The sequence below is a fragment of the Euleptes europaea genome, chromosome 7, assembly GCF_029931775.1.
Source record: "Euleptes europaea isolate rEulEur1 chromosome 7, rEulEur1.hap1, whole genome shotgun sequence".
Lineage (NCBI taxonomy): Eukaryota > Metazoa > Chordata > Lepidosauria > Squamata > Sphaerodactylidae > Euleptes > Euleptes europaea.
This window is the reverse complement of record NC_079318.1, coordinates 54,787,568-54,931,746: the sequence shown is the minus strand read 5'-3', so window position 1 is coordinate 54,931,746 and position 144,179 is coordinate 54,787,568. Positions and strand designations below refer to the sequence as shown.

At 44.2% G+C, this 144,179-nt stretch overlaps 1 protein-coding gene across 2 annotated transcripts; it reads right to left on the bottom strand.

Moving 5' to 3' along the window:
• Window positions 1–34,654: 34,654 nt before the first annotated feature.
• On the bottom strand, window positions 34,655–95,469 carry PKDCC (protein kinase domain containing, cytoplasmic). 2 transcript variants are annotated; one of them, XM_056852783.1, is made up of 8 exons: window positions 95,332–95,469; window positions 94,786–95,301; window positions 68,316–68,438; window positions 66,880–67,151; window positions 62,322–62,401; window positions 60,176–60,283; window positions 39,349–39,522; window positions 34,655–34,750 (listed from the first exon to the last, which is right to left on the bottom strand). In XM_056852783.1, the coding sequence occupies exons 1-8, from the start codon at window positions 95,467–95,469 to the stop codon at window positions 34,665–34,667; spliced, it is 1,497 nt and encodes a 498-aa protein (XP_056708761.1). In that variant the 3' UTR covers window positions 34,655–34,664. The 2 variants fall into 2 exon arrangements, with proteins under 2 accessions (XP_056708761.1, XP_056708760.1); XM_056852782.1 differs by having other exon boundaries at window positions 94,786–95,469.
• Between the last annotated feature and the right edge of the window lie 48,710 nt (window positions 95,470–144,179).

The window sequence follows — 144,179 nt, the reverse complement described above, 5'->3', positions numbered from 1 at the left end:
CATTGTTCACGCTACGGATTTCAAAGGCTGCCTGCTCCAAGGTATGGCTTTATATCAGAGCCGGCTGCGTTAAAAGCAAGTCTGCTTCCAGCGTGAGTTCCTGGTGGCAGGACCAGCGAAGACGTTCTCAAGTCGTTCTCTTTTTCTAACAATGAAAAACAGGCAACCAAAGCAATGGCTCCAGTGTGCTAGTTCGCTGGTCTCGATTCAGTAGCTTCAGCGCCCTACTTCACAAACAATTCCATAAACAATGAATTAAAAAGGCAGACTTCATTTTGAACTGAGCAAGGCACGCACAACCCTGCAACAGGGACCGATTTCATGCCTTCGTATTACAGAAGGAAGGAGAAGAGGCTGAAAGAGAATGGCCTGCCTAAGTGACTTGAGTTGCTACTGCACCAGGGACTTCAGAGCCCCTTCTCTTCCTCTTTAACCTACACTAATAGCTGGGCTCTCTTTCTACATAACATGGAGCTCCTTCCACTTATAAAGAGTTTCTCCTCGAGGCTGGGCTGCTGGCGGGGGGGGGAGGGGGCAGAAGAATGGGGATCAAATTCCGGCATGGAGGTAGGAAAGTCATATGATGTGTTTTCATATAATTTTAGGTTGCCTTAAAGGGACATGAAGGCAGCCCAGGAGGAATCTTTGTCTGGAGGACCCTGGTGGCTCTCAGCAGTCCTGCCATGAGGCTTCGGTGGAAATTTTCTTTCCAGGAGATGTTCCCCAGTAGCTCTCCCACTCATGTCATCCGCAAATCCACCTATCCTTTTCCCCATCATGCACTTTTGTCTGCCCTCTTCTCTCATCATGGATTCCATCTCTTTGCCCCCCCCTCCATGCACTGACCTCCATGCCCCTTCCACACACTATTCCCCATAGGTAGGGTTGCCAGGTCCCTCTTTGCCACCAGCAGGAGCCTGAGGCGGGTGGAGTTTGGGGAGGGACTTCAATGCCATAGAGTCCAATTGCCAAAGTGGCCATTTTCTCCAGGTGAACTGATCTCTATCGGCTGCAGATCAGTTGTAATAGCATTAGATCTCTAGCTATTACCTGGAGGTTGGCAACCCTACCCACAGGGCAAGCCTGTTATTACTACTTTTCCTTATCTCACTGGTACTTAAATCCACAACTTGATTGGAGTGGGATGAGCAGTGCGGCAAAACAGGTTTTTGCTTTAGTCTTATGACTAAAACTGGAATTCAAAGCAGTAAGGGAAAGCTACATATGTTGCATAACATCCGTTCTCCCCATACCTACCCTACCTTCTTTTCCTATCCTGGATTTCACACACACACACACACACACACACTTTTTTGATCCAGAATATTAAGAACAGCTCAGCTAGTAACCAACAAATTCACAATACTGCAGGCTGCCCTTGGGAATTCGCAAGGGCAGGGGATTGGCTGTAGGGATGGCAGGCCCCAGGTGGGACCTGGAGATCCCCCAGAGTTCCAGATGATCTGCAGATTATAGAGATCAGTTCCTCCAGAGAAAATGGATGCTTTGGAGGGTGGACTGCATGGAATTGTACCCAACTGAGGTCCCTGTCTTACCCAGGCTCCATCCCCAAATCTCCAGGAGTTTCTCAACTTGGATCTGGCAACCCCACTCTCCCATCCCTTGTTGGTGGCCAGGGGAGGATCTGGCAACTCTGTTTGGCTGTCCACACCCGAGCCACCCAGATAACAAAGAGCACATTAACCCTTGATTTTATAGTCCATGCAAGAAGCACAGCCTGTTTGGGGAAAGGCAAGGAAGAACAGGAGCCATATAAATGGCCGGAATCTTCTTTAGTAGCGGTAACTCTTTGGCCTTGTTCTCCCTGTGCATTTCCACATGTTTTCTCCTTGTTTTCTGGATGCTGGCTAAACAGGAATCCAGAAAACATGGGCAAAATGCATGGAAATGCTCTCTCTTGAGCAGGGAGAGCAAGGTGACCTCTGACTGTGGGAAAGGGTGACCTCGAGGAAACAGCCATGCATAAATGGCCCATGGCCCTGCAGGCATAATTAGCTAGAACACAGGGTGGTTATGAGTCATACGATTCTGGTGGGCAAAACAGAGAGCCTCTCCAGGCTTTTGCTTGGCCTTGAAGGTGCAGCATAATGGCAGCTGATGACCAGTTAACATTGCCATGGCCAGGGATGCAAGTTATGTCTATCAGCCAGCATACAAGCTGAGGGTCTAATAAACTAGTATAGGAACAAACACTGGGCAACTGCTTTGTCCAGGGAAAAGCAGGTTTGGAGAGGCCAGTGTGGAATGGATTAAAGCTGGGCAGAGATGGCGGCTTAACTCTTCCCCATTCAACTCCTCTCCAGTTCAGATCAACCCCACCTACCCCAGATGCTTCCTCCCCACTCCCCCTTCACATTTACTTCCAAATGCATGTTTGCCATTGCAAATGTTTAGTTAGGCCCTGACATAAGACGAATACTCTTCTAGTGCATGCACCGCAGGAGAGGGAAATGGTTGTTTTGGACTGAATGTAGCTAGGGGACAAGAAAGACGTTTGAGTGTTACTGGCAAGAAGCATGCACTTGGAATGGCAAACGTTTTGTTGTGGCTTTTGCGGGGAACTTATCCTGCTTTGGCATCGTACGACTGGATTGTGTTCAGAAAGAACTTCCTGGAATATTATGACTTGGCTTAATATCAGGATTTGACAGCATAGCCATAAAATAAAGGTGGAGTATTAAACATGGGGAGGGGAGGGGGGATGGAAGTTAGATTCATGGCAATTATGATACATCAAAATTTGTTTCAGGCTATCACAAGAAGCTGTACATCTGGGGAGATCTGCTCAATACAATACAGACTTTTAAAGAACAAACTAGAACTTTGTGTCTGGGCATCTGCTTGTTGTCCACCCCCTCCCCCCACCCCACCCCCGCCAAGTTCAACTTGTATATTCGTAAATGATCTGTCTGTTTTTCATACAAACAGTTTCAGGGCATCCTTTAATGCTTTTCACTTTTGTATGAAAGGGATTAAGTTAAGCATTTGGATGTTAAAGCTGTTTAGTCCTCTAAATATGGATCTGTATACCTACAGCAGCCCTGACCTGGATGGCCCAGGCTAGCCTGATCTCGTCAGATCTCAGAAGCTAAGCAGGGTCAGCCCTGGTTAGTATCTGGATGGGAGACCACCAAGGAATACCAGGGTTGCTGTGAAGAGGAAGGCACTGGCAAACCACCTCTGTTAGTCTCTTGCCTTGAAAACCCCATAAGGGGTCGCCATAAGTCGGCTGCGACTTAATGGCACTTTACACACACACATACCTTCAGCAAAATCAGCCGATTTATTGGATTTATTGGAAGGTAGAATCTATTGTTTAGGAGAGGAAACGAAGGAAGTTTGCCTGCAGTTTCTGCATATCGGAATTGTTTATTGTTGAAACCCAGATGCACATTAATTATGTGGTCGGAGTGACTGGGTAACATCAACGGACTTGAGCCCTACACATTGGGACGTCATCATTGGGGCTGACCCGTGAAAGGCCCACTGTTCTGCCAAAGGTTAAAAAGGGACAGTCCTCCATCTCCACTCCAGGCCCGCCATGCTGGCTGCACTCAAGTCTGCGCCTCAAAGCCAAAGGCCCGCTTTGATATAGTGAAGGGGTGCAGCAGCCTAGCTTCAGTTTCACTTCTGTGTTGTGATTGCCCGTGAAAGATCATCTGTCATTGTGAGCTCTTGCAACACATTTGCAAATAAGGTCAAACAATTTGTTCGGAGGTGAACCGGGAAGTATAAACACGTTGTAAATATTTGAGTATGAGTTTTATGGTGTTTGAGAGCCACACATACTCTCACACGTTTCAAAAGAAGGGGGTGGGGAGGAAAGAACTTCGTGGGACTGAAAAACAAATTAGAAACCTGCACATTATTTTAGCCTTTGGTGGGCATTCATCATCATTACGAATGTGTCTGTTTATTATGACAGACTTTGGAAGGAAAGTTGGACACGCACAGGGTTCCAGCATGCAGTTTGTTATGCCAATCCGCTGTTTGAAAGAGTCCTCCTGATCTCCCGACCACTTCGTCTGTGAAAATGAACATTGGTTTCAACACATATTGCGTCTGTTTACACACTGATTAACTAAGACGTTGCAGTATTTAAAGTCTTGCCGTACATAGGCAAGGTCTACAGCGCCTCGGCTTTGCAGCAGAGCAGCAAATCCTAAATTGTTGACCTCTGACCAGCATGACACCGTGGTGCATTTTCAGGTGGTCCCCGAGATCATGATGGAAACCGAAAAAGGGAAATGGTAAGGATCTTCCCTACAGCAAAGAGTGACAAACCTCAAATGAAAAATCAGTTTCGAGTTAGATAGTAACTTTTCCCACAATGCAGAACTGGGTCAAGGAGTAGGGTTGCCAACCTCCAGGTACCAGCTGGAGATCTCCTGCTATTACAACTGATCTCCAGCCAATCTCCACCTGGAGAAAATGGCTGCTTTGGCAATAGGAATCTATGGCATTGAAGCCCGTCCCCTCTCCAAACCCTATCCTCCTCAGGCTCCACCGCAAAAACCTCCCGCTGGTGGTGAAGAGGGACCTGGCAACTCTATCAAGGAGACAGAGTTGTGATAGTAACTTTTCCCACAATGCAGAACTGGGTCAAGGAGACTGAGTAGTGGGAGGGGCGGGAGCGGAACCAACAGTGTGGTGTAGAGAAGGTGCTGCCAGCAAAGCCTGAGAACACAGGGGGTCAGTTCTCTTCCTGGAGCCCCTCCTCTAGGGTTGCCAGGTCCCTCTTCACCACCAGCGGGAGGTTTTTGGGGCAGAGCCTGAGGAGGGTAGGATTTGGGGAGGGGAGGGGCTTCAATGCCATAGACCTCGATTGCCACAGCAGCCATTGTTCTCCAGGTGATCTGATCTCTATTGGCTGGAGATCAGTTGAATTAGCAGAAGAACTCCTGCTACTACCTGGCAGTTGGCAACCCTATTCTCCTCCCCTCCCCCTCCAAAGAAATTTCACTCTGATTAACAGCTGCAAAGGTAATCTCTGGATCTGGAAGCATGGCAAGGAGTGGGTAGAGGAGAAACAGGCGGCAGCAGGACCAGAAACCCAGTGGGTCACAACAGCGGTGTTTCCAGTGGTGGTAATGGTGGCAGCAGCTGCCTCTGCTCTTACTATGTTTGCACAGCTTAGAGAAATCAGCACTAGGATGTTTGGTGATCACAACACCCAGTCTAAGCCGCAATGTGCCAAGTCTGTTCAGGCCTCAGGGGGCAGACTATGGGTGCCAGCTAGGGTTGCCAACCTCCAGGTAGTAGCTGGAGATCTCCCGCTATTACAACTGATCTCCAGCTGTCAGAGATCAGTTACCCTGGAGAAAATGGCCGCTTTGGCAATTGGACTCTATGGCATTGAAGTCCCTCCCATTCCAAACGCCGCCCTCCTCAGGCTCTGCCCCCAAAATCTCCAGGTATTTCCCAACCTGGAGCTGGCAACCTTAGTACCAGCTGTGGGTGCAGACTGCACAGCATGCCTGTATGGGTTGCATGCAGCCCATGGGCCATATGTTTTGCATCTCTGAGATACATCGATAGGTCTCCCACAAGAGTTTTTCCCAACCCGAAATGGCCATGCAACGCTCCTTGTTGCCTGGTGGGGCAAACACAGAGGCATCATATGGAGTGCTGGAATGTTTGCCCTAACGGGGCAAATAACAAGGTTATTTCAGATCAGAAAAGTGACTCCAGGAAAAATGGCTAACCTCCATGCCCACAACATATTAAATAAAACAAAAAAATGCTTGGGAGCTTGACATGGAACATCCTGCATCACCTGTAGTTTGGCTCTCAAAAAGAAAAATAGAAGGTAAAAATATTTCAAACCTGTTTTGGCTTGGGACTAGGATTGCCAGCCTCCAGGTAGTAGCTGGAGATCTCCTGGGATTACAGCTGATCTCCAGGTGACAGAGATCAGTTACCTGGAGAAAATGGCTGCTTTGGAAGGTGGACTCTATGGCATTATACAGTGTGGTGTAGTGTTTAGGAGCGGTGGTTTGGAGAAATGGACTCTAATTTGGAGAACAGGGTTTGATTCCCCACTCCTCCACATGAGCGGGGTAGGCTAATCTGGTGAACTGGATTTGTTTCCCCACTCCTACACATGAAGCCAATTGGGTGACCTTGGGCTAGCCACACTCTCTCAGCCCCACCTACCTCACAGCATGTCTGTTGTGGGGAGGGGAAGGGAAGGTGATGGTACGCTGGTTTGATTCTTCCTTTAGTGGTAGAGAAAGTCAGCATATAAAAAACAACTCTTCTTCTTTATGAGATGACCTGATCAATGTACCCCCAGTTACTGAAATAATAGTGGTGGCCATAGTTAAAAAGACAAGAGCAAACTTTTCAGTCACTCCCATTTGTAATCAGTGGGACTTAAAAAGCACTTCATTTGGTTGAATGATGTATTTTTTTTTCCTTCAGGCAAAACTGGAGGGAGAGGAAATGCTTGTGAAAGTAAATTCAAAGATAATAAGGGGAGCCGGTGTGAGAAAAAAACCCAGTTATGCCAAAGTCAAATTATTTAGGACCATCCGTTGACCTCTAAAGACTTCCTAAACTTTCTACTCTGTTCCTCCCACTTCATAAACCACAAGGCTATTTTTTACTTTTAGAAGTTTCACGATCATAAATTTCAAGTCATGGGATCCCCCATTCTCATTCTTCTGCGCTGGCGCTCTTGGAGCAATGTATCATGAGGCTGTCACGCCTCCGGTTGATGTACGACCTGTGAGCATGGCACTAGCCAGGAAGAGCAGGTCAAAAAGAGTTTTAATTTAATCTTTTGCGGCTATAGATGGGCCAGCTTTTAAGAATAAATTTAAAAAACAAAAAACAAACCCATGCACCTCATGTTCCGCAAGTGGGAGGGAGAGGATATTAAGAGAAGGGAAGCGTCAGGAGCCACTGACAGAGTTGTGTCAGGACACACGACTGCTTTTGGAGGGTTGCCAACATGGAAATAGCAAATCCAGATGTAACAGATAAAATTAAATTTGGCAAAAATGACTGGTTGATTTCTCCCTCTTATAAAAACCGGGTGGCTTCTCAGCAGCTGTTCTATAGGCCCTTTTGTCACCCAAAGTCCTTTGTTCTGGAGGTATTAATTGAAGAGCATCAAAACACAAATGTGGTCTCAGATCAATGTTTCCCAAATGTCTGATAACTGAGGCACACGTTTTCTCAGTTGAAACTGGGGGTTCAAATACTAACCAAAAAAGGGTGGCTTTTGGAAAGGACAAGGGGAAAACTGCAACTTGGACTTGCAACGATATCCCCACTATTTCCTCTTTCCTTTCCCCATAGCCTCTCTGCTTTTCTTGCTTACTTTATCTCTTTCCCACCCATCAGCCAACCTACTTTTATGTGCCCCCACCTTCTGCATTCCCTTCTTCCCACCAGGGTAGGGTTGCCAACCTCCAGATACTAGCTGGAGATCTCCTGCTATTACAAGTCATCTCCAGCCTATAGAGATCAGTTCACCTGGAGAAAATGGCTGCTTTGGCAACTGGACTCTATGGCATTGACGTCCCCTCCCCAAACCACACCCTCCTCAGGCTCCGCCCCACAAACCTCCTGCCGGTGGCGAAGAGGGACCTGGCAACCCTGCTCCCCTGGCAACCTCTCCCTGGGAAAGCTCTACACAGTTCCAGCCATCTGGCCAAGCCCAGTTGTGCAGTGGGCACCCAGCAAGGACTTGTGGAGGGCAGCTCACTCTCCACTCTACCTCCCTCTCCACACTATTTCCTCTTTTCCTCCTCTTGGCAGCCCCCATATCCTCACTTTTCCCTACTTCCTTTTCTGCTACCCACCCTCTTTTTATCTGCGCCCCCCCATCTTCATATATATTTATTATTTATTTACTTCATTTATACCCTGCCTTTCTCCACCGTGGTGGCCCCAAAGCAGCTGACATCATTCTCCTCTCCTCCATTTTATCCTGATGGCAACCTTGTGAGGTAGGGGAGAGCAAGTCCTTGAGGGTCCCCCACTTGTAGTATTGTGGTCAGTTTAAACACTTACCCAATCAAACGTGGGCAATTCTCTTTGGACAGAGGACCAGATGCCTACACTTTCATCCACCATGCATCTATTGTGTACGTCTGGCACTGGGCTCATGTATAAGACCCAATTTGTATTATCTCTCTCCCCCACCTACTCACCCCTTTATCATTTAGCCAATTAAAGGGAGTTTTTAAAGGTTTTCTTATGTTTCAAAAACTGGAACAACCTGTTTGACCAAAAACAAAGGCCAGGCAATAATGCTTGTGAAGAATTGCTAAAAATTGGTGCAAAAATGGCATTTCCTTCATTCAGATCTCCCCTTTGCCATAAACTTCCCAGATAGTCTTAGTCTGTATGCTTTTTCTCTGCCTCTGCCTTCTGTCTCCTATATGAGGATAATAATTCTAACTAATCTTCCAGAGTTGTTCCAAGGATTACAAGACAACATGTGTGAAGCACAGTCGAAACCCTGAAGTGCTGAATAAATTTTAAGAGCTATTGTTATGCCCCTATCATATTGCCTTCAGCCAGCCTGGTGTAGTGGTTAAGAGCGGTGAACTCTAATATGGAGAACTGTATTTGATTCCCCACTCCTCCACATGAGCGGTGGACACTAATCTGGTGAACCAGGGTTGATTCTCCACTCCTACACATGCATGAAGCTTGCTGGGTGACCCTGGGCTAGTCACAGTTCTCTCAGAACTCTCTCAGCCCCACCTACCTCATGAGGTGTCTGCTGTGGGGAGAAGAAGGGAAGGTGATTGTAAGCCAGTCTGAAACTCCTTAAATATAGAGAAAATTGGGGTATAAAAACCAACTCTTTTTCTTCTCCTCCTCTTAAAAACAAGTATCTGTCTCCAGCTGTTGAGTGTTACCAGCTTCAGTTCGCTTCTGAACTATGGAAGTCATTAGACATATACACTTTCTGTTATCAGACAGAAATTAATTCATACAGAAAAATGTGGTCTGGATCCTTGACAACTATAAATCAGCAGAACATTGACTGAAGGTAATGAATAATCTTAATTTCCACCAGCTGTGTTACTATCCTGCTATCAGTATAATCCTAGTCTTTTGACAATGGTCTGAAGACACCTGACGTAGTTCCAGCCAGCTCTAATGCTAAGTAAATCTGAGCTAGTATTTAAGAACCCCCACATTGGTATCTTGTGCTCTCAGAGTAAAGGACAGGTTACAAGTATGTCACATAAATAAAATACATCTACTATAATATATTTTTCAGTTTTGGTATGATGGATCCTGTATCACCTGGGATCAGCACATGGACAGTCATGTGGCCCTGCGGACTCTCTTCACCTAGAAACAGGGGTGCTTTCAAAATTCTCTTTGGCCAACTTTTGCTTCTCTCTTGCCATGGAGCAAAAAAAAAAAAAACCGATTAAAAATTTTTTTTCATGGCCCCTGATCATCCTCGTCAATCCCGAAGTAGTTTTGGTTTTTCATGGGAACAAAGCAAGCAGTATTCTACAATGGTTTGGTCTACCCCTTTGCTGGAGCCCTCCCCTTCTGATAAACTCATTGTTTATGCCCACCCCCAATTCGGCTCCAACTCCACCCAGCAGATTACCTTGTGCAGTTCACCTCTGTGGACACGGCCCCAGCGCAGAAAAACAAGCACCAGTCCATCTTGTTTCCTTATATAATTTTTCTATTTACCATGCTCCCTGTTTCCCCCCACCCCCATACTTGGTGACGCTCCCCCCTTTCCTAGACTTTGACAGAGGGTCATCGTTGTGCCCCCCCCCACCAGTACAGCTCCGGCCGTCCAGTGCCAGGAACTTCCATCCAAGAGGTCTGGCAGCCTTGGTGGCGAGCCTTGGTGGCGAGCACTTAGGAGACCAAACCGCTCAACTCCACTTTCATGCAACCAAATGTATGGGGAGTTTTGCCTTGGATTTGCTGCTCTCTGGATGCTCTCTGGATGCAAACTCTCCCTTCCCTTCCCTTCCCTTTGCAGCATGCCAATCCGCACTTTCCCAAGATTTCCATAGTTCCTTTGTTCTGTTCTTTTACCAGGTTGGGGATGCACAGGATGGAGGGGGGGGGAGGGAGACCCAGAGCAGACTGGCCTCCCCTCCTCAGAAGGGTGACAGGAGGAAGTTTTGCCTTGGATTTGCCACTCTCAGGATGCTCATTTTCTTCATTCGAATTCTCAGAACTCAACAATAAGCCCCCAAAGCAGAGTTTTGAGAATTTGAATGGGGAAATGTACATCTAAAGAGTGGCAAACCCAAGGCAAAACCTCCCATGCATAAATGGCCAAACACTCTCCCTTCCCTTCGCAGCATGCCGATCTGTCCTGCCTTGGGGGGAGGCTGTCCCCCGGGTGCGATCCCTTAAACAACCCCCCCTGCAAGCAAAGCTGCGGCACTCGCTCTCCAAAGAACAAGGAGTGCGATCTGCAGCAGCTATGCGCCGCCCGGCACTCCTATGAAGAGGACACACACACATCTCCGGCCGGAAGACTTCTGCAGAGGTGGAATGGTAGACTGTGATACTTGTTGGAGCACAAAACTCCCCTTGTCCAATCACAATTCGCGTGCCGGGGAGGGAGGAGAAATTTGCCTGCATGGGCGGGGAGAATACATCTGACCCCAGGGAGTTTTTCATGGAGATCTGCGCCCAAAACCGCATAGCAAAAGGAAAGAACAGACCAAAACAGGTTTGACTTAACGCGGGGATGAAGCGGTTTTTTTCCACAAATTCGAAGCAGTCATGAAAAATCAAACATTAGCAGCATGGCAAAACAAAAGTGAAACCGCTTCAAACCTCCGTGAAAAAATGACCTTTGAATTACTTCCCAGACTTTTTTTTGTTAAATTCATTGTTCACTGGTTTTTGGTCCCTTCCAATCGTATTTTCCCCTGTTGCACTAATTGTACGCCTGTATAGACTGAAAAACAGTGAAAAAATATGTGTGCAGGTGACACAGCAGGGAAAAGACTGAAATGAATGAAAGAAGCCAAAAGTTACAGACATCTGCACATGATCCAGTTCTGGAATGAACGCAGTAAAGAGAAAAATTCCATAGCAGTAGAGGAATGGAACTAGGGAAATTTGCTCACCCCTATTTGAAAGCTCCCAAGAGAACATCAAATAAAAAACAAATGTGCAATAATAGAGTAATATTATTAAATTGTTTTTATCCTATCCTGCCTTCAAACAGCTTAGGGCAGCACACTTCATTCTCCATTTGATCCCAACAATTCTCTGAGACAGATTAGGCTAAGGGACGATGAGTAGCCCAAAATCACTCAGTATTTTTCATCGCCAAGCAGGAATTTCAACCCAGGACCCCCTAGTCCTGTTCTGTGTTCTAACCACTGCCCATTCCTGGCTAGTTGCATAATCCTTACTGATGAGTGGCCAGCAAAACCCTTTGTTAGGTCCAACTGGTCAACATGCCAGTTTCCAGTTGCCTTCAATGGACCAACTCCTGAGAGAGAACCTTCAAGGAAGGTTGGCCCCGTACAAAAGAATACTAATGACAGCAACATCACTCCCCACAACAGCTGCTTCCTAGAGTTGTCTCTGCTAGGGACTGCTTATCTCCTGAAGTTTGATTCACAAATGTACCTTTTACTGTATATTGAAAATAGTAAGAATAAGAAACCCTGCCAAAGGCCTTTAGAAATTCCAAGTAAATGATGGTCAGCATAAGGCTCACTTTTAGCCATTACTTTCTTCTTTCTTAGCCATTACTTTCTTCTTTCTTTTGAAATGTTTGTGCCAGCAAGATCTTACACTCCATCCTTACAGAAGCCCTGTCTGTAGAAATGTGCTACATTAATGCTTATCTTAATGTTCAATCAGTCCTGGAGACGTTTCCATTTGGCGCCTGATCTTCTCCAGCTAAAGACGATTAACGAACAAAGTCTTTTATGTGCTGAAGAGCTATGACTCACTCACCCTTAAATCCTTGGCATACAAGAAGCTTGAGCCTGCACACTGGCCCGATTGCAACAAAGCAGTTACAACTGGCCCAGTGTGATCCATAGCCCATTTACTATCCTGTAGCTTTTATTTTAGAAAGAAGCCTTTGCACACTTTCAGCATGTAGAAGTAGAGTTGATTTTATACCCTATTTTTCTCTACTGAAAGGAGTCTCAAAGTGGCTTACAATCATCTTCCCTTCCTCCCCCCCCCCACGGGTACCTTTGTGAGGTAGGTGGGGTTGAGAGAGTTCTGAGAGAACTGTGACTAGCCCAAGGTCACCCAGCAAGCTTCATGTAGAGAAGCAGGGAATCAAGGCCAGTTCTCCAGGCTAGAGTCCACCATGCTTAACCACTACACCATGCTGGCATGGGGAGAATTTTAAAAGTAGCCCCAATACTTCTCTGGAATGTTGACTTACTACATTTAGAAAATAACCAGCTGGGCAGAAACTACCACAAGCAGAAACCTGTAAATGTCACATGTAGTTTTCTTGTCTGGGCATAACCTGCCCACACTGAGTCAGCAGTGTGATGAAGTAGCTAAAAAGGCAAATGCGATCTTGGGCTGTATCAACAGAAGTATAGTGTCCAGATCACGTGAAGTGATGGTATCCTGCATTGTGCAGGGGGTTGGACTAGATGACCCAGGTGGTCCCTTCCAACTCTATGATTCTATGATTTGTAGTGTATGAAGCAATTTCTGCAGGAAAGCCTGAAAAAGCCATTGCTGCGCAGGCACAGAGCTATTTAGCGTAGCCTGATCCAAATTTTGAGCAAAACATTAAGGCGATCTGGTGAGGGGTTTGACTCATGTAAAGAAACAGTTCAGTCATCGTAAGTCTAAACGCTCATTGATTTTTTGGCAAATTTTACTGCATCCCTGAACATACAATCACAATAGCAACTGTTAATCAAATAATTACATCCAAATAAAAAAAACACATTGAAACTACAACAGATTCTAAAGCCATCAAACTGCAAAGGGGCCAACCTTTTTTCCCCAAAGACAATTACATTTCGAACTTCTTACAGGCCTTGTAAAACATGGATAAAGATATGGGAGGTGGTCTCAAAGAGAAGGGGGCACTCCCAAAAAGTCATATGGGGGGGGGCACCATTCTTAACCAATTGACTGATGGAACTGCCACCAGGCTTGTAGTTCAAATGTCAATTAGCTCAGGGGCACATATGGAGAGAGACCGCCTTTCAGGTATGGTCCTTGCATTTAACTCTTGCGGAGCAAGAGGAATTGCCCACAAAACAGGATTTGCTACAAGGATTATGATTCTAACCTAGCATGTCATACTTTGTCTCCTTTAGTTTCATAACGTCTAAGTAGAAGGAAAAAAAAGAAAAGAGCAGAAAAGAAAAAAAAAGTTTATCGTTGTTTTATGGTTTGAATAAATTTGTAGAAACTGTGCCATTTGTCTTTATTTGAATTTGGGGTATCTGGTTGTAAAAGTTCTGTTAGATGCGCCATTGTTATGAATTCATATGCTTTATCAATCCAGAGTTCAATTTTTGGTATTTTTTCTGTTTTCCACCGTGAGGCTAGGACTATTCTTGCCGCTGTTATTAGATATTTTAATATAATCTGCTGATCTTTACTGCATTCGACTGGTACTTTACTTAGAAGAAAGAGTTTAGGGTCATATATAATAGGTTGGCCAATTATAATTTCTATATTCTTATGAATTTTTTTCCAAAATTTTTGGACTGATGTACATGTCCACCAACAGTGATAAAAAGTGCCTCTAGCTTTCCCACACTTCCAACACAAGCCTGATGTTGAGCTGTTCATGTTCTGGATGTCGCTCGGCGTTATGTACCACCTGTGTAACATTTTCAGCCAGTTTTCTTGAATTCCTTGGCATAGAGTAAATTTAAGATTGGCACGGACTAGTGGACTCTATGGCATTGAAGTCCCTCCCCTCCCCAAACCTCGCCCTTCTCAGGCTCCACCCCAAAAACCTCCTGCCAGTGGTGAAAACGGACCTGGCAACCCTAGGGAAGGCAGAATCCCAGGATAAATTTAAAAATAAAAATAAAGCCTCATCTACTTACAGGAAGATCTTACCATAGAGTTCCTGGTGCTTCCAAGAGCTACTCAGAAGTTACAAAAGGTAGCTCTAGGAATCACTGGAAACTCTGTGGTAAAACGGGATGTTCTTACCATAGAGTTTGCTGCAATTCCTAAAGCTAGTCTTTGTCATTTGTGGTGATCTACGAATTGCTAGCAACTCTATGATTAAAAACTTCCTGGAAGAAGCAGCAGGACCTGAGGGTGGCAGATCCCCTACCCCCACCAGAGGCTTGGCAGCCCTAATGTGGGATTGCACACTTCCTCATGATAGCCTCTGGCAGTTGAGAAACTCTGGTGGAGGCTTCCTCCAGTCACTGAGTTTTCAACTGATACTAACAGCAAAATTTTAAATGTTTAATTGTGCCAGGTGAGCTAGAAACCTGTTGTTGTTGTTTGTCAGGAAGCCAACAATGCAGATAGCCCCAGCCAGCTTTCTTGATTGTCCAGTTTTCCATGAATGCAGCAGTAAAATTACTTCTGCAATTCTGTTACCAAATAACTTGTTTTTCTAATGTTCTAGAAAGGCTTGCATTTCCCCTTCTGACAGCAAAGGGTTGTTTGCAGAGTTGCCTGAAGGTGCACTGGCCTATGCCTGATTAATCCCCCCTACAACTTGCTAAACACTGGGAGATGCTGTGTGCAATAATGAGAAAGCTGCTTGAAGAATTCATTCTGGCAAAGGGCAGCATGTAAATACTTCAGGCTGTTTGTCCACTGAAAAGGAAGCAAACCCTTCTTGCTGGAGGTGGGTGCAAGGGGAAAGGCCTGAAGCGATATTAATCGCCTGAGCAGTAATCCCTTTGGCTATTCCACGTGCCGCACTCCAAGGTGCTTTGCCTTATCTGGTTTACTTAAGCACTCTGCATGCAGTCTTCTAGGTAAGCATCCGTGGGACTGGAAAAGAAGGAACTTCAATGGCAAAAAAGCCCTTAACATGATCTAGATGACACGTCCTTTTCTTGCATGGCTATGGAATAACTTGGAGAATATCCTTTCAAGCCTGTGACTATCCTCTCTCTATATATATAAAAAAGAACAAGATTATCCCTTCTATTTTGACTCTGATAAATTCTTATGGTGAAATTTGATACATCATTGTGAAGACTGATGCATTGTTGTTTATTTGGTACACAGGCTGACACTTTCCCTTGTCTTCTATATACTTGTGCATATTGTATATATAGTTCTAATTGTATCACATTGTATGTATTTTGTCTTGTCATCTTGTTCACTTTTGTCACTTTAAATTACAGTTACTTATGTTTATATAATATATTTTGTTGTGCTGTTTCTTTGCTTGCAACTAACTATACAGCACAAAGCCTCTTTTTCTTTTTTGTGGTGAACCTCCAGGTACTAGCTGGAGATCTCCTGCTATTACAACTGATCTCCAGCTGATAGAGATCAATTCACCTGGAGAAAATAGCCACTTTGGCAATTGAAGTTCCTCCCCTCCCCAAGCCCCACCCTCTTCTGGCTCTGCCCCAAAAACCTCCCGCCAGTGGCGAAGAGGGACCTGGCAAGCCTACATTTTATCCTTATTACAAAAACCCTGTCAGGTAGGTTAGGCTGAGAGTGACAGGCCCAAGGTCACTCAGTGAGCTTCCATGGCAGAGCAGGGATTCAAACCCGGTTCTCCTCTTAACCATCTTGGCAAACAAATGGCTTATCAGGAACACTGTGCAAAAATCTTTATTCACTCAGCTTCCCAAAGAAGGCTCACTGTATTAAACTGAAAGTTCAAAGGTGCTGTTACATTTTGCTGCTAACTGCCTCTTTCTAAACTAGCCATTTATTCCAGTTTTCTGAAATGGGAAACATGTTCTGAGTCTGCAATTTCAAACCCTCAAATTGCCAGCCTTGGGATTATGTCTAAAGAGCTGACAGTTAACGGTTCACATTTGCTGTCCCTCTTAAATCTGCTCTGCCTTGAACAGAAACATCAAAATTGGAAAATGAGAGTGGCTACAGGATACAGTGTCCACTTGCTTATTTGCAAAGATGATAGAATTGATGTAATGAGTACTTGCTTTTCCTGCATTGTGCAAATTCCATGTTAAATCCACATTGTTAAGCAGTAATGAGTCCCTTTTAAACCGAGACTAAAACAGATGCTGGGGATGTTTTGTTTGCAATCAAAATTCCATGCATTTGTCTTTTGAACTTGGGAAATAAATTTCCTGAAATTGATTAACTTAGGGTTTCCAATATCATCAAAATCTTTAAAATGGGGGGCTTGCGTTTGGTGGCCTACTATGTTGTTCACTTCAAAGTGAATGTTAATTTCACTAGATTTGCAGCTGTAGAGCTTCCCAGTTCAGGTTGCCAGGCAACCAACAGAAGGCTGGGAAGGGAGACATGGGGGTGGCGGGTGGAGAAAGGAAAATCGTAGAATTTCCAGCAATTCCTATAGAGGATTGACATTATGTCTGAGTTTTACCATAAAGTTTCCGGCGATTCCTAGAAAGGCTTGATGTCAGTTCTGGGGTTTCCCTGGAAGTGACGTCACACAATTGGCCGGATGGCTTTTATTTTCAGGAAACAAGAGCTGGGGGTCGAGGATGCCCCACCCCCACTGGGGGACTGACCCCCTTGCACACATTGCACATAATTGCAAAAGCAAGTGAGAGGAAAGCCTGAAAATACATAGTTTGTCATAACTCAAGACACATAGTGCTGCTCCATCCTTAAAGAATTCCCTGAAAAGAGCAAAGATTGGTAGAAACACTGGTTGGTGCACAGTAACTTCTCAGTGCTATCATGTTACTTCAGCAAAGAGCATGTAATGAGCTTGCATCTCTCCAATTTGTAAGTCTTTCTACTGGCTTCCAGGCACAATCCAAAGTGCTAGTTATTCGGTATGAAGCTCTACACAGCCTAGGACCAGGGTACCTAAAAGATGGCATTTTCTCATATTAACCTGCCGCCACTAAAGTCAACATCTGAGACTGATTTGTGTGCTCGAGCAGCAGAGACACAGGGCCTTTTCAGTAGCCATACCTAGGCTCTGGAATTCCCTCCACACCCAGGATTGACTAGCACTGAATTTATCGTCTTTCTCATGAGCCAAGCTGCCATGTTATTATATTCTGAAGCCATTTGTGTGTGCGTGAAGTGCCGTAAAGTCGCAGCCAACTTATTGCGACCCCAGCAAGGGGCTTTCAAGGCAAGTGATTAAGCGGAGGCGGTTTGTCATTGCCTTCCTCTGCACTGCCTTCCTTGGAGGTCTCCCTTCCAAGTATCTACCCTGCTTAGCTTCCAAGATCTGATGAGACCGGGGGATACCATGCCGCCTCCCCAACCCTGAAGCCTTTTAGAACCCCCTTAAAATGGAGCTTTTAAATGTCCCAGTTTTATGTCCCCATATATACCTCTGGGTTTTTAGAAAGTTTGTGCTGAACTGTGCATTGGGACTAATGGACTGCCAATGGACCAAGGCATGACATTGAAATGAGTCCACCTGGAAAGATGCTGGAGAGTTGGTGTTCTTCTTTGAAGTTTCTATTTTGCGCTGAAGATGTTAGATGATATTTTAAAATTGATCCATCAGGCCTTTTCAGCAGTGTGAGTGGCTGCAAGGGAAAACTTCAACGAAACCTCCGATTGTGTGTGCAATTTTCCATGCACATGTCTTGCTTTATCCGGTAACAGCCAAAGAGGACAAACACAGCAGCTGAGTTTTAACACCAAAACCTCTTCAATTCTCTCACGTTCTTGGCCATAAGTTAGGAAGACACCTCAAGGAGCAAGCCAAACACAACATTGTCCCTCAGTACAACAAAGTTTAAGAACCACTGACATAACCCAGAGGAGCTGCTGATGCATATCACCACATTCAACAACTGTTTTTCCTAAAGCAAGGGGGACCTCAAGAGAAATTGTCAGGGCCAAAATAGATTTAAGTGATTAACAGCCCAACACTAAGCACAGCACTCTAAGTCCACTGAAGTCAATGGGTTTAGGAGGGTGTAACTCTGCAGACTGAGGAGTCCCGTGGCGCAGAGTGGTAAGCTGCAGTACTGCAGTCCAAGCTCTGCTCACAACCTGAGTTTGATCCCAACAGAAGTTGGTCTCAGGTAGCCGGCTCAAGGTTGACTCAGCCTTCCATACTTCCGAGGTCAGTAAAATGAGTACCCAGCTTGCTGGGGGTAAAGGGAAGATGACTGGGGAAGGCACTGGCACACCACCCCGTAAACAAAGTCTGCCTAGTAAATGTCGGGATGTGACATCATTCCATGGGTCAGGAATGACCTGGTGCCTGACAGGGGACCTTTACCTTTTTAACTCCGCAGGCTACTTTCATGTGATATGTAAAACAGTTGTGTTTGGTTACATTCTACCATGTTGATGATGTTAAATTTACACCTGACTCTCTGGACTCTTTTCCACTTTCTGTCCCGCTTCAACCTTCCATAAGCAACCCATTCCAGTCTAAAGTGCTTTCAGGAAGGGTCCCTCATGCAAATGCCCTTCAGAAGTACTGATGTAGAACATGACCTTTCACCACCAAGGTGCCTCGCCTTTCATTGCCAAAAGAGTTTCATGTCAAGCTTGATGTTGAGGTGCCCTTTCCTACCATTTGTGTGTGATAAAACAATTCCTTGGCACCTGTCAGAGAAATAATTGTAATAGCACTTTCCACTCCGGCAGCACCTTTTATCTGTAAACTTTTAAGTGCTTTAACATTCTAGCCAGAAGTGGGAGTGTTATCTTCAAAGTGTCCTGACAAATTCCAACTTGGGTAATTCCATTTTATACCTACATAATAATTTCCCTCTAGTCTTCATTTAGAAAGGATGGGCTGTTTATAGTTTGAGCTAAAAAAAATCCACCTTCAGTGCCAAGGAAAAGTGTATGCATATAAATTATGTACTCTATGGAATTGGAATAAATGTCCTACTTTCATTATTCATTCTGACTCTGATCTTTGGAATCAGGTTGAATTATGCAGGCATTCTTTGGGTGGAAATGAGCTGCAATGGGCAATCAAGGCAGAAGATCGGGAAGGACAACAACAGTCCTTTTTTGGTTCAAAAACATCCCTGGCTTTTTTATGTTAGTTTTATGATTTTATTGCATAGTTTTTACTTTGTGATCTGCCTCAATTAGGTCTCTGGGTGAGAGGCATGTATATTTTCTAAATAAATAAAAAGAAGAGTTGGTTTTTCTATGCGACTTTCTCTACCACTCAGGGAAGAATCAAACTGGCTTACAATAACCTTCCCTTCCCCTCCCCGCAACAGACACCCTGTGAGGTAGGTGGGGCTGAGAGAGTGTGTCTAGCCCAAGGTCACCCAGCTGGTTTCATGTGGAGGAGTGGGGAAACCAACCCAGTTCACCAGATTAGAGTCTGCCACTTGTGTGGAAGAGTGGGGAATCAAACCCAGTTCTTCAGATCAGAGTCCACTGCTCCAAACCACCGCTCTTAACTACTACCATGCTGGCTCTATAGTCACTATAAGATAAAAAAATAAAAAATAGTCACTATAAAAAAATAAAATAAAAAATAGTCACTATAAGAAGGAACTGCCAACAACCTGCTCTCGACGACATTCTAACCAAGATGGTGTGATTTCTGCCTAATCAGAGGAATCAAAGTACCAATATGCCCCATATTTACAGTCTTTACAGCATAGAGGAAGGCCTTTTTTCTTCTATCAAAATTTCCTGTCACTACATCAGAGGTAGGGTTGCCAACCTCCAGGTAGTACCTGGAGATCTCCTGCTATTACAATTGATCTCCAGCTGATAGAGATCAGTTCCCCTGGAGAAAATGTCTGCTTTGGAGGGTGTACTATATTGTATTATACCCTGCTGAGGTCCCTCCCCTCCCCAAACCCCACCCTCCCCAGGCTCCACCCCCAAAATCTCCAGGTATTTCCTAACCCATAGCTGGCAACCCTAATCAGAGGGGAGGCAAACAGCCTCATGTGGATCCACGGCAGATACTTACCAGTGTTGTCAGCAACCATGGGAACTTGATCCTAAAGTCAGCAGCAGAGAAGAGATGCTGGTCCAGTCTTTTGCATGCCTCAGCACCCTCCCGAAGATGGCTCAAAAAGGAAGCATAACCTACCTGAAGGGATCCAATGAGAGCAGCTGTGAACTGCTGACAGAAGAGCCAATAAGAGCCAGCCTTGGAGGTATAAAGTTGCTGCCTCTAGGTTAGGCCCTTCAATCGGAACCAGATTTTCCATTGCATGAAAGCTGTACTAATTCATGCTTCCTGACATCTGCCAGTTTATCCTTGTGCCATCCCTTGGCCCCAGGTTGCTTTATGGATCCCTGATGTCTGTCCTAACTCTGAGTAATTTTTCTGCTAGTCCCTACCAACTTCTTGCCTATCTCTGACCTTCTGGATACCTGATCTTTGTTTTGACTTTGAACTCTTCCATCCTGTATGACCCACCTTCATGCCTGACAGGTAAGGACTGTATTGCTGTACCTCACAATGTTTGAACAGCACATAACCTCTGTAGATATACTTAATGCTGCTCCTCTTCATATGCCTGAATTCAGCCTAGGTTGCTTGGGAACTCTTAGTCTTCCAGGTTGTGGGGGGATAAAGGCTGCTGTTGAGGATAATTGTTTCTTTTATATTAAAAGGGCAGGCAGGTGTTTTGCTGTAAAATAAACAGGGGTTGCCTGCTAGCCAAGAGGTCTGGCACATCAAACAGCCCTATCTCTTCTTCCCTGACTTGGCCAGGTGGAGATTTTGATCCTGTAATAAGACCTGGATGACTCCCTTATAAGGTTTGTCAGAGGATTCTGGGAGTAAAATAGATTTTATTTCAGGTTGGTTTCAGTCCCTGACTTGGCTCTCCTTGTCCCTTCCGATCTATTAGCCTTTATTTGTCTCATCCTTGCCACACCCACATGTTTCTCCAGGGCATTAAAGCATAGAAGCATCATGAGTTCCCTTAAGGGGAAGGGTGTAGCTATATGCTCCATAAGCACCATCTCCTTAACTTTATTACTCTCAGGAGTTATTCTGACTCATCTTTCTCTTTTCCTTAATTCATGCCCATTCACATCCCCTGGCATGGCTTGCCCTTTCTGTTCTAGAAGGCAAGATAGCCATGCTGCTGGCAGAATTTGCTGAGGTCGTGATGTAATTACTGGACAAGAGCAGAACAGACCTGGGCTTGGAGAGCCATGATTACCCCTCATTTACTTCACAGAAGCAACCTGGATAATGGATCAGCAGTGGGGTCTAGGATTTCACCCCTGCAACCTATCTTCCACCATAGGTGTCAATGTCCCTAAGGTGGGGAGATAAATTATCTCTATAGACTCTGTGCACAGACGCACGAAGCACAATAATAAAGATAAAGTATAATAAAAGGACACACAAAACCACTCGTCCAAGTTGCTCCACCAACTAAAATGGCAAGTCACTTCCATCAACAGAAATAAAAATGGGTTATCAAGTCCTCTCCATCCTATCCAGGATGATATCTCCCATGTTATGAGATCTGTTGCTCTCTACAGAGCATGGGCCACATTGTCTACTTGTTTTCCTTTTAGCTGCACTCTGCTGGATGCTCATAGTAGTTTTGTGAATGGCCAGTTTCCTTTTCAACCCCATCATTTACCAGCTGATAAATCTTCTGCTGATATCAGTGATATTTATTAGCCCCCAAATGCATGACCTTACACTTTGCACTATGAAATACCATGCCCTTTTGTGGTTGTCCAGTTTAATCCTATTTAATATCAACAGTGTTCAAACCTTGATGACAGCTACGGATTTTATCCATGGACTTTGATCATCCTAAATTTTATAAAACAGAGATGTGCGGTGAGTGCAGAGTCCAGGGGAATGTCATTCTGGCCCTTTTTATGGATCATAGGGCTTCATGCTTCTGGGATGTAGTACCTCCTCCCTCCCTGGAGGAACACCACAGCTACAGAAACAGCAGAGCAGCCATTTGCACACAATGAGCAGCTAGCTGTCCCTTACCATCCCTGCACTGACATAATTCCAGCTGTTACTTGCCCTGTAAAACTGAGGTAAGGACACTCTGGCCATTCCTGTGTCAGCCAGTTGACCAACTTGCACCACCTTCATCCCCACAAAAACACAGGCTAGGGGAGGCCAACACAACAGTTAACGACTCACCTTTTTGTTCTGGCACTTGTCAAACAGATCTCCCTCCTCTACCTTTTCCCCTTCCCTTGTGGGTTTTGTCTTTCAGATTGGAACTCTCTCCTGAGGAACACTTCTCCTGGGGGACAGGGGAGCCCCAAGAGCAGCATTTGGGGACATGTTAGGTTGTAGCAGGTGGATGGAAGCCAGGAAGTCATACAGGACAAGTGGAAATCCTTCCATCTACAGAAATGCTCTGGTGGATTCAAGACAAATCTGTAATCCAAATTCAATGAAAAGACTGTGTGGGTCTTCACAGATTTCTTTAAACAATCCAAATCTTAGATCCCACAGATGGAATCTAGTTCCTGGTCCAACACTCTTGCCACTATTCAAGACTGGCTCAGGAAGTAGACTGGAGCCAGCATCACCATGTCACTCTTCATCTGACATTATTTACTTCTTGTGGACTCAGATAAGGTGTGACCATCCTGACTAGCTTCTCACGTACTCTTGGGATTACATTTTTATTCCACAAGATATGTCTTCTCACATAAAGATTCAAAATTATGCTAGTATGTAATTCTTCAATTAATGACAAGGGCAGTAAAAAACAGCAAGAGTTCAGTAGCACCTCAAGACTAAAAAATGTCAAGGAATATTTCTAATGTCAAAAGGGATATTTCTAATGTCAAGGGATATTTCTAATGTCAAGGGATATAACTAATCTCAAGAGACATTTCTTGCTCCCAGTGGGAACTTAAATACTGAATTGCAATACAATTTGGAATGTGCCCAGTAACCTTAAGTGGAAGCACTGTAATTACTAATACTGAAACAGCCCAAGTCCCAACGAACCAGTTCCCCCACCTCCGCCTCATTTATCATTTTATACAGGATATTTACACAATGAACACAAGCAAGTTCAAAGAGCATTCAAATGTGCAAGATGTTAGGGGCATGTGGGTGACAGAACATGCTCTCTTGAAAGAGACTGTGCAGAGACTAATCCTGGGGTGCAGTCCTTAAGTATATCTAAACAATCAATCACCAACACTTTATCTGTTATCCCACCCTGCCAATTTGGGGAACCAGAGGCAGAGGTTACACTTTGTTCTTCCATTCGTTCACATTTGAGGCAGTCCCTCAGGACTCTGTTGCTGTTCGATATGTAGGAGGATAGTGTGGAATATTAAAAGCAGTTGAAATGGCATTCTTCACAGCCTTCTGATAAGGAGTCTCCTCCACACTGTCCAGGTTGAAACAGAGCAAAGCACTTGTGCTGTTTGCTTCCTTGTTGTGGAAAACAACCATGACAGTTATACATATATATACATATACATACACACACACACACACAAGTGGGTACCCACAAGAAACTTGCGGGGAGGGGGCATTCCCCCGTCTTTGCTTCTTTCCTTCTCTCCACTTCTCTGTCAAAGTTCCCTCCTCTCTCTTTCTGCCCCTACCCCTTATCTATCAATCTTCCATCACCCTCCTTCTCCCCTCTATGTCAGTTTCCCCCTCTCTTTCTCCCCCATTGCCTTATCTAGCAATCCTCTTACCCCTCTCTTTCTGCTCCTACCTCTTATCTATCAATCTTCCGTCTCCCCCCTTCTCCCCTCACTCTTTCCATGTCAGTTTTCCCCTCTCTCCCCCATCGCCTTATCTAGCAATCCTCTTACCCCCCCTTTCTCGCCTCACTCCTTGTATGTCAATCTGCACCCTCTTACACCTAGACCTTCTCAGACAATTTTCCCCTTCTGTTTCCCCATACCCATTCTCAGTTTGCCCCCTCTTTCTCTCCCCTCAATTTCTCTCCCCTAGACAATTTGTTAGGAAAAGTTGAAGGCAGCAGGAAAAGAGGAAGACCCAACAAGAGATGGATTGACTCTATAAAGGAAGCCACGGCCCTCAATTTGCAAGATCTGAGCAAGGCTGTTAAGGATAGGACACTTTGGAGGTCATTGATTCATAGGGTCGCCATGATTCAGAAGCGACTTGATGGCACTTACACACAGAGAGACAATTGACCCCCTCTTCTTTCTCCTCCCCCCTCAGATAATCTTAGGGTTGCCAACCTCCAGGAGGACGGAGTTTGGAGAGGGGAGGGATTTCAATGCCATAGAGTCCAATTGCCAAAGCGGCCATTTTCTCCAGGCGAACTGATCTCTATCGGCCGGAGATCAGTTGTAATAGCAGGAGATCTCCAGCCACCACCTGGAGGTTGGCAACCATACATATGTTGCACTCACACAGAGCAAATATATTACTGTGAAACTGAGTCCATATTTAACTGCATAGCCAGTCTTCCCTCCCTCACTCCAACCCAACAATATGTCAATTAAAATATATATGTCCATATTTAACTGTGTACATCCAATACCATACATAAAAATGGAACAACAACCCTTACCCTTTTGGTACACAGATGAATCTCTCCTGCAGCCCAAGCTAGCCTGTCTAGAAGTCAGCATCCTAGACTGGTCACATCAGTAACTATTTCCAGGAGTTTACTGAATGAGTCCACCAAGATCTTGCTGCTTCAGTCTGCTTAAAGTTTCACTTCTGCTCTTTGAAGCAACCAGGACTGAACCCACAACCCACCAGTGGTGAGGAGGAGCCACTGCAGTGTGGGGATGCAGATACTCTATCGGACCACCGCTGCTCCAGTCTGAGTGGGGATGTTACATTAATAAACCTAGCACAACTTTGCTAGTGTAATGGGCCGCAGGACAATCGCCATACTTTGTTATTGGCTCCCTATGCCTTTGATATAGTCTTAAAGCACTAAACTGGCTTAGCATCCTGCCATTAACAGAGCTATGGACTGAACAGTTGACATATGGAGGTGCTTCAGTCTAACCGTTGGTCCATCTCGCCCTATATTGTTGGGTCAGGTTGACAGCAGCTCTCCAGGATCTTGTGCAGGCTCTTTCTCAGCCCTGAGATCCTTTTGGTAGCAATGTCAAGGTATGAATTTTGGAAGTTCAGCCGACAAAGGCGTGTGCCCTGTCTCAGAAGTTTCCTTCTCCCTATCGTTTCCTACTTCTTTCCCCCCCAAAGATCACTGGGAAATGTACCTCTGCTTAATAACTAGCCAAAACATGGCATTACTACGTTTATTCAAAAATGAGCCAAAGAGCAATGTTCAACTTTTGAAACATTGAGCTCCCAATGAATTTTGAAAAATTTCTGTCGAATTGCATTGAGACAGCACAAATCATGTTTAGAGAAATATTGCAAAACATACTAACTATAGCAAGGATAGTTTTTGCTAGATGTTGAAACAGGCAGTTGTTTCCCAATAAAGTTGAATGGCTATTTTTTTTAGAACCACAAGGTTACCGTTTGAAGAAGAGATATCGAAACGGGAAATTAGCCAGCATACTGTCACTGGACTGTTGTGTTTTTTTATGCTACAACTAATGTTTGGTTTCTGTTTATTATAAGTATACTGTGTTACATTGTTTACAATTGTTCTGTTATTACTTACAATAACAGTTTATACTACATGCTTTTGGATTTTTTTTGGCTAGCCATTTGGAAATTTTAATGTTCACATTATCTGTTTGATTTTGAATCCTTTATAACAACTATACTGTATGGATTTGGATTAGTTGCAGATTGTTGTATAAGGGCAAAAACGCACAGTCGATTTAGCCTCATTTATTCCCTGTTTCAGCCAGGATCGAACACATGCGTTTCGCCGAACGTGCTTTTGATCCTGACTGAATCTTGGCTGAAACAGGGAATAAAGGAGGCTAAAGCGACCGTGGTTTTCACCCTAAATGTCTTGCAACCTCTGGTGCAGTTAGGGTTGCCAGCTCCAGGTTGAGAAATACCTGGAGATTTTGGGCGCAGGGCCTGAAGAGGATGGGGTTTGGGGAGGGGAGGGACTTCAATGCCGTAGTGTCCAGTTGCCAAAGCGGCCATTGTCCCCAGGAGAACTGATTTTTATTGGCTGGAGATCAGTTGTAATAGCAGGAGATCTCCAGATAGCACCTGGAGATTGGCAACCCTAGGTACAGTGCACCTTTTTCCCTTTATTGAAGGTTTGGAACACAATGTAAATGATAAAGCTGATCGTGCTACAAACGTGTAGGAATATCAAGAGAGCTGGACACTTTTAGTTCAGTGTTTGTGTTTAGAAGTATTATAGTTTGGGATATCTAGGGGTGAAAGTGTTGAAAATAGTGGTGAGAGTGTTATATAGAAAGATGAATTGAACTATGTATTTGCAATGATGGAAGATTGATATATTTGATATTATGTATTGGGTTTATAAAATGCAACGATTAGAAACAGGAAAAGGAAACATTACCATGCCTAACTTTTAATAACCAGTCTAGCGTTGTAAGAGAGGAGTTGGGGGAGAGGTCCATCTATTGATTTGAAAAGGAGACTGTCGGCACTTAAATTCATTTCTCAGGTATTGCAGTGGATGCTTCTGTCTATAAGCACAAAGAGATGATATCTGTGGAATCAATCATCCCCCATTGACAAGCCTGGTTAAATTATCAGGTTGTATGAAATTTTATTTGAGTGTAGGAAAACGAATGTTACAGCCAAGAGCTTGGTGGGGTTTTCTTTCCTGAGACGATGATTTATTCCTCTTGGCTTCAATAGCTACAGTGTCAGGCATATTTTAGATTTCTCTAGCTTTGACACTTCAAACATTTGATTTCCCTTTGCAACTTCCAAGCTAAAACATGTTTCCCATTATGGATATTCAAGCAACTGCCATCCACGCACTGACTCATGAAGCTGTTTTTTATTCTCACAAAATATATAACCCTATTTGAATAAAATACAGATGGCCTCCAATGTGTTAAACACAGCAAATTTGCCATTTTCTTTCCTCCCTCACCGTCCCCCTCAAGCTTCAGCTCAGGAGTTTCCTCTTGGCAGCGCTATGAAATGTTATCACCCTGAGCCTGCATACATCAGAGATGTAATGACAGGACCGGGTTTGAAATGTCATTAAATGTTTGTCTGCAATACAAACTTATTATGTACAGGTAGAAGGAAAAAATAATGTGAAGAATTTGTCTAGGATGTCTCAGGATGGAGTCGGATAACTTTCTTTTCCTCCAACAGGGAAAGACTGTTGAAACAGCCATTCAGAAGGCAGGTAATGCCTTACTGATAAATAGGGTTGCCAGCTTCAACTTGGGAAATACCTGGATATTTTGGGGGTGGAGCCTGAGGAGGCCAGGGCTTGGGGAGGGAAGAGACTTCAATGGTGTATAATGCCATAGAGTCCAATTGCTAAAGCAGCCATTTTCTCCAGGTCAACTGATCTCTATCGGCTGGAGATCAGTTGTAATCCCAGGAGATCTCCAGCCACCTCCTGGAGGTTGGCAAACCTAGTGGTAAAGCACATGCCTCATGTGCCGAAGCTCCCACGTTTATTCCCTACCATCACCAGTTTAAAAGATGGCCCGGGAAAGGCCTTAGCCTGAAACCCTGTGGAGACCTATTACTTGCTGAGGTGACAGTATAAGTCTTCTGCATACATAGGGCTGTCAGCTCTGGGTTGGGAAATAGCTGGAGATTTGGGGGTGGAACCTGAGGAGGGCAGGGTATGGGGAGCGTCTCCAATGGGGTATAATGCCATAGAGTCTTTCTTCCAAAGCAGCCGTTTTCTCCAGGCTAACTGATCTCTGCCGCCTGGAGATCAATTGTAATAGTGGAAGATCTCCAGCCACCACCTAGAGGTTGGGAACCCTATGTATACACGACTGTGGAATTAGCTTATCAGAAAGAGTCCAGAGTTCAGTGGACTAACAGTGCAATCCTAAACAGAGTTGAACAAATTAATAATGTGCCATTGAGCCATAACCAACTCATAGCGACCCTATCCACAGGGTGTTCAATGTAAGAGATGAGCAGAGGTAGTTTGCCTCTGCATAGCAACCCCTGTCTTTCTTGGTGGTCTCTCATCCAAGTACTGGCCATGGCCAACACAGCTAACTTTCCAGTTCTGACAAGCTTGAGCTAAGCTGGCAATTCATATGACACCCTTCCAAATCACTTGAAATCAGTGGGCTTAGAAGTGTATACCTCTAGGTTTGCATTTTAAATGGACTTCTGTGGACTCTATAGTCAACACTCATTGGGTAAGTGACATTTTCTCAGCTTTTCCAATTAATGTTCAGTGTCACTAAATGGCTAAGTAAATAAAATAGGGTTGATCCTACCCATGCGGTTCTGATGTTCATGGGAATATCGCAGCTACAAAGAACACCACCTAGGGTTGCCAACCTCCAGGCACTAGCTGGTGATCTCCTGCTATTAAGACTGATCTTCAGCCGATAGAGATCAGTTCACCTGGAGAAAAAGGCCGCTTTGGCAATTGGACTCTATGGCATTGAAGTCACTCCCCTCCCCAAACCCCATCCTCCTCAGGCTCTACCCCCAAAAACCTCCCACCAGTAGTGAAGAGGGACCTGGAAACCCTAACAGCACCAGAGAACAGAAGCTCCCATGCTACCACAGGTGAACACAAAGTGGGGAGGGTTCTGGGTTGCAATCATTGCATTTGTCAGCAGCATTGTAATTTTAGTGTTCTCTGTCTATCTGAAGAGTTTAGAAAGACAAGCAGGCGGGGGGTGGGGGGGAGGCCTCCATTCAATTTTCAGCCCAGAGAAATAAAATATGAACTGGCAGAAAGGGACTTCTGGGCAGCCAAGTCCAAAATGGTGGCTGAACGAGCATGGTTTTATTTCCATACCGAGAGCATAAAGTATCCAGTGACTCGGGCTGAGAGGAGCAGCGGGATTCAGGAACCAAAGGAGGGTTAACACAGACAGACCTGGACTGCAAAAAAGAACAGAGGAAATTCTTAAGGAGCTGGGAACTGGAACAGCATGAACTGTGCTGTATCCTGATTTGGCTTCGGGGAATTAAAAATTAATCCTTTTTTGAGTCTGAGTGGAATTTCTGGTGCTGTTTCTGTCATGCAGCCACAACCAGTTTAGCACATGGAGCGAGCATCTACTGTGTCTTTGTTTGGGCCTGACTGATATATTTCTTCTTTTGACACTTTCTGTTCCCCTATTCCCTTTACACATCACCTGCAGGATTAGATCTGTTTGCCAGCTTGTGCCAGAAACATGATTTCAGCATTATTATCCTCCACACAGGTAATGGGCCTGCTAATACAATGATCCTGGTATTCTGCTGTTATGGCTAGGGTTGCCAACCTCCAGGTACTAGCTGGAGATCTCCTGCTATTACAACTGATCTCCAGCCAATAGAGATCAGTTCCCCTGGAGAAAATGGCCACTTTGGCAATTGGACTCTATGGCATTGAAGTCCCACCCCTCCCCAAACCCCGCCCTCCTCAGTCTGTGCCCCAAAATCCTCCTGCTAGTGGCAAAGAGGAACCTAGCCACCCTACCACCCAGCCATGGTGGTTAACTGGCTAAAAGTGAACACATTGAAACCGAACCCTGAAAAGATAGGGGTAATGCTGGTTGGGAAGGAGGAGGTCTTAAAGGACATTGTTCCCCCCACTTTTGATGGAGTTCAATTGACCCTTGCTGGCTCAGTTAATAGCTTTGGGGTCATACTGGATCCATCTTTATTACTGGCGAAGCAAGTAAATGCAGCTGCAAAAAAAGGTTTTCTATCAACTCAGCCTAGCTCATAAGATGGTTCTTTGCCTTGGTATGGCTGCTCTGGCCACCTGGTTCCACACCACAGTAACATCAAGACTAGACTACTGTAAGGCGCTATACAATGGTCTCCCCTCAAAATCAACTCAGAAACTCCAACTGATCCAGAGTGCTGCAGCTTGACTATTAACCAGAGCTAGACAGAGCATGCTTTTACTCCCTTTCTGCAGACACTCCGTTGGCTGTCCACCTGTTATCAGGCTCAGTTTAAGGTACAAAGTCCTTCATGGCCTTGGCCCCTCTTATTTGCAGGACTGCCTCTGTCCCTATGCCCTGCCATGACAACTTCGCTGAAGTCAGCAGGGACTTTTGTAAGAGCCAACCTGCAAATGGGCAAAATCAACAACTGCCCGTACACGTGTTTTCACCTTGTGGAATGGCCTGCCCGAGTAGGTCAGGAAGGTTCCCACCCTCCCGGCCTGCGGCAAACTATGCAAAACTGAACTATTAAAGAGGGCTTTTCTGCACAGGTTATAAGGTTGCACTGCACGAAATGGCTTTACAAACTTAATTCGATAAATTATTAGGGACTGTGGTTTACACTGCTGTGTTTAGCTTATTGTAAGTAGGATCTTGTTTATGCAATTTCTGTACAGCTTAATGTGTCGTGTGAATATTTATGCTATGCTTCAGTTCTTTCTGTTGGTTCCAAATATCCGAAATATCTAATGCCCTGGTTATTGAATGCCCCAATTTTGTGATTGTACTGGCTCACTATGTGTAATCTGTCTTGAGTCCCGGTGAGAAAGGTGGACTACTAATAACATAAATAAAACAATAAATTACACTCTAACAGAAGCCCAAATCTTCCTGCATGATCTTACTAGTGTATGTTAAGGAAATACTAGTTATGGAAATACATTAAACATTAACCTATCACATGTGGTTTGTGGTTGTAGAAAAAAGAGCAGGATGACTGAGGGGTGAGGACGACAACAGAAACACGTCGCAGAAATAAACTGTGAAAATGCTGGATACAAGTCACTGGAACTGTGCTAACTCAAATGGTCATCTTATGACAGATATAAACCCCTTTTGGTAGGAGGTAGCAATCTATTGTATAAATTTAGAAGTTAAATTCCAAAGTATCCATTTTCTAGTATATCTTATGGTTACCACAGCATAGCCACTGTGAATAAATCTAGCTTTTGTTAACTACCATTGAAGGTATGCTGCCATTTTCTTTCTCCAGTCCTTTGTCTCCCTCCCACTCCTGCAGTTATTTTTCTCCTCTACGCCTTTCTCCTTATTCCTGAACATTCTCTTCCAGTATTTTCCTGATTGCCCACGTACTCCAAGCCCCCTCCATTGTCTTCCTATTCCTCCATTTCAGGCATTGCACTCTTTTGCACCAAAAATAAATATATAGTTTCTGTCAAATTTCAGACAGAAATGATAGATAATTCCATTCAAAACTTATTTAAGACTTTTGCTTTTCATTTAATGGGATCTCTGGGATTATATATTTTACCCACCTGGTCACCACATTTCAGGTAGATAGGAAAAAGGGATGTTATTATGTTGTCTTCAGGTTTCCCAGTGTTGCTTTGGAACTGAGGTCACCGTCTACCTGAGGGCTTTCTTCGGTACCCGCCTAGGGTTGCCGACAATCTGGGGGGGGGGGGAGATCGTCCTGACCTTTAATAGAGACCTAACGCGTGGAATGGGCAGGTGAAGCTTTTCAGGGCATAGAGATAGAATAACATCACTTGGCAAATAACATCCCATTAAGCCTCTATTAAGGACATTTTTTTCTCCAGGTTGTTGGTAACCCCTGACAATCGTTGCTCTACTTGCACAAATAACCAAATTGTTAGAAAGATACCTTTCATCTTCTGTTCTCAAATGAAACTGAGTCTTAACTATGTTTTTGTGTGATGTATGGATGCAGACATTCAAGCTTCATCTTGGCTTCTCCAGAGCTACCCTCATTCACATGCAGGTTACAGAGACACTTGGCCAGAGCAAAGGTGACCAATATTTGCCAAGGCAAACCATGATTTGAGTGATCAACTGCAAGCTGAATCCTAGTTTCACAAATGAACCACAATTTTGCATTATATCATAAGTGAGACATTGTCTCAGTTCTTTGTATCATTTATATCAAATCAGGTGGGGTGAGGAGAAGAAAACATGGGCCTTTCAGTGGTGGCTCTTACATTATGGAACCCACCTGAGTCACAGTCTGGAAACAATTATTGATTCTAGAGCACTTTGTACTAGTTGATATTTTTAAATAGCCACTATGCCATGCATTTAATTTTCAGACTACATGAACCCCCTTGAACATGTTGATAAAGCAAGCATGTGAAATCGTATCACTATGGAGAACCAGCTAGAGGTTCTACCAAAGATTTTAGGTTCATTCTTATAGCCACTAGTCATAGAAGAATCTTGTTTAGAGAGAAGTGTATTGTAGAATAAATAGGTTCAGCCATTTTTTAAAAGCAGCAGTCAAAAAAACCCTGCTGCAATGACAAAAACAAGTTCATTCATTTGATTTTATTTTCTTACAAAAATAAACAATTTAAGAACAAAATTACAAAACATTCTGAATGTACAAACTAGAAAACAGTATGACATTTGTCACTTTTAACATCTTCTCGCTTGCTTTCACTGAAAGCATATTATCTAGACACACATCACCTGTAAAAGGTTTTGCTGTTCCTATTGCATTATTAAGGCTTGGGTTCATTTGCTGCCGTTAAGGTCATTTGTTCTTAAATCTTGTAAGCAGCGCCTTCAAAGAACCAGTAACAGAACTGTGTAACCTCCAGCTGTAAAAGACACCTGGAAAATTGTGCTGTTCCTTCTTATCAACTCCTCTGTTGATGCGAATGTTGAAGACAATGGTCAGTCCTGACATGACATGCTGAGGTTCTTCAGGTGTTCTCCTGATCATGTGCAGAACTGATGGCTGTATGAATGATTCACATTGCCCACCCTAGGCCAAATAGTTATCTGGATACATCAACAATCCAGAGTACCTCTCACAGTAGAATCCCTAAAAAATGACATAGATAGCCCATTCTGCAAACCTGAGTATCTGAATCTTTCAGCTGAGTCTGTATGTAACATCAAATATATGAGTGTCCAATACATTTGCATTGCAATCCTAAACAGACTTACACCCCACTCCTCCAGATGAAACCTGCTGGGTGACCTTGGGCCAGTCACAGTTTTCTCCAAACTCTCTCAGCCCACGCAGACCGGCAATGGCAAACCACCCATGAACACCTCTTGCCTTGAGAACCCTATGCAGTCGCCATAAGTCAGCTGGGACTTGATGGCACTTTCCACCACCACCAAGCCCATTGACTTCAATGGACTTACAAGGGTGTAACTGTGCTTATGATTTCACTGCAGAACTGTTATGTGAAGTCTTAGGGCCAAGCTAGATGTGACAGATTCCTCAAGGCTGCCATGAGGACACCACCATTTAAAAGTAAACGTTTAAAAAGTGCTGCGAGAGCCCACAGCACATCGTCAAGTGGCAGCTGACTTATAGTGACCCCTTATGGGATTTTCAAGGCAAGAGGCGTTTGGAGGTGGTTTGCCATTACCTGCCTCTTCATTACAACCCTGGTATTCCTTGCAGGTCTCCCATCCAAATACTAGCCAGGGTCAGGGCTGAGAGTAAAGACACTCCTGGATTCCATCTCCTTGTACTCTCTTGTGCCCACACTTTACCATGACCAAGGTGTGGTACCCAAGAAAAACCTATGTAAAAGCGAAGACTCGATTGTCAATGGCTCTCATTAAGTTGTACAGGAAGCTGCGATTATAAAAATGGTTGCAAGAAGAACAAAACCTCCTGCACAAGAAGGTGAGGTCAGTAAGGGCAGGGTTAGTCCCCGACTCAACAGAATGAGTTCACACTTCTACTTTCTCCAAAATAAGGGCATGATTTCTACTCACTCCTATGGAAAAAGTAAATTGTCGGGACTTAGGAACACGACTGGGAAGGAAAAATACTTTCCCCTCTTTCATGAAGATAGGTGCCACATAGATCTGTTTGACTCATAGAGTCCATCCCAGAGGTCACTGCAATGGACCACTCTCCATTCATTACAGTGATAGGAATTGTGCTAGTTTACAGTCAATGGAAAGTTGGCCACCCACTGAATCTATCAATTCTATTTTGATCCACTGGAGAGGGACCGTCATATTTTTTGGTCATGTATATTTGGTACCACAAAGCATGAGCGTTGATTGTCTTCCAAGAGGTTTGGATCTTTAGCTTTGGAACTCATGAGCTCTTTCAATGCTGGGGTGATTGTACTTGCCCACATAAATAATATTTGAACAGAGGTCTCAAGATTCCTATGGAAAAGAAGAATTTCCAGCCCAACTGTATGCAAAAAAAAACAAACAAAACAAAACAAAACATAACATTTATAATCCTAATAGGAAAAGCAACCTAAGGCTGGCCCTTTGCTTTCTAACAACCTATGGATAGCCACACAGTGTATCACATTTTGGATATCATTCTGCTTCTTTTTTTAAAAAAAATCACATTTTAAAAATGTCATCCTATTGCACATTCGTCCTGGTCATACAGGTATCTTCTTTAAAGTTTGGTTTCACACTCCGTAGATGAGAATGAGTGATAGTGCAAATCCCTCTCCATCCTCAGCTTTCTCCGATGCAATTGCAGTCTAAATTTATTTGCAAACTGCTACTGTTATTTACTAGCTGGACTAGGGCAGCAATCCTATGCACACATACTGGGGAGCAAGATCAATTGAACTTCATGGGAGTTACTTCCAGCCCAACTGCATAGGACTGCATAAACTTGCATAGGACTGAACAGTTGGTCACTTTCTCTTTCAATTCAACACTTTCACATATGTTGTCTTGTCACGGTCAGACATAATGGACATGGATCCCATCTTAAAGTAGACAAGCTGCCGACCTATACAGAAGACAAAAAGAAAGGGGGAGGGGAAACGGTTAGTAGAAATGAGCACAGTCATGATCCCTCCCCAAACCCGGCCCTCCTCAGACTCCACCCCAAAATTCTCCAGGTATTTCCCGACCCAGAACGGGCAACCCTAAGTTAGGTGGATGGTAAAGAAAGTAGGGATCAAAGCAAGAGGGGGGGAAATGGGGGGCAGTGGGGGAAATCTTCACAAGACCCTTCTTCTTTAAACATAAAAAGTAATTGCGGTGGGAGGGGCAAAATTCCTTCTGGTGCATGAATTAACTCTTCCCCCCTGCACCATTTCCCTGATAGAAAATGTCCCCCACCCATGTGTATTAAAGACGCTTGGTAGAGTAGACAGACAGATGCCTCTGGATGATGGAGGGAGATTTTCATCTAGGGAAATGGCAAACTCCCAATATATACCAGGGGTCTCCCATGAGTTCTTTTCAGAGCCAAATCACATGTTTAAAGTTCCAGTCACAGAATCGAGTGTCACATGCAGTTTTATTCTTGTGTTTTGCCAGCAAACACAATGTACACACACACACACACACACACACACAGTGAGAACTTGAAATCCATGATTCAAAAACCAGAAAATTCACTCACAAATTTAAATTCCAAATCCCAGCCTATTTCCAACTGGGAATCATATCATGCCATGTGGACTGAACAGTTGTTTTACTAGTTTTTAACATTTAAGAGGTTTTCCACATGTTCTGTTATTTCAGTTATCACTGATTAATATAATTATAATTGATTGATTATAGTTTATCATTTTTATAAACTGCTTTACTATATTAAGGCAGGAAAGAGATCAATAAACATTCACTACAAAGAAAGGTACCCAACATACGAAAACACAAAGCACATGACACCTCAGACATACATTCTCCCAAAGTTCCCTGAGGTTATTTGGGCTGCCCTTCAAGACAGGTTGCCTTTGTTATTATCTGCTAGTGCTGAGGCAGTGAGTTATGGCCTCCTTCTCATCGAAGGAGGATCCTGCTCACATTTCAACCAGCTGGATGCAGTCTCCCAGCACACACATGCTAATCTCTATGACACTCACCACAACCGATAAAGGGAAGGTGCTGGAATGTATTCCACAGAATCACTCTTGCAGCTGCTTGACCTTCCTCTACCTTCCGTCTAAACTGAATGCAAAGGACAGCAACTTCTCTCATATCCTGCCTTTCACAACTGCTGCCGCCAGCAATGTCATGCCATGTTTTGAATATTGCCGAGGACTGTTTTGTATATTTCATATCCTTCTAAAACCGGGGAACTGACATGTGGTGAGGAATGTTATGCCTTTTATGCATAGCTGTTTCCATCGCGGTCACCCCTCTGACAACTTCAGGTTTTTGTTTTGATTATGCATGCCATTTCTGACCATCAGAGGTTGCCTTGCTCTCCCCTTGCATTTCCCCACGATTTCCCCGTGTTTCCTCGTGTGTGGGGAGTGCTTGTGCACATTTGCTCCTTTCTGTGGCTGCAGGGGGCGTATTTCTTGGGGTACAGACACAAAGCTTTCAGTGGAGCTTCAGATGAAGCTTCTTAAGATACCCCCCAAGTTCTGTAAACATTGGGTCAGGGGGTCCCGAGATATGGGCTCCCCCCTTTTTCCATGGCTGCAGGGGGCGCATTTTTGGGGGTACAGACCCCAAACTTTCAGTGGAGCTTCAGATGAAGCTTCTTAAGATACCCCCCAAGTTTTGTAAACATTGGGTCGGGGTCTCGAGATATGGGCTCTCCCCCTTTTCCCTCCCCCCTTTTCCATTTATGTGGCTGCAGGGAGCGCTTTTTTGGGGATATAGCCCCCAAACTTTCAGCATAGCTTTAGACAATTATTCTTAAGATACCACCCAAGTTTTGTAAAGATGGGTTCAGTGGGGGCAGAAATATCGCCTCCCCCCCTTTTCTCTTTCCGTGGCTGCAGGGAGCGCATTTTTGGGGTGCAGATCCCAAACTTTGAGCGGAGTTTCAGACCAGTGTTCTTAAGAGACCACCCAAGTTTTGTGAACATTGGGTCAGGGGGTCCCGAGATATGGGCTTTCCCCTTTCCCCTTTCCCCTTTTCCCTATTGGGATGAATGGATCAGCCGATCCTGTGTGCATCTTCTCCAGAGCAAAACGTCCCATGCCTAACTGGAATCATCTTGGATTACAAGTCTTCCCCAGCCCCTCCTGATGGAACAGAAGACAGCCACAGTAAGACCCCTTTGGGGGCTTTAATCTATAATTTTTCTCCTGTGTATGTGTGTGTGTGTGGGGGGAAAGCAGAGTCTGTGTGTGTGTGGGGAGGGAGCAGTTTCTGTGGGTGGGGGGGAAGCCAAAGGGGGCTTTCGTCGGTTCTGCCTGGGGTGTGTGTTCCCCCTCGAGTCTCTCGCTCCCTGGTTTGAGGGGGGAGGTTTCAGTTGTGTGTTGCAAAGGTGTTGTTTAACAAGGTTGTGTTGTTTTGCAGTTGCTTTGCAAATTTCTCGGCTGTTGTCGGGGCTGGGAGCTTTGTGCGTGGGCGGCATGCTCTGCTGAGAGATGCACATTAAGGGTGGGGGGGACCCCTTTCAGGGCCCATATCTCAGCCCCCCCTCACCCAATCTTTACAAAACTTGGGGAGTCTTTCAATAAACGTCCTTTGAAGCTCTGCCGAACGTTTGGGACCTCTAACCCCAAAAATGCCCCTTCCAGAGCCACGGAAAGGAGCGATTGTGTTTTTAATGGCTTTATTCGGCCGGATTTTTTTCCGAACTTTGAATTCCCGCCGAATTGAACGGATCCGAAGTGGGGGAGTTCGGACTTCGGCATATCCCGAATCTAAACGGGCTGAATTCGGCCGAATCCGAACTATACCGATTTTTTTTTAATTCAACAGCCCTAGTTCCATGTGGTCTCACAAGAATCCTGAGAGATCAGCTTTGATCTTTAAATTAACAAGCTCCTAGCTCTCACAACAGGAGTCCAGTAGATTGCATAGGCATGTGGGATGAGAGCAATGCAGAATCCTCTTATGTAAAAAAATAAATTTAAGGGGAAGACAACAGCTTCTTCAACCTATTGAAGTTTCCCCTACACTCCTGCAAACCCCACCTGCTATTCTTTTAACAAAAAAAACAAAACAAAAAATAAGATTGAAGAATCCTCCTTCTCAATTCTGTTCTTTTAATTCCAAGGCAATGGCAAAGAATGTGATCTTTCAGATCTAAACAGGTATGCTTGGACAAATAGACAGAACAAAAGACCACATCAACTACTACCAGACCACATCAACTACTACGGTTGGAGGCTTAATTGCTCGCCAATCAAAACAACCTGGAAACCCTACAGCCATGCCATCCTTCTGGAATGGCTGGCTGAGCTGGGAGTGAGGGTGGTATTGTGCATCAGTATTGTGATTTTACTTGACTGGCTGATTCAAGAAGGTGTTGCTGGGGGAAAGGGTACTGATGATAGGCCCAGTGATAGTTATGCTGTAGGTCTCCCCATGTAGTTTAACATTTACATGAAACCTGTGAGAGAAATCATCTAGGGATTTGGAGTGAGGTGCAGCCAATGTGCAAATGACACCAAGTTCTATTCTTCCTTAACAGTTGAGTGGGGTGTTGAGCAGATTCCTGGAGAAGGTAATGGGAGCACAATCTAGACAAGACTAAGGTGCTATTGCCCAAAGGCAAAGCTGCTTGAGGACTGAGAAGTTAGCCTATCCTGAGGGGGATGCACTCTCTTTGAAGGAGGAAGTCCATAGCTTGTCAGTGCTGCTGGATCCTGACCTACGGTTGGAGGTGCAACTCTCCTCTGTGGTATCAGTTCTGGTCGATGAACCAGCTACAGCCGTTCCTCACAAAGTGTGATTTAGCCGCATGCTCTGATCACATACAGGTTAGATTAGTGGAATAAGCCTTTGAAAATTGTCTGAAATTTTCAAATGGCCCCAAATGCAGCAGCCAGATTATTATTGGGAGCTGGATACAGAGATTATATAACCCTAAGATTGCCAGCTCTGGTTCTAGCAGCAGTGGGAGTGCTGTGGGGGGGGGGGACAGATACTGGCAAAAGAGCATTGTGTGATGTCACTCCTGGCTAAGAACCTGAAAGCAACATTGCAACATCACATGGCACTCCAGGATTTCCTCTATGGTAAAAACTATGAGAACATTCCTAGAGTGCCGTGCAATGCCACCTCTGGGTTCCTGACTGGAAGTGACTGGCTATAAATGAAGAAAGTATGTAAGTAAATACATTTGCAGACAAGTCTCACTGCATCTCCTATTCCCGAAACATTTCACTAGCACAGGAGGAGAGTCACCACCAGAAAGCTGAGAGAGGAAGGTACCAGGTTTGGGGATCCTGTTAACTTCTCCACCCTCCCCCTCTAAGTTCCATAGGAAAAACAGTACAGGAGAGGTTCCTTCAATGCAGAGCTTGAGGAGTATGTAGCAGCAGCAGCAAGTAAACCAGTCCTCTCCCCCTTTGTGTTTCAGAATTCCACCCTCTGAATGACAATCAAAGGCATGATCCAGATTTCACATATTCTCACCATTTGGTGAGTATGTCATTTAGTAACTTTAGCTTGGCAGCATTTATTACCTGTCCACGTTGTTTGGTTGGTCAGAACAAACGCTTTGCACTGGGAATGGCTCTCGCAAACTTCCATGGCCTCATTAACATCAAACACAGAGAGAAGACATCCCTTGTGATGGTAAGATGGCCAACACCTGTAATTCTCATTGACAATAGTTGCTTCAGGCATCCTTTTATAGCCTACAATTTAAAAACGGAAAGTAATCACTTCAAACGTTCACTTTTTAAGTCAACCATCAGACGAGTCAGGCCCTTTAAAAGGTTACTGAAACACTTTTCAAGTTCTGCAGAGTATATTACTTTTTTTCACGCATCTTGCTCGAAACATTTGCCGCAAAGAGCATTTTGTTAGGTTCATTTTGGTGAGGAGGGACATCGACAACAAACTCTTCCCCAGCTTTATCCTTCTCTTCATGCCTGTCCAACACAACCCACTAATTTTGCAGGTAGGGTTGCCAAGTCCCTCTTCACCACTGGTGGGAGGTTTTTGGGGTGGAGCCTGAGGAGGGCAGAGTTTGGGGAGGGGAGGGACTTGCATGCCATAGAGTCCAATTGCCAAAGCGGCCATTTTCTCCAGGTGAACTGATCACTATCGGCTGGAGATCAGTTGAAATAGCAGGAGATCTCCAGCTAGTATCTGGAGGTTGGCAACCCTATTTGCGGAGGCCTTTATGGACCGTGAACAACATCCACTTGAGCAAACCAGACAGTGAGCTGAACTGCCAAGGCGAGTCCCAATGAGGCCTTCCCAGCCCGCCTTCTGAGTCTGGAGAGCGTGCCTGTTTTTCTCCCACTTTGTGAAGAAAAGACAGGGGCTTTAATTAAGCAAACCTTTTTGATTCCTTCCTTGGATTAATACAAAAGGGCAGTTGCTTGATGGGCCCCAGAGAGAAAGACATGGTGGGGGGGAGAGAAAGGAGGCAAGGCTTGGCTCTTGCCCGGTACCTCTCCTTTGGCCGCGGATTAACTGCCCCCTTTGGCTGCCGTTCAGTCTCCCTCCTTTTATGAGCTCCTTTTTCTCGCTTGTTTGCTGCTCCCAGCTCTCCTCCGTTTCCCAGCTGCTTGCAGTCTCCTCTAATGAATGCATCTGCCAAATTAAACTAATCATTTATAAATATTTCTACTTTGCCCTCTGACTTGCAAAAAAACAAAAAATTGCCAGGCAAAATCACGAGCTTACAATTGTACAGATTACAGAAACTAGATCCGGAGTCTCAGTTTCACGGCCTGCGATTCTGAGAGTCATTTCAGTTCAAGGGCTTTCACCTGCAAGCTATGAAATTTCAGCCTGTTGACATTTTGGAAAGGGTTTCGTAACGATGCTTCTACCATATCAGGCATGGAGTTCACTATTGGCTGCAATTAGGTGCCTGTTTACCTGGGAAAAAGTGGGATTTATTCCCAAGTAAACAAGCGTGGGGTGAGGCCCTATAACCTAATGGACAATGAGTTGGCTAATACAAGAATTGTTCCCCACTGCATTTAGTGCGCATTCTACACACTATCTCCTTGTAAAATCATGTGATCTATTTAGTAAATACACATTTGTTTTGTACAGCCTTCAAGTAATTTATTTCCTTAGGATGACAAAAATACAAAGTCATATCCAGAATGCATTCTCCACGCTTTGTGTTCTCTGAGTTTTTAATTTTAAAAAAGTTAAAACTCCTCACCGAAAGAAAAGCTACTGTTTGCAATCCTCATTAATTGTCCAAATGAAGGATTCTGGCTTGCTTTGCCTAACTTATTTTGCTTCTTTTACTCATGGGAAACAAGCCAATGGTTGTGGAGGGCACTGGAATACCATGCCGGGGAACCGCTGCTCTGTGAGACAGGTGGGAGATTAATGTATAGATTAAATCATTGTAGATGTCACTGGGTTGGATGTACACTGTGTAGCTCATTTTCAGGGTTGGTTTTAGCACTTAGAGTCATCTTAGAATTGATATAAATCAAATTGATGGCGCAATGACTAAGCCAAATAATGTTCAGTCAAAGCACCTTATAAACAGCAACTCCGATTCCCTACAAATCAGGGCATTTGGCATGGAAATGAGCTTTAAAAATCAAAAAGAAGTCTTGCTAAATGGTCTTATTGGAGGGTCTTAGAACGTGTGGCAAACGGTGAGAAATTCAGAGCTGATCTACATATTCACAGGATCATGTAGCAAAATGCTGGTTTGTACCATTTCTGCCTGTAGGTTTTCTTAGTTCTGAACACTTCCCTCATGTAAAGAGCTCCCTAGTTAACTAGTACATCATTAGGGTTGCCAACCTCCACGTACTAGCAGGAGATTTCCTGCTATTACAACTCATCTCCAGCTGATAGAGATCAATTCCCCTGGAGAAAAATGGCCACTTTGGCAATTGGACTCAATGGAATTTAAGTCCCTCCCCTCTCCAAACTCTGCCCTCCTCAGACTCCGCCCCAAAAACCTCTTGATTGTAGCCCTGACTTCCCTGCCCCTAACACTGCCTGTTTCTTCTGTATTCATTTGTCCTCAGCTACTTGGGTCACTAGGTCTCCTGATGCTCAAGGATGGAGTTTGGGAGCTGAAGGATGGTGCCTGGCAGATGAGCAGCTGAGATGCTGGAGGCAGAAAATGGTACCAGGATGGTCAGGGGAAGGGCTTATCTGTGTCTGTACCTCAGAAATTTGATGGATGGGGAGGGGAGGGATTGAATAGTGAACTCTCTCAAACTAAGCAAAAAATGAATAACAGGAGACCAGTGTAAGCTGCTTTGGGTTCCCATTGGGGAGAAAGGTGGAATATATATGATGTAAATACAAATAAATAAATAAGTAGTCTAAGCCCCTTGCTTCTGGCCCCTTATCCTGATAAATTGCTCCCTGCTAATACATTATTGCAGATGCCAGAAATGTAACATTCAATGAAGTTGAAATGCACAACAGTACTAAACCAATGAAGATCCCAGTGGCGCAGAGTGGTAAGCTGCCGTACCACAGTAAAAAGCTCTGCTCACAACCTGAGTTTGATCCCAACGGAAGTCGGTTTCAGGTAGCTGGCTCAAGGTTGACTCAGCCTTCCATCCTTCCGAGGTCGGTAAAATAAGCACCCAGCTTGCTGAGGGTAAAGTGTAGATGACTGGGGAAGGCAATTGCAAACCACCCCATAAAAACAGTCTGCCTAGTAAATGTTAGGATGTGACATCACTCCATGGGTCAGTAATGACCTGGTGCTTGCACAGGGGACTACCTTTACCTTTACTAAACCAATGGTTTGGAATTAAAATGCACGTCCCCTGAGTCCTGGTCTACACATGCCACTGAATGAGGCAGACAAGTTCTGTGGCTATAGAATGGGATGTACCAACTCAAACTATAGATAGGAATATTCACATTCTACTCATTCTTTACCAAGAATGCTGGAATACATGTGTGGAAACTTATATTTTTATCAGATGTTAATTGCACAGGTAGATGTACCACAGTTTCCTGCAAATCAGGACTTTCAACAGAGCATCAGAGGGAGGGCAGGAAACAACCAGGAACTCTTCCATTCTGCTGAATCCAGCTTAGTTATGAATCCCGTCATCATGGATTGTTTGTACCGAATAACATTGGTTAGTCCCATGAGCAGCATTGGAAGCCAATTCCAGAAGAAAAGCAGGACAAAAATATAATAATCCAAATAAATCAATCTCACCACACACAAGAGAAGGTTTTTTGCCTTCCTCAGGGCGTAGAGCAGGGGACAATGGGGGAATAGAGGGGGTGGCTGTGAATTTCCTGCCTTGTGCAGGGGCTGGACTAGATGACCCTGAGGACCCTTCCAGCTATATAATCCTGAGAATCTGCCAAGGTCTCAACCAATCTGCCTCTATGCCTACTATACTGACGTTAGAGTTTATACATCATGTGGCTGAGTCATCAGAGCCATTAAGCAGCTTTTGTATAACTTGTTCTGCTTGAGGCAGGCTTGCAGAATTCGGCTTTTTGGCTTGCGGAAATTCTGTCTTTCATCTTGCAAAAAATCCACTCCACCCTTCCTGCACTCAGAAATGTCATTACCCAGAGACGGGCTAACTGTACCTTTGGACACAGCCCCTGTGAATTCAAAGGCCTAAATAAAGCTCTTGTAATATTACCTAACATGTTCTGTTCCTGTGGAAAGGTTCAGGCAAATAAAGTAAATCTTTCCACTCTTGGCAGCCCGCACAGGTATGCAGCACAGACCCATTTGTCAGATTCCTACAGCCCGGAAGCCACAAAGGTCTCCAAAGGTCTCCAGGCTCTGGACTAATGTAAATAATATGTCATAACATATTTAGTAAATGGTAATGCAAGCCACACGCAAATATACAGAGAGGAGGAGGAGGACTAATTGGGTCTCGAGATGGGAAGTTACTGAGCATGATGAGCTGGGATAAGCTGAAAGCTTCAGTTTGACAGAGAGGGGCTTGAGGAGAACCGCAGCAGGACAACTGGAAGGGCCCTCTGTCTGGCTGAAGGGACACAGAGCGCTTCTGTTCCCAAGGAACTTTTGGCAAACTTCCAAGACTGGCACACAGCTCGGAACAGCCACTGATTTCAACAGTTGTTATCTTTCTCTCTTTTCCAGACCCATTTAGCAGGAACTCAGTGGGGCAAGGCCTTCTTCATAAGGGAAACAGGTTTGCCAGAAATGACCTGCCAACTGACAGGAATCTGGGGAGGCAGGGACATTTGTGAAGGGGTTGCTGCTGGATGACAGTGTGACGTCACTTCTTGGGGGGGGGGAGAACCAGAGAATGCTGTCAGTCCACTCTAGGAATTGACAGAAACTCTATGGCAAAACTGTAGAGTTTCCAACCATTTCTACAGTGGACTAACACCTCTTCCAATTTCCCCCTGAATGCGGTGTCATGCCATCACAACAATGGCAATTTATTTCCTCCCACTGGTCATCTGAGTGGTGGCAGGAAACAGGAGCCGGGGTGAAGGATCCCCCACCTCCAGCAGGAACTTGGGAACCCTGGAAGCAGTCAGTCAATCGTGCCGGACCTCCTCCTGAACATGGAGAGGCCAATGTAGTCCATGCCAGAAAAACCACATATTAGCAAATGCTGAGAGAACATAAATGTCAGCATTCATTTCTGTAGATCCAAAATGTTGGAGACTAGATATCTTTATTATTCTTTAAGCATTCGTAAATTTCATCTGGCGTCCTCAGCATTCCCATTTGAATACTGACATTTATATCTGTATATTGTAAGCCTTCTCTAGCTAGGGTTGCCAACCTCCAGGTACTAGCTGAAGATCTCCTGCTATTTCAACTGATCTCCAGCTGATAGAGATCAGTTCACCTGCAGAAAATGGCCGCTTTGGCAATTGGACTCTATGGCATTGAAGTCCCTCCCTTCCCCAAACCCCACCCTCTTCAGGCTCCGCCCCAAAAACCTCCCGCTGGTGGTGAAGAGAGACCTGGCAACCCTATCTCAAGCAGAAGAGGCGGCATAGAAGTATTCTAAATAAATATTATCATTGCTGCTCACTGAATCCCTGACAAGATATTCACAGCGGGAATATGCATAGTATAGCTTTCCAGGTTGCACTGAAGAGCAACCTCTAATTCCATATTAGCTTTGTAATTTGTGGCTTGCCCACAGTGTGGGACAGTTGACCGTGCTAAGTTAAATTACAGCTCCTTAAGATGAACTTTTCTTAACCAGAACTATTAAATAGCTCTAAACAAAGGTCTTGCAAATGAACCTCAGCTGCTATTGAATGGATGCCTAGACCTTACAGAGCACAATATGATATACGTCCACAATGTAAGGATATGTACCCTCTTTTCCATATCAAGTATATCACTAGGAAGCTTCTCAAAATTGTGCATTTAGCAGCATCCATCTAAACTAAAGTTATTGAAATATGTATGTTGATTTTCTTGCCTTTATGTTTGTTATGCATTGAGTAGTCAGTGAGCAGAACAGCCTCAAAGAGTCATGGGGGGATTTATTTCTTCCATATCAAATACACAATGTTCGTACGAATCATGTATACTATGCTTCATGCCTTAGACATAATCGCTCTGTGAGGTCAGCGATCATTGTTTTCACTTTCCAGATGTGGAGGAGTGGAAAAATAGGGACATGCCCAAGGCCACCCAGTGAGTTCATAACTGGGCCAAGATCTGAACTCGGGTTAAAGTCCAGTACTCTGTCAACTGGACCACACTGGCTGACAATTGGCAGGACACCCTGCAGAGGAGAGGAAAGCAATGGTGTTGGTCTTCTGGTTTGCTTTGTCTTTTGGGAGTGCAATTGCAGAAGGGTATGGAAAGCAGCAAGTGCTCAGGCCTGCGAATGAAAGAAGTCCGCCCCCCCCAAAGCTCCACACCAACTGGAAAACAAGGCTCACGGGATCCATAAACCCGTCAGCACATGCTAGATGCCTTGACACGCAGCACAGATGGATGTGAACGATTAGACAAGGAGACAGACAGGGTGGTTGTAATGACTTCTTAAGAATTAGGCTCATTGGAAGCTTTACTACACCCAAAGAAATATCACTAAACATCCCAGGTAAGAGAGCCTCTCTAGTCCCACAGAGGAGCCCTTTACCCACAAGCGGTTACCAAATCCTTAGTCCTGCATTGTGACACTTCTGAGAAAATTGCACAAGACAAAGGAGATAAGTGAGGGGGAAATGGGGGAGGAATGCAGGTTTGCCCGAAAGGAACAAAGGAGTGATGGGAGGAATTTCAGAATGTAGGCATTCCAAAGATAAAATCACCCAGATCGCAAATCCAAAACATATTACAACCCCCAAAGCCCTCCAAACTTTGCTACAGCTGTTACCAATGTTCATTGTCCCTGCTCAACACCCCTCCCTGCTAGTTGCCCCCCCCCCAAGCAAACACCTTGCAAAGGGGCAGGAGCATCTGTGTGTGGGATGGAGCTTGATGCATCAGAACACTTCATTAACTGGCATGATCGCTTCCAAGCATGAACATGGAGACTCATGGGTCCTATGTATGTTCTCCTGCCACAAGTTCTCCCTGCCACCCCTCTGCAAAGGTAAGTTTGCTTAGAAGGGGAAACCGACAGGGAGAGTTCAAGGTGATCACTCCTGAGGTTGCATTTCTGGAGCTTCCTCAGAGAAAAGCTCAAAAAAATTCAACCTTTTTTCTGAGAATTCTCTGGCAAAGCTCGGGGGGGGGAGGAATAAGGTATTCTGAAATGAGCCAGGTGAAGAACATACCAATCATTATAAAGTCCTTCCCCACAAGTCAGCATTTCCCACGCCCACCTTGGTTGTTGGTGTGAAAGATGCCTGGGGGTGAAACTTTAATCCAGGCTTCTCTCCTCTGACCCTGAGGATGTGGCATTTGGGTGCTTCCCTTCTGTGGTTTTCTCCAAATCTAGAATTACTCTACAGTAGAGCTGTATTATTATTCTTTTTAAATCCTGTGCCAATTCTCCTACAAGAGTTAGGATCACAGCCAGCACACATTTGTGCTTCCTTTCTCTCTTCCACTCCTGATTAGGATCCCTTGAGTTTAATGATTAGGATTAGAATCCCTTGAGCCTAATCCCATGGGTTCTTACAGAGAGCAACCAAGGTGGCAAACATGTCAACTGTACAACTTCAGTGTGCAGGTAGGACCTTGCGATCATATTTTTATTCTGTTCCCAAAAAAGAATGAAATCTACTTGGATCATATGTGATGCTTTTGGACCTGCATAGCAGCATCTATCAATAGGGTTGCCAACCTCCAGGTACTAGCTGGAGATCTCCTGCTATTACACCTGATCTCCTGCCAATAGAGAACATGGCCGCTTTGGCAATTGAACTCTATGGCATTGAAGTCCCTCCCCAAACCCCACCCTCCTCAGGCTCCACCCCAAAACCTCCCACCGGTAGTGAAGAGGGACCTGGCAACCCTATCTATCAAACTAGACATAATGGCCAGCCACTGTTAACACATGCTCAGAAAAATTATGTGACCCGCTTGCTAGGTCTGGATGACAGGGTCCTGATTGCCAAAACACTCAGGTTCGTTCTGCATGTCATTATGAACATTATCAGGGCTTCTGCTTTCTTCTCCTTTTCTTTCCTGAGGGAACCATTCTGGTAAATATGGCGCGTTGGGTCAAGACATCATGATAACGCATGAAGTACACAGAAACAAAGGGAGTGTTGCATGGATGTTTGGACAATATGCTTCCTTCACATGCATACACAACACATTTCCCAACTGGTAAGAGGACATATGAGCAAAAACAAGGCCCTTTCGCATTCATGATAAAAAGCAATGTTGTTGTTTTTAAATGTTCCCCAATGCTCTCCATAATTGGTGATCCAGTTACGCTTCGAGCTATTGATATTTTGCCCATCACTATTAATAACACTGACCTGCATTACAAAGCTTGCTCTAAAGATTACTAAAATGATATATTCAAAGTGCTTTGAAACTATGCAGAAACTGTGCACTAAGTGATGTTGACGATGATGATTATAGCATTTGAAGGTTTATTAAGTGGTGGTTTCCAAGATCTCTCCCCCCCACCCCACCTCCAACTGTATTGGCTAATGGGAATCCATCTGGTACTCTGGCTTTATTTCAGCTCAATATACTTGAATGTAATTTAGGAATAACTGCCTGGATAAGAGGCAGGTTTGGTTCAGGGTTCTTTGTCTTGCCAAAACTTGAAACCTGCATAAATGGAGTTCATGGAATTTGAAGACTCCCTACAGTAAATCACATCATAAAAGGTCACAGTTCTGCGTAATTTCCAGACTAATGGTGTTTAAAACCAGCAAATGCGTGCCTCAAACTATAAACGTAGCAATAAATTTATATTTAACATTTACACACATGCACAAAGGTTGACATCGCATGTGAAAAAGCCCCCCTTCTAATGTCATGCAACGGCATTGCAATGGGTTCAACAATAACTGAAGTGATAGCACAAGCCAAACTGTTCAGCTTTAGTTGTTTGAGGCTATCCTTGTAGAAGATGAAGGAATATCAGCAAGACTGGTTTCACAATCGGTAATAAATACACATTGGAACACCCTGTGCCACTGTTTAAGCGCACCAGCATAAACCTGAACATGGTTCACTCCTGGATTACTCACAACTGTTCACCTCTTCATACCATCTGGCAAAGTAAGCTCTGACTCACAAAAGCTCCTGCTGGAATAAATGCCGTTGGTCTTTAAGGTGCCACTGACTCCTATTCTGCTCCCAGAGCGCCTTTAGAAGGAGATGACATGGTCTGAGACCTTCTGTATGCAAAGCATGAGCTCTAGCTCTACATACAGAACAGAAACCTAGCATGGTGCCGTAAGTCAGCTTGCTGAGACGTCCTCAGATGAAGAGATATCAGTCTTTTATGCATGGGCTGGATCTCCCTGCTTGAACCTGGGTTCATCGCACATTAAAGTAACCTGGGTTGGGGAAAACTGTACGCATTGGCTTGAATGATTAGGGACGAAACTGTGTGCTAATCGAACCACCCCTTTAAATGCTGCTCTGTAATTGGCTTACCTCGCAGTGCTCCCCATGAGAGAACATTTCCTTCCCTCCCAAACCCAACTGCCGCATAAAAAAGCATTTTAAGAACAAAAAACAAAAAACGGAGCAATTTGGAAGAAGGGGGGTGGAATCCAAGCCCCATTTTTTAAAAGCCTTTCTTTTGCTCAGAAAGAGCTCCGAGATAGCAGGAAGCACTTGAATCTCCACCTCCTTACACACTGCTTTGTGATTGGCTGTGAGAGAAGCCAATGTTCTTTTTTCCCCTGCATGCTGCTTTGAGGAGGGGGTTGGAAAGGGGTAGGGTGTTATTGCGTGGGGAAGCTCAACCTGAGAACGGAGTATGCACGCTCTGTGACTCCAGAATGAGCCAGGGGGCGAAAATGCATGGTCGCTTTAGCCTCCTTTATTCCCTGTTTCAGCCAGGATCGAACGCATGCGTTTTCAGCCAAAAACGCATGGCCACTTAGCCCACTTTATTCCCTGTTTCAGCCAGGAGTTATTTCGGCTCAGCCCTGGATTAAATCTTTTTGAAGGAACGTTACCTCATCCCTTGTCGGCTCAACCCTGTTTCAAGGCAAAATGAACCTGGCTTTTCCCATTCCTCTTCTGGCAGCCAACCAGGGGAAGGACAGAAGATTGGCATCTCTCACAGACAATCACGAAGCAGTGTGTGAAGAGGCCTTGGAACTGAAGCTGGCCCTGGATTTGGATTGCCCCTCCGGTACTGATGCCTAGGAATTGGATTTGAACAGCACGGTGCCTGACCTCAGACTGGTTTCCTGGTTACGCTATCTGTCTCTGGCCCTTGTATCTACTAGCATTCCGGACACACGTCATGGAAAAAGCTAGTGCAAAAAAGAGGGCTGGGCCAATAACAAGAACAAGGAAGGGGAAAGAAAGGAAAAAATGTCTGGCAACGCTATTTTACAAAACCTCCTGATGAAGCATAGGTGGAGGCAAAATGCATACGGATTGTCAACTTGAAATAAACTATTTTAAATCACTGTGCCGATTATTTATTTATTTATTGAGTTTTCTTGTTATGGAAAAAGGTAGAAAAAGAGAAGGGGGAGAAACCTCTGATAGAAGTCAGAAAAAAATGTGCAAAGACATGAAAAAAATGTGCAAACCTCTGTTGCTTTGCACATGGAAAAAGCTAGACCAAACTGCTTCATGAGAACACTTTCAGTCTTACCTTTAAGACCCTAAATGGCTTGGGACTGGAGTACTCAAACACTGTCTAGCCTGCTAGTTAAGACCCTCTTCTCAAGCCCCGCTCCCTGTGCCCTCGCCTGCAGAAGTGAGATGGGTAGCAATTAGAGACAAGAGTTTTTTCAGTGGGTGGCAATTTCCCTTTGGAATGTGTGTGTGTTAAGTGCCTTAACATCGCTTCTGACTTATGACAACCCTATGAATTAATGACCTCCAAAACATCCTATCAGTAACAGCCTTACTCAGGCCTTGCAAACTGAGGGCCGTGGCTTCCTTTACAAAGTCCGTCCTGCTCATGACAACTACTTTACTATCTTTATGCACCAGGCCAAAACATTTCTTTTTATCAAAGTTTTTAACTACATGGTTCTATCTTTTTAGAACTGTATTTGTGGTTTGCATTTATCCTGAGGACTGTTCTATGAAAATCCTTTTTCGTTGGTTTATTCCCTGGCATGTTTTTAATACCTTGTTCTACTATTGATTATTTGTATGCTTTTTGTGATTTTATTGTATTGTTTTACATTGTAAGCCACTTCGAGAATGTCTCTGGATAAATGGCATATATCAGCGGCCACCAACATGGTGCTCATGAGTACCATGGTTTCCACCAACACCTTTTCTGGTGCCTACCATGTGTTTTTAGGAAGTGGGTGGGACCAGGTAGGGCTTTTGCCCAGGAAGGTTTCTGATTGGCTGGTCAGATGTCCACAGCACAAGGATCTACACTGTGTTACTGAAGTGAAGCTGTGGCAATCATTTTGTGTCTGGCTCCACCTCCTGTGGCCACCATTTTGTGGCAGCCATTTTGTTGCTGTGTCCACCATGCCATGTCAGAATTCCAAATGTGCCCACAGGCTCAAAAAGGTTGGGGACCCCTGACATATACCTTTTCTAAATTTGTGCCTAGAAATGATTTTTAAAGACATTACCGTATATTTTAAAATTACTGTTGAATAGTGCCTAGGGATCTCAACTTGTAGTAAAGCAAGTAACCAACTGTTTGGCCACAGATTCAGTGGCCCATCTTGTTATTCACCAGCCTTGTATCACCATGCTGAATGGGTTGTGGAGAAGCAGCTAGCATGAGATTCCTGTGTTCCCCAGTCACTGACCAATAATCTATTACTCTGCGCAGCAATCCAAGCAAACTGTAGTAACAATCTTCTTTTCCAAACTCACCTCTAGTAACTCAATTAAGACGGGCATGCCAACCCCCTTCCACCCTACTTCAGACTCAAGTCACATAAATAAACTCCAGGGCTACAATATAATATAAATAGGCTGCGGTTTCCTCCTTTAAACTTGCTTGAGTCACCCTCAATCTGACTTTAATCAGTCCTAATGACCATTTATTTCAGCCGCAGAAGCCAGATTGCATTTTTTTAACTGCCAACCGTAGCTACCAGTTGGAAAACTGCCCAGCCTCCTTTTCTAGTTATCACCTGTCAATGTACAGTGACTCATGCACACAACTGTAGGAATGGGCATCCTTACTCCCTCCACAACCCCCCCAGCCCTCCAAGGACTTTTTCAGCCCTGGACCTAGTCTGGTAAAACTCTCCATCTAGTGAGAACTGGGCCCTGTGAGATTTAGCCCAATTCTTCAGGGCCTGTAAGATGGAGATGTTCCGCCTGGTTTATGGTTATCAGGTCCCTCTTTGCCATCGGCGAGAGGGTTTTGGGGCGAAGCCTGAGGAGGGCGGGGTTTGGGGAGGGGAGGGACTTCAGTGTCATAGAAACCAATTGCCAAAGTGGCCATTTTCTCCAAGTGAACTGATCACTGTCGGCTGGAGATCAGTTGTAATAATAGGAGATCTCCAGCTAGTACCTGGAGGTTGGCAACACGACTTATGGTTGAGGGCAGCGACGGAATTACATCTTGGGCCTGGCCTCCTCATCCCTTTATTCATCCCTTCTTTCTGTTTCCCTTCTAACCTTAGTGTATTTTCCTACCCCTGTGTCTGCCCTCTCCATCCCCTCCCCCCCCCGAAAGATATCAAGATATGCTTAAGGGCCAAGTCACCTTGTATAACATCCTCCCTAGGGTGGAATCGTCTGGGTGCCATCTGTAGAGGATCTACTAATTACTATGTTTTAGCTTATTTAGATGGTTTTAACTGTATTTATATTATGTATTCTGACATGTTGTTAGCTGCCCTGAGCCCAATTTGCCTGGGTAGGGCAGGGTAGAAATAAAAATTATTACTATTATCATCATCATGCTCAAATTATCCTGTAGGGGACACTTTCCTTTAGTTACTAAGGCTGTGAACTCAGCAAGATACTTGAAGGAAGCAAGAGGTAACTTATGGACATTCTTATTTATTTAAGGAAGTTGTTGCCTATAAGTAGAGAAAGGTTTATAAAGTAGAGAATATTACAAAAAAAAAATCCCATTCAGGTAACAGTTCATAAGCAGATGCTCAAAGGCACCAAGACAAATGTTTTTGGCCATCAGATTATAGACGTTTCTCATAGTTATGAAGAAGCACCTGATTTTTCCATTCATTTTTACAAAGCCTTGCTTGGTAGAGTTGCCAGCTCCGATTTGGGAAATACCTGGAGATTTTGGGGGCAGACCCTGAGGAGGGTGGGGTTTGGGGAGGGGAGGGACTTTAAGGCATTGAGCCCAAATACCAAAGCGGCCATTTTCTCCAGGTGAATTGATCTCTATCGGCTGGAGATCAGTTGTAATAGCAGGAGATCTCCAGGTATTACCTGGTAGTTGACAACCCTAGATACCAGGGAGATTTCTCACCTTGTCCTCTGCTCAGTTTTATGCTTTTTTCTTTGTTTAGACTTCTAAAAATTCAGCTTTCTAATTTTACCATGTCTTAATATTATGTTGTGAGTCACCTTAAGGGCCATTTGTACAACAGACAGGCAGGGAATAAATCTTCTATAAATAGAGAAGTAAGATTCTACTAAGCCTACAAGCCCACAGTTATAACCAAACATCCTACCCTGTTAGAGAATGAGGTCTGATTCTATGTTGAATAGGTTTCCTGTTTTCTCCATAGGTTGCTATAGCATTTTGGAAACACCATTGTACTGTAAATATTTACGCACAGCACGGCCTTGCCAAACCATCAAAAGGGCAAATGAGAACAGTTAAGTCTTACCTTACAGGCAGTCATTGCATTCCTTTGCTCTTTTAGAAAGCAACTTCCCCACCCCCAAGCTTTCATTTATCCTTTGCAACCCCCAGGATGTAATAATGACAGTTGCTTGCTTTAACAAATTAAAAAACAAACAGAATTTGATACTTAAATGCCTGAGGACGGTCCCTTAGGTCAAGCAGCCTTAAAGGAGTTACTCTAGTGGCCTAGGGTTGCCAATTTCTAGGTACTTTGGCAATTCAAAATAAAAGCACCAGCAAAAATACACCCAATAAGGTAACTACAATACAAAGTTGCTATTAGAAAAATATATTGAAAATGGATTCTCACTAACACAACCTCCGTTGAGCAGATAGAAAAAATGTTTTTTTACAAGTGGTCTAAATTAGACCCAATATGATGACGCAAAAGCGTTACAAAAAGGTGAGCATAGGCACAATTGTTCAAATCATTTCAAGTCCATACACATAAAATGCACATTGCAACAGTTAGGCAGCGGAGACCGGATGTTGTGCAATGGAAATCTGGTATAATTCCATTTCATGCGAAACTTTTTCAAGCTTTCAGTCCTTCCGTGCACAGTTCATTCAATCTATGAAGGAGTGTACCTTCTTTGTATGCATGGACGGCAAAGTAAGACTTAAATGCCTGAGGACGGTCCCTTAGGTCAAGCAGCCTTAAAGGAGTTACTCTAGTGGCCTAGGGTTGCCAATTTCTAGGTACTAGCTGGAGATCTCCTGCTATACAACTGATCTCCAGCTGATGGAGATCAGTTCACCTGGAGGAAATGGCCACTTTGGCAATTGAAGTCCCTCCCCTCCTCAGGCTCCATCCAAAAAACCTCCCGCCAATGGCAAAGAGGGACCTGGCAACCTTATAGTGGCCCCATCCACTGGTGGGATACTGCCCTTCTTCCTTTGGGTGACCATAATAGCTTCTTTCAGACATTTCTTCCTTGTGTAAGACTGCAACTGTGCGTATCCTGATATGTATGGTCACCATGTTGTCTCAATAACATGCAACAACCACACACATTTTACACGCTCATATAGCTTCACTACATGCAAGCCTGAATCCTGAAAAATCCAGTAGTTAGTTCCCATGTACCAAAGATGTACCTGTTCAGACAACATGGTGCGCACATGTATTGGGAGCTGCACACTCCCATAGGGTTGCCAGCTCCAAGGGGTGGAGCCTGAGGAGGACGGGGTTTGGGGAAGGGAAGGACTTCTATTCTATAGAATCCAATTGCCAAAGCGGCCATTTTCTCCAGGTGAACTGATCTTTATCAGCTGGAGATCAGCTATACTAGCAGGAGATCTCCAGCTATTACCTGGAGGTTCAATGCAAAATATCAATAGGGGAGTGGTACCCAAAGCACACATATATAAAGAAAAATACACATTCAGGTGTATAGTGGTATTTTTTTCTTTATATATTACCTGGAGGTTGGCAACTCTACACTCCCAATATGTGCAGTTGCAGGCCTTGTGGAATGCATGAGTATAATGTCTGAAAAGGGCTGTTCCCAAAGGGACAAAATTTGTGTCCCTTCAGGATTCATATTCAACAGGTGCCAGTTACCCTCTCTTAACAACATTATGATCAAGAAGCTGAACTTCTGCCTCCCTCTGAACTATCAAAGGGACAGAAGTCCAGGGCCTTTGAGAGTAGGGTTACTCTTGACTGTTCCAAATATGAGAGCAGATGATGCAGAAAAAGTGCTGAGGAAGAATCCTGAAGTCCTAATAGCAAATAGGTGAATTTTCCAAGTGGTAGTGGTTTAGGTGTTGGACTAGGACCTGGGAAACCCAGGTTCAAATCCCCATTCATGCCATGGAAGCTTGCTTGGTGTCCTTGGGCCAGTCACACACACTCAACCATAACCCTGGCTAATATTAGGATGGGAGAACTCCAAGGAATACTAAGGTCGTGACGCAGAAACAGGCCTTGGCAAACCGCCTCCCACTGTCTCTTGCCTTGGAAACCCTAAGGGTTCACCATAAATCACCTAAGACTTGACGGCAAAAAAAAAAAAAAAAGGTTAGAGCACTTAGTTTTACACAGACAGTAGGGTTACATTTGTCAAAGATGGGATGGAGCACTAGACCTGGTTCTAACAGGCTTGTACAGTTCTCAGTATCTCAGTTTCCTTTCCATGTATTGTGTTTCCACTATAGTGACCTGCTTCTCATCATCGCTGGAGTTCTCCCAGATCTCTATAGAGTGTGTTGAATGGATATAGATGGCTCCCTGAGGGAGCTCGTTCTTAGGCTGATGGCATTGCCAGGCTTCCTTCTGATCAAACCTCAGAAGCCCTCAGAGAGGCTGCTGGGGAAGTCATCAAACATGAAGGTGGTTCGGGGGCTTCCCCAAGAGACCAAAAACTGGTTCGCGCCTCTTTGTGGCTGGCTGAGCTTCAGAATAAATAATTCACTTTTAATTAGCTCTGCCAAAGATTCTCTAGCTTCATATATTTATGTAGAAATGGGCAATTTTGATGAGGGCAGGATTTTTTTCTTCCAGCGAATGCTTGAATTTTGTACAGAGTCATCTTGTTCAACTTCTTTTGACATCATTGCTCCCCCCTGGTCAATGTTTCTTCCTGGATGAAGTCATACAGTGTTCCCCTATAATCAAGGATTATTCAGTGAAAGGGACAATAGTATAATAGATAGCCAATCAGATTTGGGTATACAATAACATTGCTGACAGCAAGTGAAAATGATAGCAGAGTCAATGGATAAACTGCCTTTATGCAAGGTGCCAAAGATTTCAATTTAAAAGGGAAACCTTTTTGACACTGCTAAAAATGTTCACCCAAAAAACCCTGTGTAATCTTGGTTCATCTGTAGTTTAAATAGCTACATCAAACAGCTGGACACAAACCACTTTGTGAATATTAGAATAAGTCATAAAAGGATTGGGACTATTGTTTCTAAATTTTTGGAAAACATATCATTCAAGTCAAAAGAAGGTGACTTGTATTTTTCTGCATCCATCACCCATGTTTTGTTTACAGCACAAATGTATACATTCCAAGGTTCTCTGCAGCCAGCAGTATTAATAAAGTATTTTCGAACACAGTGTCACTTCAAGAAGCATTGCCTCCAGATAACCAGCCTTAATAATGGGATGATTTACGATTAAAACACACACACATGACTATTAAAGTTCCCACACACACACACACATATGCTTTGTTTCTGTGTCACTAAAGCAAAGTCCAAAGAAGAATATAATTTATGGTACTATAAAAGGGTTTACCGCTGAAACACAGTGAAAGCTTAAGACCCAAGTCCTTCTGTAACATGACCAAGGTTTATCTTGTTAACTTTTTATTTATGGGAAGGCTCAGATCGACAAGTGTTTTTTATGGAGTTGCTTTTCTACTGATGGTTGGTACCGCTTCCCTTTCCTGAAATTGGATGTATTCTCTCTCTCTTGCTCTCTCTCCCCTCTCTCTCTCAGGCAGTATAGGTATGATCATCAGGCTCTTTCATAAAAATCTGAGCTCTTCCCCAAAGATCAGCATCACTTCTTATTGGATAGAAATTTTTACAATGCATTATTTGAGACACTCCAGTTCAGCAGTTGCTAATAGCTTCACCAATAAGATTCAGCATGGGTGATGAATTTCTATGGTTCAAAGAATTTCACATGCATTATCACTAGGGTTGCCAACCTTCAGGTTGTGCTATTCCCTGTATTGTGTTGTATCCTATATGTAATGCCGACACATTGCATGCAATTATATGTTATGTTTAATTTGTTTAGTGGTCCCTGAGGAAGGCTATGTTAAGCCGAAACAGAAAGGATACCGGTCTTCTGTAGCAAAGACAACTTCTTTTACCTCTTGGACACAGGAAAACATTTCCTGAATTGTATTCCTACTGAGCACATAGTTGCAAGTGCATAGGAACTGTTATTGATACGGTGCATGTTATCCGTTGTTGTATAGGAGTGCACACGGACTGCAAGTGCACATGGACTACATGAATATATATGCTGAAATATATGTTTAATGTTTTGTGACTACCTTGTGATTCACGTCTCATAATTAATTTACATGCAACTTGAAATTGCTGGTCTATGTTTGCTAACTTACTGACAACAGGCTAACTCAAGTTTACCCAACCTTCAGGTACTAGCTGGAGATCTCCTGCTATTGCAACTGATCTCCAGCCGATAGAAATCAGTTCCCCTGGAGAAAATGGCTGCTTTGGCAATTGGACTCTATGGCATTAAAGTCCCTCCCCTCCCCAAATCCCGCCCTCTCCAGGCTCTGCCCCAAAAACCTCCTGCTGATGGTGAAGAGGGACCTGGCAACCCTAATTATCATAGCCCTTAGAACAGTAAGGCAGGCCAGCAATACCACCCACTGAGGCCTTATGGATTGGCCACTGGCTGTGATGAGACTTGAGTCAGCAACCATCTGGGATCACAACTGTTGTCTACTGCTAAATGCCCTTCCTGAAAACAGTGTGCTTCACTCATTTCAATCAAAAAGGGAGATCCACGCTGGGCATTGCTTTTTGCAGGGAGATGTGCATTGTTGAAATGAATAAGGCAGGTAGTAAACACACAGATGTGGGACAACATGCTTGTTCTAGGTAGGAATGAACTGAGATTCCAGACTGCTGAGTGGGGGAAAAATACCTATTAACCATTAACTATGAACATTTGAAAACTTGGTTCTATTTACAAAAAAAATAAATATTAAATGCAATCCAACCTGATCATTATTCGGTATGGCTTGTAGGAGAAAAATCCAAAAGGGATTGGGGCAAAATACCCCAAAAGACCTGTTTCTAAACAAGGGGGACCCATGCCATTGCCAAAACAGGCCAAATTAAGCAGGTACACACTGTTATTTGTTTTACTTTCTAGGAAACGAATGAAGACCATATACTCATACTGCTGTCCCAGCCTCATGAGCCTGCAATTCTACTCCAGCGTAATAGGCCAAGGCAGGGTTTATGTTCAACAGAACCTTGTGCTGTTCTAATGGTGCGGTTAAATCTGGATTCGGCAGACAGCCCCAAGGACCCTCCAACATCCCAGCGCTCCCTCCACAAAGGATGGATTGTATTGCTGAAAACAATTTGGCTATGTCGACAGCTGTCGCTCAGCAAAGTTGGTGATGAAAACCTGCAAATTAGAAAGTTAAACGAACACCTGCATCGGTCCTTCTGCCAGTTCCTTACTGTGATGCTTGCCAGAGAGTTCATGAATGACGAACCTGATTTCCTACCCGGCTAAAGGAGCTCAGAACAGAAGCCCAGGTACAGCACTGTCATCTCCATCCTAGCCTGCCTAGAAATTTCAGCAAAGCAGCCAGGGTTGGAACGGCTCCCTCTCACTGGGAATTTCCCCATCTGTATTCCTTATTCAGCTCCGCACTATGACCCTGCCCAAAGCCCATCCACATGATGATACTACAATTCACCCACCTTAACAATTGCATCATCCTCACCCTTAAGAAAATGATTACACCAGAAAGAGTTGAGTGTGCCATGAGGGCCAAAAGCCAACAAACTTGCATGAAGAGAAATTAGGGTTGCCAACCTCCAAGTGGTGGCTTGAGATCTTCCACTATTACAACTGATCCCCAGCTGACAGAAATCAGCTCCCCTAGAGAAAATAGCCGTTTTGGCAACTGGACTCTATGGCATTGAAGTCCCTCCCCTCCCCAAACCTTGCCCTCCCCAGGCTCCACCCCCCAAAAAAAATCTCCAGGTATTTCCCAACCCAGAGTTGGCAACACTAAGAAAAATGGACATCCTATGCTCAATTAATTGTTAGGATTCTAAAATTGGGCCATGTGGATTCATCCCCCACCTCCAGCTTCCATATGCTGTGGAGTTGTGAGAAGCAGAGAGCCAAAAGGCAACACTGCTTTGACCTCTCCTCACCCACCATCAAGAACCAGCTTTGAAATACCACTACCATCCCCTTCAAGGTCTCTCACCAAAGTAAGAAGCAACCTATGGCACACGTGCCAGGGGGCACTCAGAGCCCTCTCTGTGGGCATGCGCACCATCGCCCCAACACAGAGTTCGCCTGAGTTCATTACTAGAAAGCCAGAGGGATGTGGGGCCGGGCTGCTCCCCTCCCCCTCTCTGCGCGCGCCTGAGGGCATTTCTCACATCACCCGCCCCTCTGCCCAGCAGCCCAATGGGAGCGCTTCCTCCCTCCCTTGTCACATGCGGCAGGGCGGCTCACATGCCGGGCGGCTCACATGCGGCGTGAGGGTGCAGCGCGGACGGCAGCCTGTTGAGTCTGTGGCGAAGGTGATTCCCGTGGTGGGGTTGGAGAGGAGCTAGGTTGGAGGGGAGCATAGCTCACAGCGTGGCATAGCTGGAGGGGAGCTCTGTTATTGTGTTTTTCTTTTAAGACAAAAGATGTTAATGTATGAGTTGTTTTTTCTAAACTAAAACCTCAGTATTCAGGTTAAATTGCTGTGTTGGCACTTTGCCATAAATATGTGGGTTTTGGGTTGCAGTTTGGGCACTCGGTCTCTAAAAGGTTTACCATCACTGTTATAAGAGAATGGCCAGCCTAAGGGATCTGATTCCAGAACTCTATGGACTTCATCCAACACTGTCTCCCATGTCATACTGGTCCTTTCCAACCTGGAACACCATTTCTGTTCTTTTAGCTTATACAGGGGATAAAGCCAGTCCATATGGAGCACTGGGAATTTTTAAAGAAAGCATAAAGAACAGAAGAGTTCATTCTGTTATCATCTCAATTCATCTGGAGCCCAACATTACATTGTCCCCAAGAGATAATGACACTACAGTTACATTATCATTCAGCATGTGTCTCTACATGCACTGCCATCAATCCCTCCCAATTTTATTCAGCTCTTTGATAACCTTGCACATGCCTGGAACTGTATGCTATCCACTGGAATTCCCACCTCCCTTTTCCATAGCTTCATGACCCTCTGAGCCCCGATCCATTTCAGTGCAGGACTTTGCTGCACATCTACAAGCAACACTGTACCAGATCTTGGAGTCCTTGTCGTGTTCTCTAGGTAGAGGCCGCTCTTGTATAAATGCAAAACTCTTTCTAAGTGAGCAACAGTTGTGTCTATTCCCCAATGAAGCTCTCCTGAAAAGGAAAGAGGAAAAATAGACTCAGTTAAGTAAAAAGTAGCTGTCAAAAAAGAGAGATATAATCATTGTGGGGAGGGAAAAACAGAGGTCCAGCTGGGAATGTTGCTAAGGAGTCAAACAAGTGGAGGCCTTCTTGGGGCGATGCCATTTTATCCTGACAGCAACCTTATGCATTAATTATAGATACTAGCCCAAGGTCATTTTGAGGGCCTCTCTGATAGGTTGAAATTTGAGCCCAGATTTCTGTGCCAGGCCTTACACTCTGTCTGCTACACCACACTGGCTCCCACAGAGCCTCTACAAAAAACTAAAAATACTTGGGATAAGTTGGTCATTTGAACCAGCCTGCCACACAGCAGGTACAGATAAATGGGGAAATGGTCATTTCTACCCACCCTGTGTCTCTTAGTCATGTGACTACTTCAGCAAGTGGCTCTCGGAGCATGCCCACACTGCCATTTATTTAGTTCTGTACTGCTAAACCATGCTAGAGTGTAGATAACTGTACAAAGAAAGGATCCTTTGGGAAACTTTTCTCTGCTTGGAACAAAGATATGTATAAAATTTTCTATCTCTGTACTCTAAACTAAACTAATTTCTGAAATATGTCTATAGTGTATTGATAAAATTTGGACACAGAAACTTAACTCTTCCCCCTTTTTTCCTATTCCTGTTTTGTTTCTGTACCCCATAAAATTTAATAAAATATTTTAAAGAGTTTTCTATCTCGTTTCTTTCTTGCATTAATGCCTTACAAATTAAAACAGCAATTACAGTAAATAAAGCAATACAATATCAGCTTAGTGGGCCAAAGGGGCAGAATGGTTTGTGACGGGAAGTTGACCATGCGACTGAAAGTGAGAGGCAGTTTGCTGGGATGTAAGTTAGCTCCTCCCCAAATAACAATGAAACCCCTTCTGAAATAGTGAAACATTAGTGTTAGAAATGTGGTGAGATGGAGTAATGGCCTGAAATGAACGAGTTTATTGAGAGGAGCTGTGGATGTCCTGCTGTAAGACATTTTTGTAGGTCAAGGGTTTGTACTGCTCATGGAGGAAACTGATTTAAGATAGCTTAAAATGCAGAAGTCAAAAGGACAACACCGTTTGGGTTGGGCTGGTTTATTGCCGGCAGTTGACATGAATTTATTGCAAACATAAGATCAGCCCTGCTGGATCAGATCCAAAGTCCATTTAGTAGCATTTTGTTTCCCCAAATCCTAGAAGCAAATCATTCAGGTTTTCATTGACCCAGTTCTAGGGCATATAATGTTGTGCCGGCAAGACATGCCAACTTTAATTGTAGCAAATTAAGTGTGACAAGCCGATGTTATATATGTGAATGAAGTGTGTATATACACTTCATTCACATATGGGGTGGGGCAGGGGACAGTCTTTTACACATTCAGCAAAGCTGTGACTATCTGATTTCCAAGGAGAAAATTACCAGGACATCCTGCAGAGAATGCTTGGATTATTTCTGAAATGAGAATTGGCAAGAGCAGTACATCGATGCTGGGCTGCTGGGAGACATTACTGTAGTTGGAGAAATAGCAATATGATCTACTTGGAGCTTGTGTTGCTTTCTGATAATGGATATGGATGAGTTTATGGGGAGGGGCTGTGGCTCAGCGGTAGAGCATCTGCTTGGCATGCAGAAGGTCCCGGGTTCAATCCTTGGCATCTCCAGTTAAAAGGGACTATGCAGGTAGGTGATGTGAAAGACCTCTTCCTGAGACACTGGAGAGCTGCTGTCAATCTGAGTATACAATACCGACTTTGATAGGCCAAGGGTCTGTTTCAGTATAAGGCAGCTTCATGTGTTCAAACAGGCCTCAAAATGCAAAACAAAATAAAATACTCTTTCATGACGAATGTTGGAGGCCTTTGGTATTAACTGATGTTAAATTGCGCTGGGGTTTCTTCACAACTTTCAAGGTCTTTCAGATCTTTCAGAACGATATGACCTTGAAATAAAAAGCCATCGTGAAAGAGAGAGATAATGAAAGAGGGTTTGCAGTGTCATTGGTTTACCTGTGGCATTGACTATCACATCTAGTAATGGTCTCAGCGATGCAGGGGCACTGTGCGGCAGAAGATATGTAAAGAAAAACCTACAAAGAAGAGAAACTTGTTAGGTTTACGAGAGTTGAGAAACCACAGAACAGCATAATGAATAATAAAATTCCTGTAATTTACAAGCCGCTGAACTATGCAGGAAATAGAATCATATTCTCTAATTAAATGCATAGCTGCAGGTATGTCCACACAGCTGTAGGGAGCTGCTTACACAGACCTGTTATACTCAAGGCCGCTTTGTAACTACCTGTAAATGTTTTACGAATATAAAAATTTGCTATAAAACCCTGCAGATTTTTGCGTATTTGCAAAGCTGTCTGTCTCTGGCCGAACAAGTTATTTTCGTTGTTTTTGTAAGGGCTGTAAATTCAAAAACTTCTCTCGCATTTCCAGCCTGAGAATTAAATAATCAGGTCTGCACCTGTCTCCAGTCACCGACACTTTTCGTGGTTCAGTAAAAATGGTGAGGGCAGAGAAGGGTGGTGCTCTACAGGAAAAGTTGGACCAATTTTGTATCAAGGCAAGATGAATGCTGCGATCTCGGGGTCAAATCTAATCACTTCCTTCCTTATGCAACTGTGTTATAGTGGTTAGACTGGCTGTACTAGGCTCAGTGAGTCTTGTCTTGAAATTGCTATGAATCTTACTGGGGGTGCTTTTGCACATGCTGAACAATGCACTTTCAATCCACTTTCAATGCACTTTGCAGCTGTGTGAAATGGCAAAATCCACTTGCAAATGATAGTTAAAGTGCACTGAAAGTGTATTGAAAGTGTATTATTCAGTATGTGTGAAAGTGCCCAGAAAGTCCAGAGGCCAGTTGCTCCTTCTCTTAACCTACCTCACAGGATAAAATTAAAATTAGGGGGGATAAAATTAGGAAGGGAGAATCACATATGCTGCCCTGAACTTTCTGAAAGAAGGATGGCTGAAGACAAATAGATTAAAGCTTTCTTTAACAAAGATGATCACCATCAGAGAAAGTCTTAGTTAAAGGAAGACTTCACATCTAACCTTATGCAAATGTACACAATTTAATTTATTCTACTTCTGCTAGTCATAGAGGGGGCATCTACACAGAGCTGTTAAGCTCACCCTCTGGCCACTGGGAGTCTTACTGGCAACTCCTTAAACTGCTAGGTTTCACTAGATATTACTTCCAAGCTTATCTTCACAGCCATAAGGCTAGAAACTGTGTGTGTGTAAAGTGCTGTCAAGTCGCAGCCGATTTATAGTGACCCCAGCAAGTGGCTTTCAAGGCAAGCGATTAAGCAGAGGTGGTTTGCCATACAAACTAGACTGTATTAATTTTTTTAATAGAATCATAGTTTAGTAGAAAAGCCCTCTGCAGACATTCCATTCCATTCATGAACTGGCTGGCAGGCTCCTAGTTTGTGTAAATGGAACAGAATGTCCACAGATGGCTAAGGAAGGGTGATTATATCTTCATCCAGACCACCTTCATCTGTACAAAAATATTAGTCTTCAGCCTTGGGAGGAGTGGCACATGGGGCACAGCTCAACCAAGAATTAGCAGCACAGCTCAACCAAATGTCCTTGGATTGGTGATCATAAGAACATAAGAAAGGTCATGCTGGATCAGACTAAGGTCCATCATGTCCAGCAGTCTGTTCACACAGTGGACAACCGGGTGCCTCTAGGAAGCCCACAAACAAGACAATTCCAGCAGCATTGTCCTTCCTGTGTTCCAAAGCACCTAATATAATAGGCATGCTCATCTGATTCTGGAGAAAGTATGCATCATGACCAGTATCCATTTTTACTAGTAGCCATGGATAGCCCTATCCTCCATGAACATGTTCACTCCCCTCTTAAAGCCTTCCAAGTTGGCAGTCATCACCACAACCTGGGGAAGGGAGTTCCACAATTTAACTATGTGTTGTATGAAGAAATACTTCCTTTTATCTGTTTTTAATCTCTCACCCTCCAGCTTCAGCAGCTGACCCCGCATTCTAGTATTATGAGAGAGGGAGAAAAGCTTCTCCCTGTCCACTGTCTCCATACCATGCATACTTTTATAGACCTCTATCATTATTCACAGCCTTCTGTCACCAATAAGAGAAACTTAACATGGAAACAGAACCTGGAATCTCAGAAAGTGTCAACACCTTGTGTATGAAGGGCACAGATTACTTCCAGAGTACTTATCATCATGCCATGATTTATTATGGGATATGTAATTCCATTGCCTCTGAATCCTCCAGCAGTCCTCCAGACTATAGCATTATAGTCTACCAACTCTTTTTCCAAGTTGTCCAATGAGGTGGACAGTTCAGGCTCAGGATAAACTGAAGCATGAGGCATAAATATTAGGTTATGAGCAGACAGGTAACATAAATAGGAAATTTCAGGGGGTGCTGCCCTGTTCTATATCTATCCTGAAAAGTAATGTAAAGTATTAGTGATATACATAGACCACACTGTCAAATAAAAAGAAGCCATATTTTAAAAGTAGTTAAATCACATCCTGTAGAGAAAATAAAATATATGCTATGTAAAGATTAAATTTTAAAATGAAGTTGTACAGTACCAGTGCAAGGTTCTTTCTCGGCACCAGGGTGGTGTTGTGAATAGAGCATTGTACTTGGACAGCAGTGAAAGGCATGAGTGGCTTTGGAGAAGCCATGGAATAACTAAGAAAGCGCCAGGAAGCGAACATATCGTTTCGTTGGCAAAACAATTACATGGGCCCTGAATCAAAGGTGAGTGCTTCCTACTCCCCAAGGTTTCCAAGGCCTTCCTTTTAAATGCAATCATTGTGCCCAAAGCAAGCAAGCTCCATGAGGCAGCCGGTGGAAGGAGGGGGCGTCATTTGTCTAATGCTTTTTTTACTTGAGAAGAGTGAGCAGTTGGGAAAGGGCTTATCAAAGTCTCCACATTTAAAATCAGTTGGCCCTTCCTCAGTTCACAATAAAGAACTTTTTTTCTGAAACAAAACTGGTTATCATATGATTTGCCACCGAGGGACACCCATGAAGTTTTTTTTTTTCCCTTTGCCGTCAAGTCACAGCTGACTTATGATGACCCCATAAGGTTTTCAAGGCAAGAGACGTTCGGAGACGTTCCCATTGCCTGCCTCCCTGTCATGCCCCTCGTGTTTAGGGTTGCCCACCTCCAGGTGGTGACTGGAGATCTCCCACTATTATAACTGATTTCCAAGCAACAGAGATCAGGTCACCTGGAGAAGATGGCAGCGTTGGCAGGTGGAAGCCCTCCCCTCACCAAACCCTGCCCTCCTCAGGCTCCACCCCCAAAATATCCAGGTATTTCCCAACCCAGAGCTGGCAACCCTACTGGTATTCCTTAGAGGTCTCCCATCCACATACTTGAAAGGGTTGAGGGTGAGAATATATGAGTAAGCCAAGGTCCCTCAGGAAGTTTCCATGGCAGAGTGAGGATTCGAACCTGGGTTTCCCAGATCTTAGTCTGACACTTTAACTATTACTCCACACTGGCTCTCTGAAACTGTCTTATACTAAATCAAGCTATTGGTCCATCAAGGTCAATATGGTTTACTCAGAATAGCAGTGGCTTTCTGGTTCTTAGGTTCAGGTCTTTCTCATCACCTACTACCTCAGCAGTTAGGAGAGGCCTGGCTCACTTCTAGATTTTGAGGCCCCAAGCCAGAATAAAAAACTAAAAAGGGACTGCACATGAGGTGCCAAACGTCATAAAGTTATACAGTACCAAAAGATTAGCAAGTGTCCAAATATGAAGCCCCCTTTGAGCTAAAGACCCAGGCCAGAGAAACTTAGCAGTGTTTCACCAACAGATAGAAGCTGCAAGCTGAGCTCCTGGTCTTTAGAGGTGCTCTGGTTTATGGAGATTCCTAAAGAGGTGTGATGTCACTTCCAGGTTTTCCCTGAAGTGACATCATACCATCACCTGACACCACCACCCCATTTTCCCACCCCAGCCCATCTCCCACCAGTTGCCAGGCTGTGCTTGCTGAGCTTGGTCAACTCAGCCCGGCAAGAGGAGCCATCTAACCAGGCAGGGCCTCCCTGGGGGGTAGGGTTGCTAGGTTACTCTTTGCCACCAGTGGGAGGTTTTTGGGGGTGGAGCCTGAGGAGGGCAGGGTTTGGGGAGAGGAGGGACTTCAATGCCATAGAGTTCAATTGCCAAAGCAGCCATTTTCTCAAGGGGAACTGATCTCTGTCGGCTGGAGATCAGTTGTAATAGCAGGAGATCGCCAGCTAGTACCTGGAGGTTGGCAACCTTAATGGGGGGAATAACTCTTGGGATCTTGGAGGCTTTGCCTCAGTTGAGTCCCAGCAAGAGTTGGGTAACTGTGGCTGCATTTTCCTCTACCATTTGGAAATTGCACATTTGCCTACCTACTCTGCTGGAGAAAATCGATTGCACTTGATGAAGATTTCCTAGCATAACACTAATTTACTGGCAAGAATATGCTCTGTCAGGGAAAGAGCACTTATGCCAATGGAAAGTAACCTCCATCCATGCTCATTTGTTTCAATGGCTGACCGCTTACCTGTATGCATTGTAGAGATTCCTCTTCTCATTCATGCTCTGACATTTTCCTTCAAGGGAGCAAGGCAAAGTGAAGTTTCTTGCTGGGAACTCCATGAAGCAGTCCCTACTGCTAGTACAAGAGGTTTCCTCAATGCTGGCATCGTCCAGATCTGTCACTTTGAGCTCTCCATCCACTATCACAAACTGACGAGGTCGGAAATCCAACAGCGTCACAGAGCCAAGGGGGGAGTGGGCAAGGTAATGCAGAAGCCGAACTAAGCTGAAGCATATCTGAAAGAACAAAAGCCAAGCGGTCTCATATTCCTTTCCAAACAGGGCAATCCTAATAGTATCTGTTTATCATTAGCACTGAGAAGGACAATCAGAAACAGACTCAATGGCTGTGAACCAGAAGAACCAAATGCACACACATGAGGCTCTCTCCCTAATTTGCCCTTAATTTTTTTGGTGTAGTAGCTTGGTTCTCAGAGTGAGACAGCAGGAGAGAAATAAAAACTGGATTCAAAGATGCAGACATAAAAGAAGTTGCCGTGTAATGTGCCTGTGTGATCCTGGGACACCTTCAGCAAAACCTGGGTACCTGCATGCTAAAAACTGAGCTTGTTGTGGTTTCCCAGGCCAATTCTAGCAAGTTTGTTCTGAAATAAATCCCAGTGAGTTAAAGACCAGCAGAAGTATCACTCACATAAAAACATACATATTAAACTAGCATTTGAAAGGACAAGATTCTATGCTAGTTTAATCTCTGAACACACTAAGCCACTGAGCAAGATCAACTCAACCCTTGGAGCTGCGGGCTAGCAGTCTAGCTATATTCACCAAGCAGCTGGAAGATGCTGTCTCCTTTCTAAAGCCCTGCCTGGGAGCTGTAGTCAAATGGATGCCTCTGGGCAGGCTGAAGCTGAACCCAGACAAGATGGATGTAATGCTGGTGGGAACACACTCTGGGGGAGAGATGTCCCCTGTAAAAAATGAGGCTCCCACAGGCTCACCAACTTTCCCATAACAATGGAATCTCCATCAATGCAAGGCCTGCGGCTGCTGTCTCACTCCCCATTCTGCACATTAATTCACAGCATGGTGTAGTGGTTAAAAGCGGTGGTTTGGAGTGGTGGACTCTGATCTGGAGAACCGGGTTTGATTCCCCACTCCTCCAAATGAGTGGGGAAGGCTAATCTGAAAAACTGGATTTGTTTCCCCACACCTACACACGAAGCCAGCTGGGTGACCTTGGGCGAGTCACAGCTCTCTCAGCCCCACATACCTCACAGGGTGTCTGTTGTGGGGAAGGGAAGGGAAGGTGATTGTAAGCCGGTTTGAGTCTCCCTTAAGTGGTAGAGAAAGTTGGCATATAAAAACCAACTCTTCTTGTTGTTCTTTATTGACACCTGCACTGGACTACTGCTTATTACATTTCTGACGGATTGTACTTACTCGAAATCGGTCCTCCCATGAAGTCTGTAAAAGCTGTATCATCTCCAGTGGTGAGCCTAGTTCTGTGATGGTGGTCAGTGTGTCTGAGATGGCATTGCTATCCTGATAACAGTAGCCATAAAGCTGCAAAGGCACATGAGGAAAAGAAGACATATTGATACACCAATTCCATGTTTGAGTTCTCCCCCCCAGTAAATATCCGAGTCTCAAACAGTGGTATCTGAGCCCACTGACTTCAATGGACTTAGAAGGGGGTAACTCCACTTAGAGTGGCACTGAAAGCCAATCTACATTACCACAGTGATCACACAGTTCAATCATCTGGTAGCAGCTGCGCTAATTCTTGCTTAGGGTTGACATCCCCACGGTGGGGCCTGAAGATCTCTTGGAATTACAACTGATCTCCAGACAACAAAGATCAGTCCTCCTGGAGAAAATGGCTGCTTTGATGGGTGGACTCTATGGCATTGTATCCCACTGAGGTCCCTCCCCAAAGCCTGCCCTTCCCAGGCTCCACCCCCAAATAATCTCCAGGAGTTTCCCAACCTGGAGTTGGCAACCTTATGTTATGGGTAGAGGCTGGGAGTGCTGTATGTCTAAATGCTTCACTATGCACAAATCTGCCTGCATTTAGTCAATTATAAGGTTAGATTAGAAGCTAAGTGGCTATGTACATGGTGGTATTACTAAGGGATACCGCATAATCATCACCCAATTTAACATAGACTGAGCTTGATCTTGGAGTTGTTACTTACGGGGAAGCCCTCTGTACATGTAGAATGCATTGGAGCAGAGGCTATTTCCAGCACTGAAAGGGAGAGTTTGACAAATCACGATAGATATTGACACCTTTATATACCGTATTTTTCGCTCCATAAGACGCACTTTTTTCCTCCTCAAAAGTGAGGGGAAATGTCTGTGCGTCTTAAGGAGCGAATGTGCACACAGAGCCGGCTGGGCGCGCTGGAATGACGCGAGCCGACTTTGTGCGCCCCATTCCAGCGCACCCAGCCGGCTCTGAGCGGCCCGCCCGCCTCCCAGCTGGCCGTCGGGGCGGGGAACGCCGGCTTGCGCCGTCCCGATGCGCACGCGCCCAGCCGGCATTCGTTCCATAAGACAAGTTTTTAGAGGAGGAAAACAAGATTTTTTGTTGTTTTCCTCCTCTAAAAACTAGGTGCGTCTTATGGAGCAGTGCGTCCTATGGAGCGAAAAATACGGTATATATTCCCCCTCACTTTTTGTCACTAGCAAGATCAATACTGGACACTGAAAAATTAGGCATCACTCACTCAGCTTTATAAACTAGTAAAAATTCCAGAATGGCCAACAATACCTGAACAATTCCCCAGAACAGCTGCTTTCAAACTGCGCCCCCAGAGAGCCTTCAGATAAGAAGAGTTTCCAAATAAGAACAAGCAAACAGGCTTCATGGAGGATATGTCTGTCCCATGGTTAGTTATGATAGTGAAGCAGAACTATCATGTACAGAGATAGTGTACCCCTGAGTGCCGCATGCTGGGACCAAATTATAGGGGCAGGTATTTGATTTCATGCCCTGCTGGCCCCTTCTCAGTGACCTAATTGGCCACTGGGGAAACAAGAGGCTGGGTGAGATGGACAGATCCAGCAGATTTCTGCTTAGGTCCTTAAGCTTTGCCCCCAAATCACTTTGTCCCCAAATCACCACTACCAGTCTTCCTCTGCATTGCAAAGCCACATGACTTATATAAACTTATGCTTAGGTGTAGTTTCAGTGCATGCAAGGCAAAGGTGAGGCCCAACAGAGACGGCCAAGCATCTCATGTGTACTGTTTGCATCCTAGAAAAAGCACAAAGTACAGGACCTGGATATATGAGGCTGCTTTGTCCCAAGTCAGAACATCAGCATCTAACTCAGTATTGTCTACTCTGAGTGGCAGAGGAAGATCTCTCAGGCAGATCATCCATGTAATACTTATCTTGATAGGTTTGAATGCTATACCCTGTTTGCATTTGTGCTCTCCTTCATACATTATGGTTTTCTGATGCGTAGCATGTTCCTCTCATACTAGGCACTTTTTGGCTCCTTAAAAGACATAAGTCTTGTGTGAGTAGAACAGCCTAGCACCAGAGAAATGGTATTCCACAACAGATAAAAGGAGCACAAGAGGAAACAAGATATAGGGCCAAACCATAACCCTTATAACAAGACTGATATGTCAGTTTACATATGGAGGGGCCCAGAGGTTGAGAAACAGTTGCTTCTTTATGTCCACACAAGACCAAACTACAGATGATGCCGGAGTCCATGAGCGGAGTGGTGGTGAAAAGTCCCATCAGGTCACAGCCAACTTATGGCAACCCCATATGGTTTTCAAGGCAAGAGATATTCAGAGGTGGTGGCTGCATAGCAACCCTGGACTTCCTTGGCGGTCTCCCATCCAAGTACTGACCAGGGCTGAGCTTCTGAGACCTGACAAGACTGAGTTACCCTAGGCCATTCAGGTCAAGTAATGAACAGCATACCCCACATTTCTCCCCCCCCCCTTCAAATATTAGACATGGGGTGGTTAATTCCAGTCAGGACCACAATGCAACAGGGGAGGGATTAAGACACCACCTGTGCCATATTTCTGACCTGAAAAGGCCTTGAGGAACTGATGTTAGCCCTGTTAGGGCAAGCATACACAGCTATTTGCTCCAACAGGGCAAAGAGCAGGTCCAGGAGTTGTTTCAGGCCAGGAAAAGAGTGTCAGAATGGAGCGGCTTAGCCTTCCTCTTGCGCCACAGTCCCAAGTAGCATCAACCACCTGATATTTTTGACTCAAAAACCACAGAGAGCTCCATTCAAAAATCTCCCAGCATCACATCTGGTCTGGCCCATAGACAGCTCAAGGAGGAGGTATAATTTGAACTGGGGTCTTCTTTTGGCACAGCTCCATTTCTTAAACATTATGCTCCACTGGCTTTCAGTCGCATGGCAGAGTTCCATGGCAGATATGTGGCTTCTCGGCAGACAGATTGATGTGGAAAGTGTGAAAACTACTGCCAGATCTGTCATTGTCTGGGGGAATGGAGGTTAAACAAAATGCCAAAAAATGCATGGTTGTATAAAATAATTACCCCTTTCCTGAAATAAGCACCTTTGAACATCAGTTCTTTTTTAAATATATATATATATTAACATCAGACAAAACCAAAAGGGAGAGTTAAAAAAAGAAAATTTGAAAGCCAACAATAGAAACTTTGGCATGAACAATATACATGCTGCAGTTACTTTCACCTTAATTCCTGGCATAGAGAACTTAGAAATGTGAAGGGGGTATTAAGAGAATCAACAGCAGAGGAGAAAAGCTACAGCGGTGGTAGTTTTGAGACCATGCTGCTAGGAGAGGAGAAAAACTCTAGCCAAGAGAATTGGATGAGAGTTGTTTGGGATTCAAGTATATGACAAAGATAAATGTACTAAGATACATGAGATTCACTCCAGAAAAAGACCCAAGCAGTGCTATGGGGTCCTGACCTGGATGGCAAAGACTAGGCTGATCTCATCAGATCTCAGAAACTAAGCAGGCTCGGTCCTGGCTAATACTTGAATGGGAGATCACCAAGGAATACCAGGGTCGCTATGCAGAAAAAGGCAATGGCAAACCACTTCCGAATGCCTCCTGCTTTGAAAACCCTACTGGGTTGCCATAAGTCAGCTGTGACTTGACAGCACTTTAGACACAGTGCTATGGGAGATGGCCATTTACTCCATTACTTCCAGTAGTAAAACTAGACTTAGTTTGATGTAATTATGCTCCCCTTCCATTGCACACAGAATGATCAGCCATGGGGAAGGGTCATGGTGAGGTGGTGGAGCACCTGCTTTGCATGCAGAAGGTCACGTTTTCATTCCCTGGCTGGAGGTGCTGGGAAAGATCTCCACCTAAGGACCTTAAAAACTTCTGCTTAGTGGTCCAATGGTCTGACAGTGTAAGGCAGCTTCATGTATTCACATAGGACCTGCATGATATATTTTTACCAACCTAGGTAGGTCCCCAGGGTCGACTGACGGGTGCAGTGTGGAAGTTTCATGCTTCCCAGTTGCATGTGGAGCCCATAAGTACATGTTAACAGAGAGGTGCTATGCAGAGTTACATAGAGAGCCCACTGATTTCAATGGACGTAAAAGGACATCTCTGCTCAAGACTGCTCTGCAAGTTTCCCCAGTTACATGAACAGCAGCTCCCCAGGGCCATTTCAAATTGGGGAAACTGTGTGGTTGGAAGACTTAAGCCCCATTTCTTCGCATCTTGATCTGAATGTACAACTGGGAAGCATGGGATTCCCAGATCACATCTGTTGACTAACTAGGGTTGCCAGGTTCTTCTGCACCATTGACGGGAGGTTTTTGGGGTGGAGCCTGAGGAGGGCGGGGCTGGGGAGAGGAGGGACTTCAATGCCATAGAGTCTAATTGCCAAAGTGGCCATTTTGTCCAGATGAACTGATCACTATCAGCTGGAGATCAGTTGTAATAGCAGATCTCCAGCCAGTACCTGGAGGCTGGCAACCCCATGACTAACACAAGGATGCACTTAACAAAAATGTATCATGTAGTTAGGCCCTACTGTCCCAGTTCTGAGCAGGAAGCATAACAAATTCTTCATTATCCAGTGAGAAAAAAATACTCGACATTAGTTTTATATCAAAATAGTCTTGAAGACTTCACCCCAACTTTGGAATCACATGAGAAATGGAGTGCTGCCTCTGGACATGCCGTACCCACAAAAACCAATATCCCTAAAGCCTAGGAGACTATGTAATTATAGCTACAGAAGTATGCCCAGTTTCTACATCAAATGATCACGTAAATTTAAACTACCGTTAATGCACAGGGATGGATTTTTGCTAGCATACAGACTGGGGCTGCATGGGATCTTCTGCTCCAGAAAAGTCTCTGTACCCCTGAAAATACTAGGGTTGCCAGGTCCTTGTTCACTGCCACCAGGGGGTTTTGGGGATGGAGCCTGAGGAGGGCGGGGTTTGGGGAGGGGTGGGACTTCGATGTCATAGAGTCCAATTGCCAAAGCGGCCATTTTCTCCAGGTGAATTGATCTCTATCAGCTGGAGATTAGTTATAATAGCAGAAGATCTCTAGCTATCACCTGGAGTTTGGCAACCCTAGAAAATGCTTTATTACTAACAGTATCTTAGGGAGGATATCTCTTGGCCTATCTACATTATGAACACATGTACATTTTACACCAGCTTTAACTTGACTTCTCTGAAAGAACAGCGCTGTCAGGAGAATTCTCTTGGGGCTCCTTGACATTCCTCAGAGAACTACAGTTCCTCGGGTTCCCTGAAGGGAGAAAGCATGGCTATTAAACCAGTTTGATGCTCTCTAGGTCTCAAATTGATTCCTGTATTAAATTGACTTCCACTGCAAATCTCAACATATTTGACATAGAAGCCATTGGTCCCAGGGCAGGCCTTTGTAGAGGGGATTCCTCAGAAAGGCAAATCAGCTTAGAAGTAATCTGCTCCCTATTAAAGCAGCAGTAGCAGCAGCTCTCATCAGAGCCTCTGGGAATGACTTCCATGTAGGGTTGCCAGCTCCAGGTTGGGAAATACCTGGAGATTTTTGGGGCGGAGTCTGAGGAGGGTAGGGTTTGGGGAGGGGAGGGGAGGGACTTCAGTGCCATAGAGTCCAATTGCCAAAGCAGCCATTTTCTAAGGTGGACTGATCTCTATCAGCTGGAGATCAGTCGTAATAGCAGGAGATCTTCAGCTAGTACCTGGAGGTTGGCAACCCTACTTCCATGACACAGAGAAACAGAGGAGCCAGAAGAGACCTCATTTGACAAATTAACTGGATTATTTTTGGGCGGGGGAAGGCTACGTAGAAGGAGAGTAACGAGGCTGTGGCTTTTGAACCAGCTTCATGATGTATATTTTGCCTTGTGAAGGAAAAAAGTATACCCATCCCGGTAGTACCACAAGTCAACCTGCCCCGTGGTGATTGCCTTCAAGAAACTACGTCCAGCCACTTCAGAGCAGAGCCACGCGGCTGGTCTGGTAAGGACACGGATTGTTATGGCTGGTTTACAATTGTATCAGCTCCGGCCTTCTCCCAGCAGCCGAGTCCTTGCTAACAGATCCTTTCTTCACTCTTAAAAGTTCAGGATAACATCTGGGCCTTTGGGGAAGCGTTCTTGCAATAAAGAAGCACTTTGTGTGATTCATCTTTCCTCGCCAAGCCGCATCTGTCTGCTCCTCCGGCCCACCTCCGGTCTCTTCTCTTCACACCCCACCGCCCCTCCCTACAACTCCCTTGAGCTATGGAGGAGGGAGAGCCAGATGGCCATCTCCAGCAAATCACCAGAAGGTGGCACTGCAGTGACCTTTCTCGTCACCCCCCCCCCCGCCGCCGCCCCCCGTCCCGAGCCCGTTTCAAGACACGTGTCACTTTCAGCGTCTGTCTGCTTTAAGGCAGCCAGGCACTTAGCCAGAAGGTTTGTGGTAGACCTTTCGTAAGACAACGCAAACCAGGAGAAGAGTGTGCGCAAGTATCTTAGCAGGATTCGTTTCATGATGCTTAACAAAATTATTATTGTGTTTTTTCCCCCTCTGCAGCTTCCTGCCCTCCTTCTGAGGAGTTCCAAGCCACACATGGGATTTCCCCCTTTTATCCATCTAAAGTCCTTGTGTGATAGACAATAACTGGATCCAGATCACCCAAAGAGCTTCACGAATGAACAAGCGTTTGAATCCAGGTCTCCCTGGGCCAAGATCAACACTGAGTTCTGAACATCGCACTGGGTATCAAAGGCATTTTCTGTTTTAAAGAAAGTGCCAAGTGCTTAAATGGGATCCCAGTGCCTTTGTAACACATTAGCCACAATTCTGGCATCAGGGAGGCTACAGCTTTTAGGGCAAGTGGGTAGAATACTGTTGGCACTTTTCTTCCTTTATAGCTCCATAAAATAAAGGGCTAGAAACTTGCATTTTTTTAAAAAAAAAAAACAAAGATCGAACTTTTCAATAACTGGTCTATAATATTTCAGAAGTGGCCAACCTTCTCCCTTCCCATTGCCTGTTTATGGGCCTGAAATAACATCCTTTTTGAAGCTGACTCAGTTTGCAATGGCTATAGGCACACACCCCCCCCCCCAAAAAAGAAGTTCTAAAAATTAACTGCAGGATTTGTCCATCAGAAGCTGCCAGCAGGCATGAACCCCAAATGTGTGTATAGGCCAGGGGTATAGCTGTATATTTTGCATGCTTATATTTCACAAATTCTAGAAGAGTACTACAAACAGACTCCAGAGCTCACCATTAGCCCCAGTTTTATTCCTACTGGTTAATCCAATTCAAGCACCCTTTAGGGCAGGATTTCTCCTAGTGGGAAGTTGCCAATCTACCAGTATAAGGCAAGTGTTGTCCGAGATCTGACTGTACACCTTGCTGTTCAAAGCCAGGATGCAAAGACCTGCACAGGTTCCAAGCCCCGAGGGAGGTGCTGTGTTGTGAACAAGCCACCTGTGCCAAAAGCATCTCTGAAATTGGCGGCTTCTGAAAGCAGTTTGTGATGTGGTGTGGCCAGAGGCCAGGGAGAGCTGCTGCTGTTTGATGGGGAGAAAGCCTGCAAAAAAACCAAAAACAAAGCCCATCTGTGCATACAAGTGGTGCAAAACCTAAAATGGCTCTTGGGACCCCGTAGCAATTGAGCTGGCACACATTCAGAAGCCAGTGTGTTGCAGTGGATCAGATCAGACTGGGGAGATCTGGTTTGAGATCTCCACGCTGCCATGAGGCTCAGCAGGTGACCTTAGGCCAGTTATTCTCTCTCTGCTTAACCGACCTTGCAGGGTTGTTGTGATGATAAAATGGAAGAGGAGAGAATCACATATACAGCCTCGAACCCCTTGGAGGAAGGGTAGGATGAGATAGGAGAGATCTGGAGTTTAAACAAAGGACTGTGAGTAAAATTCCCTCTAACCACTCATATTACAGTGGCCAACCAATTAAACAATTGAAGGTACATAACATTCTTAAAAAAAATTTTTTTTGAATAAACCTACCTAATCCCAAAACCTAGATGCATGTGTAGCCCCCAAAAATATTTAAAGGATGAGAATTCACCAGTTATCACACAGTGCTAGAAGGCCCTCTCTAATATCTAATTTCCATAGCCAAAACAGCCACCAGATAAACTTAACTCACAACCTAAGGGATTAACATTTGTCCTCGTGAATTTATCAACTATATCTTTACTGGTTTTGACATTTTGACGTTGTCCGAATCAAGCTAAAGAGATGGACATAACATTATAAATATATACATATCCGGTGTGGTCATGTTTTTAAAAATGACAAAATGTGCTATAAAATGTGGTCAGTACATTCTGTCATTATGTACAGCCATACAGTTTTAGTCCCATTTTAGAGCAGTATTTGAAACTTAAGTGATAGCACTTCCTCTGTTCAATCCACATCATGTTGTAAATCTTACAACAGCCCTGTAAGGTAGGTCAGTATTACCCCAACATGGCACAAGGTGTAAGAGAGAGGGACTCAATTCCAGAGGGGTAGTCATGTTAGTCTGCTGCAGCAAATATAAACAGGAATCTTGTGACACTGTAAAGACTAAGTTTTATCCCAGAATAAACTTTTGTAGATTATAGGTCACTACTTTGGATCACATCTTAGTCACCACCTCCCAGCCAATAAAAGCTATACACTGTACAATGGATAATAATAATAATAGTAATAAAAATCATGTCAGTGGCTTAGCCTGCCAGCTTGATATACTACTTAATAAAGAGATCCCCCCGCCCCCACATACAGAGTACCCATATTTTTTTCAAAAGATACTCTTTCCCAACTTTTGGAGATTCATGGATAACTCTGTCTTACTCATGTTTAGTTAGAAGTGCCACTGACTCCCAAATATGCACAGGACCACAGATGTCTGGCAGTAGGGTCAATAGATAACCCACATGATTCCCCATTTGTCCTTCAATAACTGGGAGGGGAGAAGAAGGGAGGGGATACTATCGGTTATCTCTAGTTCTCACCTTGAACTACAGTCTGGGACCTCGCAAGGCCCCTTTAAATCCCACTTCTTTCAACAGGATTCCAGCTCTCAGTTCCTACCCCTCCTGTTGCTACAGTAAACAGTCTGGAGAGATAATGGTGGGAGTTCAGTTTTTACAGAGGCGTGTACCTACCATACCGTTCAGTGATGGATCCATTTAAAAATGTCCCTTTAAACATGAGATTTCAGGAAGAGGCTTAGGCCTTTCCAAGTCACTTAGGCACATGCTTATATTTTCCTCACTGAAGACCAGCGGCCTTTTAAAAACACTTTGCAGTGGTTGAACTGGATCCACTGTACCTTGTAAATATTTATTGGCCGCTTTTTAAAAACCAAAAGTAGCTGAAGTGCCCTGCAATTAACATCAATTAAAGCCATTGAACTATAAGACTGATCACAATTTTAAATGATTTTTAAAAAAAAAAACATGTGAAATTGCAAATTTTTTAAAAAGCCCATTTCGGCCAACAGGAAAAGAGGCCTTCCCGTGCAGGAATGCATGCGTGATGCGGGGAGAAAGTAGGCTGGCTTGTGGAATCCTCACAGCAACTGGGAGGAAAAAATACCACCTTTCCAAGTCGCTTGTCAGTTTCCATTTCCCTCCCTCCCAGAGGGAAGAAAGAATCGTTTTTAGAGAACAATCGTTTCTCAGCTAGCTGTTTAGGGCCGGCTGGGCCGCTGCGCTGACACATACCAGGCTTATAATTATGTTTGATTACAGTAAATCTAGCATCGCCATTGTCTCTTGACAATCGAAGCCATTGTTTGGGAGAAAGGAGCCACTGCAGCTAACTGAAGGAAAGTTTTCTCGCAGTGTCTTCTTCCCCAGAATCCAGCGGGTATCTTTTTTGTTCGTTTGTTTGTTTAATGAAATATAAATAAAACAAAGCCATGGCAGTGTCAGCTTGCTGCTATAGCTTGTAATAGAAGGCCAGCCTGGGATAACACCCCCCTCCCCAATCATCACCCCCCTCTCCGCAAGGACGAGTCATCAGCTACCGCTTTTGACAGGGAACAACTGCAAAGCAATTAGTGGGGCTGCTAAATTTCCAAAAGACAATAAATCAGTGAGTGGCATCCCTCCCTTTCCCAAATGCCTCTCCTTATTAGATCAGCTTTAATGAATTTCTCTCCTCCTCTCCCCAAAAACCACCCTTCACTCCGGACCAAGCAACATTTCCCATTGTGATCGACACCTGCCTGTCTCTAGGGCTTACACCCGAGTAAGGCAGGATTCGGAAGCCCGGTTGTGGGTACGGGAGGAGGGGGGAGAGTGAAATTGACACGCAACTGCAATGACCTGCAAGTTAAACCCAAATTTGGGGGGGGGGGGAGATAGCTAAATTATTCTGTTAAACAGCCCTTGTCCTCAATGGGTCACCAAAAGGGGGGTGGGCTCCAACAGTTAACTTCTTTCTTCATTTCTCCTCCTCCTGGTTCTAGATATTCCTCCCAAAATGCCCAGTCATTGCCTGTTTGCCTGGACTCAGCATTGCTGATGATGCCAGAAGAATATGGTGGGATCTTCAAAAAGCCTCCCCCATTACATGCTAGGGCCACAAAGAAATCTTAGTCAATTAATGTACAAATACCCATCAGTATCATTTGCTTATAAATAAAAAATAGGTTGAAGGGATGTATCCATATGTTTATTTATTCAGTTCCTATCAGCTACATGGTTGTAGTAAAAATGCCAGGGGAAAAGTAAACTATCTTTTAAATTGATAATGTTAAGAGGCCATTATTTCCCTGAAAATGACAAGAAGATATTGGGTACAACATTCAGCTGTCATTATTCACTTGGGAGTTAAACTCTTTGGTTCACCTTTGCAGAGTGTAGAGGGGAGGATTGGCACATCTGCCTGCCCTCCTCTAGTACCATTTACAGCTGGCACAATTCTTAACCCACCCTCCCTATCCGCTACTTTCTCGAGCGCCGAGCAGATGGTATTTATTTATTTGTTTATTCGATTTCTATCCTGCCCTTCCTAATTCAGGCTCAGGGCAGTTAACAGCAAGTGCACTTTAAAAAAAATAAAGAACCTGCTTTCCTGATTAATCAGGGGTGCCTTTAATAACTAATAAGTGTTTTTAATAGAAAGAGTATTGGTTAACATAAAGCACGCATCATGCATTTTGAAAAGATGTTTTTTAAAAAAATGCAATCCAATTCACGTTTGACAAGAGGCAGGCCAAGGATGAAGAGAGGGCTGAGACAGTGGAAGAGCATGGCTGTTATCTTACAAGCCACACTTCAAACTGTCAGCCGGAGGAGATTTACAAGGAAAATCCCCATTCCCTGGAGTCACATTCGCACCCCAGGGACAGCCGGTTTCTACTGAAAGAAAGACTCATGAGCATGCTAGGTTCAAATAGGCCCAGAACTGTGTATTATTTGAGGGCAAGTGACCAGCAAGGCAAAATTTCAGATAAGAAGATCGTGATGTTCTTGTAGAGATGCCGTTGATACATGGAAGCAAAGTGCTTTTTCCAGATCCATATCAAGATGGGGATGCACACAAAATATTGTATGTAGCAAAAGAAGGTTGACAAGTGCAGTCCCCAAGAGTTGGATGAAACAGGTTAACAGAAACCTCACAAGGTTGGGCTGTGCTATTTCAAACTGCACCAGCATATGTGTGTGTGCTGAATGTCTGAATACTCCCATACATCAAATAATCCATTCTTGCACAAACCCATCATGCTCTGGGAAAGCCAACATCATATCTTCGCCTTGACATGCTAATTTTGCATATGTAACAGGAATGGGCAGCCAGACATTAACTGCAATCACAGAGCTCTTGAATGCAATTATTATATCAAGCATAGAGTTCTTTAATATAATTATTACACAGATATATTCAAATGACAGTAGATAATATAGAAAGGATTTGGATTTGGCCACTGTTCTGGGGCCTGGCTGTCTGGTTTATAGTGCAAGGTCAGAGAGAGGAGGGAGTGTGGAAAGAGTCTCAGCAGATATGCAAATGACAAGGATATTGATATACGAAGCCAATGTCCAGTTTGTTAGTCTGTTCTCTCTTAGGCTGCACTAAGGAGGCAAAGAGGCAGACCTTTGGCTTGTATATACTGGCATATAAAGGTAAAGGTAGTCCCCTGTGCAAGCACCATGTCATTACTGACCCAAGGGGTGACGTCACATCCCGATGTTTATTAGGGGTGGTTTACCATTGCCTTCCCCAGTCATCTACACTTAACTCCCACCAAGCTTTTTTTAATTGACCTCAGAAGGATGGAAGGCTGAGTTAGCCTTGAGCCGGTTACCTGAAACAGACTTCCGTCAGGATCGAATGCAGGTCATGAGCAGAGCATTTGACTGCAGTACTGCAGCTTACCACTGTGTGCCACAGGGCTCCTTATACTGGCATATAGCAGGCATCATTGCAGTTTAGGTAGCACGAAGCCAAATGCCATCTTGTCATTTCCCCCTTGGTGCAGCTAGCATGGCAGCTAACCAAAGGGAAAGGATTTGCTTTCATATATGGGTGAAGAAGGCACTGCTGTAGAAATTGGTGTGTGTGTGTGAAGACCAATTCCACTTATTCCTCCTCAGTGATAGAGAGAAAGGCAGACCGGAGCCCAGCCCAACAAGACGAGAGCACTGTAATCTCAGCGGTACTTCTAGCATTCCATAAAAGCAGATGAGGGATCAGTTTCAAGGTGGGAGGTATTTTTTCCCCTGCACCATTTCCCCAGTGCAAACCCACTTTGCCCTGCTTCTTTTAGTCCCAGCTGGGAGGCAGAATAAGCAACCTCCTGTTCACGTGTAAAAAAAAAAAAAGCATGAGATGGGACAGGTTCAGACAGCAGCCTTGTCAGTCTGCAGTAGAACACTAGATTTGAGTCCAGTAGCACCTAAAGACCAACAAGATTTTCAGGGTATGAGCTTTCAGGAGTCAAAATCTTTTTTTTTTCTTATTTCATAAACAGACAGAATACAAAACAACACGCATAACATTATAAACGTAAAATCTACAACAAACAAATAACAAGCTTTCCCTGGGCGAGCGTAGCCAAATTTTGTTCCCCTCTTATAATCATCCCTATATTATACTGTTCTAACTTTATAGCATTAAATATACTGCTTAATATTAAACCCTTCCCTCTCATAATATGTGTACTTTATACTAACCCAGTAAAATTAAAAATAATTTAATCTGCTATCTATGCTCACAACCTGAGTTCGATCCCAACGGAAGTTAGTTTCAGATAGCAGGCTCAAGGTTGACTCAGTCTTCCATCCTTCTGAGGTCGGTGAAATGAGTACTTGCTGGGGGTAAAGGGAAGATGACTGGGGAAGGCACCGGCAAACCACCCCGCAAACAAAGTCTGCCTTGGAAACGTTGGGATGTGACGACACCCCATGGGTTAGGAATGACCCGATGCTTGCACAGGGGTCCTTTACCTATATTAGCTTATTGATAATAATTATTAAATTCCATTGTATGCTTTTTCAGTATAACATCCTAACAGAGCTTTTTTCATTTCTATCTATACATATTTTAACAAACATGTAAAATATAATTTCCAATTTTTTTTTAAACTCGTCGCTGGGTTGTTTATTCTACTTAAATTGTCATCATAGTCATCACTGCGTACTCTGCTGACTTGTCTTTTGAATCTTCTATGAGAGTCAAAATCTTGTTGGCCTGCAAAGCGCTATGAGATGGGATGATTTCCTTACAAGTTACAATGCTAGAGACATTACAGAAAGTACAGACGTGTAGGCCATACTAATGCAAAAGAAGAGGGATTGCATGAGTGTGGTGAAATCCGTTCTGTGGGGAACCACAATGAAAACCCCTGCATGGGGAGGGGTCCTTTGACAAAAGGAGCTTACCACGTGGAACTGCCTTCACACAATTTAGTTTCAAGTGTCCCCTGCATATAGGGTTGCCAGGTCCCTCTTTGCCACTGACAGGAGATTTTTGGGGTGGAGCCTGAGGAGGGCAGGGTTTGGGGAGAGGCGGGACTTCAACGCCAGAGAGTCCAGTTGCCAAAGTGGCCATTTCCTCCAGGTGAACTGACCTCTATCGGCTGGAGATCAGTTGTAATAGCAAGAGATCTCCAGCTAGTACCTGGAGGTTGGCAACCCTACCTCCACACAGCAGGGCATACACATGAACTGGATCTACATTTTTAAATGGGAACAGTAGACAGTTTTGTTATTGAAACCTATCAGGTTGAGTAGGCACACGGATCCAGTCCTCAAGACACTTAGTACACAAGGTCTCACTGAACTCAGTGGGGCTTACTTAAATTGCACATTGGTTGCAAAATCCTATGAAATTTGCTCAATCGAGCCAAATCGGTCAGAAATGTTGAATCGACAAAGGTCAGCATGTTGTGCTTGTTCATGCAGAATAACTTTCTCCAGTCTCTATTCTTGCCAAGAAGCTTGAGCCATCCCTTTACCTGTGTTTATGTGTCAGCTGCTAATCGAGGAACCTGGATTCTCACCCCCCAATGTAAAATCTGAAAGGTTTTTGCCTTTCTTCCTATTCAAGGGGAAAAGCCACAGAGGATCCGGAATGGCTTTTCCAAACAGCCTGCCCCAGGCAAGTGAATGACTGGTGGCACTTATAGAAGATCACACTGTTTTGTTCTAGATAAAACCATCCCATGCCAGTTCTGTGTCCCACAGTCAAGAGCACAGCCTTGTACTCAGCACCAACTAATCCACAGAAACTACCCAAAGCTAATCAGTCATCCCATTGATCAGGAATCTGTCCTCGACCACCAGGGCAGCAGCAATAAATTTATTTTCCAGCATTCTGGGAATGTTCGAAGTGCCTCATCTACATGATCTTTATTGTTTATATCCATTGAGCACATTTATATTCCACATATTCATTTTGTAAAAATTGCTCAGGGCAAGTTCCCCTTGTGCAGAATTTTCATTCTGCAAATGGAGGAGGCTCAATGCAGTGAGACCCCAGAGAGATGCTGCCAGTCAGAGCAGAAAGATTGACCAAGGGTGTGACTCAGTATAAGGCAACTCCATACCCTGTTCAGAGTGACTTTCCTAAAGCTACCAGAGGAGAATTGCTTAATGCACTACACAGGACGCAGTAAAGCATTTACACATATAGGGTCGCACGTGGCTCAGCATTTCAGTCAAAGGGTGCTGTTATACATCCTAAATAATGCACTTTCAATCCACTTTCAATGCACTTTAAGGATCGATTGCACATGGATTTTGCTGTTTCACACAGTAAAATCCAGCTGCAAAGTGCAGGTATCTTTTGGAAAATAAATGTAATGAGATTAACCAGACATTAAAAAATACACTGAAAGAACCTATAACTCAGGAAGAACTAAATAAGGCAATTAATAAAAGTAAACTTAACAAATCACCGGGACCAGACGGTTTCACAGCATTATATTATAAATGTTTCAAGGATCTTCTTAGCCCACTCCTTCTGAAGGTAATGAATGCTGATTGGAGAATGGTGTAGTACCACAAACGTAGAAGCAAGCTAATATTACCCTAATACCAAAACAAGATGCCGACCATTTGGAAGTAAAAAACTATAGGCCTATCTCACTGCTGAATAATGATTTATAAACTGTTTGCTGACATTTTAGCAGACAGGCTAAAGACTGTACTTAAAGACATAATTCATGAGGACCAGGCTGGTTTTCTACCTGGAAGACAAATTAGTCATAATATTAGAGTAGTGCTGAATTTAATAGAACTACCGGTAGCAGATCAAAAACCTGACTTGCAATTAACATTGTTCTTTCTGGATGCTGAAAAAGCTTTTGATAATGTCCACTGGAGTTTTATAAAAAAAAAAAAAAAAGTATTGCAACAAATGAATTTTGGCCCCAAATTGAGGAGGGCCATAGATAGTATATATAATTTTCACAGCTACTTTACTTATAAATGGGGAAGAGACACATATGATAGAGATTCAAAAAGGTACCAGACAGGGTTGCCCTTTCTCCCCACTTTTATTTATTTTAGTGTTAGAAGTATTAAATAAAAGAATTAGGGAAGATAGAGCATTAAAAGGGGTTAGAGTTGGTAAATATGAATATAAGGTAAGAGCTTTTGCAGATGATATGGTCTGTATTCTTGCCGACCCTATTGAAAATGCAAAAAAGTGGATGGAAGTGCTTAGAGCCTATGGAAACCTCTCGGGTTTTAGATTGAATAGGGATAAATCTAAAATATTAGGGAAAACCCTTACAATAAAACAGCAACAAGATTTATCTTCAATAACAGGCTGCAAATTAGAGAATAAAATTAAATATTTAGGTATTTGGATTACTAAATGGTATAAATTTATACCAAATAATTATGTGAAAATATGGGGGGGAAATTAAAAAAGACTTAATAAGTTGGGGGAAATTACCAATATCATGGCTAGGCAAGATCGCCATAATAAAGATTATGGTTCTTCCAAAGATGTTGTTCCTGTTTCAGAATTTGCCAATTCTGAAAGGAATCAAGATTTTCCAACAGTGGAAAAAGGTGGTGAGTTTTATCTGGGGTAATAGTAGACACAGAATCTCCTATAAAAATCTTATAGATGCCAAAGATAGAGGGGGTTTGGAGCTTCCTGATTTAAGATGGTATTAGGAAGCGACTTGTTTTGTCTGGTTAAGACAATGGATTACATTAGAAAACCCCAGATTTTTAGATTTAGAAGGATATAATATGAGATTTGGTTGGCATGCGTATATATGGTATGATAAAGACAGGGTAAACAAAGATTTTAATCATCTTATTATAAGAGAGAGCTTATTACAAGTTTGGAAGAGATATAAGAGAGGCTTTGAACCCAAAACTCCAGGATGGCTTAGACCCCTGGAGGCTTACAAAGAGGCACATTTCCATGCTTGATGGACGTGTAAATTAGTTAAAAAAAATTGGGAAAAGGTTATAAGAAAAACTAACAATCTGATTTATGGAAATATAAAATTGGAACCGGAACCCTGCCTAATAGGCCTTTTGCCAAAAGGAATGGAGAAGGCAGATAAGACAATTTGCCATTATAGCTTTGTGGCTGCAAGAATATTAATAGCTAAAACCTAGAAGGGAGAAACTAGGCTTCTTTTAAAGGACTGGAGAGATAAACTATTATACTTTGTACAAATGGCCAAATTAACTAATAGTCTACATGGGAATATGTACAAGAGTTTAAGAGATTGGCATAAGGCCTTTGTACATTGGGCTAACACAGCAAAGATTGATTTTATGAAGATTGTGAAATAGTTGTAAATAAAATACTGCAGTAAAGGGAAATAAAATAAATAATGGATTATATAAAGCTAAGGGGTACTTCTCCAGAAGTCACAATGGGGGGTGGGTGGGCACTTAACACGAGGGAGGGAAGGGGACTTTTACTTTCAATTTTATTGTTAAAAATTTTCTTGTCGATAAAAATTCTACAGAAAAAAAAGTGGATTGAAAGCACATTATTCGGCATGTGTGAAAGTGCCCAAAGTGTTTTTTACCCATGCCCCATTCTCTTGGCAGGACGGCTTCCCTTTGGGTTGCAGTTTGCTGGTGCACTAAAGTGAGAGCAAAAGGCCTAGGGCCTGAGTTAAAACATTTCAAACAAGGCAGTGGGCCACATGAAGTCCTGCACAAGTAAGTACTTTGCCGGTGCTTTTGTCGAAGATGCAAGATGTGAACCCAGAAACTGTCCTACAGCTTTCTTGGCTGCTGCGCTGAGAGCCAGCATGGCTTAGTGGTTAAGAGCGGTGGACTCTAATCTGGAGAATCAGGTTTGATCCCCCACTCCTTCACATGAACAGTGGACTCAATTCCCCACTCCTCCACATGAAGCCTGCTGGGTGATGTTGGGCTAGTCACAATTCTCTCCAAACTCTCTCAGCCTCACCTACCTCACAAGATAACTGTTGTGGAGAGAGAAAGGGAAGGTGATTGCATGCTGTTTTGATGCTCCTTAAAGGTAGAGAAAAGTTGAGTATAAAACGCAATCTCTTGCAGAGCTGTTCCAGTGAACTCAGTGGGCTTGGAGTAACTCTACAATAGATTGTACTGCAGTTCTTCCTGAGCCCGCTCTGACAGGGAATAAGGAAGGGCTTTAAATATGAAAATATGAAAGATGTGGGGAGAAACAGAAAAGAAATATGGTTCACTTTTGCCATTCTTCAACCATCTTGATTGTAAGTGCAAGAGGATACTAAAGGATGCTAAGAGGAACTAATTAATAGAACAGATGTATCCCTTTTACTCACATCCATACTGGGGAAGGCCCATTTCAAACAGCACCAACAGACTGGCTTGAGTTTACATTCAGCATGGAATTGCTGCCAGTCTCGCATGAGTGTACCTGTACAAAATACTTGCTTCTGAATTTCTTTTCACTGCATTAACTCTTCATTTTAATATCTTACCTGTGAAGTGCTTTGGAACACAGGCAGGATAATGCTGCTGCATTTGTCTTGTTTCTGGGCTTCCTAGAGGCACCTGGTTGGCCACTGTGTGAACAGACTTTTGGACTTGATGGGCCTTGGTTTGATCCAGCATGGCCTGTCTTATGTCCTTATGTTCTTAAGTGGCCCACGAATGACTAACCACTCATTCCACAACTGGCCACTGGGAAATTGGAAGTAAATTCAGAGCAATCTCAAGCTCATCATCCTATTCAGGGCTATTCAGTGAAGCTTACTCCCAGGAAAGCATCCTTAGGATTGTAGTATTAATGGGCCAAGCCTACCATTCAGCAAAGTCTGGATACAGCTGAAGGATGCTGGATGCTCAATTACTTAATTTACTGTTATCTTTTTACTGGGAGCAGAGAAATGCCACTTGGATTTTCAGATTCATACCCAAGTATCCTCAGCTGGTTTTGTTTAAAATGAGTTAAGTTAGGGAACAAGTATCACATAGTGGCCAAATGTACGATTTAAAATGAGGTCCCGAGTTCCAATCTAACCTCTGTCATGAATTTACTAGGTGGCCATAGGCAAGTCTCTCCTCCTCTCTGCAAGATGGTGGTAATTATGTTGGCCTTCCTTGTAGGGCTGTTGTAAAGATGACAACAGGGTAGTTTTTAAAAAAAAAAAAATCATTTATACTCCACCTTTCTCCCCAGTGGGGACCCAGGGCAGCTTATATCATTTTGTGAAGTGCTTTGAACAACAAAAGCATCATCTCAATGCAAAGCCAGCACAGTATAGTGGCTAGAGTGTCAGACCAGGATCTGGAAGACCCAAGTTAGTAATACCAAAGTTAAAATCCCCATTCTGCCATGGGGTCATTCACTCTCAACCTAACTTAAGAACATAAGAAAAGCCATGCTGGATCAGACCAAGGCCCATCAAGCCAAGCAGTCTGTTCATACAGTGGCCAACCAGGTGCCTCTAGGAAGCCCACAAACCAAACGACTGCAGCAGCACCATCCTGCCTGTGTACGCTTGATTCACAGGATTGCTGTGATAATAAAACAGAGTGGGGAGAAAAACGTTGTAAGTTGATTTGGGTTCCCGTTGGAGAGTAAAGCATGGTATAAACATTTCAATAAACAATATTATTAAAGGGTAAACAATTAATGTTAACTGATGCCAGGGACCGAGAGAAACTCTTGCATTCCAAGCCCTGGATTCCAATTTCTGATTAAAGTGCTTCTTCAGAATAGGTGACTATTTTTGGATAAATAGCCTAATTCACTAATGTGTCGGAGGTCCTTGGCAACCCATCACTCACAGTTAGATGGATGTGCTGCTGAGTCGGAGAGGAGAGCGGGAGAATGGGTGGTCTCCCGCATATTCCTGCAGTTGAGAAAGCAGCAACGAGAAAATGAGTGCCTGTTCTCAAAAGCTCTCGAAGCTTTCTTGGGACGCTCAGAGCTTTGCTTTAGGAAATTCACCGAAATAGGCTGTGTTTGTTTAGAGAGCCTGTTCCTGTTTAGTTAGAGAGTCCAAATTAAATCAGAAGAGCCTGGGGTGAGGGTGGCAGGAAATGGGGTTTCAGACCATCCCCAGAAATGTACAGAGAGAAATCTGTGAAATGCTGGATATTACTAATCACTGAGGGAGGTGAAGGATGAAATTAGGTTTAAGAACCTGCAACTGAATAAAATGCAAGTGAAGGTTCCAGAATACGGCCCAGCCCAGAACATCATGAATGCCAAGCTAAAGGGGAACAAGAGACCTCATTTAGCCCCTTCCAAAACAGGATAAAATCCATCTAGGACAGAACAATGTTAATGTGAACGTCCTAGAATCTTAAATGTCTGAACACATTTTCATACTCTTTCCCCCCCCCCCCTCAAAATTTAATCAGATCTCACTGCATTTGAAAAAGAGAATCTCTAGTGCAGAAAGCACGAGGGTCTAGACAGTTTTTGGAAGAGCTTGGCTCAGCTCTTCAGAGCAGAATTAAGGATGTAACATCCACATACAGATCGGACAGAATGCTTCAAAAACAGACTCAAATCCCATTAAGTCTCAGAAACAGACTATGATCCAATTCATAAAATTCAAACCCAACTATCCGCTTAAAAACCAGTTCCAATGGCACTGGAAGAAACAATTGCTCCAGGTGGGGACCACAAGCCCTTCCAGCAATATCTGCCCAGTTTCATTTTCATTCAGATCCTTCCCCAGTCATGCTTTAGCAAGTGGTTAGTGTTCACTTGCCTCACCCAGCCCCCCCCCCCGCTCCCCGCCTTCTGCGGGATTTGCAGAATTAAACCAGATTTTTCTAATCAGACCCACCCACGTTCTCCCAAGTGCACCGGGCAGCCGATTCAGATAACCACTGGTGACGCTGTAAGGAAGCCAAAGGAATCAAAGCTCCATCACAAATATGGTTGTTGTTTTTTTAATTTCATAACTGGGCAGACACAGTTAACCAGGCGAGAGAGGCAGCCTCCAAAAGGACTAGCTTGGAAGGCTGATAAGTCTCTTCCAGGGTCTTCTTCACCAGGCAATTGCTCACAAAGGAGAGAAAAAGCAAAGGTTGCTCAGAATGGCCCCCAACCACCATGAACCGCCTTTCACAGGCCAAAGCAAGCCAACTTTCTCTATTTGAATCTTTTCAACTCAGTCGGATGGGGGGGGAGAGATTGCTCAGAAGACTAAAGGCTGACGTTTTTAGGCACCACAAGGCTTCCATTTTGGGAATAGCATAGCCAAATTATTCTGCCCCCAAACTGAAGAGAGCAACACACTCTTATTAAGCAAGAGAGTCCTCAGAGAGGAAGAAACGGCTACAGTTCAGATGAAGTAAGATCTTAGATGGAAGGGGAACCCCACAATAAACTGGTCATTCTTTTTAAGGTCTTAGGATGAAACCCTCATGCATGGTTCCTTGGAAGTAAAGACTGTAATCAGTGTAGCGTACTTCCAAGCAAACCTGCCTCAGATTGCACTGTTGGTTGGTTGTGTATTCAGGTTCCTCTTCTAGAAACTGAAGCTAGTTAAAAGAAGAGGGGTATTATGGGGGCAAGTAAAAAGAAGAAGAGTTGGTTTTTATATGCCAATTTTTTCTACCACTTAAGGAAGAATCAAACCAGCTTACAATCATCTTCCCCTGTGCACAACAGAGGTAAGTGGGGCTGAGAGAGCTCTAAGAGAGCTGTGACTAGCCCAAGGTCACCCAGCCGGCTTCATGTGTAGGAGTAGGGAAACAAATCCAGTTCACCAGATTAGAGTCCCCCAGCTTACAGTCACCTTCCCCTCTGCACAACAGAGGTAGGTGGGGCTAGAGTCCCCCAGCTTACAATCACCTTCCCCTCTGCACAACAGAGGTAGGTAGGGCTTAGAGAGCTCTAAGAGAGCTGTGACTAGCCCATGGTCACCCAGTTGGCTTCATGTGGAGGAGTGGGGAATCAAACCCGGTTCTCCAAATCAGAGAGCACCACTCCAAACCACTGCTCTTAACCACTGCACCAAGCTGGCTCTCAGGGACCATAGATAAAGTGGGTCAGGAATGTGGAGGGGAAGGGTGCCAGGACTGATGGGCTAATGGTGAAAATAGGACTGCAGCTATGTTGACAAGGAAATGGGATCACTGGATTCAATGGGACTTACTCTCAGGGAAACTTGCACAGGACTGCAGCAAGGTGAAGAACAGAGACTTAAAAATTGCTGTTAAGCGTTGCACACTTTCTAGAGGTCCCCAAGTGTGGGGAACTTACCAGTCTGCTGGGGGGGGGGGAGGGAGAGAGAGAGAGAGAGAGAGAGAGAGAGAGATGTGAACACCAGTAGTTTGCTGGGCTTTTTTAAAGCTCAAAGCTGGGAGGGGGGGTTGCTTTGGCTGTCAAGCTGCATCGCTCGCCTTGTCTGCACTTTTGACAAGGCCAATTTGATGTGCTCCCAACAAAGACGCACCCTGAGTGAAAATTGCTAACAGAGACCCCTTTCTCCTATGGCGCTCGCTGCTGTTTATAGAGGGGAAGAGATTTCTTCCCTCCGCCCTGTCTGTCCTTCTCTCCCTGCAGGGGCGGAAGAAACGAGGCATTTATATTTGGTTCCCGGGCAGACCAATTGCCACCACCAAGAGAAAAAAAGGGGGGGGGAAACGCCCGGAGAATTTTACGCACCGATTTTACACGCCGAACCTTAAGTAATTTTACTCGAAATAAAGCGTTCTTGAAAGCAACCAAGCCTGGCTGTACACAGGCACGTTTAGGCTCGAGGTGTATCCGGTCCCGATGGTACCCGGAAAGCCCAATGAACCGCTAAACAGCTCTACGGATCATCAGGAGCTGGCTGGGACCCTTAGCCGTTAAAAAACAACACCAGTGGCTGTTTTGCCATGGATTTCGGTGGGATCGGAGTAGCAAGCGTCCGTTTAGGCAAATGTTTCTCTTTGCTCCCTCCACACCTTTGTCTATTACAGATTCGCTTTAGCGCGGATCTCCCTCTGCTACTTAGACCATTTATGCATGGGAGGTTTTGCCTTGGATTTGCCACTCACTGGATGCACATTTTTCCCATCCGAATTCTCAAAACTCAAAAATAAGCCCCTCGTGCAGAGTTTTGAGGATTCAGATGGGGAAAATATGCATCTAAAGAGTGGCAAATCCAAGGCAAACCCTCCCATGCATAAGCGGCTTTAAGATGCATTTATGATCTATGAGCAACTGAGTTAACCGTGCGCTGACACACTCTGGGGCCATGATCCCGGCGGAAGGAAGCACTCCCAGTCCCCGCTGATCACAGTTTGACTCTTCCCGTCGAAATCCCCGGGGCTTCGTTGGATCGTGCCCCCATGCAGATGAACGCCACCGCCGCCCCTGCTCCGGGAACCTTCGCGCTTGGCACCAGGAGGTTAGCCAGGATTGGGGGGGCGGGGGAGATTTGGGCTCCAGGTTTTTCCAACCCCAAATTGACCCGTCCGTCAACGAACGAGGAGGCACACAGGCTGTGCAACAGCCGCGCTGGAAAACGACCGAGGGCTCGTCGTGCCTTTTGCCAAAACGACCGCTGTCCATCTCCACGGGCCCGACGAACGGAGAGAGCAACGCCCTTCGAAGTCCCCGTCCAGCAATACGGCCGGAGAGAAGCGGGTTTCCAAAGCCGGGGTTCGGCTCTGCGTCCCTATAAGGTTGCCAACGGGCCTGGAGAAAAACGCCCTGTCCCTTAAACAGGGGCTTCCTGCATGGATAACGAGCAAGCGAAGCTTTTCCTGGCATGGAGGCAAATGGCATCTGTGTTCAAGGGACTGCCCTTTTTCTTTTCTTTTTTTGTTTTCCAGGCTTGAGGAAGAATTCTGGGGACCCGGAAAGCTCACATACCGTATTGAGCCAGTGGTAGAGCCTCTGCTTGGCATGCAGAAGGTCCCAGGTTCAATCCCTGGCATCTCCAGTTAAAGGAACTAGGCAAGAAGGGGATGTGAAAGACCCCTGCCTGAGACCCTGGACAGCTGCTGCCGGTCTGAGTAGACAATACTGATTTTGATGGACCAAGGGTCAGATTCAATAGAAGGCATCTTCATGTGTTCATGGGTGTTCAATACGGTTGCAAACGCCCTGTCTAGTTGGCAAGTTTTCCTCCCTACCATTCAGGGAGAGATTCCTCCTGCCATCTTCCTCTCCTCTGTACCCACATCTGCTTCTCACCCCAGGAAGGAGGCAGGGCTCCGATCCAGGTTCATATTTCATTCTTGCAGTGGCGGGGGGGGGGGGGGGGGGTGAAGGAAGCTAGCCTGATGCAGCGGATCCAGGTTCGACTCTTTCCTCTGCCATGAATCTGGCCAGATCATCCCCAGCCATCCATTCGCTTTCAGGCTATCGTGCTTGACAGGGTTGTTGTGAAGAAGAAAAAAGGCCATGCATGCTGCCTGGAGGGCGACAGAGATTCGATCTCTCGCTTCCCTTTCTTGCGGCTCCTGCTTGAAGCCAGCCGCCAGGGGTGGATCGCACTCCCCACTGGCCCTCAGGAGGTCACTTAAGCACGGAAAGGCAGCCTACCTGCCTAGGTTCACTGTCCCGTCATTTTTCTACACATTTCCGCTTGACTCGCTTTTCCTGCTCTCCCACCCCCAGCTACTTTTACCCCACTGGAGAAAAGACACAGGTATTCTTCAGAAATAAGCTTGAGTGGCAAAGGGTTCGATGCCAGGCCCATCTGCACAATGTCGCAGCCGCCGCCCCCCCCCCCCCAATTTTGACCAAGGGAGAGCTTTTGCTGGCCCAGATATACAAGACAAATAACCAGGCAGCATGAAGGCAATGGCAAATCACCTCTGTTAGTCTCTTGCCTTGAAAACCCTACTTTACACACAGCCACCTGAAGAATTCTGTGTAAATCCAAAACTGGCCTGCTCACCACCGCAGGTTACCTACATCTTAATTCATAGAGGTGCTTAAAAAAAAACAACCCAACGGGTTATCTCATTCAGTGGCCTTCCTACTCCCCCCCCCCCCCCGCCTCCTGATTTTAAATACATTTATTTGGGGACCCGAATTAAATGCAGCAGTAGAATATTAGTAGTTTAAATGTGCGGAGGGTCGCAGCCCTTTCAGCACGATGACGATACTTGGGTCTCAAAATTGATCCAAACACCCCCACCCCCAAATATTAGCATTTATGCAGTTTTCAGGAACAAGGCCAGACTCCAAACGCATGAAGCAAGAGTAACCGGGCCATCCTCAAAACACTTTCCTGGGAGTAAGCCCCATTGAGTAGACCCCAGTAGGATTATGAGTGGACCTGTTTGGGGTTTCACTAATCAGCTGCAATCCTAAGGCTCGCTTACCTGAGAGTAAGCCCTCCTCGACACAGTAAGAATTGCCGCTATGTAAGCACCCGTAGGTAGCCATGAACTAATATCTCAGATGCTGGTGGGATTTAAAGGCAGGGTCCTAACTGGGGTTACTGGGAAGAAAATTTCATGGAAATCTATGGGGCGTGTCTTGAAGTAGAGATGTTAAAATTTAAATGTAACATATGGGGGAGCCACTTTCACGAGATTAGGAGCTCAGCCACTGATCCTACCAATTCTAGGAACTCCTCCGGGATCTTCATTTCCACAGGACGATCACGAAGCGACAGGCAAATACTCCTCTTTAACCAGGTCTTGGCTTCAACCGCCTGGTAACCCGATCCTAAATACGTTTATGTCGAAGTCAGTCCAATTTACTTCAGGGGGGATTTACATGTAAGGGTTACATGCAAGAGGATTACCACACCTACATCCCCCATTGCCGGGGTGAGGAAGAAGCCAGGCCAGTAAGAGATTTACACGTGGCCAGCCCTACCGTTTGGACGGGTACCGGGTCCTGCGTTGACACGTCCAGGGGCTCCTCTTTCCCTGAGGGCTTCTACAAGCCCGCCCACCCCAATGGACGCGAGGGCATCCGGCAGCCACATCTGTCCCCCTAATGATCGCCACCCACCCCAAAAGAATCCAGCTTGTAGGGTCTCCAAAATCACGCGGGCTCCTGATAACACCATAGCCTCGTCTAGTGCTCATTTGGGCAGCCTCCTGCAACCATCTTGCTCATAAATCAAGCAGGATTTTTTTTAAATTATTATTATTATATTTCCCCACTGGTGAGGGCACTTTCACACAGCCCAAATAATGCCCTTTCAATCCACTTTCAATGCACTTTGAGGGTGGATCGTACCGTGCGAACCGGCAAAATTCCACTTGCAAAGGATGGTTCAGGTGCAGCGCAAGGGGATTAAAAGGGCAGTATTTGGGCTGCGTGGAAGGGCTCTTGAGCTGAACCGGTTTCCAACACTCCGGCCAAAACGCAGGGGAGGTTTTCCTTTGGCTTGGCGGCTCTCGAGATGCCCGTCTCCCCCATCCGAGCGCTCCAAACTCTGCCCGGGGGCTTCTTGTCGAGTTTGGCGAATCCCGCGCGCTTCTCCCGGGGTCAACCGGAGAGGAGGAGGAGGAGGAGGAGGAGGAGGAGGCGGGCCGAGCGAGCGAGCGAGCGAGCCCCTTACCTGCAGGACGTTGGGGTGCCGCAGCCTCTGCAGCAGGACCATCTCCTTGACGACCTTGCAGGCGGCCAGGCGGTAGCAGTCCTCCAGGGCCCCGTAGAGCGCCACGCAGCGCTCGACGTCGTGGCCGCCGAAGTCGACCGCCTTGAGGGCCACCGCCAGGCTGCGGTTGAGCACGGCCCGGTAGACGGCCTTGGTGTAGCCCGAGCCCAGGTAGCGCACGTCGCTCACGTTGCCGAGGTCGCCGCAGCCCAGCCGCGGCGGCCCCAGGGACAGCTCCAGCTTGGCAGCCCCCGGGGCGGACGGGACCCGCTCCCAGGACCACGACGACGACGAGGAGGCGGCCGAGGCCAGCCGCCGCGGAGCCAGGTCCATCAGGCGCCGCTCCAAGGGTCTGGCCGGCAGGCGGGCCCCGGCAGCAGCCGCCGCCGCCGCCCGCTGCGGCTGCTGGTACCGCAGCACCTCCTCGTAGCGCTCGCGGATCTGCTGCGCCAAGTCCCCGCGGCGGCGGCGGCCGAGCTCAGCCTCCCCCGACGGAGAGTGCGTGACGGCCGCCGCCGCCGCCGCCGGCTGCTGCTGCTGCTGCTGCTGCTGGTCAAAGGCCGGGATGAAGAGGACGTTGAGCAAAGTGCCCAGCAGGAAGGAGAGGCAGAAGCCGGCGGCCACGGCCAGCTTGCGGCGCTTCATCGCCCGGCCCCGGCTGCTGCGATCGCCCCTGCAGCATTCCAGGGCGGCGGCGGCGGCGGCTGCAAAGATCGCGCTCGCGCTATAGCGATTGCAAACAAACCCAAGCCAGCTACGCCGCCGCCACCGCCGCCTCCTCGAGCCGCTCCCGGGCCGCCCGCATGACACTTGCCGCCCGCCCTGCCTTTATAACCCCCCCTCCCGCGCGCGCTTATTATTAGCTGCACCCCTGCGAGGAAGGGGAGTTTGGGGGGGACGTGAGCTCTCCGAGCGCTCCGCACACATTGTGACGCCGCCTGATTGACGGCCCGCGCCTGCCAGTGGCGCGGGGAGAGCCGCGGCGGGGGGCGGCCGGGAAGCGTAGTCTTCTTCCCGCCGCCGGCCGCCGGCCGCCGGTGGCGGGGCAGACTACAACTCCCAGAGTCCGCCGCGGCTGCCCCGGCGCGATGGGCGGCCACGCGCTTGATAACGGTGTGGCTGAATGGGACGGGGCTGGAAGGAACCGCTTCTTGCGGGACGGAGCGCCTCTTGGAAGGCGGCGGCGTGGAGGAAAGGCGGCGTATGTCGTGATGGTGTTGTGTGTGTGTGTTCAGTGCCGTCAAGTCGCTTCCGACTCATGGCGACCCTATGAATGAAAGTCCTCCACAATGTCCTGTCTTGGACAGCCTTGCTCAGATCTTGCAAACTGAGGGCTATGGCTTCCTTTATTGAGTCCATCCATCTCTTGTTGGGTCTTCCTCTTTTCCTGCTGCCCTCCACTTTTCCTAGCAGGACTGTCTTCTCCAGTGATGGTGATCTTGATCTCTTTAGCTGCAACAAAATTATTCAGTTGCGAAAGCCTTGGAGGGCAGGAAGGTGTTGACATTGGGACAGGCTCCGAGGATGTAATTCAGAAGGGATATATGTGTAGTATGCATGAAAGCGCACAGTGTGTTCTTTTGGGTGGGGGGATGTTTTGCCTTTGGGGGGGAGAGGTTAGGCTAGATGACCTCACGTTTTCTGTCAAACCTGCGATTCTCGGAAGACTCGTGCAGTTCCACGTCCTCGCTCCGGCCGTCAGGATTTGGCCAGGTTTTGTGTGGGTGTGTCTTTGCTTACCCACGTGTCTCCGTCGCCCTTATAGCTCTGGCACTGTGAGACACCCTGTCAATCACATACAAAAGAATGGGGGGGCAACATCCACGTCTAAATACCGATGCGATGAAAGACGTGCGAGCGGGTAGAACAGACGGGACGGATGGAAGAGCGAGAAAAAGTTGCCTTTTTTCTCTCCTCATATTTACTCTCAGACATCTCAAAAGCGTCAGCCAGACGGATAACAGACATATAGTCGTCAGATTCACGATCCCTTTAGTCATAAATGGTTCAACTTATTTTGTGCCCTTATGTATTTATTTTGCAAACGCGTCTTTTAGCAGGTATAATAAGGGCTGCCAATCCATCGCTTATGTCACACACTCTTAGCGGCAACGTCTCTTACCTATAACATGCCGTCCATCTCAGTATAGGAAGGCAGGTATTTCGGGGCTGCTAGAATGAAGCTGTCTTACCTGTAACTGATGATCTTACCCATTTACGATCACAGCGGCTACCATCGAGGATTGTAGAGTTACATGGGAGCAAACCCCATTGGGACTTACTTCCCACGAGGAAACGTGCACAGGATCGGGCTGCATAGATTCTCGATTGGCACGAAGCCTTTTTTTTAGAGCAACCAGTCTGGGTTCAGTTCCATCACACTCCGAGCAGATATTTAGCGGAATAGCCCATTGGGGAAATGGACTCTAGCCCAGCAACGCTTACAGCACAAAAAGAAGAGAACCATCCTAAGCAGATTTACTCAGAATCCTATTCAGGGCGGTTCCGTGGGGCTTACTCCCAGGAAGGCGCTTTTAGGATTGCACCGGTAACCTGTTAGCCCGTAAGGCGTTGCGGGACTCCTGATGATATCTCAGTAGATGATGCTGCCCCTGGGGTTGTTCGGAGCGGGTGAGGCGACATGCATCCAAATCCATAAGTGCAAAGATATTGTTCCAAACGCACACCATCGAAAGGATCCAGGAATTTCAGCTGAGCCAGCTCCGGCGTCCTCTGTCTGGAACTTCTGTACTCGTCCGTATAGGTAGGTGTGTATATTTTAAGGCTGCTGCCATGACGCCCCCCCCCCCAATTATCCACAGCGGGAATCATTGGGGAATTTATCTTTCTTAAAGCAAGATATACAAACGGACGCTTGAACTCGCAAGGGACAGAGAGTGTGGAGTTGTAAGCGCCCATCTGCCAGTGAAACGAACAAATTGTCGATAAGTTATCGATAGCTTGGATTTTCATAGATATGCATAAATACGATCTATGCAGACTCAAGGGTGTCTGGATGGGCAGTCTTCATTAAATCGAAGGCGTTTTGTGATAAATGATGGGCTTTTTTGACCTACCTTTCTGCCTCTATAGAAAGGACAACAAGAGATGGATGGACTCAATAAAGGAAGCCACAGCCTTCAATCTGCAAGATCTGAGCAAGGCTGTCAAAGACAGGACATTTTGGAGGACACTGATTCATAGGGTCGCTATGAGTCGGAAGCGACTTGACGGCACTTCACACACACACACAGAAAGGACAAATATTTTAATCACTCATAATAATACTGAAGGTCGAGAAAGCTCAATATTTTCTCCCGATGAGAACTATCAAACTTGGGATCGCGTCTTCTCCCTTCTCCTTCCTTCATCTTCCATCTTCCTCCTTTTTCCAGAAGGCTCCGTGGTGTCGTGACTAGGAAACGAGAAGCGAAAGGTCCCTGGCATGAGCCGCCCGGGCGAGCGCCTTTGCCGCGCCCCCTCCAGCCTAAATCCGCCGCGCCTGAGCGCTGCAGGAGGTCGCCCGGGCCCCGCCGGAGCTGTGAATTGCCCGGCTGAGCGCTAATGGCCTGCTGATCCATCAAGGGCCGCCGTGCGACGCTGTTAGCAACTAATTAACAAACGCAATTAGCCCCCAGAAGCGGCGCAAAGGGGGAGCCGAGAGAGCTGCCATTCAAGCCGCCCGGAGGGGAGGCCCGGGCCCATTCAGGGCGCGCACACAAAGGAGGCCCGCTCGAAATTGACACGGGGATTGCGCTGCCGGCCTGCAGAGGAGGGAGAAGGAACGGTGCCTTTCCCATCAAGACCTTGCTAAAAACAGGGCGGCTTTCCCCCAGCACGGATATCACATCTGGGTGCCCTCCCACCGTTTATCTGGTTGCTACTGGGGGGTTATAGATCAAGCCAAGCCTGAACTGACCCTAGAAGCTAAAATGACTAAACTTTCCCCTTACACTGGAGCAACATCCATGTGGTACCTGGTCCTTTCCTTCTCTTCCTGTGAATGACCAGCCACTCTGCACTACCTTTCCATTTCTTCCACCCACCCACCTCTCAATGCTCACCAATTCTGCAAGAGAGGGAGGGGACTCCTTCCATGTGTCCTGATTCTAAATATTTTTTATTTCAATTGATCTTGCTTCCAAGTAAGAAGAAGAAGAGTTGTTTTTTATATGCCGACTTTCTCTACCACTTAAGGCAGAATCAAACTGGCTTACAATCACCTTCCCTTCCCCTCCCCACAACAGACACTCTGTGAGGTAGGTGGGGCTGAGAGAGTGTGGCTAGCCCAAGATTACCCAGCTGGCTTCATGTGTAGGAGTGGGGAAACCAACCCAGTTCACCAGATTAGCATTGGCTGCTCATGTGGAGGAGTGGGGAATCAAACCTGGTTCTCCAGATTAGAGTCTACCGCTCCAAACCACCACTCTTAATCACACCATCAGCCTTAAACATCTCACGTTGATTTGGCACTGAGTCACATTTATTAAATTAGACATTTCTAAGTTTAAAAAACTGTTTAGGATGGCAATGTTAGGCTTTGGAGTGCATTTCATGTACCTCAGAGGAATTTACTCGTAACTCAGTGTGTATCCAATTAAGATTCTGGTACTGTAGGACGGTGCTGGCTTTGCCTTCTTTTAGAAACTCTTAAAATTGTGTCTTTCATATGAAAGACACAAACATATATAAGGTGTGCATATATACACCATATCAAGCACAGACACATATCTGAGTATACCTAGACAAAACAATAGCCCACGTGTAGCCAACAGCAGACTCCAAACATCAATGTCTGGGTCTTTATAAACATTATTTATTTCACAATTTAAAAATACTTTATCACAGCTGATATTCTCAAGGCAGTATGTACATTAAAATACACAATAACTGCCACTAGAATCAATACAAACAACAAGCAAGAAAACAATGCAAATGATAAACCAGCAGTCATAGAATTCTTAAATAGGCGACAGAAGATAAAATTATCTTTAAAGTGTGAGCAGCAGATAATGACAGCAAAGATGCTAGTGAATGAACAACTTGCTCACGGGATGTCAAAGTTGTCATAGCACTTCAGGAATACCTAACTAAAATTTATTTGAAATTCCTGTAATTGCTCTGAACATCTAAAAATGAGACATCTTTCAGTCTTACTCGAAAGGGGAAACATGATATGTACCCCCCACACACTATTTTCACATTAGTCAGATCATGGGAATGGTGTGGAGGAGAAACAGAGTGCTAAGCTCCCTTTCCTCAGTGCCAACCAAGGCCTTGCTCCAGATTCATTAGAGCAAAATTACATATTTAGAGTTATAAAATTTAAATAAAGTGTAGTTCCTCTCTCACACACATTCAAAATCCGTACTCCTGGGGCAGGGAGTTGCCTTTTGCTTCTGTAAGGTGTCATCCTTGCTTCTGTAAGGATGCCGTTCAATCTATCTGCTGCTCTCCAGAGGAGCTGGGGGGCATTATAAAGAATTTACTGGCTCATCTTGTCTACACAGCAGAGGCTTAGGTTGTTAGGCTGCAATCCTAAATGCATTTACTAGGGAGTAGCTAGGTAATATATGATTATAAATTCAGCTATCTACATAATATCCATTATGTGTATTGCATCTATTTTATCATCAATAATATCACCAGAAAATATCCCAGCAGACTTTTCTGATCAGTTCTCTATTTGAGCAATTACCAAAGTCATAATAAATGTAGAGTGACAAGCTGAAGATGCCAAAAGCGAAGCTGAATTCCCATCAAAAATATGTTCCTGATTTAAAGGCAATATTCTTTTAATTGGATGGCATGTAAACCATGAAGTCGTAATTAAAAGAGTGCGGAAATTTGATAGATAACTTGTAGAGAGAGTCTGAAAGAAGAACATGCCGCTCCATCCAAGGTCCTCTGGGTTTCCCCCCCCCCCCGCAAGCCTTTTTTAAACGAATAAATTTAAGTCTCCTAGTAGTATTTCTTATGAATCACTCATAGATTGTAGACTCAATATGCTATCTATTAATTGAGCAGGCATAAAGGTTTTAGATTATATGTATGCATGACCCTCAGAAGAATGTGCAGGATTCCTCCTTGCCCAGATTTATAGCTATTTGTTTTCAAGCAAGTGATAAATTATCATTCACCCTGAGACCCAAGGTTAGTTACTCATGATACAACTGCTTCTCTGCACATTAAAAAGCAGAGGCCTTGTATGCACAGTTTGTTTCTGCTGGAACTGCTGCTCTCTAACTGCACAGTATTTGCAGTCGAATTCTCAAAACACTATGCACAAGGGCTTTTTCCCCTGATGAAATTCCAGGAGTACCTTGCGATCCGTTATGCATATATGTCACCAGCCCCTGCCAGTGGGATTATTTTATTTGATCTAAACTGAGTGGCTATTTTACAGCCAAAGCAGAGAAGGGCCCGGACACCCACACACACACACACACACCAATTTGTTTCTGTGTAAGTCAGTGCAGGGGTCATAAGAACATAAAAACACTCACATGGTCATTTGTGACATTCATCGTTCCATTGGTAGTCTTGCACTCGCGAACAAAAAAAAAGTCTTTCATGCCTATAAGAGGACACATATAAGGGGAGGGTGCAAATCAGCCCAGCTCTGTTCCATCCTGCCTAGAACTGAAACTGACCCACATTCTCTGTGAAATTGACAAAATAAGTAGCCCTATAGGTAGTTTGTGATTATTTCAGCTTTCTCTAAACTTTTCTATCTGAAACTGACCCACACTTGCTGTGAAACTGACCAAATAAGCAGCCTCATGGTATTCCAGCATTATTCTCTTGCTAGTGCACTCAATAATGGCTTTGAGGGGAGGAGTTGGATAAGGGGGACAGACACATGGGAGGAAAAAGAAAGAATGAGTGTGAAGAGAAAAACCCGAAGTAACAAGTATGCACAGGACCAGCTTTTGATTTGGGACTGAGGCAGACGTTAAACTCAGGATAAAACAGCATCATGAAAACACAGGGAAAACATGAGAGGAGAGCATGGCAACTTCTGAAGTTGGGGGGTGACCATGAGGGGAGCAACCCATGCATAAAAGGCCCCTAAAACCTAATGCTAAAAGCACAGGCTGAAAATGAGCAAGTCAGAGTGAAGACAATACATTAGCAATAAAGAGCTGAGAGCTCTCACCTGATCTGCATGAGGGCTTAACAAAGGAATGCATTGAGTGCCTTGGGAGCATAATCTGCACACCTCACAGTGGTCTACAACTCTTGTCCTCACCCCCCTCTTTTACTTGCATGTGTTTATGCATGCATTCAGAACTGACCCATGACATTCCAACAGGATTAAGATACAGTGAAAAGCCAAACAAGTAGCTATCAATTAAGCGCCACCTACTGGTACTAGCTTGCTGCTGAAAAGTTCCTAAAAACACCAGGCCATGGGGTGGGGGTTAAGCCCTTTTTCAAAAACAGCTTTGGATTCAAGAAATGGCGGCTGTGGATTTCCTCTGCCCACTAAAAACAAATCAGTAGAAACAGCACATCAAAGCATCAAAGCTTCAAAGAATCAGCAAAGAGTGGTAGTGTGACCACCACCACACCAGTGGGATGGAAGAAACACCATAGATAAAATTTCAGCAGGATGGCTAATAAATATACATAGGAAAATGCAACAGGAAAATAGGCATACATGCAAGAGGGGCTTCCTTCACATACATGTGCTGGACATGAGAGCCACTTCATGAGCAATGTGGGTACCATTTCTTCACAACACCTCAGGGAGGAAAGGATGATGACTGAGTGAGAAAGACTATTATGATCAGAGTTGCCCAAGTGGTTGTGTTATTGATATTCACAAATATGCCCAAGCAATTTGGGAAGCCCCACAGGAAGCAGCAGGAATATGGTTCTAAGCGTATGTTGAGGAGTCTACTAATGCCCTCTGTATGCATCTTCTTATATCTTTCTGTATCATTGACCTATGAAATGCTACTTTTCTATAACTGACTCTTTGAGGATGTTCTTTTCACCCACATTAAACCTGTGTCCTTAATGTACACCCCAGATCCCAACAACAGGCCATGAGCTCATTAGTGAACTATTGTTATTTCTAATTTTAGATGGCATTTGAACAATTTTATAATTTATTGTATGCTAAGTACTGCCAACAGAGTGAAACCCATAGAGTGGGACTTCCCCACCTCCTTGTTCCTACTGCAGCCCTTCCCAGCTCGGGAAATTCCTGGAGATCTGGGGGTGGTGCCTAGTGAAGGCAGGGAGGGAAAGGACCCCATGGCAGAGTAGGAATTCGAACCCGGGTCTCCCAGATCCTACTCCGACATTCTTACCACTACACCATGCTGGCTCTTGATGGTAGCGATTGCTAAATAGTTAAGGTGGCAAGCTTTTGTGAATGGAGAACCTGCTGAAAAGCAACTGCTGATAAGGAATTAGGCAAAATCATACCCCACTACTCCTGCAGATGTAAAGCAAACACCACTGGTTGGATTGAACAAGTTTTTCCACTAGTGAGAAAGGGAGGAGGGTACCTTCTATTGGGGATTATGGGGCCTGCTAGGACAAAAAGCATGTGAGGTGTGAGTTGTAGGCCATTTATGCAGGGCTGTTTCCCCACAGCCACCCCCGACAACTGCTCTAGTGCTTTGTTTTTATTATGCTTGCCTTTCCTGACTGTCAGATGTCGCCGCGCTCTCCCCGCACCTTTCTGGCCTTTTTCTGGATCCTTGCTAAAACAGAGGCCAGAAAACATGGGCAAAACAAGCAAAAATGCACGGGGAGAGCGAGACGACCTCTGACGGTCGGGAAAGGCATGCATAATCAAAAGGAAAGCGCCAGAGCAGTCGCTGGGGTGACCGCGAGGGAAACAGCCCTGCATAAATGGCCTCAGTAAGGAAGGGAATTAAGTAAGGCTGAGTAAAAAATTGGGCTATATTTAGCCTTGTTAAAGCTTGTGCAAATACAAAGGTGGCGATTTCAGCTGATTTCTTGCTTGCCCCCTCCCAATCCTACATTGCCTATTATTCTGAATATTCCCCTCCCCAACCTTCAGCAGTGGCCTTTCAGAGGTGCAGGGGATTGTTAGCCAGTGCTATACAGGTTGCTTCTGCAGACTCCCTCCATCTTCAAATCTTGAATCCAACCCTTCAGGTCTTTTCATAGGGGACACCCAAAAGTGTCTTTAAACCACTCTCACACTATTGGTGTTTACAAGTAAATGCTGACAATGCTGAACAGGAATTTGAAGAGATTAAAAAAAAAAAACACAGAATACACATCTTAACAGCATTTGAACTTGCAAACAACATCATCACTTCGGGTGTTATATGAGGAAACACCTTTACAATTTTATTAAATGCCGCCCTTGAGTCAAGTTACTGCAAAACCCTCCCGATTCTTCATGGTGTGAATAAGATGGGTCTATCAGCCTCTTGAAGGTAGAGTAGCCTTCAGGGGTTAGAATTCCCCTGGGTTGCTGGCATTGTTTTCAGACACCTAACAGCTATTTACCCGCCTCACATCTTAACCACAGAACCAATTTAGTGTGGGATTAGCGGCCCTCACACATAAACTAAGGAAAACCTCCCATCAAGCACACAATGGAAGCTTTTCCACCCAGCAGATTTCTGATCAGATAATGGAGCAAACATTACCTTATTGAAAGAGCTTGTTTAGCCAGGTACTTTGCATCACAATTTTACCTGGGGTGGTTTAGGAGCAGGAATGTCAATAGGCCAAAGTAAAAGTAAGAAAAGGCCAGAAGGGGAGTCTGGAGTCTGTTTAAAAGACTACACACTGACAGCAATATTGGAACTTTTGCTTTAGCTTCCCCCCCCCCCCGTCCCGGCCCGCAATTAAGAACAGTAATCAACCTTCTTTAAAGAGAAGAGGGGTTCATCATGGCTACTAGCCATGGTGACTGAAGGGAGCAAAACATAGGCAGCAAAACTCTGAATACCAGTGCTAGGAGGCAGCATCAGGGGGAAGGACTTGGTTTCTATGCCGTTTGTTTGTCTTCTATGCCTTGTTGGCTTCTATGCCCTGTTTGCCTCTCCAGGGCAACTGGTTGGCTGTTGTGTGAAACAGGATGCTGGACTAGAAGGAGCACTGGTCTGATTCAGCAAGCTCTAGTTATGTTCTTATGTTCTTAACAGATGAACTGCCTTGGTGGATCAGCCCAAAGGTCCATCTAAGTCAATCTGCCTCCAACAGTAGCCAACTAGTGGAGAGTGAAGGTATCAGCCATTCCTGTATGTTTATCTTCGGTATCTGATGAATGAGATACTTCTAAATATGGAGGTTAACGTTTTTGATTATCATGGCATCTTTCATGAATTCATCCAATCCTTAATATTCAGCAAAGCCATATGCCATCTCTAAATCTTACTTTTTAAAATCACATTTGGGTCTGAACCTTCCTATTGTATCTTCAGAATAGTCCCAGGAGATGGGATGAGAGTGTCAGAAAAGTTACATCAGATCTCTTCCTCTTAGCTTTGTGACTCAGCCGAGATTTGAACACCAATTCAAGCCCAACTCTTGGTCCACTGCACCACACTGCATTTTTGTTACATACTTTGCAGCAAATCGCTCCGTACATTAATTATGTGGTACATGAAGAAACACTTCCTTAGTTTCCTAAGGTGACCCCAAGTTCTAGACATATGTGAGATGGAGGAGGACAGAACAGGGAAAAGAGAGGAGTAGAGTATCATTTTTGTTCACTATCTCCAGAATGCTGATTTAAAAGATTTTATAGCTCAGCATCCAAGATCAGGATTAGCCAGCCTTCTCCTCCAATATATCCCACTCTCACTGCTTCTTCTATAGAGTGTGCCATTGAATCACAACCAACTCATGGTGAACTTACGGGGAGTCCAAGGCAAGTGATGAGCAGAGGTGCTTTGCCATTGCCTTCAGCTGCACAGCAACCCCAGCTTTTCTGGATGGTCTCCTATCCCAATACTAACTGTGTCTGACCCTGCTTAGCTTCCGAACTCTGACAAGATCAGGCTAGGCTGGGCAATTAGAGTGTTGCCCTTTTTATGCATAAACATTTATTAGATTTGACCAAGAAAAGACCTCAGCACCAAGGACCCTTTCTCATCTCACAGTGCTTTTGTTTTCATGTTAGAAGATAACCAGTTAATCTCAGATGTTATCGCAACTTTAATTTAAACATCAAAGATTTGTCTTCCTGGATGAACTCTTTCGAACCCGGGAATGAATCATAAGCATATTGGAGACATGGAAGAGCAGCCGTAGACTTTCATAAAATACACCTTGTAAGGATGTCTGGAAAACTCTTGGTATAGAAATATACCTATGAAAAAAACATATTGATTAGTTCTGATGCTGTGGGGCAGCTGGTACATTTTAAGGAAATAATCTGATAAATTTTAAAACCAAACTGAACATATATGTAATATTGTGCTATTGGATGCGTTTCATTTTGAGTGATCAGATTCTTTTATTTTCTCTCTCCACCTTTGGGAGATTTTACATGTTTAGTTAAAACTTTATGTGTGAACTTTTTATAACTAATCAAGGCAAACAAGTCAATGTTTTATTTGCTGAAGTCAAAGGCTACTGCTGGAAGGAAAATTTAACACACAACAAAAACAAATCAGTGGTGTCTTGGGCAACAAAATCAAGATACAGATTAGATTGTACATCAAACCACATTGTCATCCTTCATATAGTTGCTCTATATCAAGTCATCCCATTGACAAGGTGTACAGAATCTTTCATTTCAATGTTTTCATTGGTAGCCAAATAATTACAAATTTAACTAAACACTGAAAGAGAGCAGAGAAAACAGAAAAAGGAGAATACATAAAAACTACACTGTCCAAATAGTGTCAGTCTTACATTATTACATTAGTTAGGAAAAGCATTAAGAAGATGCAAAACATTCAAACAACAGTCACAAGAACAATTTATAGCAGTAATGAGATCTGGAGTTAATATTGTTTGTAAAAGGCAGAAAGATCATGAAATGCAATTAGCAACAATTAGAAATGTTTGAACTCTGTCTTTGCTTAGAGACTTCCCCAAAACAGCCCCCCTAACTTGACTTCTATAGTTCGACCTGAGTGGGAAGAATTGTAGTAGGTATGTTAAAGGAGAGTGGTCCACAACACAAAGGGGGTGATTCTTAGCAGGTCTACTCAGAAGTAAATCCCATGTTGTTCAATCAGTCTTACTCCCAGGAAAGTGACCTTAGGATTGCAGGCAAAAAGACTGCAAGTGAAGGGTGGGCTTTCCTAGAACAAGAGCTTTGGCAAGCTCAAGCCATCGCTATTCCAACAAGAAGGAAACGTGGTAGGGGATCCAAGAAGTCAATGAGGATGAACAGAAAACTCCGTGATGAGCTAAGGGAGAAAAAGGAAATGTTCAAGAAATGAAGGCAAGGATATTCCTCTAAAGAAGAGTATCAGCAGGTTGCTAGGCACTGTAGGTCAGCCATCAGAGAGGACAAAGCTAATGCTGGCAAAGGAGGCTTGCTATAACAAGAAAAGCTTCTTCAAATATGTGAGGAACAAATGCAAGATAAAAGAGGCGATAGGTGCCCAATGTTGGGTGAAAATGGAGAAACTATGACAGATGACAGAGAGAAAGCAGAAAGACTCAATGCCTATTTTGCCTCAGTTTTTTCACTGAAAAAGAGAACAGCCTCATCTAGAGATGGTAGTAGGCAAGGCACGGCATCCAGGCTGCTGGTTGACATGGTCAGAGAGGTAGTTGAGAAGCATCTGACTGCATTGGATTCTAGAGAGCTTGCAGAGCCTTTGTCCATCACCTTCCAGACCTTTTGGAGAATGGGGGATGTGCCACAAGACTGGAGGAGGGCAAAGGTTATCCCAATTTTCAAAAAAAGGGAGGAAACTATATGCCAGTCAGTTTGATCTCTGTTTCAGGGAAGATACTGGAGCAGATTTTAAAGGGATCAGTCTACAAGCATCTGAAGGACAATTTGGTGATCCAGGGAGGTCAGCATGGATCTGTCCCCAACACGTCCTGCCAGACCAACTTCATTTCCTTCTTTGATTGAGTGACAAACTTACTGGATTGAGGGAATACTGTCAACGTTGTTTACCGGGATTTCAGTAAAGCTTTTGACAGGGTTCCCCATGATGTTCTAATGGGTAACCTAGAGGACTGTGGACTGGACTCTAGGATATTTAGGTGGACAGAGAACTGGTTGGAGAACCGCACTCAAAGAGTAGTTGTTAATGGCATTTCATCTGAATGGAGGGAAGTGTCCAGCGGGGTGCCACAGGGCTCAGTTCTGGGCCCGGTATTTTCAATATTTTTATAAATGATCTAGATGAGGGGTGGAGGGACTACTCATTAAATCTGCAAACACACCAGAAGATAAAGATAGAATTGAAGGAGATCTGAACACACTGAGAAAGTGGGCAGATGCTAACAAGATGCTATTCAACAAGGATGTACTGAGTTCTACACCTGGGTAACAAAAATGAGGAATATGCACATTGTATGAGGGATATACATCTGTGCAACAGTGTGTGTGAACAAGAGCTTGGGGGTATAGGTGGACCATATGAGCAGGCAGTGTGAAGCAGTGACAAAAAAGGCTAATGCGATCTTGGGGTGTATCAACAGAGGCATAACATCCAAATTGCAAGATGTCACAGCCCCCCTGTACACTGCACTGGTCAGGCCACACCTGGAGTATTGTGTGCAGTTCTGGAGCCTCACTTCAAAAAGGATGTGGACAGAATAGAGCGGGTACAGAGGAGAGCAATGAGGATGATCAGGGGCCTGGAGACTAAGCCCTACAAGGAAAGGCTGAGGGACTTGGGAATGTTTTGTCTGAAGAAGAGGAGGTTGAGGGGGGACATGATTGCTCTCTTTAAGTATTTGAAGGGCTGTCACTAAGAGGAGGGCAGAGAGCTGTTTCTGTTGGCAGCAGAGGATAGGACTCGCAATAATGGGTTTAAATTATAGGTGGAAAGGTACAGGCTGAATATTAGGAAAACCTTTTTACAGTAAGAGTTGTTCAACAGTGGAATCGGCTACCTATGGAGGTGGTGAGCTTCCCGTCACTGGAAGTCTTTAAGTGGCAGCTGGACAAACACTTATAAGGGATGCTCTAGGCCAGTGGTTCCCAAAATGTTCGGTCCACCGCCCCCTTGGTTCCACAAACTTAACCCCAGCGCTCCCTACCCTATAAAAAGCATTGTTCAAAATATGGGTTAGCATGACGCACTAAAGATAATAACAATAGAATTTCAAAACAGTAACAATTAACTGCACATCTATTCAAAATCAAATTAAAACTTTTTAGTTGAAATTTATTCAACAAAACTGGTGAACTTGATCCAGCGGTACCAGCTCTTCAAAGTCTGGGGGAAAATTCTGATAGTTTCCACCAAATACACCAGCATGGTGCCATAGCTCGATCTATTGTAAATTAGAGAGCAACACAGTTGAAGGGGCCCACTTTTAGCACCCCCCCCTTTCTGCCTCCTTGCCTCTTAGTGTTCCCCTAGGTCAGTCATGTCCAAAGTCCGACCCGCGGGCCAATTGCGGCCCATGGACCGGTTGAATCCGGCCCCCGGGGAGAAGGGTAAAGCTGCCGAGGGGCCCTGGGAGCCACTGCCAACCCCCGGGATCCCCGCTGGTCCACGGGCCAGGAGCCGGCTGGGCTGCTGCCACTCAGTGCCTAGGGAGCCCGGCGTGCCCAGGAGCTGGCCGGAGGCTGACCCAACAGGGGGAGGCTGGAGGTTCCACGCAAAGCCTGAGAATTGGCATTTCCCTGCACAGTATTATAAACGCCAGTCCTTCCGGTTGCATGGGAAACTGTACACACACACACATGCGCGCGGTTACTGTCTGCTACAATCTCCAGTGCCAGAAACGAGGGCTAGGCAAGGCCTGCAAGCGTGGAGAGAGGTGGGTTCCAGTAATTGCCCAGTTGCAGATCTGCCAAGACCCACCAGGGCTCCTGCTGCGGCCAGGACAGAGTCTACCCCAGAAGTGATATTGGCAGTTGGTCTAAATCAGGTATAAATATATTTGGACACAACATGTATACCTGGTGTTATGTTCCTGTTCATATTTTTTGAACTTAAAAGTTGACAGACAACCTTTATTACCAATAATATGTAATGTACTTTACAATGTTCCTGACATATATTTCAGCTTCCTGGATTTTTTTTCCATCTGGCCTTCAGATATGAAAGGCAGAGTGATTTAACACCTGTTTAATTTGTCATCCATGTGACGAAATGAAAAATATGCCGTTTGCAACAAACTTTGCATAAAATAGTTAATCTGCATTTAATTTTAATGGTTCAAAGAATGTCAGGCAAAATGGTTGGCCCTCATGCATGTTCACTTCATCGAATCTGGCCCTCTTTGAAAAAAGTTTGGACACCCCTGCCCTAGGTAATCCCACCGCCCCCAGGGGGTGGTACTGCCCACTTTGGGAACCACTGCTCTAGGCTGATCCTGCACTGAGCAGGGGGTTGGACTAGACGGCTTGTATGGCCCCTTCTAACTCTATGATTCTATTATTATTCTCCAACTCTAACCTTAACCCCAAATACATAGGATAGGGAGGTAAGCAATGAACTCTTTGGAAACGTCTGGAGCCAGGAGGTAAAAAAATTCCACAAGGTAGAAGTGGTGAATAAAAAAGGCAGTGGAATAGTGTTCTTTCAAATGAGGCCAGACTCAATTAAGTCTGTAATCCATTCATCACCTTTAAGTACACTGTGTAAACCATTTGCTAAAAAGCTTGAATTAGGTATTTCAGATTTATTTATTTTATTTAAGACATTTATTAGCCACCTTTCTTCCTTATGGAAATCATTAAAGTTAACTATAACTCAAAATGGCATACTTTTGTATCTGGAAGAACTAAACTGATATAGCTCTACAAGCTTCTAGAAAGGAACTGCTTTCTGTTGGGAGGGGCTGGATTAAGACTGGAGAGGTAATCTGTTTCTTAGGTCTAGTAACTTGAGACCTGTTTCAGCTGAGTAAATTCCTTCTGCTCCTGGTAGAACAGAGGTGCCTATAGGATTGTTTTACTACAAGTAATTTATAAACAGGGCCAGTTCAAGGTATTTTGAAACCCCAAACAATGTATATCCTTTGCTTCCTCCTATGATGCCACCAGATGGGTCTGAGCCAAGCCCCCAGGGCAATGCCTCATATACTCAAGACGAAGAAGAGTTGGTTTTTATATGCCAACTTTCTCTGCCTCTTAAGGAAGAATCAAAGCGGTTTACAATCACCTTCCCTTCTCCTCCCCACAACAGACACCCTGAGAGGTAGGTGGGGCCGAAAGAGCTCTAAGTGAACTGTGACTAGCTCAAGGTCACCCAGCTGACTTGATGTGTAGGAGTGGGGAAACCAACCTGCCTCACCAGATTAGAGTTTGCCGCTCATGTGGAGGAGTGGGGAATCAAACCTGGTTCTCCAGATTAGAGTCCACCGCTCTTAACCACTATGCCATGCTGGCTTGGACCGAGCCACTAGCAATGTAGGCTCAGGAGGTGATTCTGTTGCCTCCTGTATTGATAACGGCTGTGAGTGAGCTGAACCACTACGGTGGATGGGAGCTCTCCTTCTTGTATTGCCTCAGGCAGTCGCTATGGGGGCCAGCAGTGTAAACAGGCCATTACATCAACCAGTAAAAGGTATAAAGGAAACCTCCTAATCGTGAGAGAAAAAGAAACATTATATCATATGACCTTCTTAATAATATGGCAAAAGAGCTTCCTTTGACACATTAAGATTATAATTTTTTAAAAGCTATTTTCATTTTTCTTCAAATTTATTACAGGCTTTTTATGCCCTTCTTTCACCCATAACATACCAAAAAAATCTTTGCTGTCCCAAAATTTTAGACACCAAGTTAACGTTCCAACGTATAACTGTAGCTACAATTCTCTTATGATATAAAAGCTGTCCTGTCTTAGGCACTGAACCCTTTACATTTAAAAAGCTAATAAATGTTAAGGTCCAAAGATAAATTCTTCTTTAAGATCATATGTCACATTTGAGATCTGCAGCCATTGAACAAGCCCACCAGCAATAAAAGAATCCTCTTCTATCATTATTATATTTCCCAATGATATTATATATTTATTGCTAGTCTGTGTGGGATTAGAGACTAACATATGATTAATTTACAACAGTTCTCTCTTGATTTATTATTACATTACATTTATATTCTGCCTGCCTTTCTTCTATCCCAGAACTCAAGACAATATTCATAAAGTTCCCAGGAGACCTCCCATCAAGGCCTGTTTAGCTTCAGCGAAGCTGCTATATCATGTGCCTTCCAACCATATCCTAAGACTTTCAAACTTGAGTCCATTATATTTTTGTTGATGTATTTCCAAATGCTGTTAGCATCTTATTTCATTTTTTCCCTTCACTGAAAGACAGTTTGAATCGGCTGTTATCGCCCACCCAAAGTATATTACTGTCTTTCCATTTAATTTTCTTGGCTGCCACTGCATTCATAGTGGGGTAACTGTGCAAGGGTGGCCATCCTTCCCAGCTATTATGTCCCAAGTCAAGCCACAGTATGAGAAAGCACCCCTCTTGTAGACACTATACTATATATGTATCCCCTACTTGCTACAGTCTTACCATTGGACAAGCAGCAGCATAGCATAGCATGCTGGGTCCCAGTGGTAAGGCTAGAAGGTATATGATTCAGCAGCCTGGCAAAAAGACAAGCAGTTCTGGAACAGTGGCTGGATGGGAGATCTTCTAAGAACATATGATTGAACAGTGATTGATGATAGACAAATCCTGATGAAATAGGAAATACATTACAAGATCTCAGTGTGGGCCGATTTAAATGGTGAATATTCCAGGCTTTACACCAATAAGTGACAACAAGCCACACAACATAGAAGACAATTACTTTTCAGCATACCTTTATATGTATTTCAGGATGTGTTTCTAAAATGTGGAAATGTATGTATGACCACTGAAGTAGGCCCCATAGGCTGAAATGTATTTGGTTGTCTATTGGTCATTTACATATATTTATAATAATCAACCATCTTTGTAAATTATCAATTATCTTTTTAGAGTCTTTTAATTTTGGGGCCTAGTGTTTTTAATTGAGTGTACACTTTATAATAAACAATATCAGTATTTTGTATAAATTTGCAGCTCAACGTTTGGTTCTCTGTCTGTCTTGCTAAGGTTGAGTTTTTTTTCCTTTTCGTTATTCACACAGTGGCCAAGCAGTTACTCTGGAGGTAGGGTTGCCAACTGCCAGGTAGTAGCAGGAGATCTCCTGCTAATTCAACTGATCTCCAGCCAATAGAGATCAGATCACCTGGAGAAAAATGGCCGCTTTGGCAATTGAACTCTATGGCATTGAAGTCCCTCCCCTCCCCAAACCCCGCCCTCTTCAGGCTCTGCCCCCAAAATCTCCCACCGGTTGAGAAGAGGGACCTGGCAACCCTATCTGGAGGGCCAGCTACAGGGCATAGAGGTCGAGACCTTTTCCTGATGTTGACTCCTGGCACTGGTATTCAGAGGTTTACTGCCTCTGACTATGGAGGTTCCCTTTAGTCACCATGGCTAGTCGCCACTGATAGACATATCTTCCATGGATCTGTCTAATCCTCTTCTGTGTAAGCAACTTCAAGGTATGTGAAAGAAGACAGATGGCGTATTAATGCAACACGTAAATAATAGCATAGGGTAGCTAGGCAGGGGTACACTCTGCTTTATAATCAGTGCTCGGTATTAAAATACCAGGGTGATTGGCTCCTCCTGCACGACTGGCTGGCCCATGCACAAGCAGGATCTAAATAAAGTCTTCCCAGTCCAGTTCTGGCCCTATATCCACCAAATCATACTGGCTTTCCATTTCCAACCATCACGTTCCCCACAGTTCTATGTTAATTGCATAACTGAATAACTTTAAGCTGGCTGTATTTATTAACTTTGCAGCCAGAAGAGGAACGCAGACTCAAACAGACATTTTCCAATGCACTGCCTGTTTTGTTCTGTTTTGTTTTTCATATTTGGCTTCATCTCTGACTCGGTGTTCTTCTTTATATCACTCCTCAACAGATGCCACAAAATTCACCATTCATTTCAGTTTAGAAGCAGACCTCTGGAAGATGGCTGGCCTCAGAAACACTTTGATGCTGAGGAGGTAGAAGATAGAAAATGTTTCTTATTATGAACTCCTTTCAGATCTGCCACTGATTAATACCCAGGTTTACCTCTCTACCCAAATGGATGGGAAAGGCTGTTACAAGCACCTAACTCAGAATCAGGAGTGAATTTACACCAGCTGCCTTGAGTGTACTTAATTATACTAAGCTAGAAGAAAAGTCAACAAAGGCTTATAAACAAAGCTACTGTCTGGAGTTAACAGAGACCAGCAAACAGGCTTCCCGGTGTCAGGACTTTGTGTTTACCTCCAGAGGGAAGGATCAGATTTAGTTGGGGAAAATGACAGAATTTTCAGCCTGTATTAAAATCATACAATCCTCTGAATCAGATTTTTTTTTTGCTTCTGAAGATGAGAAAATGAATACTTTTCAGATGCTACAGTCATATGTACTGGTAGCCGACCAACCACACGAGCACATGAAGCTGTCATATATTTAATCAGACAATCAAGGTCAGTATTGTGGTGCAGTGGTTAAGAGCAGTGGTTTGGAGTTCTCATCTGGAGAACTGGGTTTGATTCCCCACTCCTCCACGTGAGCGGTGGACTCTAATCTGGTGAACCGGTTTGGTTTCCCCACTCCTACACATGAAGCCAGCCGGGTAACCTTGGGCTAGTCACAGCTCTCTTAGAGCTCTCTCAGCTCCACCTCCCTCACAGGGTGTCTGTTGTGGGGAGGGGAGGGAAGGTGATTGTAAGCTAGTTTGATTCTTCCTTAAGTGGTAGAGAAAGTCGGCATATAAAAACTCATCTTCTTTCTTCTTCTCTGACCAGCAGTCAGAGGATCTCAGGTTGAAGTCTTTAGCTTCACCCACCTCCTGATCCTTTCACTGAAGATGCTGAGAACTGAACCTGGGACCTTCTGTACCCAAAGCAGATGCTTTCCTACTGAGTCAACCCCCGCCCCCATAATATGCTCAGCATATAAAATCTGTGAACAGATCTGGGTGGCTACTAGCTGTTCAGTTTTCATGTTTGCTTTTTATTTCAGCCATTCCCCTAGAAAAACTTGGAAGAATGAGTTCGGCTGGGGATTCCCTCTAGCCCCCGCCAAAGCATTTGCTCTTTATTTGATCTTAACAGTCCCTATTGCTATCAGTGTCTTGAAAGCCAAGGGGGATCAAACACAGAAAAATTAAAACCATGCTTCCCTGCTAAAGATGTAGCAATGTATTGACTGCCCCTTAGGGAAATTTTGTTGCTTCACAAACCACAGCCATCCAGCAGGGAAGAGATGAAGAAAAATGTGTGTTCCCATGACCATACATGAGAACAATAGATTGGACAGGAGGGTTGGAATCAAGCATCTGCATAAACACTGTGTTCTTTTCTTTTTTTGTTTTCTTTCTTTTTTGTGCTTTCTAACCTGCCGCATTCTGAAGGCCTAAGGCAAGTAACAACCAGAGCTGAAGTTGTGCTAGGCTTACTCTCAGATTATAGGAAGTAATAATAAAGGCAAGAAAGTATTTGAGGCCTTCCTATATGATAAGTATACAGTGCAACAAATTATGCTGTTATTTAAACATTGTGTGTGTGTGTGCCATCAAGTTGCAGCTGACTTACGGCGACCCCATAGGGTATTCAAGGCAAGAGACGTTCAGAAGTGGTTTGGTTTGCCATTGCCTGCCTCTGCGTGGGCTGAGAGAGTTCTGAGAGAACTGTGACTGGCCCAAAGTGGGGAATTCTAATCTCCAAATTAGAGTCTGCCCGCTCTTAACCACTACACCATGCTGGCTCACTGGCACAATGATAATAATTTTAGTAATAATATTGTGAGCATCTGAATGCTAATATTATGGGAAAAAGAGAAATAGTTCATTCTAGCTAATTTTTATACTTTATGTATGATTTTGTAAACCTCTATCATCCCTTCCCTTCGCTGTCTTTTCTCTAAACCCCAAAGCCCCAAGCTCCTTATCTCTTTTCTCTTAGGGAATTCTTAATTAAAGTTCTAAACTCTTTCTTTGTCCTTGACTCCAACCTAGCAATCTGGAAACATTATCTGGGATGTGACTATAATGAGAATTGTGGGCCCCTATTGGATAGTGCCTGTGCCATCCTTGATAATGAAGGACATAGCTTCCCCACACATGCAGTAGGTCTGCAGTATCTCATTTAGAGGCCTTTCACATATGCTTCCTAATTCTTTTTACTGGAGATGCCAGGGACTGAACTTGGAGCCTTCTGTGTGCAAAGCAGATGTTCTGCTATAGCTTTCTCTCAGCCCCTTCCTTCTAGGGTTGCCAGGTCCCTCTTCACCACTGGCGGGAGGTTTTTGGGACAGAACCTGAGGAGGGCTGGGTTTAGGGAGGGGAGGGACATCAAAGCCATAGAGTCCAATTGGCAAAGTGGCCATTTTCTCCAGGTGAACTGATTTCTGTTGGTTGGAGATCAGTTGTAATAGCAGGAGATCTCCAGCTATTACCTGGAGGATGGCAACCCTACTCCCTTCCTAGCCCAATCACACATGCAAATGATCATGGCCTTGCAATCATCAAGTCACAATACTCATCCATGTGTAAACCAGCCACAGTGTTCCACATCTTGTGCAGTGAAGCACATATTTTTCTTCCTTCTTTCAAAAAGCAAGGGATGAAACAACAATATGACTATGGTCTCCATCCCATCCACCCCTAGGCAATGGCTAGAATCATAGAATTGGAAGGGACCACCAGGGCCATCAAGTCCAACCCCCTGCACAATGCAGGAAACTCACAACTACCTCCCCCCTCCACACCCCTAGTGACCAGAAGATGGCCAAGATGCCCTCCCTCTCATCATCTGCCTAAGGTCACAGAATCAGCATTGCTCACAGATGGCCATCTAACCTCTTCTTAAAAACCTCCAGGGAAGGAGAGCTTACTACCTCTCGAGGAAGCCTGTTCCACTGAGGAACCACTCTGTTTCACTTCCCCTCCCCCCGTTCCCAAGGTGGCCAGCCAAGGGTTGGCAACCCTAGCCAGATCCTAATTCAAAACACTAATTGCTACACCACATTGTCCCTCATATAGTCCATCAGATATGGGGTATTAGGGCACAACTAGGTGATATGATGTCCCCAAGGGCAACCCAGGGACGCCTTAGCCATATTACCTCAGAATTTCTGTCATATGGAAGACCAATCCTGCTCAGGACCACAGCAGGTGAAATGTCTGTGGCATCCCCAGATTGTTTCTGGGAATGTCATATCATGTAGTTGTGCCTTTAGTGATGGCATCACCCAAATCAATGGCAGCCAATTTTGAGAGAGGCCACTTCCTGAACAGACATTTTTCTCACTCTGAACTTCCTTCGTCTGCCGTCATTGACATCATCTTGGAGCCACATCTGATTGGTGATGTGATAGTATTGTTACTGATTGTCTATGTGAGGTATCACTGGTAGTTGGCGGAACTCCACTTTTTAAAGGGAAAAAAATTATCCTGAAACACTTGCTGACTGGGGCTGTGAATACCAATGAAAGGTAATAAACATATAAGGTTTTGGGAGCTTTTCAGAAAATATTTTGAGCCCCCACAAGTCCCGTTTCCACACTGAAAATGTTCACTGGAGAACATTCCACTCAGCCATAACAGGGTAGTCACAGCCAATCACAACTTCCCATTGCAGTGAATGAGGCATAAGTGGTTACTGCATGCAATCCACACATAGTGCATAGGTTTTCTTACATGGCTCCATTGCTATATCTGAAGCAGTTCTTAGGTCCAGATCATGAGTTTGGGGATACAAAGCATAGATCTCTGAGAAGGTCATAAAATCTGGAGAGAATTATCAAGAATCTAAAAACAAATCACTCACAAGGACAAAGAACCATAGTTTATGAAAGAATAAATCTTGTCTCTGACCTTTTGCAGTCCTGAGAGTTAATAAAATAGTGACCAAGAGAGAACCAAGGGATGTAATTCATTTAGACATTCAGAAGACATTTGGATAGATTGACTTCCGTAGAGGTTATTAAGGAAACTCAGTAACCCCCACAAAGTGAGAGGTAACGGGCTGTCATAGAATCAAATCTACTTGTAATTAGCCTACAATAAATAGGCACTTCTAGGTACTGAAAAAGATTCATAATGGAGTACCCCTTGAGATCATTATTAATAAGAAGCAAGAAAAGCTGAATTGTAAGATGACAAAATTTGCTATTGGTATGGAACTCCATAGATATGGCTACAAATAAATTTGTGAGGAAACTCAAGAGAGTTTTGTAAAATTGCAGCACTATGTTATATCTCCCACAACAATGTTCAGGAAAATCAACAGGACATTATTTATGCACTCTCCCCACCACACTTTGTATATTTTATGTATTTGCCCTTTGTACTGCTTGTAAAATTAGCACGGGGCACAAACTGTTGCTTTTTCCATCTACATTCCACCCTTCTTCATAAGGGGTTGGATCCATACTAAATTTTTCATTGGTGGAGCAGACCTTTCCTGGCTCTTCCCTCCCACTTCAGCTGATCTCCATGAAATGCTGCTCTTGGGGCATGAGGGACCCTGAGGAACAATGTGATGGCAGCCTGCAGCCGGAAAGCGGGATCAATGGAATTGCCAGTTCTGTCTGGATCCAACTGTAAAAGTTCAGGACAGGATGTATAGCCCATTGATCTTCACACAATTCTGTGAGGACAGTTAGGCCTTATTTATTTATTTTGTCAAACTTATATAACCTGCTCTACCCTAGCAAGCCTAGCTGAGGTAGGGGGTTTCTTGGTTATAAAACTCTCTGTCCTCTGTTTCATAGTTGCCAGGAATGCAAACGAGCCAGCGTGGTGAAGGGATTAAGAGTGGCAGACTCTAGTTTGGAAAACTGGGTTTGATTCCCCACTCCTCCACATGAAGCCTACTGGGTGACCTTGGGCCAGTCACAGTTCTCTTAAAACTCTCTCAGCCCATGAGGAGGCAGGCAGTGGCAAACCACCTCCAAATGTCTCTTGCCTTGGAAACCTTATGGGGTTGCCATTAGTCAGCTGTGACTTGACGGCACTTTCCACCACTACCATGAATAGAAATATAATGTGTTTTTTCAACAGTGACTGACTGAAGACATTAAATCAGCAGTCCAGTGGCACCTTGAAGATTAACATCTATTTTAGCATAAACATTCCTGGGTCAGAGCTCACTTCTCCAGATTCTATGAAGGGGAAATCATTGTCCTAGTACATGAAGAAGTGAGCACTGACTACTGAAAGCTCACCCTGGAGTAAATTTTGTTAGTATTTAAAGACTTCTGTTTTACTCTGCTACAAGAGACTAACATGGCTAACCTTCTGGAATTAAAAAGGAGACTGACCCTGTGCATCTGCAGAATGCTCCCCTCACCCTCACAGCCCATGACGTTCAGACAATTATGAGGTCTTGTTCCCTTCTTTTTATAAAGTAAGCTGTGGCTCCCCAAAGACTTTTATAAACAACAAACTCTGTTTTTTTGGTGAGAGCATGTCCTCTGGGAGAAACTGCTTTCTCTCTCTCTTCCCAGACCTCCAGTGATTCCCTCTGAACTCTCCCAGCTTTTATAAAGACACTCCCTTCAGTTGGCAGCCATGTGTGAAGCTAATTAACCCTGAGGGCCAGCGGCTGGTAGTTGATTTATTGAGAGCCTCACCCTGCAAACACTACAGAGAAGTGAATTCAAAACCCATCTTTGTATTTCTTTATTCTCATTCCTTTGTACTCTGTGGTTGTGAACTACTCTGTATTTCCTCCATAGCATTTAGTCATGTATGGGATAGACACAAATGTAATGAGGGCATCAAATCTTTTGGGATTTCCTTAACCTTTGTATGTAATGTTCCATTTGTTTCCCTTCTCCTGAACTGTTCTATGGCCATCAATAGGACAGGTACCTTTGGGAAGCTGAGCAAGGGAGGAGGCCATTCAGATCATATTTAGGGACATTGGCAGCATTCACCTAGAAAGACCCTAAACTTTGGGAACTGTAATGGAGAAAACCATGGCAAATCTGTCAGGGGATGCAAACTATTGTTCTGAGATCAGTGGTCAACAGACCCTTTGCTCTATCCATACCTATGTTCATTAGAATACTTCTGTTGATGCAGCCCAAGACTGCATTTGCCTTTTTAGCTACACATCACACTGCTGACTCATGTTCAGTGTTTGGTTTACTAAGACCCCAAGATACTGCTCAGACAAGTCTCCCCCATCCTATAATTATGCATTTGATTTTTCCTATCTAAATGCAGAACTTTACATTTGTCTTTGTTGAAGTGCATTTTATTAGTTCTAGCCCACTTCTCCAGCTTGTCAAGATCATCCTGCATCTTGGCTGTCTTCTACCATATTTGCTACCCCTCCCAATTTAGTATCATCTGCAAATTTAATGGAGCATTGGTCTGAGGATGAGCGGGGTTCTTCATATGTTCTTATGTTACGTAATGCCCTACAAACAAAAACTAATGCACATAACACAACAAATTAGACACACATCTGCATGACAGTGTGCAGTATATTTGCCATAGTTTTGACAAGATAATCACACAGAGTCAATTGTCTGTAGGCCACAGGAAATTTCCCTTATATGTTCCCATGGTGACATCTATCCATATGCCATTTTTCTTCCACCCTTCCTCTGGTTCTCCCCTCCTCTATTTTATCCTTACATAAACCATGTAAACTAGGTTAGGCAGGCTGAGAGAGGGAGTGCCTGAGTAATCCAGTGAGCTGAGTGGGGATTTGAACCATGGGCTCCCCAGTTTGGCATTTTAAACATTGCACCATACCAACTTTGATCCTGAATGTACATGGAAACTTGCCGATACGGTTACAAGTGAGTAGGCTAAAAGAAAATGGTAAAGAAAGCTGAGGAAACAATGGACAAAAGAAAGTTGTGCTGGAGAAGTCACAGACGGAAGCAGCCTAGGAAGGGAGATGAATGGAAGCAGGGATTGAGGGGTGGGAAATGAGAGCTTGCTAGGAGTCGGTGTGGAGGCAGCAGAAACATGGAAGCAGATAAGGAACCGACACAAGAGAGCCAAAGGAAGGACAAATGAAAGCAAAAACCACAAGAAAGGAGAATGAAAGCAGGCTCCAAGGCACAGATGTTGGGGGGAGGGAGCTAGCTAGGGTTGCCAACCACCAGGTGGTGGCTGGAGATCTCCCACTATCAGTAGACTCTGACATGGAGAACCTGGTTTGATTCCCCACTCCTCCACGTGAAGCCAGCTGGGCTAGTTACAACTCTTAGAGCTCTCTCAGCCCTACCTACCTCACAGGGTGTCTGTTGTGGGGAGGGGAAGGGAAGGTGATTATAAGCCAGTTTTATTCTTCCTTAAGTGGTAGAGAAAGTCAGCATATAAAAACCAACTCTTCTTCCTCTTCCTCTATTACAACTGATCTCCAGGCGACAGAGATCAGTTCACCTGGTGAAAATTACCACTTTGGAAGGTGGACTCCATGGTATTATACCCCAATGAAGTCTCCTCCCCTCACCAAACCCACAAAATCTCCAGGCATTTCCCAACCCAGAGCTGGCAACCCTAGCACTAGCACAGAACAATGTGGGAAGCTGAAATTCACACACTTTCCATACACATTCCTACCATTTGAGGTGCATCCCTCTAGTATTATATTAGTCATCATCCTCTTAGAGAATATTGTGCAGTTAAAAGACAGATTCTCTCTGTAACCTTATCAATACAAGTTTTCTCTTCCTCCACTCTTCTTATACTCCTAGAGAACAAGCAAATGAAGGCAGCAGCATTCACTGAAATTCAAACTTAGTTTTCCCACTAAGGTTTATGATTATGTTTTTATCCGATGGGTCATTTTCCCAGGATGAACTTTTGGAGATCATTAAAGATGTGAGAGATGTTAGGAAAACAATTTTTGTTATAATGTTGTGAAGGCAAAAATAATAATCTAAAACACTGTGACCAACATATTCTTTTGAAAAGTTAAACATACTCACTTTTAACTACCTTCCTCTATTTTAAATTTAGAATCCTCCACTTGGCAGGCAATTTATCTGACAAATAGGGAAATCACCTCTGCTGTGTTTCATTGGCAAAATTCAAAGACTCAGGGCGTCAGCCTCAGTGAAAGCCATGCTTTCTACCAGAGAGATCACAAATCTTAGTCCCAAATATGTGACCAGAAAACTGGGGCTTTCCAATCTGCAGATAGAGCCTTGAGTTAGTGATAGTTTCAGAACATATGAATTTTGAACATGCCCCACACCATGAGGAGGATCTACATGAACAATGGTAATGGGCCAAAGAGAACCAATCACAAATATGTCATACTTCTAGATGTATTCCTTGGATGAAATATTGGATATTTCCAGGTTCAGTTGATCTGTAATTAAACTGGAGGCACTAGTTAAATAATGTGAACTTAGTTTTCCACAAGTGCTGAGAATGTTCTTCTTTTTTGTGCACCCTGCTGCCTAGACACTACTCCCATATGTCTTGTGTAGACTGCTGAGCTACTGCTCCAATTCACAGAAATTAAACTTTCCATCATCTGGTTTTTATATTTGGAAAATGTCAACTATACTTCCTATCATTGTTGCTTCAATGGTGCAGGCCTTCACTGAATTTCAAAACACATAACTCAGCTCTTGAGCATTTCTTTGGTAAATATTGATAATGGTTTCAAGTTCTTTATTAAATAACTTTCTAAGAAGGCTGAGGACAAGGCACCATTTTTCATGTGCCTGTGAAGATAAGAATCAGAACTGATCTTTTTCTGCGATGAAACACATGGATCTCAGTACTTCCTTGTGCAGCCCAGTCCCCCCACCATATTATAAACGTTTAGTTTGAAACACTGTATCACCTAGAAAAGCCACTTGAAGAAGCCAAGCCAAATGAAACTATTGCAAAATATTTGACAGTGTATTAAAATACCCATAACACACCTGCACAAATGTATTGCTATAATATATGCCAATAAAGGCTTGTGTTGTGTATGTGTATTGCTATAGGATTAGGAGATTCTTTTGGTAGATAGATATTTTGTGTCTTCTTCAATCCTGTGATTTTCTAGGTTTGCTGAAGTGGATGCTGAACCAGTTCCTTTTAAAAACTAATTAATGCCCCCAGTAAGCCTGTTAAGCATTCTTTTTAAAATGTCTACACTCTAAAGAGTTGGTCAGGTAGGTATGTATTGACAATTGTTCACCACCTAGGCATCTACAAATAACATGAACCGGTTTCAAGCATATAATAGTATTATTGCACTGTGGCTTACTTTGCATAGTGGTTGTTTGGATAAAAAAAGCTATACAACACTTTGGCAAATTTGAAATGCTATTACAAAAAGTTAGAAGCTGCAAGGATTACACCCTGCCTGCACAATCCAGGCAAGCCTGTCCCAGCAGATATTCACACATATTTGCCAAGGACCTAAATATAACATCTGATGTGTACACTACAGGCCAGAATATTCAGACTGTGTTCAAGATTCTTTTTAATGTTTAGGTAAGTTTGTGTGTGTTGGAAATCTTTGTATCCTGATGTTATGATTAATATGGCTACCCCTCTCCTATTTTTTATATGTAATTTCTCCTCCTTCAGAATCTGGATATTTTCCTTTGAATTGTTTTCAGTCCACCATTCCATTTAATTTGCCATAGATAGATTTGTAATTAGAAAGAGGAAAGTCCTTTCTGATGCTGAAGATTCCTCCTGTACATAAAATCCTAGGCGGCATAACTGTGGGTTTTCTTTGGGATCATGGCTATGGGCACTGTTCTGAATTGTCTCAAAATGTGCTTGTACTCACAGGATATGAGTTTGCAGTGAGAAGAAGATTGCTACTACATTGAACTCTGTATATTGCTCAAAAATTGAATGCTCAGCAACTGTTTTGTATTCTGCCCTGGCTCAGAGACTTCAACCAAGCATTTACCAAATGAAGGCATCTGACTGTGATGCCATAATTTAGTAAATTTCAGTACTAAGTCACCCTTATGAATAAGGCAGAAACAAGACTCCTGTAAATGAATGTCGGGGAAAAGTTAAAAAATGTTTCCTTATAGGTTTTTCTGTGTTTCTTTTCTTTGTATCAAATTTGTGACCATTAGTTTGTCCTATGCACACAGTACGTATATTGGCAGATGTTAAAGTGACTATCCTAAAAGTGGATTTCAAAAACAGGACACTATAGTATAGGAGATTGCTGAGATACCACTATAACCACTGGCCAACTCCCACCTTTTCCTAGGTTTGGCCCAGCCCAGGGGTGTTGTTGGGGAGTGCCTGGGGGTGACTGGGCCCCCCAAAATTTCTGGCGAGCCCCTCCCTAAATCCCCCATGGCCCTGCCTCCATAGATAGTGGCAATGGAGGCCCCTCTCTGTGATGTCACTGGTTTCTCCCTATGATGTCATAGCAATGTCTCTGACCCAGCCCCCCCAAAATTGGAAAATCTATGCCCCTGCCCCCACATGTCCCCGCATAGCAACCATATGTGAATACATTGGCAAGTGAACTAAGTAAAAACTGGAACGCTCCTCTCATGTAAACTGGCACTGGGAAGTGATACCTTTTGTCTGATTTAAGAGATTTATATCCTGCCTTTCAATTCAGAGACTATTCAAGGCAGCTAATTAATAAAAGCTAATAACAACATCAATAAAAACTAACTACAATAAAAATCAATCTGTTGCATAGTAATTAAAACAGCAACATCAGATCAATCTCCCCTGGTGCATAAAGGCCAACAGAGGTGTCACAAGGTGAGTGTCTCTGAGAATGAGTTTCATAAATGTAGTTTGGTGCCATTACAGAGAAGGCCCTTCCCTCTGGTTGCAGCCTGTCTCCCTTTGAAAAGCTGGGACACTCTAACAAGGACTTTATTAAATGGTCATAAAAGGGTAGGTTCATATAGGAGCGGGCAGTCCTTTAGATCCCTGTTTCTGTTGTTGCTCTGAGTTTGGTATTTTCTCTGCAGCTGCATCAGGACAGAGATGCTTTTTGTGGAGAATTTTAGAGCATCTGAACCAGAAACCTAAAAACATTCTGAAGCCTAATTTCTTGTGTAGCCAGCAGATTTGTGAGAATCTCATCTTTCATTTTTTAAGGCAAATTCCCAGTCTTTACCAAATAGTTTATTTATTTTTTTATCCATTAAAATATTTATAGGCCATCTTTCACCAAGTGGAGCTGAGGCAACTAAAGCCTAACCGTAAAATGCACTAAACTAAAATGGCAAATGGCAATTCAAAGAGCAAAGTATCATTTAAAACACACATTACAACATGTCAGAAAAAAAGGCTTTCCTAAAAGCTTATGCTGATGGCTTTTGGCTAACCTTTTAGGAGGGAGTTCCCTTTTTCACAGGTCACTAGTACAGAGAAAGGCCTCCTCTGAATTTGTTAGCTGTCACAGGCCAAAACTGATGGATTCTGCAGTGGGGCTTCTTGAACTGACTGGTTGCCATGGTGGCAGGAATATGCTTCAAGAGATGAAAACAATTTGTGTCAAAGACTAGAGAGGGTCACAGAAGAACTACCAGAAGAAGCAGATCTAAGCAGGAGCCTTGGGGCTCTTTTAAGACTTACACATTTTTTTGTGAACAGTCCACTTTGACAGATGCAGGTGACAAAGCAGTCTTTCATTCACAAAAGCTTGCGATGGAAAAAAATAGTTTTAGTCTTCTTCAAAATGCCACAAGGCTCCTGCTTAGTTTTGCCGTAACAAACTATGATGGCTATCTTCTGGAATTATTTCAGAAGATGTCTTCCAGTGTAAAGTTACCAACTTGTCTCATCTCCCTGGCATTCACTACTGACTGCTATTGTTTTGTATCTCCCATCCCTTCTTACTCTCTACCAATCTTTATTGCAACCATAGTGTGCAGCATGGCACATCATGGCCACGGGAGATAGCACTGTCATCATTCATATGTATGCACAGTGCTGTGGGAGCCACATATTTGTGGTACAATCCCATGTTGCTTGAAAATGTGTCTGAATTAATTGCCACATAACTGGGCCAATTGCATTTATTTATTCCCCCCTTTTTATCTATTATCTCCCTCCCTCCCTATCTATCCATGTATCTAGTTGCTCTGCCTTTTCTCTTGGGGGACAATGGGGTGGGTAAGAGTGATATGACTGCCCTCATCTACATGGAGCTTGCAGGGAGTCACGCTAGTCCAAAGCAAAGCCCCAGAACGAAAGCCACATAATATCTTTTATTGAGACAAACTGTTTTGTGTCATTTTGGTTATTCTTTAAAAAAGGTATTATGAAGTTTTTGTGTTTGATTTATTTATATGGTTGCTTGTCCACTCTCCCTAGTGCCTGTGGATAATGGATGTGAATTGAGCTGTTCCATGGTTCAGTTGATGTTGTGTCCATCATCAAGTGAGGATGTGTGATCCATCAAGTTGGATCAAAGTTGTTAGGTCAAGTAATCAAACATGATTTATGTAACTGGTGGACTAAGTTATTCCACTCTTGTTCATGTGCAAAACGGGGATTGTTTTCTACGCTGTGGAACTGGAGAGGTGGATCTGCGGTATGTGAAGGTCCTTGGCTTAATAGCTTTTTAGCAGTCCATCAAAGAAGCTTCCCCACTGTACTCTGCTACAAAAGAAATATTTTTTATTGACTGCATATCCGCCAGACAGCATCCCTTTGTAGTGAAGACCGTAAAACATCATGGGAGAGGGGAACCTTGAGTTTTTCACCCCTTTCCAGTTAAATTATAGGCATACCCAAGAGGAGTTCCTTTTAAAGCAAGCTAAACAAAAAAGACCAACTCCCACGCCAACATCATTACAACAGGAAGGCAATAGGAAGTCTTCCAGCCTGGCTTGGAAAATATTAGTCCACATGAGTTTTGACTTCTTTCTCCTGCATTAAAACCAGAGAACGAATGTTTACTTGTCATGTTTGTCTCTTTCCAGAACTGCACGATGTCAATTGCAGTTATTTTCGTTTGATAAGTAGTATTTAGAAGTCCAAATTGGAGGCTATACATTAAAACAAGCAGGCTGCCGAACTATTCGTTTCTATTTAATAAATGATCTACATTTGAACTTGAAAATGCTGACATTAGAGATTAAGCACTCCTGACAAGTTAAAAACCTTGGAGGAAAATTCAGTGATTAACTGTTGTCGTTCAGCTGCAGTGCTGACTTATATGGGTTGTTCACTCCTCTGCTGTCCTATGACTCTTGATGTCTGTGGCTGATCATAATCTGAGAGCCAGCATGGTGTAGTGGTTAACAGCGGTGGACTCTAATCTGGAGAACTGGGTTTGATCCCCCACTCCTTCACATGAACAGTGGACTCGATTCCCCACTCCTCCACATGGGTGACCTTGAGCCAGTCACAGTTCTCTCAGAAATCTCTTGGCTCCCACCTACCTCACAAGGTGCCGATTGTGGGGAGAGGAAAGGATTGTGAATGTAAACCAGTTTGAACTCCTTAAAAGGTAGGGAAAAAATCAGGGTATAAAAACCAACTCCAACTCCTCCTCTTCTTCTTCCCTCCCAGTAGGCCTAGGCAGGCAGCAGTGCCACTGCAATGGGCACCAAGGTGCCACCTGATGGGTTTTCTGGGTCTAGGTTCCTTCTTCCCCCAAGCAAAGAGTCAGTCTTGGCTTTCTGACGCTGGAGCAGGAGATGCTTCAGAAAACCCCAGGAGGCATCATCACCCCATTCAGAATTAGTTACTCCCATAGGAGGCAGGAGGATGCTAGGTTTGGAACCTCCAAATGGTTTCTGATTGCATTCACATATTGTCCATTTTTACCAGTCCTACTACCCTTTCTCAAAGTTCCACATGTGCCTACAGGCTCAACAAGGTTGGAGATTGCTGGTTCAGATGCTTTTATGTCATAGATGGGTTGCTGCTGAACAATGCAACGAATTTGAAAGACTTTGCCATTTGAATTCTAAGGTCAATCAACAACTTGTGATTTGAAAGGCCATGGCATGTGGGCTATACTTATTAGGTTTAATTAAGTTTTAGATTTAATAAAGTAATGCCTACATGCCAGGGGCTTTTGAATCACCACTTATTGTTTCATCTCTGGTGGATATTTTAATAAGATTTTAACAAACAAAGGCAGACAACATTTGCTGCTTATGTACAGCATTTCTAGTTATTTGAAGCCTTAGAAACAGCACCTGGGGCATTTTAGGATACTCACATCTTTTCCAGGATGCTATAATGCTCTACCCCACATTTTCCAAAGCTAGGTTTTCTTCAAACTCCAGGTTTCAGACTTTAAGGATCATTATCTGGGATTAGGGTTAGTAATCTTAGTCACCACCATACAGACAAAATGAGAATGTCGGGAAGAAGGATGACCCCCTATCTTCCCTACCCCCAACATACTTTTCTAGATGGGAGAAAATTTAAATATGCAACCCACACATACACATACATATACAACTGCTACCTCAAGTGGTAGGGTTGGTAACATCTCTCCTTCATGAGGCAGAGTTCAACATATCTTCTAGACCAGGGCATCCAACCTGTTTGTTCTGAGGACCACATTGACATAAGTATTTGGTAGGCCAGGCAAGCATGAGGGTGGAATCTGCCCCATCATTATGCTACATCTTCCCAAGTGGCTGTAGGACCTGTAAAGGAGGATAGGGTCACCCTTTGCAGACAGCTTCTGAGACATGCATAGTGCTGGCTCCATGTCACTTCAAGCACACTGATATTAAACCTCCGGGTATGTGCTGTTAGAGACACAGAGCTAATCAGGGCTCTGAGAAGCCCCAGAGTGCCAGAGGAAAAGGGTCTGATGGTTGGCAGGTTTTCCTCTGTAGTTTGGATACTCCTGTTCTCAATGAAGACCTAGGCACCATTCATTTAACATCATTTTGTGGTCTACACCCCAAATACTATCCCTTATCAATGCACATCTCCTAGAATATCAATCACAGCTATACTGTTTTATAGGATCCTTATGATTTCTCTCAGCACTCCATCTTGGGAGGTAGGTCATTATTATTCCAATAATACAGAAGCTGGGAGATAATGAATTGCTTCTGGCCATTCAGTACATTCCCTGATGAGCTGGGATTTGGTTGCTGGCCTCCCAAGTTGATAAAGTATAATGAAATTACCGTTATGCTAATTCAGCTACAGAGTAAGTACATAGTGTTTTAGAACATAATTATATCATGTTAAGGTAATTGTAGTGCACGACCAAATGCGCAAATGTTCCTGATATATCATCAGGTACCTTTTTCTCCAGAAAGAAAGAAATCAGAAAAAGAAAAGAAGGGCAGATCAGGGAATGTTTTCTCTACATGTCAACGTGCAGAGGGATCAATAAACTAGAAAAATAAAAAGGAACAAATTCCTCCACAAAACTGCCATGGGAAGAAATACCAGGCCGGAAAAGTAATCTAGTACTGAGAACATATTATTATTCCTCTTACTCAAAATTCCAATAGTGATGCTAAAATGGAGAAACAAATCAGGGAGATAAAAAGTTAAAGTACCTTGTTTGACACAGGACTTCGTAGGGCTGCAAACCCCTCCCCCCAAAAAAGAGCATCCAAAATGATTAAAAGGTTGGAGGATCTTCCCTCATTTGGCACAGAAAAGACTAATGCATTCGGAACTTTTTAGTTTAGGCAAAAGATAACTAAGCAGTACATGATATCAGATTATAATACCATGAATGATGCAGAGAAATGGGCAAAGAAAGGTTTTTCTTTCTTGTGTAGAATTAGAATTTGGAGTCACCCAGCAAAATTGATTGGTAGTAGATTTAGGAGAGACAAAAGACATTCTTACACATACAGCAAATAATTTATTTATAGATTTCACTGCCACAAGATGTGGTTATGGAGTCATGGGAGTCATGGGTTGCCAGGCCTCCTGCTGTGGTGGGAAGCCTCCTGCCGATCGTTGCTATTGGCTGTCACCATTCCAAGTGGTAGCAGGCCTCTGCACTGGTACATCACTTCCAGGTACAACCTGGAAGTGACATAGTGATGTCAGCAGCACCGCTACCAATGCCATATGCCCCCATGTCCCCACCCCTCCTGCTGGTTGCCAAGCCTGGCAACCCTATCTGATGATCCTATGCCAAATAGGCTATTAGATGGACCATTGGTAGAGTCCACTGTGACTCTTCTTAAATGCCATATCCAGTTCAGATGTTACTCTCCAGTGACTGTAGCCTCTCTGAAGGTGTAGTGACAACAAATAGGGTTGCCAGGTCCCTCTTCACCATTAGCAGGAGGTTTTTGGGGTGGAGCCTGAGGAGGGCAGGGTTTGGGGAGGGGCTTCAATGCCATAGAGTCCAATTGCCAATGCAGCCATTTTCTCCAGGTGAACTGATCTCTATCGGCTGGAGATCAGTTGTAATATCAGGAGATCTCCAGCTGGTACCTGGAGGTTGCAACCCTAAGAACAAAACAGGCATATGTGTGATCATTATATGTATCTAGGTGTTGGCTTGCATGCTTTATCATGATGAAAGTGTTTTTGTGTGGGTAATGCATAGCTTTTGAAATGGCCATCAGTCACAGACTGTGTTATCTTCTTCACCAGAATTAGTCCCATGAGGCCATTCTCTCAGAAAGACTTCCTGTCTGTCCTCCTCTGCTTCCTCTTTACTGTTGGCAGGAAAAGTGAAGTAGTCATTTGTTATAGGTCTGTAAGAGCTCAGCATCACTTGCCGATGAATAAAGGGGACGTGGGAGTTGAGGCAGGAGTCTATCCATTCCCTGTATGCTTACTCCATGGGGAAATAAGCAGGCAAGGAACATCTGCTTACTCTTACATATTTGTTGATTAAAGCCAAGGTAGAATATTCAGTTGTTGTTTTTAGAGGAACTGTTACTTCCTCTACTCACTTGCAGACTTGGAGTGATTCATGTCTCAACTTAGATCATACAGAAATTAAAAACTACAGACTTGAGCTGCTGGCAGTCTTTGGAACTATCTTTTTTCTAATGTCAGTAGTGTGGTTCTAATTATATCAGACACGTTCCATACAACTGGCTGGATGTCCAAAAGAGGTCCTATGCAATAAGGCCAGATCAGGCCTCTTGAAAGCTGTAGACTTTGGGGGAGGGCTTTACCAGGGGTCAGATTTTGAGTCTCGTTGTATGATTTAAAAAAAACAAAAAACCTTGAGCTGGATTCTTTACTACTAAACTGGGTTGTGCATATCGATAAACTCGAACCAAAAATAAACCCCAAAAATACCTTTTTGGGTTCTTTCAGGTTTAATTTAACCCAAATATTACAACTGGGAATAAAGCCAAAGCTGGATAGCTGATCGCCAAATCAGCCGAATAGGTATTCGGCTTTTTTCAGCTTCGGCTTTCCCCAGGCTTTTCCCTAAGGGGATTTTTTAATGACCTCTGGGGGAGGCATTTTTGGAGGTAGAGTTCCCAAATTTTCAGGGGAAGTTTCAAGGAACTCTCCTTGCATGAACCCCAACGTTTGGTGAAGATTGGGTCAGGGGGTCCAATTTTATGGGGTCCTGAAGGGGTTGCCCCCCTCCTCCATAGAGAAGCATCACTTTACAATGCTTCTCTATGGAGGAGAGGTTCATGCAAGGAGAGTCCCTTGCAGCTATGCTGCAAATTTGGTGACTCTGCCTTGAAAAATGCCCCCCGGAAGAATTTTAAAAGTACTTACTTTTCACAGTCTGTAATGGCCCCATCCGTACCCAAGAGTCATGGGAAAAGTCAGGTCATTTATGCATGGGTGTTATACCTGAGGTTCGCTGCCAGCTGGATCCACACTTTCCAGTTGGGAATCTCTGCACCGAGCTCTCTCCAAGCTCAAATCAAGCCCCACCCCTTTAAATGCTGCTTTGTAATTGGTTTCTTTGCAGAGCTCGCTGCGAGAGAAGATTTCCCACCCCCAAACCCAATTGCCCCATAAAATAGCCTTTTAAGAACAAAAAACAAAAAACGGAGCAATCTGAAAGAAGGGGGGGGGAGAAATCCAAAGCCTCCGTTTTTAAAAGCCTTTCTTTTGCTCAGAAAGAGCCCCAAGGAAGCAGGAAGCATTTGAATTCCCACCTCTTTACACGCTGCTTTGTGATTGGCTGTGAGAGATGCCAATCTTCCTGTGGCCCGTGCTTTGCCTTCTGCACGGAGGTTTCAGCCGGGCTGAGCTCAGGGGAGAAGGAAGTGTAGGGTTAACAGAGGAATGGGAAGATGACCCGAACATTGCGAGGGCTGGCAGTGAGGTCATTTCTAATGGATGGAAAACACAAGCAGAACTCCAAGGAACAACTGAGTCAGACAGGGGGCGAATGTGAGCTCAAGTACCCATGCATAAATGACCTCAGTTTCCCATGAATGCTTGCAATGGACCTGTGCAAAGTTATTGCTACCCACAGCTTTGTGACACAAATGAAAAGCCCCTGCTCCTAGCTGTAACTTGTCTCACCTCTGAGAGGGTCTGAGCAGGGCCTAAGAAGATAACCTCAACAGACAGGAAGGAACATAACAGAAGAAGGCAGCCTTTTAGATATCCTGGTTCTAAGCCATTTGGGCCTTGAAGATAATAACCAGAATTTGAACAGGGCCCAGAAATTAGTTGGTAGCCAATGAAGATCTTCTAATACCTGCAAGATGTGCTGTTTAGCTCGAACCCATCGACAATAATGCTATGGCCAGCTTGAGTTTTTCATCTATCAAATTGGAGTTTTTCAATGCCAACTGGAGTTTTTCATCCATCCTAAAAATAGTCCCATCTCGTACATGTTGCAGTAATCTAATCTGAGTTGTGAGTGCATGGATATCTATAGCCAAATTCTGCCTCTCTGAGGCAGTCCTCTCTCGTGACTCTGAAATTTCACTTTTCTCATCTATTCAGAGTGATGGCAAGGAGTATTAATCTCAGTCTGATATTTCTTCATAATGTCATTACCTGTGCATGTGTGAAGTGCCATCAAGTGGCTTCTGATTTATGGCGACCCTATGAATTAATGCCCTCCAAAACATCCTATTGTTAGCCTTGCTCAAGTCTTGAGGGTGGTGGCTATATGGTTCTACGATGCTATTTTGTGAACCCTGGCTGGCTGGACAAATATGGAATTTGAAGAATTCTATTTTTAATAAATAAATGTCAACACAACCATTGAGAAGGGTAGTGAACCACAGTGCAAATGGGTATTGTTTTGGATGGTCTTTCGGAAAACATTCCCCTCCCCCCCCAACCCCTGTTTTCTCACCAAGAATATTCACTCGTGAAAATTCTCCTCAGTTCTATTTCATTTTTTTTGACAAAAGGAGGTGTATAAATGGTTAAATAAATAATGAAAGGTTACATTTCCAAAATTAAAATTGAGGCTATCGGAAAGCTGAGTTCTACATCCTGTGCCAAAGTCTGCACTTTTTCTTGTGTTTGAATAGAATCGCAACATAAACACAGCCCTGGAATTAACAATTAGGGAGCAAAGCGACGAGGGCCCAAAAGCTTTAGTAAATTTGTGGCAGCTGTTTTCTCATTATGAGGACTATAAGGAGCATGAGTCAGCCTTCTTACAACATTTTATTTCCTTGTTCGCTTTTTAATCATCATTGTTTAGCTATAAAGAAGCTGCTACCCACTTCTATCCTGCATTTCTTGCCTGACCGCAGTGTGTTTTTGCTAAGCTTTCTCTGCAAGAGCCTTTGAATCTATAGAATAACCTAAGGCAACATAACAGTACTGCTACCCACTCTATAAACGTTTTTTAGCCACTGAAATTGGTAGTATATAACCTTATTTGAATTAAATTACCTCTTTAAGAGAGTCTCTTAAACTGGATGACTTCATATAATTCATTATGTTTAAGAGGTGGTTTAGTGTGGCATTAAAAAAACTATATTACATTACAAAGTAATTTGTAAGGCCATTTTAAAAGAATTTTTTTTTATTTTAAAGATGTATTTCCTTCCTGGTGAGATTTGTATGAGTAAGGACAATTAGTATTAGCCTTCAATGGCTACAGTCCTGCATGCTGAGAGGCACTGTGGTATAGAGGTTAGAGTGCTGGGCTTGGAGCGATAGCAGGAGAAAAATAAACAGCAAAAAGGCCATCAAGCCAACAGTGTGATGTCACTTCCAGGAGAAATCTGAAAGTGATGCCACACATCCCTAGGAGTTGTTGGAAACTCTATGGTAAAACTCTATTGTATAATACCCCTGAGCTCCTTGGAAGAAGGGGAGGATATCTACATTAGAGGTATGAATTAATATGTGCAAGCAGAATGTGTATGTGTCCTGTGGCTAGAGTTGCCTGCTTCAGGTTGGGAAATACCTGGAGATTCTAGGGGTGGAGCCTGTGGAGGGCGGGGTTTGGAGACAGGAGGGGCTTCAATGCCATAGAGTCCAATTGCCAAAGCGGCCATTTTCTCCAGGTGAACTGATCTCTGTCGCCTGGAGATCAGCTGAAATAGCAGGAGATCTCCAGCCACCACCTGGAGGTTGACAACCCTAGCAGTGGCCCCTCAAAAAAAAACAAGAATAGCTTTCCGACTACTGTATAAATGAGCCAGCTCACGGTCAGCATGCTACATCTCAGCAGGCCTGTCCATCTAAATGACGGCCCCTTTGAGGCTCACCTTAAGGGCATCCAGCTGCCTTCCTTCCCTTTGTGCACGGCTCTGGTCCCCCATCTACTAGGAACAGCTGTGCACTGAGAGCTCAGGGGAGAAGTGGGCTGTGGCATGCCCTGAGGCAAGCCTCTTTTGATAGGGATTGCCCTGGCAAAATGCAGCAATACACAAACTGTGGACACTCCTTGGTAGGGGAGGGGAGGCATAAGAAGCCTTTCATTCCTCCTAATCTCAGTCTGCACATGCAGAATATATACCAGTGGTGTTGCTGACAAAACTGATTTTAGAGTGAATAAGCAATCCAAAAGCAGGCAAAGAGCCAAGTAGATGAGAGATACTGAGCCAAACTAGATGATATGAGTGACGTAGGGTTGTCAGGTCCCTCTTTGCCACCGGCGGGAGGTTTTTGGGACGGAGCCTGAGGAGGGTGGGGTTTGGGGAGGGGAGGGACTTCAATGCCATAGAGTCCAATTGCCAAAGCAGTCATTTTCTCCAGGTGAACTGATCTCTATCGGCTGGAGATCCATTATAATAGCAGGAGATCTCCAGCTAGTACCTGGAGGCTCAAAAGAATAATTCACCAGTGCTGTATGTAGGCTATGCAACAAAAATAAGCCAGCACTAGACTAAACCTCTCAACATGTATTGTATATCTTCAATTACAATGTGCAAACACTTACAACATACAGTCTATAAATATACTATACACAAAAGAAAACCTACTCTTACAACAACACAAAACAAAAGAAATAAGTCCATACAGATCCTCTGTGTCAATAAACTTGAACAACTAGCATTTTATCAGGGTTGCAAAGGTAACTGATCAATTCTTTTTCTGACAAAATAGCAGTCCAACTCCTTCTGTTTGTAGCTGCTTCATTGTGTCAGCCTTCCTCAAGTCAAAGGAGCATGCGTGAACTCTTTGCAGGCTCCACCCAAAAAACCTCCCGCTGGTGGCGAAGAAGGATCTGGCAACCCTAGATAACACAGATAGTGAGGATTGCCTGGGCATGGGTATCATCTTGCTCATTCTGTACACATAAGGGATTATAAATAGGGTTGCCAGCTCCAGGTTGGGAAATATCTGGAGATTTTGGGGGTGGATCCTGAGGAGGGCAGGGTTTGGAGAGGGGAGGGGCTCCAATGCCATAGAGTCCAATTGCTAAAGCGGCCAATTTTTCCAGGGGAGCTGATCTGTCACCTGGAGATCAGTTGTAATAGCGGGAGATCACCACCTGGAGGCTGGCAACCCACTGTAAGAAAACAAAAACTGAACACTTCTTGACAGATTCCTCTCCTCCAACCCATTAATTAATGTACTAGGGCAGCGATCTCTGTTGTGGCTGGGGTGTGTGGGGTTTTTTGTTTTGTTTTTTAAGAAAAAGGCCTTTTGGGGGGATAAGACGTTCTCCATATCCTGCTGATTTCCGGTACTGATGCTTGCTACTATGCCTTTTCAAAGCTACTGTCCTGAAGTCAAAGGGTCTATTTGTTTGTAAGTGATTCTAGCCCTGCGAGCCAGGTCTTTGGTCTTTTCTTCTGTGACTGCCAACAAAGATGTCAATTCCTGCCAATTATATTGTTAGGACAGAGAGAGTATGCATTTCACTAACTGTTAATTCCCGAGCCGGCTTGTTACGGAGTCACATTAGACAAGAACGTGAGAAGTTGCATTCCTTGCCGCTAAAAGGCATGAGAACCGAAATGCAGAAGTTGCTCCCCCCCCCTCCCCCGAAATGTGCTGTAAAGGATGATTTCAGTCTTTTGGGGTCTCTGGCTTGGGGAGGTACTGCCAACGTGATTAAAATCTGAATTTACTCATGTCTGAAAAGCAACGTGTGTTCTTAAGGCAAAATTAAGGCAAGCCGATTTCAGACTACACCTTGATAATGCCAACTACTTTCCAGTCACTCTTAACACCCTCCTTCATTAATTTTTTTTCTTTTCATTTGGTAACACTTTTATTGAAATGTAATATTTTCTTTTTCTTTTTTTCATTTGGTAACACTTATTGAAATCTAATATTAGTCCACCCTGGTTGAAGTATAATGAATGTATGAATATGCTAAAAATGCCTTTGGAGAAGGACCTTACAATAAAGAGCAGACTTACTAGGTGCATAAATAACTTTAACAAATTAAGGAGGAAGACAGTGGCCCTAGTCCATGTTGCACAGACAGAGCTGTCCTATGGGCCCACCATGCTGGCAACCTGCTGATACAGGTGGTGTACTTAAAAAAATGTTCCCAGTTTGTACTCTGGGGTATATTTTTAGATAAAGGTAGTCCCCTGCTCAAGCATCGGGTCATTACTGACCCATGGGGTGACGTCACATCCCAACGTTTACTAGGCAGACTGTGTTTATGGGGTGGTTTGTCATTGCCTTCCCCAGTCATCTACACTTTACCCCCAGCAAGTTGGGTACTCATTTTACTGATCTCGAAAGGATGGAAGGCTGAGTCAACCTTGAGCCAGCTTCCTGAAACCAGCTTCCATCGGGATTGAACTCAGGTTGTGAGCAGAGCTTTTGACTGTAGGACTGCAGCTTTCCACTCTTTGCCATAGGGCTGCTTAAGGTATATTTTTACCCCAAGTGAAATTCCAATTAGTAAAAAGTGTTTAACTTCTTTTTTCATATTAACTAACTCACTGACAGCCTGTTCCTTTATATAGTTATAATTTTTAGTTAGTCTGAAATAACAAAACTGTTTTGAACCTGAGTCATTAGAAATTTGACACAAATTATCATAAACTTTAAAGGAAAATACCTAACAATAATAACTAACATTTGCATCAGGGGTGTTTTTTGTACCCCTGAGAACATATATCTCTGTAACGAGGTCAATGTGTTCCAGGTTATCTGGAAGGATCAGCTGACTATCAAGAGAGGCTGTATCTCTCATGACTGACTTACAACGACCTGTAGGGTTTTCAAGGCAAGAGACATTCAGAGGTGGTTTGCCATTGCCCGCCTCCACAACATGGTTCTGGTATTCCTTGGAGGTCTCCCATCCAAATACAAGCCAGGGCCAGGGATAAATTATATAGATTAGGATAAAAAAGGACCCCAAATGGCCAAAATCAGTAGATTTCTGGGGTTGGTTTATATCTCATTCTGTTTTGTTTATAGGTTTTTAGAATTAAGCTCCTCAAATCCTCATTTTGCTTGCCTTACCACCAACTTACATTTGTTTTCCTCCTAGTTTGGACAAGGCTTAGCTTTGTAAAGGAAGTCTTCAGCTTCCTTGACTATGTTGGTTAACCACCTGGTGGCCTCTTTTGTTGATAACTTTTCTAATCTGTGGCATTAGGGTTGCCAGGTTCCTCTTTGCCACCAGCGGGAGGTTTTTGGGGCAGAGCCTGAGGAAGGCAGGGTTTGGGGAGGGGAGGGACTTCAATGCCATAGAGTCCAATTGCCAAAGTAGTTTCTCCCTTAACAGATCCTGTCTGTTCTGTTCCTCCGCTCTTATCTAGTGCCCTAGTGATCACACTGTTCGGATAGCCTCTCTGTGCAAGGGATGTAGTAAGTTCTGTTGTTGCTGATTGATAATCTTTATCTCTGGTGGAATTGCGCTTGAGTCTAATCAGTTGTCCATATGGTAAATTGTGCCTTAGGTGCCTTGGGTTAAAAGAATCAAAATGTAGCAAGGCATTCCGATCCGTAGGCTTTTTTGTATGTTCTTACTGCTAGTTTATTAGAATCATTACAGTACACCCCAGTGTCTGCCCCCTGCACTTCTGATCTCAGCTCAAGTCCCCAACAGTATAAGAAGTGGTGTTTTTTTTTTTACATCAAGTCATATGATTGGTTCAGTTAGCCCCATATTGTCATTCTCAAGAACTGCACACATTCCCTGGCAAAAGCCAAAACACTTCCATTCTGTGAATTTCTGATCAAACTGATTGGATGTCTTTAGACCATGGAGATTAGTGCAATTAACTTGGATTTTGAAGGGTGGAGGTTGCAATCCCGCAGTTTAAAATCCACACAGCTTCCTTATGTACAATGTGGGGGGGGGGGGCTTTCCTTTTTTGCTTTTGCTTGGTGAAAATTTTCTCAGCTTCGCCAAGTATTCCTTACTTCTTGCATTGTAGGAAAGAACAAGTAGCAGTCCCCCATTTACTCTCTCCAAACAGTGCATTGATCTTATTTATATTAATTTACATCAGTGTGGTCATGTTTCAACCAATGTGGTTATAACTTGCATTTTCTAATCTGCTGAGACACACTGAATGCCCAACGTTATAAGAAATGGATCCTGGACTGCTCTATGGGGACTTCCCCCCCCCCCAATGAGCTTTAGTAGCTGAAGAAATAGCACAACCTCCTGAATTGTGTAGAAATTCTTTATCCCCATCTCTAACTTTTCTTCTCCCTTATTGTTTTGAGTAGCTAATCTCTGCTGTGGTCTGTTGTTTCCCGCAACCTGCATTGCTGGGATGTTTACTTCCTGGATTGAATTCTAGTTTAGCTACTACACTAATCCTTAAATAAATCTTTTTCAGTTTAACTCCATTCCCTTAACCCTATTGGCCAATGTTTACACTAATTTAAATGGGCAGGATATTAGATTAACGTTAATTGATGGAGTCAACATACTAATCCAGTTTCTACAGGTTTGCACCTTTGAAGAACATATTAAGTACAGCCACATAAATTACCCTTTCTCATGGACACAGTGGGAGAGAATATGTTTGGAAAGAGGCCTGCTATTAAGTTTTGGAAACCAAAGATGCTTGTATTGTGCACTGCTCAAATCTAGTGTAACAGAAGCCAGCGCGCATTGTTAAAGTGAACTCCATTTCCCTTGCACACTCTGTGGCCTGGAATTCCAGAAGGTCATTTGAAATTAGCCCGAGCAAACATTTGCAATAGTCAGTGACATATTTCAGAACGTTGGCATCACAAAAATTAGTACTTTGGGTGTGCAAGACTCCAAATAAGAAAAAGGCATGCAAATAAAAGACCTGAATTAGAAATCACAAAGTAACTTTAATTAATTTATACTACTGAGACTGTACATTTGCATTTTAAGAATAACATTATAGGAAAGCTGATGTATGGGCAGGTTCTGATGAGATCCAAGAAGCTGCAGTGGTGGTTGAATAAGATTTTCAGGATTCTGTAGACACAGCTTTGCCTAAGAATTGTGGTTGTAGCATATTATTTAGAATGGCACATTATTATTATTATTATTATTATTATTATTAACATCATCACCATCATTCATTATTCATTATTGTTTGGGAAACCCTGTAAAAATATATGCCTCTTGCTTTAGTTTATTAGTTACGTTATTCTTTTCCAGTTGTTGGGACTTGCTCCAATACCCTTGGAGTAGGGTTAAATGCTATGTGCTTGGAAAAGTATAACTGAACACTTGCATGTGCAGTCCTAATTTCTCATGATTGGTTCAGGGCAGCTGTCAGATCCTGAAAATTATTTATGCGTTTGAGAAAGTGGACAGGAAAAAACTTTTTCTTCCTCTGCTATAATACTGGCTCAAGTGCACTCTGTGAAGTTAATGGGCAGTAAATACAGACAAAGGAAGTAATTCTTCACCCTAAGGATAATTTGGGAGATTTACAGCCACAGGGTGTTTCATCAGCTTTAAAAGGGAGGTTCATAGCAGAGAGGTCCATCAATGGCTATTAGCCATGAACAAGTGGGAACCCATAAGTACTTGTGGGGGACTTCTCATTTTCTCCTTCCCCTCAGCCTTCCATCCTTCCGAGGTTGGTAAAATGAGTACCCAGCTTGCTGGGGGTAAAGTGTAGACAACTGGGGAAGGCAATGGCAAACCACCCCGTAAACATAGTCCGCCTAGTAAATGTCGGGATGTGACGTCAAGCCATGGGTCAGTCATGACCCGGTACTTGCACAGGAGACTACCTTTACCTTTAAGACAAACCCTAATTATTATACTAAATTGGTTAAAATATTTTTTTTATTACAAATAGGATGTAGATTATGACCCCTGTTCCAAACGTGCGTGAATCTAGGAGTTTAGGTAACCCTGTTTTACTAAAGAAAACAGCATCCAAATGTAGCAGAGAGCTGTAGCTAATCTGTAGCTCTCCAGAAACATTTACATACAGTTAACAGTGCATGAATAACTCAACTGCAGTCCTCAGTGTTGCTCTGTTGCTAAATCTGAAGCCATCCAGGATGCAAGCTGTAGCCTTTTTTCCCTACAGGGTAGGTGTTTATGGGCACGGTAGCACCAGCAGCTTTCCTGGAGCCCACAAACTTAATTTAGCTGTGGCAATGTGAAATGACTGACTCAACACTCCTGTAGCAACACATGTTGCAAGAAATAGTAAGGAGACAGATGGAACGCTTAACAGTTTAACCACAATGGAATGTTTGGATCTGATTACCCTTAACTGTTAATCTGATGATCATCGGTTGTGGCATACAGTACAAGCCCAGCAACCTTGTGACTGTACTGATGAATGCTGTAGTGGAACAAGGAAAATCGTCATGTCCTTTCCCCTAAACCCAAAGCTTCCCCAGTTTTAACTAAGAGGAATTCACCCGGGGAGTGTTTGGAAACCAGCTGGTACTTTACAGTACAACTATGGTCTGTCAGGTAATGAGCAGTGGAGTCTGAAATGGGTGACTTTGCAGTGCCCACCAACCCTGTGTTCTTGACTTCTTAGGTTCTTCCATGTTCCACTTCTGAGCAGTGGGATTTACACACAAACTAAGTAAACTACAGGTTAGGGATTATGAAGAACCTCAAAATGCAGGGGGGAAATTACTAAATTTCAAGGCTTATTTATTTTTTTATTTTAGTAATGCTATGGGGGCCTCTTAAACTTGGCATAGTTCAGAGTCTCAGCAACCCTATAGTTAGAGCACCTGCACTCATGGTAATAATCCAGTATATTTGCATGCATTTGCTTGTTTTGCAAAATTGTTTTTATGCTACTAACTGCACAGCAAGGAAAAGGGGAACCAAAGCATAACATCTCACTCCTTGGGCATCCCACTCTGCTAGGGTTGCCATCCTGCAGGTACTAGCTGGAGATCTCCTGCTATTACAACTGATCTCCAGCTGACAGAGATCAGTTCCCCTGGAGAAAATGGCTGCTTTGGCAATTGGTCTAGATGGCATTGAAATCCCTCCCCTCTCCAAACCCCGCCCTCCTCAGGCTCCACCCCAAAAATCTCCATGTGTTTTCCAACCCAGAGCTGGCAACCCTACACTCTGCTCAGTTTTTCTGTTTGCTATCCAGCCCCAGGATATGGAGAGAAAACACCAGGCATTGTCTGTATAGTCAGGCTCACTAGTTCTAGACAAAAGAACTAGGAACTAACTTTAAGACGAGTGCTGGGAGGTGGAGGAAAGTGAGATTGTTATAATGCAAGGGGGGGAAAGGTTCCTTTTCTCAGCAAAACAAACTTTATCACTCTAACAAACTCACATCCACCTTGAATAGAGGCTATTCCTGACCGTGGGAGGGGGCGGATTGCCAGTCTTAGATCCTTCTGAGCTAGATATCTGCCAGGACCCACGAAGGGCCAGACCAAATGATTTCACGGGCCTTAAACGGCCCACGGGCCTGACGTTCCCCACCCCTGCTCTAGACCCATGAGCCATCCCACATATGTAAGGAGGACCCTTGAAATTTGCATCTTACCATCAGATTCTGCTACAAGATCATGTACACAACTGTGGGACAGTGTGGAAAAGGACTATTCGGTTAGTTCTTGTAGGTTATCCGGGCTGTTCAAAGAGCCTGCAACTCTGTATGCATAGAGGAGAACAGGATCCATACCCATCAGCCCCATATAACTGTTTATAGCTGTTACTTTACAACTGGCACTATTGTGGGGTGGGGTGGGGTGGATTGCCGACCCAGTTTGACCAGTTTTGCCTGTTTATAACTGTTACTGTACAACTGACCCTATAGGGAAGTGGATTGCAGACCCAGTTTGACCAGTTTTGCCTCTTGCTGTAGCGGGCACTGTATTATATGGTGACTATCTTTTAATAATGTTAGGAATGGTATTTTATGGTTTTAATTTGTCTGTTATTATATTTGTGGTTTTAATGTTGTTACCTGCTCTGAGCCTGGCCTTGGCTGGGGAGGGGTGGGGGTTAGAAATTCAAAACATAAACAAACAAACAAATAAATAAGTAAAGGGAAATGTCTGCAAGGAATCCTGATATGTATAGAAGTCAGGGTGCATGGAGGGGCTGAGGCTCAGTGGCAGAGCATTTGTTTGGCATGTAGAAGGTCCCAGGTTCAGACCCTGGCATCTCCAGTTAAAGGGACTAGGCAAGTAGGTGACGTGAAAGACCTCCACCTGAGATCCTGGAGAGCTGCTGCTGGTCTGAATAGACAGTACTGACTTTGATGAACCAAGGGTCTGATTTAGTATAAGGCTGCTTCATGGGTTCACGGGTATGCTTTGTATGCGAGATCAAAACACTGCAAAAAGTAGGATTTTCTATCACATGTACAAAACCAAGCATGTACACTTGTATGGTCCTGTCTCACTAACCTATTAGAGTTTTTTGAAAGTGTCAGTAAGCATGTGGACAGGAATGAGCCTGTGGATATTGTGTATTTGGATTTCCAAAAAGCTTTTGACAAAGTCCCCCAACAAAGATTGCTAAGCAAACTTCATAGTCACAGGATAAGAGGACAAGTCCTCTTATGGATTGAGAGCTGGCTGAAAAATAGGAAGCAGAGAGTAGGAATCAATGGTCAGTTCTCACAATTGCGGGATGTGAGCAGTGGGATGCCTCAGGGATCTGTGTTGGGGCGAGTGCTTTTCAACCTGTTCATCAATGACCTGGAGTTGGGGTTAAACAGTGAAGTAGCCAAGTTTGCAGATGACACCAAATTATTTAGGGTGGTTAAAACAAAATCGGAGTGTGAAGAGCGCCAGAAGGATCTCTGCATACTGGAAGAATGGGCATTAAAATGGCAAATGAGATTCAGTGTGAGTAAGTGTAAAGTGATGCATATTGGGACAAAAAATCCCAACTTCACATATACACTGATGGGATCTGTGCTGGCAGCGACAGACCAAGAAAGGGATCTTGGGGTGGTAGTGGATAGCTCAATGAAGATGTCAACCCAGTGTGCGGCTGGTGTAAAAAAGGCAAATTCCATGCTGGCTATAATTAGACGAGAAATAGAGAATAAATCTGCTGATATAATACTGCCCTTGTACAAATCTATGGTGAGACCACACTTGGAATTCTGTGTACAGTTCTGGTCACCACACCTAAAAAAGGATATTACAGAGCTTGAGAAGGTGCAGAAAAGAGCAACCAAAATGATTAGGGGACTAGAGCAACTGTCCTATGGGGAGCGGTTAAGACGCTTAGGGCTGTTTAGCTTGGAAAGAAGGCGGCTGAGGGGAGACATGATAGAGGTCTATAAAATTATGCATGGTTTGGAGAGAGTGGTCAGGGAGAAGTTTTTCTCCCTCTCCCATAATACTAGAACACGGGGTCATCTGCTAAAGCTGGTGGGTGAGAGATTCAAAACAGATAAAAGGAAGTATTTTTTCACACAACGCATAGTTAAATTGTGGAACTCCCTGCCCCAGGATGTGGTGATGGCTGCCAGCCTGGACGGCTTTAAGAGGGGAGAGGACATATTCATGGAGGAGAGGGGTATTCATGGCTGTTAGTT

Coding starts and splice junctions, on each gene's coding strand:
- PKDCC (XM_056852782.1), bottom strand. CDS start 95,469: ATGAAGCGCCGCAAGCTGGCCGTGGCCGCCGGCTTCTGCCTCTCCTTC. Junction 60,284..62,321: donor TGTGATAGTCAATGCCACAG/GTAAACCAATGA, acceptor TTTCCTTTTCAG/GAGAGCTTCATTGGGGAATA. Junction 34,751..39,348: donor CAACCAAACAACGTGGACAG/GTAATAAATGCT, acceptor TCTTCTGTATAG/GTCGGCAGCTTGTCTACTTT.